Genomic DNA, 144,179 nt, shown 5'->3' with positions numbered 1-144,179 from the left:
ATATTTCATATTCTGATTATTTTCACTGAAGACACTTCTTCAAGTGAATTCTGGGCAAGGCAGTCACTAACTGTGGGTATGGAACCTAAGCCTGATCACTTCCCACTCCTTGGAAGTCTTTGTAAAAAGAACGAGACTGGTCATCCCTTAAGAGCCCATGGAGCTAAATGATGCGTCATGTTTGGGGTCAGTGTCCAGCCCCTACTCTCCTGATTCCCCCTTCCCTTGTCCTGTCCCTGTCACCGGCCAGGTACCAGGTCAGCAGGTCGCTGCAGCAACAACCTGCTGCATGTATGAGTAGAAAACCCAGTGGCTGCTCAGGGTGAAGGCTCAGCAGCCAACAGTGGAACTTCACTGAAGTTGGGGCAAGGTCTTTGGTTTTCTTTAGATCTTGAGTCTGTGTTTATAAACCAATCTCATGCACCAGGGAGTAGAATTCTCAGGGAATGACCACTCTATTACCTGTTCTGCAAAAAAACAGCAGGGAATTTTGCACAATTCTCTCATCGATTCATTTAGGATTGATCTTAATTTCAGATGGAGTGGGCAATGGCTTCTGTTTTATTTCAAGAGTAGTAGGAAAGCATTCCTTCTTCCCCCACACAATTCTTTCTTCCCCAAACCCATCAAAGAAGATTAACTTGCTCCCGTCATCAACTCATTCCTTCAGAGTTAGCTCTGACCTCTTTATGAAGACCACTATGAAAATACAAACCCAATGATGGAGATAATCCATTAAATCTCTACATCCTTCTGTGATCGACCATCAGACTGCTAATTTTTTTTTTCTTAATGACTTATTTATTTATTTATTTATTTATTTACGGCTGTGTTGGGTCTTCGTTTCTGTGCGAGGGCTTTCTCTAGTTGCGGCGAGCGGGGGCCGCTCTTCATCGCGGTGCGCGGGCCTCTCACTGTCGCGGCCTCTCTTGTTGAGGAGCACAGGCTCCAGACGCGCAGGCTCAGTAGTTGTGGCGCACGGGCCCAGTTGCTCCGCGGCATGTGGGATCCCCCCAGACCAGGGCTCGAACCCGTGTCCCCTGCATTGGCAGGCAGACTCTCAACCACTGCGCCACCAGGGAAGCCCCAGACTGCTAATTTTAATTATTCAGTCGATCAGGAGGAAACCGCCTTGACTCTCCGTGACTCCATTTTCTCAGCCTGGAGTGGGACTAGCAGTTGTTGTAAAGATTCGATGGCACACCCCACATTCAGGGCACCATGCCTGGTACAAAGTCAACACTGAATCAGTGGCAGGTGGTGATGCTGGTAGGAATGCCAGTGGCAGCAGCAGCAGTAGAAGGAGTTCATGTTGTCTATGTCAGAAGAGATGAGGAAAGATCAGCCCACACTGTACCTGGAAGGGAAAGGTGTGTTCAAAGGAAAGGTAGAAGACAAAGTCACCAACTGGGCCATTTTGCTGAGAGTGATCCTTGTGACCATGTGGTAAACAGAAGGAATGATAATGATACCAGCCACCAGCTTAGTATGTGCCAGGTCCCAGGCACCTTGCTTCACACATTGAATTCATGCTCTTTGGATCCTCCTAAGAACTCAGTGAGGTAGGTTCTACTAATATCCTCCATTTATGATTGAGGAAACTGAGGCTCAGAGAATGAGGCAACAGAGCCAGGAGCCAAACCATCCTTGTCTGCCCCCAAAGCCCGGGTAGTGAACTCTGCACTGCCCCCCTGGGAAGCGTATTGGTTTTGAGCAGCCCATTCTGCACCCCCTTCACATAGAGGAGGCTGAGAGGTGGGGGAAGCGGAGCACACTCAGCTCTTCTCTTTTCAAGGTCTGGAGATCATGGCCTTGCAGCAAGCAGACAAGCCCCAGGCCAGGCAGAGCCAGCCCTGCTATCTCCTTTATTTCATCAGGCTGCCGGCAGCCAAGCACAGGAAATTAAAAGCAACTCATAGATCACAGAGCGAGGCACCAAGTGATCTCAGACAGAATCTGTCCCCCTTCCCTCCCCCTTCTCTTTCCTGCAAGAAGTTGGCTCTTAGCAATTGGCTGCTGAACTTCTGCAGGGAGCCAAACTGTTCTAGTTGTCAGTACCCCAGAGGCAAATAAGGAGGCTCTGCCCTCAGAGGGCTCAGAGTCTGGGGAGCAGGCCCTCACAGTGGCAGCTGTTGTGTGTGTGTGTGTGTGTTGTGCAAGGAGACACAGGAAAGAGTGGTGGCCTCTATGGGACAAACTGAGCTCAGAGGTGAAGGGAAGCCCAACTGTATCTTCACACCTTCTTGCATGGTTGAACTTTGTACCAGGTGCTTGTGTTAAGTATTTTCACAAACAATACATAGAGCAGCAACATCTCCTAGCTGAGGTACCCTGTGAGTGTGGACATTTGCTATTTCTGCTTGCCCAGCATCCCTTCCTCTGAGTTTTGGCTAAAGCATCCCCTTTCCTTTCTTTGAAAAGTCTCCTCTTATTCTCTCAGAAGATGGTCAATGATGACGATCAATGACTCCATGTTACTGCAGCCAAGTAGGGGGATGGGTGGTAGCACATGTGACCCAGACTCCTCCGTAGGACTTCCTCTCTCTGAGGTCTGATCTTGGTGGGAACCTCACTAGCATGGCAAAAAGCTGGGCTGACTCACCTCCATGGGGATGCCTGAAGAGGTATCCTCTACTTCCTACTCAGTGTGACCTGACTATTCAATTTTCTCTTCAGTTCTGTGAGCTACCCAGAATCCACCTAATAAAGTCCTTTAGCTGTTTTTTAGCCAAAATCCATTTCTGTTACTTAAAACCAAAGAACCCTAGTGAATGCTGCTGTTCTTTGAAGGTCAAATAAAAAATTGGTTTGAAATCCCATCCTACACGTGATGCACGATACTCATTCCTACCCACCCTTCTGAGGATATCTATTACCTCTTGTCTTAATCACCTGCTTCCATTGAATTATTTTAGTTTATAGATAATCTCACCATCCTGTGTGAGTTGTTTGTGCCAATACAAACAAGAAACTCAGCAATTTTTCTGCAATTTCTTTCTTTTCTCCCCCCAACAAGACCCACTTATACAGGGGTGTGTGTGTGTATGTGTGTGTCTTTACTGAAGACAGAAAATTTACAACACTCATACACAAAAAACGTGCAGTCAAAAATTACACATCCTGGGCTCTCCTGGTGGCACGGTGGTTGACAGTCCGCCTGCCAATGCAGGGGACACAGGTTCGAGCCCTGGTCTGGGAGGATCCCACATGCCGCAGAGCAACTAGGCCCGTGAGCCACAGCTACTGAGCCTGCGCTCTGGAGCCTGCGAGCCACAACTACTGAGCCCATGTGCCGCAACCACTGAGGCCCACACGCCTAGAGCCTGAGCTCCCAAACAGGAGAGGCCACCACAATGAGAGGCCCGCGCACTGCAGCGAAGAGAAGCCCCTGCTCGCCACAGCTAGAGAAGGCTCACGAGCAGCAACGAAGACCCAACAACGAAGACCCAATGCAGCCAAAAATAAATAAATAAATAAATAAATAAATAAATAAATAAATAAAATTACACATCCCTGTTCTTAAAATTTCCACTAATGCAAATTTCAAGTTCCACTATTCCCCTGCTGGGTCCTCTCCCTTCTATTTCCTCTCTTCTTTCAAATTCCCTCATGCAAACTCCCTATTATTTTTATGCAAAAAAATCAGTTCTCTCTTCATCACTTTGTCTCCTGCCAACTTTGTCCTCAGGGTCCCAAGATAGTTTTCCTCCAAAAGAGAATTCTGTGGCCAGGTGTTAACATAGTTCCACCCTATTACAATGATTTCTACAAACAGAATATTAGAATCAGGACAAATGACCTGTTCTAGCTCCTTCCAATAGTAAGAGCAATGATTCTGGGCTCAGGAAGGGTCACAATCCTTCTTTCTACTTTATTTCATGTTGAATTAGATTGGGCAATCATCTTTGCAAGAACTCAGGGCTCTTTCACAGGCCACATTCATTTCTACCCAGAGGCAGAGAGCCCTCTGAGGGAGGGAAGCTGTGGGAATCAGAGCCACAGGGGGGCTGAGGGTGTGGCCAGGGACCAGCAGTGATTCTGGACAGGGTAAGTGTCTGGTTGGTGCCTGACTTCTCTCTCTGCTGACTGTTTCCCATGTTAGTTTGTAAGCATAAGCCGATCACTAGACACTCAGCATCCTGAGGATGTAAGATCAACATGGTATTTACTCACCATGGTGCCCACTCGAGCAATGATCTTGGTGGTATCCGCATGGTGGGTGCTTGATCAACACCTGCAGAATTAGCATATTCATTCCCCAGAACTCATCCTTCTCACTAATCACTCATTCAATAAACATGTATTAAATTCCTTCTCTGTACCCAGCAATGGGGACAAAAGCAAAATAAAACCCAGCTCCTGTCTACAAGCGTCTAAAAATCTATTGGGGGATCTATAGGGACGAAACAGGCAGTTATTCAAAAGTAGGTAGGTTCTGGGTCATGCGTCCACTTTTCAAATAGCTGTTGAGCATCTTCGATATATCAGGCTTTGTCAATTACTTGAGATTCAAGAGAAATAAGACACATCTCTGAAAAAAAATCCGTGAGTTTTAGTATGTGTTGGGTACCTGGAGGGCAGGGAAAGTGGGCAGGAAAAAATTCGCAAGCACCTAACACAATGCCAAACACACAGAATCACCCAGTAAATATTCATTAAATGAATGGTGACTAAAACATAATTACAGAATATGATACATGCCACAGCAGAAGCAAAAGGGTATTGTGGTTAATAGCTTGGAAATCAGAGAACATCTTTAAAAATCTGATGGCACCTGAATCTTGCCTGAGCAGGAATGTGTGTGGAGTGGAGCATGAGTCTGGTGGGGGTGATGGGGAAAAGTGAGGGATGAAGTTGAAAAAAAAAGTCTGGGACTGCGCTGCTGATGGCTTTGTAGGACATACTAACAACTGAGAAACCATCAGCCCTGTCTTCTAGGCAGGGCTCTGAGCCTCTATGTATCTATGTTTTCACAGCAGAAAGTGGAAGGCACCACTCATCCACTTGATAACAGAGTAGACAAGAACATAGGGTTTAGAAGCAAGCAGACCTGGCTTCAAATCCCAGCTTTGCCACCTTTTTAATAGTGAGATGCTGGGCAAGTAACTTAACCTCTCTGAACGTCAATAGTTTCATCCCCAAAACAGGAATCATAACACCCACCCCAGAGGAGTGTTGTAAAAGATCAATAAGCTAATGTACCATAAAATAGAGTGCCTGGTTTAGAGTGCGTATTTTTTAAATGGCTGTTTTGTTATCACTATTATAACAATTATTACTACTGTCATTATGTTTGGAATAATGTTGCTTCTCATCCATCCTCTACTGCCTACAAAGAAAGTTAACTGTGAGGCCTATCTTTTCCAGATTGGTCATCTCAACAGAGCAAATGAATTTAGACCAATCGTTTGATGGGAGGTGTAATTACTCACCAAGAGAAATCCTCCAAGAGCATGTGACCCAAGTTCCCTCAATGTACCATAAGGAGACTGAGGCTTGGCCCTGGTCCCACAACTGTTTAGAGAGAACTGGGTGAATCCCTGAGTCTCCAGACCTCTATCCGGTACCTCTCTGGGTACAGTTCACTGCCTCCCAGTTTACTCTGTGGAGACAGGGCCAAGATTAAAATCAGCTTCAAATGCCAACCCTCCAATTCCAAGACCTCCTCACCAAGCCCGCTCTGTAGGGGCTGCTTTCCTCACACTCTCTGCAGCCCGTACAGGCAGCTGCTCTGTGTCTGAGAACAGACTCTGCCCCTGAGCCCTCCTGACCCCTTGAGGAAGACGTGAGAGGCCCCGCTCCACCAGTGTCAGCTTACAGTGGGAACAAGGCCTGGGGACACGGCCAGAGACAGGCCGCCACCAGCAGCGTTACTGCTTCCCCAGGCTCTCATCCCCAGCAGAGACAGCTGCTGCGCTGGCTGGCTGGCCTCCCCACGGCATGGGCTTGTTTCTCACCGGCAGGCCTCAGCAGGTCACTCTGGAGTCAGCCATCCTCTGGCAGGTGCTCAGGCTCCCGTGGCTTCACAGAACTCCCCCCCTTGGTCTGGGGTCACTGCTCTCCTCTGGATGAGAAGCCCAAGGGGAGACCCTCAGCAGGACAGGAATAGCTCAGCTTTTCCTGGAGCTCCCCCAGTAGTTCTCCAAACCCTTCCCTGAGGGCTCAAATGGCCTGGACAAGCCAAGCTAAGTGTCAGGCTGCTATTCTGTCCCCTTTGTGAAACTCAAGAACTTGCTATCCCACAGTCAAATTAAACAATTCCTTATGCAAAAGAGGTTATTTTCTGCATCACAGATCCCTACCCACAACTGGCCTGACTTACTGATAGCCAAGCTGTAGACTGGCCAAGGCCCCGTGGGAGTCAGCGGCCTAGCCAATGGGACTCTCCTGGACTAGATGGTGACTGGCCAGCTGAACCAATCAGATCCTCCTTCATGCCCTGCTTTATTCCTATATACATATTGGGACCTTCTATGTTCCAGGAACTAGGCAGGGTTCCAGTGATACAAATGTAAAAGGGGCTTTGTAGATCCTTTTGCCCTTTTGCCCTCAATATATGGCTCTATGCCTTATCAGTAACTTTGACTGGCTGTCAGATTTTGTGGTGACATATACACGTCTCATTTATAAGGTAGCCGTTACTTTAAACAGACCGATAAATTTATCAGGGGACCTGACTTCAAGAGGAGCAGAAACCAAACCCAATCTGGCTTAAGGAAAAACCAGAATTCGCTGGCTCATATCTTAGAAGGTCAGGACTAGTCCTCAGGAAATCAAATGATGAAATCATCTCTCTCACCCTTCCCCCTCCCTCCTCACCCCGTATCTCAGCTCCCTGCTTCTCTCCATGTGTTGGATTCATTCTCTCCTAAGATGGAAGAGCTTTATCCACACAGCAGGAGACCAGGCAGAAGCAGCTCCAGGCTTCATCAATCCAGATTAGCAACGCCCAAGGAGAAAGAAGATTTCTCTCTCCCAGAACCCACAAGTAAAATTTCAGGAGAAGGACACCAATAAACCAAACTTGGATCACGTGGCCACCACTGAGCCAACTGCTATGGCAAGGGAATGAGATACTACGATTGGTCGAGCTTTGGTCACATGACTCTCCTTAGCCCCCCCAGAACCAGATGCTGTGAAAGAGGAACAGTCCCTGAAAGAAGGGAGTGTGCCCTTTCCACGGGAGAACGGAACAGATGCTGAACAGGATGGAGGGGAGAGGGCAAGGGAGAAATGTCTGTACACCAGAAAGAATAAAAGAAAAAGGCCGTGTTATATAGAAGAAAAAGTAGGGAAGGCTTAACCAAAGAGTAGTTAGCTTTAAGTTTGTTTCTAATGGCCAGCTGCTTTAGAATATAGAAAGCATGAATATATTTAAAAATATATAACAGATTGGCAACTTTTATAGGACATATAAATGTGGTGATTCATCACAGAGCTTATTCCCAAGGGGACAGAGGACAAACCAAGTATCTTTCGGGGGGAGTAGGAGAATCCACATCTTTTGAGTATCTGCTGGGGTGCTGGGCCTTGTGCCTCCCCATTACTCATGAAGCTACAGGGCCATCCTACGAGGCAGGTGCTATTGTTACCCTCCATTTACAGGAGAGGAAAACTGATGCTCAAAGAAGTTTGAAAAAAAAAAAAATCGTCTCACTGGAGGCCCCACAGCAAGTAAGCAGTAAGAGCTGGGATGCGAACCCAAGTTTATCGAATTCCAAAGCTTGTGCTCTTTCCACAAGTCCGTTTTGCCAGCCAAAGGCAAAATATAGCCAGATGAAAGGTGGAGGGGCAAACAATGAGTCCCTCTTCTATTTATAGACAGAGAACAAAACGAGATAGCCCTAAAAGGCAGAAGTGCCAAGTAGAGAAACAGCTTTTCCAGGTCCTTCATGAGGACATTCTTTGCTCCCAAAATGGAGATGGCACTCAAAAGTAAGATCACACGTTATGAAGTGTTGGCAACGGCCAGGAGAACGTGCCCAAGAAAACAATGGATTCAGCGACCCAGGGGTCACGAGTGGCCTGCAAGAGGCTGCTTCAGTGGAGGAGTGTGTCCGGACCCCATATTTAAAAGGAATTAGAGCAAGTAACTGGTCTAGACATGGAGGCTTCAAAGGCTGACCTCATCATTTGAGAAATGTGGCAATACATGTGAAGATATCTGCATATTTTAAAATTACAGGGAAGCAATGACTGAAGGAGAAGGGTTAAAAATTCAGATTTTGATGAAAACAAGTGTTTACCTTATTTACAGACAGAAAAGTACTAGAAAGAATATGACATTAACAACAGAAATAAAAACCCAAATTAATTTGACCAGCTGAAATCCTAGGCCAGGAACACAGTGAGTCTGAACACAGTTCTTTGTTGGTTTGTCTTCCTGACACTATTTTCCAGTCCTTTCCTGTGGGTGCCAGGTGCAGCCTGTTACCACATAAGATGCCATAGAAAGGGTCCGGCCTCTCCTACACTTTACTCCACTAGATGCAGTGGTTGATTGATTTGGTGTGACGCAAGCCAAGTCAGCCAGTCCCTCTCTAGGACTGACATATGGATGTTAGGGAGAACAGTCCTCTCTCTCCACGAGGTTAAGCTGGGATCACACAGCAAGAGACAGGTACAGGCAGCTCCCAGCCTCATCAACCCAGATTAGCTGGGCCCAAGACAAAAGAGGACTTTGCTCACCCAGTATTCACACGTAAAATCCAAGAGAAGGCATGGACCTTGTGAAGGGAGCCCATTTTTAAGAGAATGAGGCCAGCCCAGAGAAGGAGAGAGACAGACAGACAGACAGACAACATCCTTCAAAACTCTGAATTCAACCATATTTCCTCTCCATCCTAGACTCTTCCCCTTTTTTGAATAGAGTTTGAATTGAGCTTCTGTAGCAACCAAAGTAAAGCTCACTAACATAACTCTCATCCAAGCATCAATTAACAGGATGGGGTGTTCTGTGAATAGAAATGAAAATTATGACCTGCCAGAGCCACTGAGAATGAATATAATTAAAAAAAAAAAAAAAGACACGGGTCCCTGTCCTCAAGGACTTCACAGTAGTGGCAAGTTCTTTTGCTCTCCTGCTATAAGTAGGAAACCTCTCAGAAATGTGGGTACTATCAGCGTGTGTGTGGTCGGGGGGATGACAGGAAGAGTCTTATATAGTTGCAATCCTCTTCCAAAAGAAAAATAATAATAGCCAAGCTAATGATTGAACTTGACAAATACACAGAGAAACCAGGGGGGTGGTACACAGAGCTTTGTATTTGAGACACCTCAGTGCCCACGGAGCCCCTCAAGGGGCTTCCAGAAGTCTCTTCTCTCTCACCTATCTGCTGCTCTTTCCTGGGGCTCCCTTGTCCTCTCGGCTGTGAGGGCCCCTCTGCCCTCCTTCCTGAGCTCCCAGAAAACCAGTTCCATTCATTCCCATGAGCAGCTGGAGGGAATCGAATCAGATTCCCTTGAGGAAGAGGCTTCGGGTCCCTTCATCAGAAGCCTAACAAATTTTTCTCTACCTGATAATGCCATCTCTCCTCTTGTAGCACCTCTTCCAGGAGATATTGCTTTACTTTACCAAAAACATTCTCCCAAAGAAGAGGGTTAGAAAAAAGAAGAGAATTGGAGAGGGATGAATACTCAGGATAGTCCTTAGAAGTCAGCCCCCTGAGAAGACCACAAAGTGAAGAATTCTAGTCAGTCCCCCCTCCCTGTCACCACAAAACAATGCCAGCTCTTATGCTTGGCACATTGCTTACAAATGATAAAACCACACTTCACACCTAACAGATATCATTTTTTAAAATCCTACTATAAAAGATTTTTTTAACATACATAAAAGACCTACAATAAGGAGAGGTTTTAAATTGATAGATTTCATTGGGTTATAGAATTATTTTCAAACTCAAAGACCCCCTGCTCTGTCTCACATATGTCTCACATAATAAGGATAAAACCTTTCTGGTGGGCCATTTGGCAATGTGTTTCAAAAGCCTTGAAAATGTTCATGTTTTTTTTGTTTGTTTGTTTGTTTTGGGGGGGTATTTATTTATTTATTTATTTATGGCTGTGTTGGGTCTTCGTTTCTGTGCGAGGGCTTTCTCTACGGCGAGTGGGGGCCACTCTTCATTGCGGTGCGCGGGCCTCTCATTATCGCGGCCTCTCTTGTTGCGGAGCACAGGCTCCAGACGCGCAGGCTCAGTAATTGTGGCTCACGGGCCTAGTTGCTCCGCGGCATGTGGGATCCCCCCAGACCAGGGCTCGAACCCGTGTCCCCTGCATTAGCAGGCAGACTCTCAACCACTGCGCCACCAGGGAAGCCCTGTTCATGTTTTTTGATCCCGCAATTTTAATTCCAGAGCATGGCCTCTCTGAGCCTCAGTTTCCTAATCTCTAAAATGGGGGTGATAATAGTAGCTACCTGATAGGCTGGTTGTGAAGATTAAATGAAATATATGTAATGCCTTAGAATAGTGTCCAGCATATGGTTATATACTATATGTGTTAGCTAAGTAAGTGATCACAGATAGGAATAGAAATACATCTCAGTATTATTTCAATAAGCAAAATTTTAGAAAAATGTCTAATAATAGGTAATAGGCTAAAAATAATTATGGTGTATGCATAAGATGGAAAACTACATAGCCACTTTTTAAAATCATTTCAGAGAAGAATATTAATGATTTGGGAAGATGTTCATAACATATTGTTAGGCCAAAGAAAACAAAATCAGGTTCCTTTTTTTTTTCTTTTTTTTGGGGGGGGGATGTGGGGTGGGCCGTGCTGTGCAGCTTGTGGGATCTTAGTTCCCTGACCAGGGATCGAACCCACACCCTCAGCAGTGAAAGCGTGAAGTGCTAACCACTGGACCGCCAGGGAATTCCCAAAATCAGGTTTCAAATGGTATATACAGTATGATCCAAATATAAAAATAAAAAATACAGGAAATACTTCAAAGTGCTACTGGCAAGTATCTCTAAGTTGATTGTTCAGGCTTGCCTGCACACTGGAATCACCTCTGAAATTTAAAAAAGCACTAATGATACAGGACCCCATCCATAGTAATGCTGATTTAATTGGCCTGGGATGTTGTTGCCTGGGCCTCAGGATTTTTATTTTCTTCTGTGTGCTTGCTTTTCTTCTGCAAATTTTTTTCCCGAAATTTTCTAATATAAACATGTATCCCTTTTATAATTAGAAATTAAAACCATAAATGCTATCTAAAAATATTTCAATTACTCCCGTGAGTAGCTGACTAAGCAGCTATGCCAGTCCCTGGTTTACCAGGATGTTTTCTTCCAGGGAGGGCTGGGATGGGAAAGCTAGGGGAGCTGGAGTTGGCAGAAGACTGAGAGGAGGCAGATTCAGAGCATGAGTCACTGCCCTGCAGAACAGACCTGGGAGGGGGCACTTGATGGCGGTGGGGGGGGCCCCAAGATGAGGATGCTGGACACTTGAGGGGCCGGAGCAGGAGACAAAGAGCCCGTGGCCAGTTTCGCTAGCTGAGCGACTGTGCGCAGACGGCTCTGTAATTTATGGCCCTTCCTGTCTGAGGCCTTGCTCGGTGCCCATCGTGATACTGGGGTTTCATTTATGTATGTCAGAATCATGCTTTCTCTTTTTCAGCCTAGGCTCTTGGTAAGCGCTGAAAGGAGAGGGCACAACAAGGAGAGAGGAAGCGAAGGAAGGTCCACAGCTGCTAAAAAAAATGAAACTGACAAAAAGTCCAGGGCTACTGGTATTTTTTTCTCTCTGTGTCTAATAATAAACGTTTTGGGTCTGATGATTGAGCTTCTTCAGCCACTATAGCATTTATTTATTTTTTCCATTCATTCAGCAAGTCCGTATTGAACTCTTACTATGTGCCAAGCCCTGTGCCAAGTACTTTTCATCATGTAATTCTTATCTAGAGCTTTAAACAAATGACCCAGGTGCTGTGGTTAGCTTGCCTTGTACAGATGAAGGATTTGAAGCTCAGGGAAGTTAACGGCCTGAAATCGCCCAGCCAATGTTACTCATCACCGTCATCATCAGAATGGATGGCTACCATTTATTGAGTGCCTCCTATGTGCCAGGCACTGTACTAAGATCTTTATACTCATTTTTCATTAACCAGCCCACTCCCTTACCCCATTCCACCTCCACCCCGCTCCCCAACAATAGCCCTATGAGACAGTGGTTATTACTATCCCCAATTTACAGGAAAGTAGGCACATAGAGGGAAATTTACACAGCTTTTAGGCAACAGCAAAGGATTTATATCCAAAAGTGTCAAACTCCTGGGCTCTTATTCTTAAGCCCTAAGTTATGCTGCTTCCACAATTTAGTGACCAAGCTTCAGAAGTCAGGCCAGGCTTGATACCCTTAGTAGGCAGTATATTAAATGTCCATCGACAGATGAATGGATAAAGAAGATGTGGCACATACATACAATGGAATATTACTCAGCCATAAAAAGAAACGAAATTGAGTTGCTTGTAGTGAGGTAGATGGACCTAGAGTCTGTCATACAGAGTGAAGTAAGTCAGAAAGAGAAAAACAAATACCGTATGCTAACACATATATATGAAATCTTAAAAAAAAAAATGGTACTGATGAACCTAGTGGCAGGGCAGGAATAAAGACGTAGACATAGAGAATGGACTTGAGGACACGGCAGGGAGGGGGAAGCTGGGGTGAAGTGAGAGTAGCATCGACATATATACACTACCAAATATAAAATAGTTAGCTAGTGGGAAGCAGCCACATAGCACAGGGAGATCAGCTCGGTGCTTTGCTACGACCAGAGGGATGGGATAGGGAAGGTGGGAGGGAGGCTCAAGAGGGAGGGGATGTGGGGATATATGCATGCATATAGCTGATTCACTTTGTTGTACAACAGAAACTAACACAGTACTGTGAAGCAATTATACTCCAATAAAGATCTATTAAAAAATAAATAAATAAAGATACATCAATTAAAGTTGTTCACCTGTCTTGGCCTGTTCTCAGTACCTGAGACTGCTACATCCTACAAGCAAATAGTGTGAGAAGCTGGAAATCTACTCCAATCTAACTTGCTTTTTTTAAAAAAAAAAAAACTCTAATTCTCCTTTTAACTACTGTTTCAGGCATGTGCCCATTATCATCCAAAAAGCCGTGGCAGAAGAGAATTATGGGAAGATGAAAGAGAAGGCAAGAAAAGGGCACCTGCTGGTTGCCACGGTGAAATGTTCACAGGAAGCAGAAGACAGCCATTAGCATTCAGTTTAATGGTGTGTTTAGCCCCATCCATAACTGGAAGTGTGTTTACTGCTTCATATTTCCTCTGTGAGAGGGAGCCACAAATCTCATTCTCCATATTGAGAGCAAGTTAATGGTTCGAATTATGCATCCACTCACACTGTTCCTCAGCCAAAGGATGGGGCAATCAGAGTTCCCCGGTTACCCCAGGCTGTGCAAGCAGACACCTCGAATCCTGGTCCCCAGTGGTTATTGCTGATCCAGAACTGCTGGAGATGTGGCCCAGAGTACCACCACACTGAAACTGAAATGGGGTCACGTCAAAGCCCCAGGAACACTTCATCCCAATGCTTTCCATTTAAGTGGCACTTTACAAGCTGTTTATCTACCCAGCACCCTGCAGTGTTCTCAAGCTCCATTGCCCACACACTGCAAATGGGGATACTGAGATAAAGGTATACCACCTGCAATGTGAATCAGCCCCTTCCAAGGAAGAAGTGGAAAGGTTCCTAACCATGAGGAATTTGCTAACCCCCTCCTGACCTTCTGCTGCTCCGGTGGTCCTCAAGCTTGGAAACCTATCAGAACCACCGGTGAAGCTCCACCTCCATCCAAGATCAAGAGCATCAGAGCCTTTGGGGGTCAGACCAGGCACCTCTAGCTCATGAATGCTCCTCAGGTGATTCAGATGTGCAGCAGGGAGTAAGAACCACAGGTCCCATCCCTCCATGGTCTCCACTGCCCCTGACTTATACATCTGGCATTTCACTCCCTCTGCCAAACAGACATCTTCATCAAGCCAGAGTTTCCGGTAGACAGTGTGGTTTGGTGGTAAGCATGTTGCTGCTGAGGCCCGGCTGGCCTGGGTTTGAATCCCAGCTCTGCCACGACCTGGCTATGGGCAAGTAACTCAAACATACTGGGCTGTAATTGTCTCATCTGCAGAACCAGGATGGGAATAGTGGCTCCCTTAGAGGGCTGTCAAGAGCATAAATTTCCAGCACACATTTAGTGTTCAGTAAATGACAGCCATCACCACAGGTAACCGCCATCTAAGCCATTTCTTATGGAAAATGAGGGGAAGGAGGGTTGTCCTGGCCCAGTGGGTTTCCATTGTGGGCAAATGAAGCAACGCCCAACTTTATATTCTCAAAGCAGTTTTCAGCACCCAGTGGGAGGATGGATTTTCCCCTTGTTTAGAGAAGAGGCCTGACAGCAGCAACAAGGACCTCAGACTGTGTATTTGAACACAGTCTGAACAGCCCTGCCCTTCTCTTTTCAGGTCCTGAAAATACTGAGGCTGGGTATTCAAAACACCCAGACGTAAACTAGGGGAAAAAACAAACAAAAATGAAAAACCACCAATTACCTGGTTTGGGGCAACACAGATAGATTCAGATAACTGCCCTGATTTTCCAGTTTCCACATAGGCATATAGGTTCCTCACAGGCATATAGGTTCCTCCTAACAAATATGCATTGAGTGCTTGCTGTATACCAGAGCCAAATTGTTCCCTTCCACACGTTGTCTCATTTAATTTTCACGATAGGCCCCTAATACAGATGCTATTTTAAGTAAGCGACCAAGGCTCAAAGAGGTTATATGATTTATCCAAGGTTACACAGTAAGTGGCAACTTGAGACCTAAAATCTACATGCCCCAATCTTAAACAATATACTGTACCCCCTCCCAGGTTTCTGTTGGGCAGAGTAAATACATGGTGATCACTCCATGACCAGTGGGCTGCAAAGGCTTACCTGCAACCAGGTGCCAATCCCCAAAATCCAGCTCAGCAGTCTGACTGTCACCTACCTCCCCACACTCCCTGCTCCTTTGTTCACTGAAGGGCCTTTGGGAAATAATAACAGCACATTTGCACAGAGTTATTGGAGTCCCACAGAAATATCACATTACCTGAGGACCCCCCCCATCATCACGATGTCAGCTTATGAAGCAATATCTCAACCTCTGCTTGCAAGACCCTTCAAAGCTAGTTCCTACCTCTAATTACATTCTATCCTCCAAACAATCCTGTAGGTAGCTGTGTTCCCATTGCAAAGAAAAGACAAATGCAAGAAGGAGTGAAAAACTAGGGACAGAAAAGAAGCCAAGCACTCTGCCTCCTAGTTGTTCTCTCTCTCTTCTTTTTTTTTCTTTGCCTCTGTTGTACATCTTTAGGGAGGTGATATCATATATTGTAAGAATGGCAAAGAGACAGCACATGTACCACTACCACTAGACATCCCACCTCACCCCTTGCAGACATTACTAACTGATCTCAGCACTCTTCCCACTAAGTCAGGAAACTGCTTCAAAATTCTTCTAGCTAAAGGGCTCCTGGAAGCAACCGCCAATCAATTAATGCTGGCACTGCAGATAAAGCATATTCTATTCCTGGCATAGTGATTAAGAGCCTATATACTTTGTCAAACCCATATTAGAATCCCCGCTCTGACTGTGTGACCAGGAACATGTTACTTAACCAGTCTGAGGTTTAGTTTTCTTATCAGTAAAATAAAGATTGTCATACTTCCTTGAGAGAACTGTCATTAAGAGGAGAAATGCCTATACATCTCTGGGCTCCTTGCCTGGCGCAGAGAGAGTCCTCGGTAGATGTGATATATCCATCCCCTTCCTTAATGAACATTTTTTGGGCATTACCATGTACTACCCTGCCAGGAGCTGGAACTACAGGAATGAACAAGTTAGATAAGGTTCCTGATCTCATGGCACATTCTAGTGGAAAGAGCAGGGTTTTTTGTAAATAATTGCTTATCAAATAATTTCAGCTTGTGATAAGTGGTATGAAAGAATAGGGCTGAGTGATGAGATAAAGAACATCAGGATGGGGTGGGCAGCAACATGGGGGGAGTCTCAGACACTACAGAAAGTTTCACCACTCTCAAGTGCCAGCCCCTGAGTCCCTGGCAGAGGAAAAAAAAGTGGAAATGGGACCAAGTGGTATTTTGAAGCACTGTGATGGTAAAGGAGGCAGGTTATTCATGGTGCCTCTCCCCCGCCCTCCGGCCCTCTCCTGTTTGATTAACTCTAGCCCCAGGATGAGAGAAATAGAACACTCAGTGCTGTATTCATGTGCTCTGATGAGGTCCCTTTTAAGTCCCGGCTAATCTGTTGCAATCAGCCTGCAATCTGCAGTGCAGACCCAGCTACCCCAGCAAATCAGCCCTGGCCCCCAGGAAGCCAGCCTGGCACATGACCCCCTTCCTCTCTCATCCCCCCTCCCCCTTCCCTGCTCCCACCTCTACAAGTTCCTCTCTCCACTTTCTCTTACCCTCCTCCTCTACTTCCCCATGCCTGTGGGTGCACAGCTCTCTGAGGCTCTGCAGCCCCCTTGACAACTACTCGCTGCAGGACTGGATTTCATTCCCAGGTATGGGCTCAACAGCCCGAGACAGAGATAAGAATCAATGCCCAAGAAAGGGACATCTTAGGGAGATGTAGGTCTGGGGGCCACCAAAGGATGACCCTAAAGATATGTGTTCATTCAAAGGAAGGCATAACCAGATAATAATCACCTGCATGTGTGTGACGCTTGACAAGTCATTTTCATAGTATCTTTCTTCCAGCAACCTTGAGAGGCTTTAGGCAGGTGGGGAAACTAGAAGCTTAACAGTACCAAGTCTTGCTCAGGGCTTTTCAGCTGGTCAGTGGAAGAGCCAGGACCAAAACCTGTTTTGTTTTGTTTTTTAAACAATCCCTTCCCCAACACACACACACTCAAAGATCCAGAGTTTTCTCCCGCTGCATCAGTCAGGGTTCTCAAGGAATTAGTTCACATGATTGTGGAGGCTGGCAGGTACAAAATCTCTAGGGCAAGCCGGCAGGCTGGAAATTTAGGTAAGAGCTGATGTTATAGTCTTGACTTTGACATCCATGAGGCAGGCCACGCAGATTAGAAACTCGGGGAGGATTTCTATGTTACAGTCTTGAGGCAGAATTCCTTCTTCTCTGGAGAACTTCAACTGATTGGATAAGTCTTGCTCATATTATGGAGGGTAGTCTGCTTTCCTTAAAGTCAAGTGATTGTAACTGGTAATCACATCTACAAAATACCTTCACAGCAGCAACATCTAGACTGGTGTTTGACCAAACAACCGGGCATCATAGCCTAGCCAAATTTACCATAAAAAATTCCCCATCACCTTCTTGTTGGATCATTTTCATGCATCATTTCACTTAATCCTCACACTAACCTATGAGGGGGCTGCTTTCCATTTTACAGATGAGGAAACCAAAGAGATATCTCTTTATCTCAAAGAGACAAAGTCACTTACCAGGTCTCTCACACAGCTCAGGTGACTAAGCCAGGAGACCACCTCCCATTACAGAGACTTCTCAGGATCCCAATTTATCCCTAAGGAAGGCAACAGTTTATACCTAATGTCAGATAACTATAAAATAATGAGACTTGTATTTGGCATAAACATATCAGAATTTATACACAACGTAGTGAAGTGATCCTGAAAGGCATTCAAGCAATGCTTCACTTATTTATAGATGCCTCTCTGGGCCTTCTTCAAGACATTTAAGGGATACACAGAGACCGTCTGGAAGAATACATACAAAACCTGGAAGGAGAGCTGGGTGGCCGGGGGACAAGGATGGGAAACTGGCTTTTCACCGCTTATCCTATAATGCCCTTTGAAATGTGAACCACGCAAATGTGTTGGTTACTCAATTAATGAAATTAAAAATAAATAAGTAGAAAACACAACAAAAAATTTTTAAATGAGCCTACAAGGACCTCCGCCTCATGACTGCATACTTGCACTTTGCTCTAGACACAGAAAAAAGCATGAGGCAGCCTGTTCAACACTCAGCTCTCAATGACTCTGGCTTCTTCCAAAAATCAGAACCACTCTTAAAGAATGAGGATTTGCCACCAGTGAGGATATTCAAAGAATCTGCTTCAGGCTCTGAAAACAATTCCAAGAGGAGTTTGAAAATCCTTTTGAGCAAAAGCAGTATCGTTGGAAAAAGTGTGCATCACCCCCAAGGTGATGCTTTGAAGGACAAGAATTCACTGGGCTATGTAAATTGAAGTTCCATTCTTTTTCTTTTCTTTTTTTTCTTCTTCTTTTTTTTTTTTTTATCTGTCACACTACAGTCTTCAAGTACCTGATCAAGTACCACATGAAAGAATTAGACCAGAATTGCAAAATCAAATCCCTTCAGGCAGGAGGTATAAATATTTGAAGCTCTCAGGGAATATGAAAACAGGGACTTGTGGAGACCACAGGGAAAAGACCGTGCCTGCCCGCCTGAAGCACCCACGATCGACTGTATTTAAAACAGTGTGCTGGGCAATGATCTCATCTCGGACCAGATTTGGCCATAGTCTACCAGTTTACCTCCAATGAACTAAGGATTTCTCTTTATGGACACGAGAGAACTAAAGCCAGCAGAGAGTTACAAGGAGGAAGATTTCAGATCGCTGTAAGGACTAATAAGTTTAAAAAGGAGACAGCAGGCCCAAAATGGAGCCACTTATGCTAATCCCAAGTCACCAAACGGAAACATAATACCTAACTTAATTACAGTTTCAACCTCTTCCAGGAGTGGGATCTTAAACCAGTCAACTTGGAATTACCTGGTTAGCACTAATGAGTTAATCTGCCTGATAGACTCTTGCTGTCCCATAAAGGAAGGTGATTTTGGGGGTTTCCCTGGTGGCGCAGTGGTTGAGAGTCCGCCTGCCAATGCAGGGGACATGGGTTCGAGCCCTGGTCTGGGAGGATCCCACATGCCGCGGAGTAACTAGGCCTGTGAGCCACAACTACTGAGCCTGCGCGTCTGGAGCCTGTGCTCCGCAACAAGAGAGGCCACGATAGTGAGAGGCCCGCGCACCGCGATGAAGAGTGGCCCCCGCTTGCCGCAACTAGAGAAAGCCCTCGCACAGAAACGAAGACCCAACACAGCCATAAATAAATAAATAAAATTTAAAAAAAAAAAGGAAGGTGATTTTGCCACAAACAATCCACTCTTTGCTAGTAACTTGTCCTGCCCCCTTCTGCCTGTAAAAGTCTTTCATTTTGTACAGCTCTTCAGAGCTCCTTTCTTTGTGCTCGATGGGAAGCTGCTCAATTCATGAATCACAAATAAAGCCAATAAGATTTTAAAAATTTATTCAGTTGAATTCCTGCTTAAGGATTGGATCATGTGATCCAGGCCTGTGCAATCATTGTAATTTTATCCCAGGGGGCCGCAGTGATTGGTTCAGGGATGTGCACATGACATAAGGTGGTGCAATCAGAGTGAGCACAGATACCTGTATGGTAGTTTCAGGAAAACAACCCTCTTTTCCACTAGACTTGGACATGGAAGATGTAGACATAGAGATGCTGGCAGCCATTTTGCCACCATATTGAGCCTAAAAATGAAGAATACCGGGAGGACAGAGAATGTAAGAGATGGAGAGATACTGGGTCTAGAGCCTCCAGATCAAACTTTCTCTGGGTTTTTCTGTTATGTAAGATAATATACTATTTTGCTAAAGTCATCTTGAGTTCTGTTTTCTGTCATTTATCACCAAAATAGTTCTAATGAATATATGTGCCAGTAGTAATGTGTTCCTTTGGGTTTGAGAATTGAGAGATTCTAAATCTTCCAAAATTCCCCATGAAGACGCAAACACTTTGGGGAGGGAGACTGATAGAAGGGGAAGAATCTAAGATTTATAAAGATGGCAGGGGCTTCAGGAATTTCCTTTTCAAAAAGCCCAGTGATTTTCAAGTTTTATTTCAACAACAAAATGCTTTTTCAGAGAATGTCATGCACAGAATCCTAGATAGACATGAAGCTATTTTTTCCTGCTTATTCCACTCTGGTTGCACAAGTTCAGTGGGAGTGCCATTAGGCCTTTCCACATGCTGTTTCTACTATCTAAATACCTTTCCTACTCACCATTTTCCCCCACTCACCCTAAGCCAGTTCACTAAATAAACTATCAACCTCTGGATAATTCAGATTAAACGTCACATCCACTGAGATGCCTTCTCTGAAGTGTAAGGTTGGGCACCCTGCTAACATGCTCCCATATCACCCTTTACACCCCACTATAGCACATAGAACATGGTGAGTTGCAAACTCACATCTTTATCTGCCTGCCCACCTGGAATTTGGCTCTGAGGGTACAGATTGTGTCTTGCACACTTCCATGTATGACATATATCATGCCCAGAGGTATTTGATAAATGGATGAGTGAATAAATGGATGAATGTGATCTTGTGCCCCCAGGAAGCAGTAGCCATCTTCTTCAGATCCAAGCTCATGTTTTAACCTTAGCTCAGAGGCTGAGTTACAGAAGTCACAATTAAGAGCAGTCTTCCCTACTTGCCCACAAACTGTCCTTCCCCACACTGTTTTTGACAATTCTACTTGAAAGTTTCATTTCTTTGAGTTAAGGGATAGCAGTCTCTTCTCTAAGCACAAGCATCCTTTGGATGAGTGACATCAAATCCTGTTAGGATGTAAGCTCCATGAAAGCAGGGATTTTCTTGTCTCTGTTTTGTACACTGAATAGTGTCTGCCCATAATAGGGGCTCTATAAACCTTTGTTAATAAATACATGAATCAGAGAGCATTCAATTTTGAGGGAACTTAGAGAACAGATTGTTCAATGATTTCCTAAAGACTGTTCAATTTTAAAGATTCACAGTGCACATTAAATAGTAAAACCTGGGCTTCCCTGGTGGCACAGTGGTTAAGAGTCCGCCTGCCAATGCAGGGGACACGGGTTCAAGCCCTGGTCTGGGAGGATCCCACATGCTGCGGAGCAACTAAGCCCATGCACCACAACTACTGAGCCTGTGCTCTAGAGCCCGCGAGCCACAACTACTGAAGCCCGCCCCCGCTCACCGCAACTAGAGAAAGCCCGTGTGCAGCAACGAAGACCCAATGCAGCCAAAAATAAATAAATAAATAAATTTATTTTGTACAAAAATAGTAAAAGCTAATAATTCCTGTGGTAATGATGCCTATTTAAGTTTGTTCAGCCCAGAGTTTTCTAAATTTATTTCGCCAGAGAACATTTTTTGTTTGTTTGATGGCTTTAGTGCAATACCTATTGACATCCCATGAAACTAATGTTCCAAGCAACACACTTTGGGAAATGCTACCCTAGTCCAATTTGCTCATTTTTCAGTGGAGTCAAAATGGTTTACATCTATACAATGTTTGTTTGTTTTTTTAAGTTTCAAAGGCTTGCTTTGGTACTATCTCTTTTAAGCCTCACAAAATTCTGAGAGATCACTGAGATAATATCCCTGTTTTGAAGATAAGGAAATAGAGGTACAGAGGTTAGGGATTTGCTCAAGGTCACACAGCTAGTTAGTGACAGAGATGAGAAGAGAACCCAAGTCTCATATAAATCCAGTTATCACCAATGAACACCTTAGCAGGTGTCTAGCCAATCTTTTTCCATAACAGGAAAGCATGTTGAAAGCAGCATCTTTCTCAAAGAAACCTGGAATGGATCATTTTTGCTTGAGGAAGGCAGAAATATTCAAGAATATCAGAATTCTTGAAAAGAATTTAGATTGATTTTCCTCCTTGCTGACAACCTCAAAATATTAAGGATGACCCCAAGAATCCTGCTTACCCTTACTGTCTGTCACATGCATTCTTCAAGCCCAGAGGTGGCACCTTCATGGCATACATGCCATCCCAGCCCCTCCCTTGACCTAACTCAGTACCAGCCACTAAGGCTGGGCATGGCCTGAGATTTTCTGAATCAAGCACTTCAGGCAGCCACTATGGACAGATCAGAGTTGGCCCCAAGTTTTGAAGTCTATTTGGCATCTTTGATTCTTCCTTCTATACTGCCTCCTCAGGCCAATGGACTCTGCAAATGTACTCCTCCAAGTGTCAAGCAGGGTTTCCTTTTTATTTGCCTGGAGTATACATCTTTCAAATTTCAAGCACTGACGCTTATTCTTTTAAGAATAAAGTGATACATATATACGAATACATATATAAATGAAAGAGCTTTGGAACCAGAGAATTATACTATTAAAGGCATTATTATTACGGTTATTGCTCTTTTGATTCATCTGTATAGACTAGTGCCAGCACACTTTATCTTCCTACTTCCTACTTCTAATTTAGGTCCATGTGTTCTAACTATTAGATGCTCCATCCCAAGTAGCCTCAAATAATTTTAAAAAATAAAAACTAAATTGAGCATCATTTTAAATAGGCCCTTGATTAGTGTAGCATTTATAAATGTTTACTTAAAGTAAAGGGTAACTAGATACAAGTTGAAGAGCAAACAACACTCAGTTTAATTCCAACTATCATCGGATTTAGTACCTCCTTTAGACCCGGACAAGAGGGGCCCTGCCCAGGCCCCTGCACTTTAGAGAGCCCTGTCTGCTCCCTCCTCTGACCACACCTCTCCCCATGGAGTGAGGACTCCCAGGGCCCAAGGGAACTTGTCTACCTGGCTCCTGCACCCACCTCTTTCTTGCCTAAATGGCTCTGAGTTCACTTCTGGGACCATGCAGACCTCTTGCCCAGGGTCCACTTTCCTGAGAGGGTACGGATGTTGCTTGGTGTGGGTGTGCAATCACCTGCACTCAAGGCCCCTTGTGGTGCAGGATGGAGAGTGGAAGAGAAGGAGGGGCACCCAAGTCAGACACTCCTTACCCCGCCATGTTCTACGGGGGAGCTCCTCTGAGGTGTTCAAGAATTCTCAATTCAAAGCCGGCCTTCCAGAGCATTATGAAGGTCTACTTATCAAGGTAGGAGGATGGAATATATTTTATTTAGCAGTCTCCTGGCTTGGTTTACACATTTTAAATATTCATACATATGTAAGTGAACCTCTATTTGCAGGTACTCTCACTCTGGGCCCAGAAAATCTTAAATGTGGACCTGATTGGAACTTTTTGTACATTTTAGTTCTCAAAACAGGCTTACCTGATTTTTTTAAATGTGAGCTGTCACTCAAGGTCAATCTGATGTATAATCCTAACTCTAAAGGGAACATGCAACGGTAGTTCTGTCTCAACATGGCACTCAAACAGGCATTCATTTATTTACTGAACACCCAGAAGATTCTTCAGCTTTATGAGGGATTTAAAATGTATCAGATGGTTTACTTTTTTTTCAATCAAATGCTATAACATAGGTAGAAATCCTTGTAAACTGCAAAGTGCTATTCAAAGGTAAGGGATTTTTATTTCTATCTTTCAAAAAAAAGATCTTACAGAGAGGACAGGCTGTGATTTCCTTCATCATTATATGACTGGGGTTGTTAGAGATTTCATTTGTGATTCTAATCAGAAGCATGGAAAAATGAATGATTTTTAAAACTACCCTGGTTTTCCCATGTTCTTCTCTTAAATGTGTTTATTTGGGGTCCTCATCACTGAGGAAAGACACTTGCTTAAGTTAAATGATTTTAATTTCACATCCTGCAGGAGAATGTATAGAAAGCCACAAGCAGTACTAGCAAATGTATGGCCTTTGTATGTTTCCAAGTTTCTAGATTATCTCCAAACATCCGGGCAGGTGCTCAACTTTCCCTGAAGCCTGGAGGCATATCAAGGCTGAGGAGAGCGCATCACTGCAGAGCAAATCAATCAAAACTGACTGAGAGCCCATGTGAGTTTCCAGGGGGCGGCAGACTTTGCAGAATAGGAGAACCCAGGATAGAAGGAAAGAACTTCGCTAAAGAGTTGCTTCTCAATTATCCAGGCAGTGAAGCATAGGAAAAATAGAAACCTGGGGAGGACACAAGTTTTATTCCAGTCGAGAGTTCCTGCCCTCTTCTCCCACTAAACCCTTCTAACTCAGACACTGACAAGCAGGCCGTAGACTTGAGAAATTGCATTTCGCAGAACCAGTTGCTGTCTATTGATCTCTTAGGGCTCTTGGTTGGCAGAGATTTACTATTCTATATATTTTTATTCAGCAGCTACTATGTACCAGGTTCTATTCTGAGCACTGGGAATAGTGGTGAATAAGATGAATATGGTCCCGGCTCTCATGGAAATTTTTTTACTCTTTAAAGAGTGGCCTCGGGCTTGCCTGGTGGTGCAGTGGTTAAGAATCCGCCTGCCAATGCAGGGGGACACGGGTTCGAGCCCTGGTCCAGGAAGATCCCATATGCCGCGGAGCAACTAAGCCCACGTGCCACAACTACTGAACCTGCGCCCTAGAGCCCGCGAGCCACAACTACTGATCCCGCGCGTCAACTATTGAAGCCCATGCGCCTAGAGCCTATGCTCTGCAACAAGAAAAGCCGCCGCAATAAGAAGCCCGTGCACCACGTAGTCCCCGCTCGCCACAACTAGAGAAAGCCCGCATGCAGCAGCGAAGACCCAATGCAGCCAAAAATAAATAAATTTATTAAAAAAAAAAAAAGAGTGGTCTCTTTGAGATTCCTTCTCTAAAACTTCACTTCTCCACACTTAACTCCTCCCCCCTGCAAAAAAAATTTTTTTGGACAGATACCAGAGTGCTACCAAGGAAATAAACCAGGAGGTGTAATAAAGGGTTGACTGGAGGGGGCACTGTATTAGTCTAGGTGGTCAGAGAAGGCATTTCTGAGGATGTAAGCTCTGAACCGACACTTGGATAAAAGGAATAGGCAGGCAGCCCTCTGGGGTGGAAGCCCTTTCAGAGTGGCTGAATCCTGCCTACCCTCCACTGTGCCTACCCAGCCCATGGGAAACACATTCATCCTGTCCCACAAATGACACAGGACCACTGCTGCCACTGCTCCCCTCCCTCCTGGCTCCACCATCGCAGACAGTTCCAGCCAGCCTCCTGCCTGCAGAGTCTTCTAGGCTAGGGGATGCACCCTCAGTACCTCCAGATATTCATTCCAGAGTTCTCTTATTTGTCTGGAAGTGGTAGTGGTGGTGGGGGAAACCAAAGTGCTCTCCTAAGACATCCCCTCTGTTAACCCCATCTTCTCCAATTTCTGGTCTTCCTCTTATGTAGGCTGGAAGTAAGCAATAGACAGCAGGCACCATTTTTGCTGACTCTTAGTAATTCTCCATGGATGAGTCTAGTGTCTAGCACATTTTTATCCCCAGAAATCATGAGTACTTATCACTCACTGCCCTCAACTCTGGGGACTTAGTTAAGCCTCTGAGAATACAATGAAAATCAATTTAACATCCTGGTACATTGGTTGATGAGCTTAGAAGCACTCGATTTTGTTCCATCAGTCATATCCAAGAAGTAACAGGATCTCTCTTCCTCTCCAAGAGAGGTGACTTCCCATATGGACAAAGTGGTTGACACCTTGGGGCAGGGAGAGAGATTAGGTTCTTCCTTGGATGCCTGACTGGTGGTCTCAGCAGGAAAGAATGCCGTCTTCCATTAGTGATGTCTGCTCCGGGTTTGGGAGAGAGAGTTGAGGCTCAAGTACCATGTATTTGCTATCCTTGGACTAGGGTCTTATATTTGTAAAAACCTCATGTATTGATAGAAACAGCCTCAGTAAATGCTAACCTCTGCTGGACCATAATGAAGTCCCTTCCAGACTAGCATGAGAATATGAACCACTCCATCACTGTATATTTTTCTGCACCATTCATGTTAATGAGATTTGCTTAAATAGACAGATATAAATGTGCATACATTTTCAGTCTTTCTCCAGGGGAAATGTGTTTGGGGGCATTTTATCTGCAGAATTGGATCTGATCCAATTCTGGGCCTTGCCAGGTAGTTACTTAGGGAAAATTGAAAACAATTCTGTGCTATGTAAACTATTCAATGAGCTCAACATCCCCTCACAGAAAGGTTACCCCTGCCCACTGTCCCATGAATGTGCACCATCGCCCGGACCTGAGGCCACATGGCCATGACAGCATCCAACCAATCAGAGCTTGGCACCAACCTGGCTGCCTGCCAAGCAGACACCCACTGACGGTTGTTCATGTCAGTGATCCAAAATCTCTAGTCCAGACTTATCTCTAGTCCTCGTGAACGGAATACTTAATAAGCCACATAAGCCCATTTTAAAAAGTGACTCACCCATGGTTAATGACCAACAATAAAATAATACAGTTATAATCCATTGCATAAATGTCTACAAGTAGGAAAGAACTTGACAAGGGCAGAACATTAGAATCAAATTATGCAAATAGAGGAAAAAAGTGGCTTTCTCTGCAAGAATTTAGTTTGTTTTATGCCTGACTTTTGGCTAGTCTTGCAGGCCCCAGAGAAGCTTCTGAGCCCAAGAATAAGGCGAAAAGACACGTGTTTACTGATTCAGTTATTTCCTACCTGACAGCAAAGTGAAAGATATGGTTTGAGTACCACTGCCATTTGAAGTCAAACAATGTTGAAAAATCCAAAGTAAGTAACTTTAGAATCTTTGGCTATCAGAAGAGAAATTCCCCTTACGATCCTATGGCCCACTCCCTGGTGAAATCCAGAGAGGTGTAAGTGGCTTCTCTGACACCACACAGCTAGTTGATGGCAAAGTAGGACTAGCATTCTGGGGCCCCGACTTCTCATTAAGTGCTTCTTCCTGGACCCCACTTGCATTCTCTTGATGAAAGCCCAGGTCCTAACATTCTTCATGCCTTTCAATTTCTCGCTAAAAAAGATGTTCTTCTAAGTTGATAGAAGAGTCATGAAATATTTCATCACCTCCCTGGGTTTCATATTCATCCCAGTTTAAGGGCTGCTGGACTTAGATCACTGCCATGGCTCTCTGAAAGTACCTACTTCTGGAGATGTGCACTCCCATTTTGCCAGGAGGTCTGAGAGGAAGATGTCCAGGACAGCATCAGCAACAGCCTCAGAACCTCACCTGCAGAATTCAGTCCTCTGTTATATCAGACGCACTCACTGCTTTGTAAACACTTCCCTTCCAGAATGGAAAAAAGAAACAGCTTCTCTACAGCGTATTAAAAGCAGCAGCCCCTGAATTAATCAAATTAATGGGGAAGAAAATCAATAAAGGTAATTATTTCAAATAAACTCAAGAAAATAAACAACTTATTTACTGAATTGTTTGCTGTGCCACTAGGTGCTTTGACTTCAAAATGTAATTTTAAATAGGTACAGGCTGAATATATGAGTACAGACTAGAAAGGAGTGAACATGAAGGTTCCCAAAAACGATAATGCTCAACGTGGGGCACAGAAAATGGGCACACTCATACACACCACACTTCAAGAGTGAGTTTAAATTGATACAACTTTTCAGAAAAGTAACTTGGCAATAGGTATCAAGATACTTAAAAATGTTCACACTCTTTTATTCAGAAATTCCATTTCTAGGGGATGTATTTTAAGGAGGTAATCAGAGAGATGTTCAACGATTTTGTAGAACATTCAACAGTTTTATAATACAAAGGAAAAAGGAAACAACTAACAATAAACATCCAACAATAAGGAGGTACTGGATATTCCTGGGGGTTTTCTGCTAGCCATATCCTAATGCCTTTCCTGTTTGGGGAAAGGCCCTATTGGCTGAGTCTTGATGGGACACAGGGCCCCACTTCTTACTGTAAGTCTGTTCCCTTGTAGGTAGGGTGGGACTTACTTTCTAGGCTTGGCCAGAAAGATGCTCCTTCTCAGAACACTGACACCTAAGTATCAATAAATGCTAAAGGCATTGTTTCTGTGGTCAACCCTAAATACAGTCCCCAGTGCTGGGTCTATCTTGATTTCTGCTCTTGTTCTTAGCCTATTTTCCCAGCCCTTCCATAGATTCTATGGCTACGTAATATTATTCCAATAAATTCCTCTTCCACTTAATTTAGCCTGGGTTGAGTTTTGTGGCTTGGAAACAAAAACTCTGATGAACCCAAAGAGAATGATCAAATACATTATGAAACATCTACACAATACAGTATTATTCATCTATCAAAATCCATGTTTTCAATACATATTTAAAAGCATGGAAAAGACAGCAATGAAAGATACATAGAGATTATGATCACAGTTCTATAAACCTATGTATATCTGTATAATCATTATTATTACCATATCTATATATCTACCTACCTGTCTGTGTATAGAAAAAAAAAACACACTAGAATAAAACACACATAAATGTTAACAGTTCTTTTATCTGAGAAGGATTGTAGGTGATATAGGATGCTTCTGCACCACCCAATCCATTTTATCTTCAGAACTAGACTATCTGTCACCGCTTCCAGAAAGCCTTTGCCAACCAAGGTTAGGCCTCCTCTTTAGTGCTTTGAGAGCACCTAATTCATCCTGGTATCATACCACCAAATTGTAATTACCTGTGTCCCTCACCATTTTTTATTGCTCACTCTCTAACCCTTATGCTCACATACTGCCTGTTCATGGGAGACATTCAGCAAAATTGGTAGAATAGATACATGCAAGAATTATTATAATTTTAAAAATGATGGTATTAAAAAGAAAGGGCTAGGAACAGAAGATATTTAGGTGAGTAGTAAAGAGAGACAGAAAACTATTACTGTATAATGAGTAAATTACATGTGACAGTAAATTGACTATTTTGGACCCAGTGAAACAGACAGATGTCGTGTTTTCTAGTATATTAGACTGCTGTAGACAGATACACCGTGGCTTTTTTTCTTGGTCTAAATCACTGCAATAACTGCCTCCCCTCTCCATTTTTACTTTGCTCCCAGAGATACTGCCTGTTCATCCAGCGGCTTCTGTCCTCATCTCTCATATTCTGAGATTACCATCAGCTAAATATTGCATTGGCTTTGGATGATTTTCCTACATTGTAACTCCCCATCACATTTTCAATGCTTTTCTAGTTCCAGACATGCTACAAACTGTGAATTTACCCTTGCCTTTGCCTTGCCCAAGGAAATTGAAAATAAACTTTAATTTCCTAGTTGAGGGTTATGAGTGCTTTGTGTAGTTCAGAGAAAAGAATAATTACTGTTTGATGGAATTAGGGAATATTATGAGAGTTTCTGAAGTTAGTGAAGTTATACAGTATTTGATCACTGTCCACATATTTGGAGTTCACTCCAATGAGCAAAGGTTTTGTCAACATCTGAGGTCTGTTTGATACCTGGCCTTGATCTGTCAATCACTCAGTAACCATATCCATAGACTTCAGATATGAATTTTGAATTCCATCAAAAGCTTTCAGCTGGCCTTGGAGATGCTATTGAAGCCATTCTTGTAGTTAGTTACCTCTCTGACTACACAAAATGAAAGAAAAACTTTCTTTGGGGCAAGTCAACAATCTCTGGAAGAATAATAAACAAGGGTGCTTTCAGAATTTCAGAAGCCCAAGCCTGAGCATCTGGAAGTAAAAGAAGAGTGGATAAGTCTTTACTGATAAATGTGACTGCCTGGAAGAATTTAACAGATGTCTTTGGAGTTATTCAGTGAAGTCTTAGAATGAGTCTAAGTGTGATGCAAAGCTGACTGGAGAAAACAGAACAAATTGTTATTTCTGCAAACACATTAATTTTTGGCAGTTTGGATTTTTTGTTTTAGTTTTTATTTCTTCTTTGGGGAACTATTTTATTGTAAAAATGTATAAAGCTAGCAATAAAATAGTCAACAGGGGGCTTCCCTGGTGGCGCAGTGGTTGGGAGTCTGCCTGCCAAGGCAGGGGACATGGGTTCGAGCCCTGGTCTGGGAGGATCCCACATGCCGCGGAGCGACTAGGCCCGTGAGCCACAATTACTGAGCTTGCATGTCTGGAGCCTGTGCTCCGCAACAAGAGAGGCCACGATAGTGAGAGGCCCACGCACCGCGATGAAGAGTGGCCCCCACTTGCCGCAACTAGAGAAAGCCCTCGCACAGAAACGAAGACCCAACACAGCCATAAATAAATAAGTAAATAAATAAAATTTAAAAAAACAAAAAATAGTCAACAGGTATTTACTGTACCTGCTTTGTGATAGGAACTGGGTTCTATACACTAATGAACATGAAAGAAATGGCCCCCACATGCACACAAATATGTATTTATTATATGTCTTTTTTATACCTATTTGCAATCATTTCTTGCATATAAATATTTCCTTTTTCCTCAACATTAGTATGTCCCACATTTTCCTGTGTTTCTCCATGATCTTCATGGTCAACAATTTAATTCCGACAAGTGACCATTACCCTTCTGTAGGACGAATTGCTGCTACAGTAAATGAGAGCAAGAAGAACACTTCTGAGGCATACAGCATTTTTTTCTTCCATTGTAATTGTTTCCTGGGATAACACCTTGGAAATTAGATTCTTGCATCCTTGAAGAAGACAAATATAGTGGATGTATACCACCATGCTCCATTTGGATGACACTGGAATGCTTCCCTGTATCCATTATAGCACTGCTTCTGGCTGAGTCCAGACACTGCTTCAGAATCCTTCTTAACACAACACTCCAAGCACCCTTTAACATTCAGCCTCAGTAACCACACCTGGCAAACAAATTTATGATTTTGATATGTACTGCCACACCAAAATATTACCTGGGTGATACGTCAGGGGACAACGTCACTTTTATTTACTTCCCTCTCCTAGGAAATCAGCAGATTTCCTTTCAGCTGACCCCATCTTCCCTGTGGTTCTTGTGGTTACTCTTGTGTTTCTAAATATTCACTATTCACTGTTCATGGGTTCCATCAGAGCCCAATGTGCCAAGATGCAAACTGTCTTTCTGGATGCAATGAATTTCTCCAGGGTTTAAACAAAAGAACTAAATTTCCTTAACGTAAACTGGCAGCCTTCCTGACAGCTCAGTGACCACCAGCAATGGGAAAGAAACCTCCTAAAGCAGTGAGAAAGAGATCCTGACATCTTTGCTATTTAAGTTAGAGAAAATAAGTTTAAACCAAGAAGCCACCAAGGGTCAGTATGGTGCTCCCTCCAGCCAGGGATAGTCTGCTGACCTTTATGTAGGAAGAGGCGTGACTGGCTCTTGCAGTCACTTTTCCAGCAATGTCAGGGCCTGGCCAATGTCTTACCAACTTCCTCTCCATCCACACCTAAAGCCTCTAGCACCCTAAAGAAATCTTTAGGTATTGCCATCTACTTCAGAATTTCTCCACGTTCTGCCAAACCTTACTGCTCATTTTTTTCTTATTTCCCTAGTGTGGGAGACATCTGCTACTTTGCTTTATCTAATCTCTCTCTCCTCTGGTTCACTGGATAACAGCCTCCCCCCACACACACCCCCATTCATGGCATTAGGCTTCCCTTGTTAGTCTGGTGGGACTGCCAATCCGGTTCCATGCCCATCCCTCCGAAATAATTAGTATATGGCCCTTCCCCATTTCCCTGGCTGGAGAGACTGGTTCAAAGACAGGGCAAGGGACCCAAGACAGAGTAATAGAGTCTTTTCCGTTGTTCTAAGTCTTCTGAACTCTAAGTCCTCCGTTTTTCTCCCAAGATTGCTAGGTTTGGTGACTGTGCACTTGGAGGTGACTGTGGCCATGCCCCTAGGTCCTCTGTCACATGGTAGAAGCCCAGCCACAGCAGAAGAGAAGGAGGCCTGCCTACAGAGATGGGGAGAGGGTTCTGTTGGCAAATGTGGGGCTCTGCATCTGGTGGCCAAGGGAAAGGCATAGATTCTAAGTGCCTCCTTTATCCCAAAGCACTCAGAGCCTTCCCTTGCCCCAGCAACAAAAGTGCAAGGTTGGCATGACCACTCTGAGAAAGAACTAGGTCACTGGTATAGATTTGTTGACTGGGTGGGGTGAAAGGAGCATGGTATGAGGTAGGGCCAGCTGGTCTTCTCAGTGTTTAGAATGCTGGCTTCTGTGTGGAGGTTCCTCAGAAAACTAAAAACAGAATTACCATATGATCCAGCAATCCCACTCGTGGGCATGTACCCAGACAAAACTATAATTCAAAAAGATACATGCACCCCTATGTTCATAGCAGCACTATTCATAATAGCCAAAACATGGAAACAACCTAAATGTCCATCAAGAGATGAATGGATAAAGAAGATACAATGGAATACTACTCAGCCACAAAAAAGAATGAAATAATGCCATTTGCAGCAACATGGATGCAACTAGAGATGATCATACTCAGTGAAGTAAGTCAGAAAGAGAAAGACAAATACCATATGATGTCACTTATATGTGGAATCTAAAACATGACACAAATGAACCTATCTACAAAACAGAAACAGACTCACAGACATAGAGAACAGACTGGTGGGTGCCAAGGGGAAGACGGGGGAGGGAAGGACTGGGAGTTTGGGATTAGCAGATGCAAACTATTATATATAGGATGGTTAAAGAACAAGGTCCTTTAAAAAACTAAAAATAGAACTACCATAAGATCCAGCAATCCCACTACTGGGCATATACCCTGAGAAAACCATAATTCAAAAAGAGTCATGTACCACAATGTTCATTGCAGCTCTATTTACAATAACCAGGACATGGAAGCAACCTAAATGTCCATCGACAGATGAACGGATAAAGAAGATGTGGCACATATATACAGTGGAATATTACTCAGCCATAAAAAGAAATGAAACTGAGTTATTTGTAGTGAGGTGGATGGACCTAGAGTCTGTCATACAGAGTGAAGTAAGTCAGAAAGAGAAAAACAAATACCGTATGCTAACACATACATATGGAATCTAAAAAAAAAGAAAAAAATGGTCATGAAGAACCTAGGGGCAAGACGGGAATAAAGACACAGACCTACTAGAGAATGGACTTGAGGATACGGGGAGGGGGAAGGGTAAGCTGGGACAAAGTGAGAGAGTGGCATGGACATATATACACTACCAAACGTAAAATAGATAGCTAGTGGGAAGCAGTGCATAGCACAGGGAGATCAGCCCGGTGCTTTGTGATCACCTAGAGGGGTGGGATAGGGAGGGTGGGAGGGAGGGAGACGTAAGAGGGAAGAGATATGGGGACATATGTATATGTATAACTGACTCACTTTGTTATAAAGCAGAAACTAACACACCATTGTAAAGCAATTATACTCCAATAAAGATGTTAAAAAAAAAGAACAAGGTCCTACTGTATAGCACAGGGAACTATACTCAATATCCTGTGATAAACCATAATGGAAAAGAATATAAAAAAGAGAATGTCTCTATGTGTGTAACTGAGTCACTTTGCTGTACAGCAGAGATTGCCACAACATTGTAAATCAACTATACTTCAATTTTTAAATTAATTAATCAGTTAATTAATTAATCAATTAAAATAAAATGCTGGCTTCTTAGCAGAGGCTTGAACTGAGCAGGTCAGCCCCAACATTGTTTCTCACAGGCACACAGGGGCACACTTGTTGGTCATGCACAATTTTTAGGAATATCCCCTAAGCACCTGTAAATTCTTGCCAATAACCTTCTGCCCCTAAGAAGGCAGTTTCTCTGGGATACCAGCATCAAATGCTTCCTTTAGACAGAGCGGAGGAGTGATTAATGAGCAGATTAGCTCATCCGCCAATTGGGTGTGCTCACCATCCCCTGGATGTTTCTTGTCCAGCTTTTCTCCATACTCAATTCTCTCACTCAATGTGCTTCCTCCTTCCTGCCATTGATTCCAGGGACATTCAAGTTTTTCCAGTTGCGCCACTTGTCATCCAAAATCCATGTGTGGGTGTGGGCTGGCTGCTGGAGTGATTTACTGATCAGAATGGTGGGTGAGAGACTCCACAATTGGTATATGACTTTTGGATATGATTCAGTTGTTAGTCAAGGGTACATGGAAGCTTTATTGAGATTTATTTTTCTTTTTGTCAGTAATCCTGCAGAAGGTCTAAGTTTTATGAGGTAATTTTAGTGGGGTGAAATTTAAGGACATCTAGATCATATCACTTATTTATATTCAACTTCAATGACAATTACTAATGGATCCAAAAGTTCCAGCCAACACCCAACCGAACTGATGACAGATAATTTTGCTCCCATGGCCATAGACCTCCATAGCTACTTAGGGAGACATTTTAATTATACAATCTCAGATGAGCTATGCTCCAGTCTCAGGCCACAGAGGGATGGGGAAGATGACTCTAGGTGACCCTCCTCCATGAAGCCTTCTCTGAGCTCCTCTTCGTCTTGTGTTTCTCATTAGCTTCTGATCATTTGCTGCTTCTCATTCATAAACATTTACTGAGCAGACACCAAGTGCCAGACACTCTGTTAGGTATTGTGGGGAATCCTTTCCCCTTCTCCCTCCTGGAAGGACATGCTTCTGTCCCCCTCTCCATCCCCTACCTACTCCTCCGCACAGGAAGAGGGGAGGATAATCCAACTGACCATCCCTTGACATTTTACTGTGAGCAGTGTTACTCCTGATGGTTTTGCTGGCCCATCCCGGCTGGATAGTGGAGGTAAGCTTGCCATCTCGGTCCATGCTGCAGGTTGGGCAAATAGATGTAGGATCCGCTGCATGTCTCCCACTGCTTGTCAGCATGCCTGAGTATGTGGTCCCCGGATTTAGATTCAGGATGCAAAGAAGAGGCCTAATTAGCCTTGAGCCTGAGCCGTATATTCTACTCCAGCTTTAACCAGAGCTTTTGCACATGGATATTGGGCACTCACTTGGCTGCCATGACTGCGACTCCCATCTAGATATTGAGACTTGCATGTCTGTCCTCCCTTGGTTAGGCAGACACATGTGTTGAGTGGCAGATCTCCAACTGCCAATCCCAGGCAGTACCGGTAATTGCACCCTTTCTTGTTAGGGTGACAGGTGAGCTTAAGAAAGACTAAGTCACCCAGAGTTTAGGAAAGGTACCCATCTCAAACTATTTTGTGATAGTCTTGTCTGGGCCACAGGACCTGACCAAAATTCCTTGAAGAGGATGGGGTTTGCCCTGAAGAGAAATAGCATTCCCACCGCCAGTACTCCTGGAAAGAGGCCAGTCCTTATACAGGCATGAGAAGAAATACTTTCTGCTCTCTGGGATTCGAAAGATACCTAGAGCACTTCCAGAAAAGAGGAGGTCAGAAGTGGGAAGTCGCTACTCCAGGTAACACAGAGGTAGGCTGTGAGCAAGGCAGATCTGCCCTAGACCCAGAGGCAGTTCTATCCTGTGCGGTATTGCTCTTGCATGTGTGTTCCTCTTCCACTGTCCCCAGCCATCGCCATGTTCCCCTTAGAAGTTGTCTCCTGGCTTCTTGGCGCTGTGGGAATTGAGGGACCAGGTTTCTGCTCAGCCCAAAGATGGAGATGTACGGGGAGAGCAGATACCCCATCCTTAGAGCCAGAGAGGGTGTAGCAAGAACAGGCAGCAGTGGATGACAGCACAGTGACAAGACAAGGGGGCCGGGAGGAAGAGCAGGGATGTAGTGCTAACACAGCACACCACCATGAATAGCATCTCTTCATTTTTGTGTTACTCTCAAGAGTCAAAGCTCTGGGCAGAGGGGTGTCAAGCCTGGAGCATGTGCCCATACCCTTGCTGTCTGGGGTTGGGGGAAAACAGAGAGGAGTTCCACAGGGAGGGCAGAGCACTACCTTGCACAATGGGGAAGTCCCTCTTCTAGAACAAGAAGCAGGGTTAGGAAACTATTTATACTGGAAATTCTCTACACAAAAACAATCCCGTCTACTTTCTGTGAAAGCACCTGGAATTTTCTCATTACTAGCTCATTCTTAAAGTTATATGCTTGTTATTTAATCTTCAGGAGTTATCCATTAAATTGCAAATATGTCTGGGAGGAGCCATAATTTATTAAACCCTCATTGATTAATACCTGAATAGGAGTTTGGACAAATGACACCCAATGGTGAGCCAGCTGAAGGGAAGGCCCAGAGCAAATAGGGCCCTGAGGGCTGGCTCTCCCACTCACAGGTAGTGTTCTTTCTCCAAAGTATAAGGTTGTAGTTGTGATTACTGAAACATACATTCAATAAAAAGTATTACTATTAACCTCTCTAACATGGAAAAAGTATTGAAGATACAAGTGAAAAAGAAAATGGAAGACAAATTGCATTAAGACAACTATCCAAAGATGGGAAAATTATATTTTTTATAGTATGCATAGAAAACAAAGGCCAAAAGAATATTCACCAAACTACTGACAATTAATATGTAGAAGGTGAGATTAGAAGATCCTTTTTTCCTTTGTTAAATTTAAGTTTCAATTTATCAGAGCAATTACTATAAAACCTTTAAAAAGTCAGATACTTCCACAGGGCCTTTGCCAGAAAAACAAGAGTTCCCTTTATCAGTCTTTGTACCCCTGATTCCCTCTCTAAGGCCAGTGACTTTCAGCTCTTTGAAATGTTTCTCCAGATATTTATTTTCATATATGAAAATAAAATTCATGAACCAGTATTTCTTGAATGTTCCATTTTAGACATTATCTATAGACTTCCCACTGTGGCCTTGACCTTCTTCCACGGTTGCCCTCCCCATATGCGCCCGTCCTCTCTCTCCACTCGCCTAACATATTCTGAACACGATTTTGCTAACCATAATCTAGCACTTAAAATAATATAACTGTGTGTGTATTGCTCATAGAAGTGGTCATGCTATGACTTCATTTTCTTTCTTCCACAAGTTTTTGATTTTCCTGCAGTTGTCTTGCCTTATTTTTGTTGTGATTGTGACTGAGATTATTGTTTGCTTAGCTTTCTATGTGCCTGTTACTAATTTATCCCCAGACATTCCCATGGAATTCTAAGAATTTCTCTCAGCATACCCAAATCCATTGGCAATCTCTCAAGGACATTTTTGCTTAGGGACACCCATCCTGGAACCCTCCATCCTTTAGTTCCAACCTGTACTGGGTGCTCTCTAGACCAGCTAAGCAGCTGTCATTTTGGAACCTCTTTCATCATCTGCCTGGGAATTCCCTTCAGCTCTCATCTGTGTTGGATCCCCTATTTCCTGTATTCCATGAATTTCTCTTTCTTATTGTACTTCAGTAGGGTAGAAAACAAACTGAGAAAGGCTGCTATGGGATGTAAAATTTTTCAGATCATACATGTCTTTTTTCATTCCTCACAACTGATTCACAGCTTGTCTGGGAAATCAATTCCAGAATGAATGCTGTTTTCTCTCAACAATGTAAAGACACTTTTTCCCTAACTTCCAGCTTCCAATGTAGCTGTTAAGAAGTCCAATGCCATTCTGATTTCTCTCCTTCGTACATGACCTGTTTCTTCTCTCTGGAAGCTTTAAGGTCTCTGTTTCTGGCATTCTGGAATTTAACAATGATGCACCCTGTGAGGGTTGCTGTCTTTGTTTTGAACACTTTGGCGGACACTTTGCATCTAGAAACTTAGGTCCTTCAGTTACAGGAAATATTATTTCTTTGACATTATCTTTTCCTTTAGTTTCCTTTTCCCCTTTTCTAGAATTGCTATTAACTGATGTTTGACTTCCAAGATAGATCCTCTATTCTCTCCCTGTCTTCTCTCTTTTCTCTCCTTTCCACCAACTTTCAGGGAGATTTCCTCTACTTTATCACAGTTTTTTTTATTGAAACTTTTACTCCAGTTAACATATTTTTAACTGTCAGAAAGTTGAGTACTTTTTACATCTTATTCTTGTCTCGTAGATATAACTTCTTAGCTCTCTGAAGATACTAATTTTTTAAGCTGTTCTTTATCACTGCATTGTCTTGGTTTCCTCCATATTTTGTTTTCCCCATTATTTTCTTTCAGTTTCTGTGTTTCTGTTTAGAAGCTATCCTCAGTATTTGGCTATAATGAGAGGAGGCTGCTATGGTCTGAATGTCTGTGCCCCCCACAAAATTCATATGCTGAAATCCTAATGCCTGATGTGATAGGATTAGGAGGTGGGACTTTTGGGAGGTGCTTAGGTCATAAGGATGGAACCCCTCATGGGTAGGATTAATGCTCTTATAAAGAGACCCCACAAAGGGTTGAGTCCCCTTCAACCATGTGAGGGCACAGCAAAAAGGTCCTAGCTATGAACCCAGAAAAGGGCCCTCACCAAACCACTTCCCAGCCTCCTGAACTGTAAGAAATAAATTTCTATTGTTTATAAACTACCCAGTCTATGGTATTTTGTTAAATCAGCCCAAACAGACTAAAAGGCTTTGACTGTTCATTCACTTACGAGGGGAGCACCGACCAGGAAGGACCCAGTAGCTGTAGGATTGTTTCTTGCTTTGGTCCAGTCACCCTGAGAACCACCATCCATCTTACCTGTGTAGAGGTGTGAGGCTGACCACAGCATTCTGGGAGCTGAGTGATGAAAGGAAGCTGAGGCTCTCAACGAAGAGCCTTTCACTTAATACCCATTTCCAATGAAGCACATCACCTCTATGCTCAGCTGTGTCCCAAGCCCAGAACCTCTCAAGTTCAACCTCTCCAGAGAAGACACATTCTGTCTTCAGCTGGGATGAGGAAGGGAGAGTTGCCCAGCTGCTCAGACTGGGAGCGGGGCCCTGGGGTCTAACTGCTCCTTAATCAGATTTTAAACTCAGCGTGTGTTCGGGACACCTGCACCCTGGCTTGCAGAGGAGCCCAGTGCCTCCAATTCCTGAATCTCTAGACACTCTGTGGGGTGAGTCAACACGCTTTTTACAGCCCCCCACCTTAAAGGTTCCTAGGGCTCAGCTTCCCTAACTCTTTACGAAGCCCCTTATCACTCCTACCTCCCATCTTCCAGCCTGCTGACTTCTCTCATTTTCTTTCTTTGTCTTTATGGGTTTTACCATCTTCAGTTAATTAACGTCATTTTAGCTGCGTTTGGGGAGGAAACCCAGATTAATAGAGCTGTTCACTCTACCACACTTAAATGGAAGTATTCAGGGTACCTTAATTTTTTATGTTAAAGCACCTTTTTAATGTTATTTATTTTATGTTCAAATAAATACATTTTATTTCCTATTATAATTAGGAGTGAATTAGCACCTTAAAGAGCTTTTCTGAAATCTGATTAGCTTTGGCCATATATTTTCTCAAATAAAACCAAATAAAAAACACACAGAAGGTACACTAAAAGTACCATCTCTGCCCATGACAGTTTCTTTACATTTAAAAAACACAGCCCGGCATGGACATATATACACTGCCAAACGTAAAATAGATAGCTAGTGGGAAGCAGCCGCATAGCACAGGGAGATCAGCTGGGTACTGTGTGACCACCTAGAGGGGTGGGATAGGGAGGGTGGGAGGGAGACGCAAGAGGGAGGAGAGATGGGGATACATGTATATGTATAGCTGATTCACTTTGTTATAAAGCAGAAACTAACACACCATGGTAAAGCAATTATACTCTAATAAAGATGTTTAAAAAAAACGGTGTTAAATAAATAGATAGATAGATAAATAAATAAATAACACAGCCCGGGCCCCGGAAAGGGCTGGAGTTCCCTGGCCTTTAGGGCCAGTTCAGGTTGGAGGGAGAGCTGAGTGTGAGGAGCAGCGGAGGGAAAATACAAAGCGCAGGGGGCCTGGAGGGGACAGAGAGCAGGGAAGAGTGACTCAAGCCAATCCCACCACCTTCACAGTTGTTCCTGGGGTCAGGGCCTGACCAGGAGAACAAATACCATCTTAACAAAAGTCTCCAAAACAAAAAGAGTTTGAAAGCCCAGCCAATGCTGAGCCCAACACAAATCAATACCCCAAAATCCCAATAGAACTCAAGAATTAGGGCAGCCCCTGGTAATTGGTTGTGACGGGCTGTGACCCGCCCGTGTACCTGGCTTGGCTGGCAGGGAGGGCCGGCTCACTGGACCTGGGCCAAGGAAGCCATGGTTGTCTCACCTCCCTCCCCACACCCTCCCTGTTTCTCTGAGGAAATTTAATTTTCCTGTTTGGTTTTTTTTTTTCCCTGACAGTATCCATTATTCTTGGTGAGGCCACAAAGAGCTTCACCTCATTTGTTTTTGCTTGGGTTCCCTGCTTTCACGTGCTTAGGCAGAAGCCGTATCTGAAATCCAGTTACCGTTATTCATTTGACTATTGTTTGAAAAGGCAAATAGATAGATCCTGAACCCTATTACGTCCTGTCTATGTCTCCTCCGGCCTCGGGTCTGCTGGAATGCTCCGTATCACCTCGCAGGATGACTTCCTATTAATATTTACTAGACGCTGTTCTCTGTCTAATCCTCTTACCCTCCAACGCATTTTAGCCACTTGCTGCAGCGTGAAAACACACCACGGTAACTATGTACTTACGAGCCTGTGTTCTTGGCCCTTGATTCTGAACCAGAGAGGAAACCAAATAATGATCAACTCATAAAATGAAATGCCCAAATTAGATTTTGTTCTTCCCGAAGCCCAGCCCCCAGGATTACGGGGACTAATGCAGCAAACGGAGTGAAGCACAGAGATTTTAGGCCCTTGGGGAGAGCCCGGCCTTGGCAGCAAGTCAGATGGTCATAGACCCAAGGAGGGGGTCAGCTTGGAGGGGTTCTGCCCTGAGCTAAAGCCATATGGGGATGTCTGAAAAGCACGAAAGTGGTTTTCTCACCCAATTCCATCTTAAAACTGCTGGAGGAAAGCCACAATAGGTGGTTTTCTAGCCTATACTTGCTCCTAGAAATGGTGGCTCAATTCCTACGGTGCTAGCCCCATGCAGCCCCAGCTTCACACTTTAGCAGAGTTAGAAATCAAGACAGTGGTAATGGTGGCCAGGAGGGGCAGGGGTATGATAGGAAGGGGTTGAGAAGCACCTTCTGGGGTCCTGTTTTTTGATTTGGGTGCTGGTTACTTAGGGATATTCAGATTGTGCAAATGCAGCAAGCTGTGCACTCATAATATGTGCACTTTTCTATATGTATATTATTCTTCAATAAGGTGAATTAAAATTACATCAGTGACTTGTACCTTTCTGGAGTCACAGAGCCCTTTGAGAATCCAATAAAGGATGTGGGCCCTCTCCCAGGGAAGCTTACAAACACTCTAAATTTTGCATCTAATCTTAGGAGTGTCTTTGATGACCTGAGTCACAGACAGAGGAGAGCCCCAGGTTAAGAGGCCCTGCCTTCCACGGTTCTCTGCTGACTCCCTCGTTTCTATTTAACTGCTGAGTTCCAGCCATTGCTCCTAGAGACAGACTGCCTGTCTCCATTTCCACACTGCCAGCCTGGCCCAGCTCTGGCCTCCACTGTCCCTAATCCACACTGAGCACTACTGTTTTCATCACAAAAACGTTTCCATTCAAAAGCCTACATTGCCTTCTCTTAGCTAACTGGAACAAATAGAAATATCTTATCCCAGATCTGTAGACCCTCCATCAGTCACCCTTTTCTTACCTACCCAACCCCATCTCATACTCTTCTCCAATCATAACCTGCAATTTCAGTGAAGTTCCCAATGTGTCAACTCATTCCTGCCTTTGAACTTTCCATTTTCCTCAGCCAGTAGTTTCTCCCCTTTTGTTGAGCTTACAAAATACTACAATTACAATCTTGCCTTCCCCCAGAACCCTCCTTGACTACATCAACAAAGAGCTCTCCCTCCTTTGAACTCTATGGCAGTCTTCTCTCTACTTTGATTTCATTACATGATCCTGTATCACTCGTTCATTTATTCATTCATTTATTCTGTCTGGAATATCTTTTATTTTGTTTGAAGTCTATTAATTTTCTATTGCTGTTATAACTATCACAAACATAGTGGCTTGAAACAACACAAATTTATTATCCTACAGTTCTGTAGGTCAGAAGTCCAAAATGAGTCTCACTGGGCTAAAATCAAATTATCAGCAGGGCTGCATTCCTTTCTAGAGGCTCTAGGAGAGAATCTATTTCCTTGACTTTTCTACCTTCTAGAGGATGCCTGTGTTCCTTGGCTCATGGTCCCCATCCTCCATCTTCAAGCCAGCAACAGTGAGTTGAGTATTTTACCCATCACATCATTCTGACATCCTCTTCTGCCTCTGTCTTCTCCTTTTAAGAACTCTTATGATTACATTGGGCATACCCAGATAATCCAAGATAATCTCCTTATTCTAAGGTCAGCTGATTAACAACCTTAATTCCATCTACAACTTAAATTCCTCTTTGCTATGTAAGGTAATATATATTCATAGGTTCCAGGGATTAGGATGGGGACATCTTGGGGTGGGGGCATTATTCTGCCCTGCCACAAATTCTATAGCACTTTCTTCTCAATATCTGATTTTATTACTTGGTCCTATATAATTTATTCATTCACCCATTTGTTCATTGTATAGTGAACATCTATTGTTTTGTGGTCCAGCATCCAAAACCCCTCTTCTAATACAGTACCCCAAATTTCCCCTTGGGAATCACTACCTCTCTTACTCTCAGTCTATATGCTGCAGGAGAGGAAACCTATATCTCAACTTCACTCCTGGCCATAATGACTCTTTCAAGAATGAAATGGTGATAATAATATTGATAACTACCTTGAAGGATGGTTTTGAGGATTAAATAACACATATAAAGTACTTAGGATAGTGTCTGATATATGGTAAGGACACAAAAAGTGTTAGCATTTATTGGTACTGTTCTTATGCTGATTGTTATTATAATTATAATGCCACTCTAAAGCTAGATAGGTAAAATCCCCACCTGCCATTGAAGAAAAGGAAAATCTGGGCCTGAATTACCTCAGAGATTAGGACAGCTATTAGTCAGTCAGCAAGGTTTCTGGGGAGCAAGTCCTCTGTACTAGGTGTTGTTTACAATCTAGGAAGATTTAAAAGCTTGAGGAGCTTATGTTCTGGTTGTAGAAGCAAGACTTACACTTGGAAAACAAGCAGAGAGCCTTTTGCCTCCTAACCTTTGCACATACTCTTCCTTCTGTCTGCAACACCATTTATCATTACCTCACCCCATTCCCATTGACAACGATTAGGAACATGAGGCACAATTATAGACGGTAAGACGTGAAGAGAAGTCTGCTAGGAATCCTTGCTGACCAAAACAAGATACAGGAGAGGCACTCCCTTATCTGCCCCTGGACATTGTCACCTGCATGCGGTACCTAGAATTGGGGCTGCCATCTGGGGGCCATGAGGGGAGCCACCTAAAAGAACAGGCTGACAGACTAACGATGGCAGTGTGGAAAGATGAAAAGAACCCGTGTCCCTAACAATGTTGCTGAGTTGCTGAATTAGCCAACCCTGGCACTGCCCTCCCTCTGGCCTTCTTGTGATAGGATAAGCTGCATTTCTTCTAATCTAAGAGGCCATCAGTTGTAAGATGCACCACTGCATTGTGTCCAACTAGAAAGAAAAAAATGCTGCCAAGTAAACTATGACACTATACTCTGATCGTTTAGAATTTTTATATTATACTTGGTGAAAGAGTGCATTTAGACTTACTTATTCCTAGGTTTTTTTCTACCACTTATCACTCTTATACATTGATTAAATATATATATGAAGTAAATTAGTCAAGGTATTCCTAAATCTGCTTTACACTTAACGTCTAATCTCTCCTGAATCACTTCTGCATTGAGTCATCAATGTTCAAGTTTTTCCATATATGATTATCCTGTTCCATCAAGAGCTTTGGTGATACAGTGTTTCTCAAGAGGGTGTCTCTCTGTAATCTTTTAGTTTGGTTTCTGTTATTTGCAGCCAAAAGCAGCCCTTCTGATTCACTAAGGTCACCAGTATCATATGTGGCAGAGCTCACGTTCGAACCCAGAATGACTACTCATCACTGTGCTGAACAACTTGTGTTTCAGCCAAAGTGACAAATCTGATTTATTGATAGCAACTCCCTGGAACGTTGTGTTGAGAGGGATTCTGAGGCCATGATCTATTATCTACGACTGCCATGGGACCCTGTATGGTGAGTTGTATTGTATAAGCCACATATTTACCTTTCCTAGATAATTATCTCAACTCTCAACTTTTATCCGAAGCCAAGATTCCTTCAGCTGAAATAGGACAAGCTTCAGCCTAAACACCTCAGGACTAACAGGCCAGACTGCCACAAAGGGCCATGCAGGTTGTGTATTATGCAGCTCCAAAGAATGCTTATTCACACATTCACTATGGTGTAAATGGCAGCCCCTGGTTTTGTGCAGTATACAACCTGCACAATTGTACCTGGAAGCTATTCATTTAAACACCATGAATACAACCTTCACAGCTGATTACAATCGTTTACTCTGGAATTTTATACCCAGTATAAAGGTCAAGTTATTTTTATGGCTAATTAAATTTCTCCTGTTTAAAATTAAATTCTCTTCCTGAATGACACAGACTTAAGAATAATACAAAGCATTTAGTCTGGCTCTGTAGGTGCTCAATATTCATCAAACGTAAGTGAATCATTAAAAATCCTTCATATATTTGAAGGCAATAATTAAGTCTCCTGTTCTCATTAGCTTCTCCAAGCTAAACAAACCCAATTTACTTAACAAGCTATTATCATGTGCTGGGAACTATGCTCAGCACTTTAGTTCATAATGTCATTTCATCCTCACTATAACCCTCTGAGGTAGATAGGTCATTACTCCCATTTTACAGATGAAGCCTGTAGTGACTGGGAAAGCAGGCGCTGAAGTTATACTACCTGGACCCATGTGACCTTGGGTAAGTCACCTAGGCCCTCTGTGCTCCAGTTCCCTCACTATGAAATGGAGATAATGGCAATGCCTACTTCATAGGATTGACTCAATATTTACAGAATTTAGCATTATGTCTCACCATCAGTAAATAACCAACATTATTTTGCTGCTGTTGTTATACATATTTCCAACATCCCAGTAAAGGAAGGGACTGAGCACAAAATTGAACTCCAGGATGTCTCCCCCCATCCCTCACCTTTCTAACTCTATCACAGATTTGAAAAGGACCTTGAGGCTGTGTCATCACCTCCTCATTTTGCAGACAAGGGACTTAAGGTCCATCGTGGATCATTATCATCCACTTTGCTAACTGGGAGAATCTGACTCTCAGTATAGTCACTCCTCTCTGCCACCTGCTACCTATCTTAATGCTTTGAACCTGATCTCAAGGGCCAAGTTTTTAGCCTCCCATTGTGATAAACGGAGAAATTTTTGAGAAAAAATTAGCCAACTCATAAGGGACCACTTGGAGTCATGTTCTGTTTTGTGGCACTGAGAGAGATAATCCTTCCACCATGCCAGGCTGGTCAAGGTTCCAGGGAGTTCCCAGGCCTGGCACCTCCATGCAGACCTGGTACCTCGCCCAACCCAGGAGCCAGCACATACTTGGACACTGCAGAGACCCACAATAATTACAGTGCACCACTCATTTGCCCCGGGGACTTCTTGTATGAATTAGCATCTCCTATTAAAAATGAAATCCGGCCCCCTGGTGGCGCAGTGGTTGAGAATCTGCCTGCCAATGCAGGGGACACGGGTTCGAGCCCTGGTCTGGGAAGATCCCACATGCTGCGGAGCAACTAGGCCTGTGAGCCACAACTACTGAGCCTGCGTGTCTGGAGCCTGTGCTCCGCAACAAGAGAGGCCACGATAGTGAGAGGCCCTCGCACCGCGATGAAGAGTGGCCCCCGCTTGCCGCAACTAGAGAAAGCCCTCGCACAGAAACGAAAACCCAACATAGCCAAATAAATAAACAAATAAATAAATTTAGAAAATAACCCAGTGATATAAGCCAAAATGAAATCGCCTTTATTAAAAAAAAAAAAATTTAAATCCAAGGGACTTCCCTGGTGGCGCAGTGGTTAAGAATCCACCTGCCAATGCGGGGGACATAGGTTCGAGCTCCGGTCCAGGAAGATCCCACATGCTGCGGAGCAACTAAACCCGGGCACCACAACTACTGAGCCTGTGCTCTAGAGCCCGCGAACCACAACTACTGAATCCCATGTGCCTAGATCCCATGCTCCACAACAAGAGAAGCCACCGCAATGAGAACCCCATGCACCATAATGAAGAGTAGCCCCCGCTCTCCGCAACTAAAGCCCACGAGCAGCGACGGAGACCCAACGCAGCCAAGAATAAATAAAATTTAACAAAAAATGAAATCCAAGATAATAAATTGTCCTTAAGGGCGCAGATGTCTTTAATCATGGTTTTATCTTCTCCCCCAGGCCCAGTGACTTCTAATGAGTTCCAGCTCACATCCTGGATGAATTATTGCTGGAGGAGTGTGTGCACTCGGTGAAAATAAACCAGCAGTGAGACTAGTGTTTGCTCTTTAATTCACTCTGTCCAAAAATAGTTGCCTTTTTAAAGAACATTTTTCAAATAGAGACGTGAATACTGATTAACCCTTTGTGCTTCGTACCAAAAAAGAAAGGGAGAGAGACATATACCCACTGTTGGATTTATGACTGTTGATTGATGGGGTAATGTGAACTTCAAACATCTGGGACTTTGACAAGTTTCTTCACATCCCGGGCCTCGTTTTACTCATCTACAGAATGAGGACAATAATACCTACCTCTTACAGATCTTGTGAGGATGCATGCAAGTAAACTATCAAGTTCGTTATATAAAGTAAATGTTAGGTTTTTGCAAAAGCTATTATTTTATAATGCTACGCAAAGTTGCATATACATTAAATTTGGGAAGTCCATCCTGCTTTCCCATTGATTTACATAATTTCAGAGGTACTTCATCTTTTTTCTTCATTCCTCCTGGATCTATAGCAGACAATGTCTCCTAACTATTTTTCTGCTTCTCTCTGCCTTCCATCCAATAGTCATGATCTATAAACAAATTCCTAAATGCCTAGGGAGCAACTGCTCAAAGGAATCCCAGGCTGAAGCAAAGCAGTTGCCTATAAAGTGCATAATCAGCTCTTAATTGATCTGGTTTGTTAATTGGTATATTGAGTTTCTGTAAGTTGAACCCACACCGTGGAGGTCACCCCATTTCAATGTCCTCGGCACCCTCATTTGGTGCAAAAGAAATTAACTGGAATTGCTTATACTCCCAGGAAGGGAGTAGGTTTTTTTGGTTTTGTTGTTTTTTCCATAATTCCTTCCTCTTCCCGCCTTTGGAAGAGGCAAGAGCCTTAGGGCAGGGTCATTGCTAGCTGTTGTGGTGAGGAGAGGTCTTGTATGTGAGTGTGTGAATCTAAGAGCGGGTGTTGGAGAAGGGAGCTGAACTTCTGAGCTGGAGCCTGGGTCTGAGTCAAGATGGAGCCCCTGACAGGAAGAGTCCCTTGTTCAAAATAGCCACCACCTCTCTCCCAGCACCTCCTGCCCCTTCCCTTGTGCCCTCCTCACTGGGCCACCTTGACCCTACCTGGAAGGAACCAGAAGCCAGAGGGACTCTAGTCAAAGGCATCATGTCTTCCCCCTCAGCTTTGAAGGGTGAGTCATCCTCTAATTTCTCCATGATTAAAAGATGAATATGAATACATGTACCCTCGGGGAAACCATGGAGTCAACAAATGAAGCCTCAGCCATCATTCATAGGTTTAATATCTACTTGGTCCTGGCAGGCACTTCAGATTATGAGGAGGCTCTCTGAGAGGAAAGCCAAGAGTAGAAGACTAGAAAAGGAAATATTTGAGGATGTTTTTACCTAAATTCCTCTTGCGGATATACACTTCTCAATCACAATTTTGCAACCACTCTTCCTGCAAATGGTGAATAAAACTCTTAATCTTTCCACATTAAGATAACGCCAACACTTGTCTGGCCAAAGCCCATCTCTTTGGGGTAATTTATTCCATTGAACTGAAAGTTCTCCCCTCTCTCTCTCCTTCTTGTCTCCCTGGAGGGGGAAGCTAAATTCCCAGGAGGATTTTTCCCACCCTCCTGGCTTCATGGGAAGGTCATCTGTTCCAGATAAAGCCTGTCATCCTGGCAGGTCCAGGTACCACCCAACATCATGGCTGGCCTCCACTGAGATACTTCATCACTCTGGGCTTGGGTGTTGCCTTCTCCCTTGTCATACCCACTTCTAAAGTGTTCACAGCTGATGTAATAGTGGCACAGTAAATGCAGGTTGTTCTCCGTGTGACTCAGCATCTCCTTGGCTCTGTTGGCCCTGAGGCCCCAACTATGGCTCATCCATACAAAGACTCTGCCATGACATCACCTCAAACCACATCACAGTGACCCCATGGCTGGCATCTGGCTCTGACTTTTTAACTTCCTCTCCCCTATCAAGGGACATGGGGACATTTTTAGATCTCATCTACCCCTCTGGGCTTGAAAGAGACTCAGAGGCAAGGTGTGGGAGAGATATCTCAGGCCTCTGCCACCCAAAAATGCTGCCATTTCTGCTCTACTGAAGTCACCCCATGTTGGCAAAGGGCACCCCACCAACAAGTGGTCTCTTCCCAGAATTTCAGACCCTGACTTTAGATTTCCAACCCTCTCCCTTCCCTCGTGGATTCAACACGAAGCAGGAGGTAGGGGGTGGGGTGGAGGAGATAAAGGTTAATTATTCTACCTTCCACCTGTCTCAGAGTGTTGATGTAAATCCTCAGAGGAGAAAAATTATGTACGGCATTAAGCACAGGGCTTGGCACAGAGAAAGTGCTCTATCAGTCTTACAAAGATGAAGATATCCCCATTAGCTAGCACAGTCTAATCAAACATTGAGTCAGTTACTTAACTGATTTAATATCTCTGTGTTCTCGTCACCCATACCAGCATAGTACTTTATACATAATAAGGGCTCAGAAATCATTTGCTGAATTCATTCATTTTAAGGGATGAAATCTAAACTGCTTGAAGACAAATCCTTTCCTTTCCCCTGGACTGGGAGAAAAGGGGGTACTGATAGCTCATTTGGGGACGCTAAAGGGACCAGGACATGAGCTGGTAAAAAAAGGGGCAAGTATGTATGGGGCTTTCCCACCCACAGTAGTCCTACTTCATGTTCTTCTCTCTTAATTATTTGTCAGGGCTCCCCTTGAAAGCAAGGGGCTGAGTCGAGATTAGGAAATGGTTTTGAAATTGATGGGCTCAGGGAAGTCCCCTTGAGTGAAAACCTGAAGAAAGTGAGTACTGCTGAGCAAAGGAGCTCATCTTGACTCAGGATGGGAAGAAGTTGTGGGAAGGGACACAGGATCAAGCGGTTCAAACTCAGCATGGTGCCTAGCACACAGCAGGCACTCAGTTGAATAAATGAATGAGTGAATACTTGATTCCACATAGGCATTCTAAACTTTGCTTTTTATCCCGCTCTTTTTCAGAGAGTGACCACAATCCATGTTTACTAGACCACATCTTGGCCATCTTCACTCTGAAAACCAATGTGGACAAAATAGCAAATGACCCAAAGAATGTGATTCATTATTGCACATATGTGGATAAATCTCTGGAGTACCATATCCCCAGTTGTACTAGCAACTTAAACAAAAGTTGGCTGCCTCACCGTACCCTACAGTCTATTAAACATGAGCATCTACTATGTGTAAGAACCAGTAATGAAAGCTTTCAGGCAGGGATGCAGGAATAAAACATCATTTCTGCCCTCAAGAAATTTATAATCTTATTGAGAGGAAAAAATAAACACAGAGATATAAATTTAGTCATACCAGGAAACATATGTTAAATTACATTTGAGTAATATAGTCAGTTTCGTGCTACGGTTTTCAAAAGAGCAGGTGATGCCTTTGAGGACCAGAGAGATGAGGGAAGACTTTGTCTAGGAGCTGAGATTGCCTCATTATGAGACATGAGTCAGATGCACACGAGCGGGGGCGGGGGGAGTCCCAGGACAGTGAGGAGCCTAAGTCTCCACTGGCCACTTTGCTGGGGGATCCTCCTCGGGGAAGACATTGGAAAGAGTCTCAGTTGGTAATGATAGTTACACGTCAGGCAATGGGCCAAGAGTTTGACATTTCTCAGGGAATCCTCTCAACAATCCCCAAGAGAATGTGGCAGATATGCTGGGGTCTCCCCCTCTTGCGTCCTCATAGGACCTCAGTTTTGTTTGAGGCAACAACATGTCCAGTTAAAATACTTGATATCCCAGATTCCTTTGCAGGTAGCGTTGGTCATCCCAGCATAGCTGTGACCGATGAAGGGTAAGATGGAGTCACTAAGTTGGGCTCTCCAGAAAGCTCTCCAAAGTGGGACAGACACAGTTGGCCTCTTGCCACTTTGCCTGGAACTGGAATAGCTACCTTGTGGCCCTGGATGCTGGGGCAGCAAGACCCTGGGTCCTTGAGGAGTCCCTTGAGCACTGGTACCAACTCCAGATTGCCCACCTCTGAACCACTTGTTGCATGAGAAATGTAAGTTTTTATTTGGTTAAGCCACTGCCATCTGACCTTTGTTATTTGCAGCAGAATGCAATCTTAGCACATACAGAGAGGTGATATTAATATCCTGTTACAGACTAGGAAACCAGCCTAGGAGAGTGTCACTACTCTTAAGTAGTAAATCCCACAGTCAAATCCAGACGGATACAGAACAAGGCTGGCTGACTACAAAAACTACACTGAGAGTGTATGAAAATACTCCAGAATCACATAAAAAATAAGTTAAAAAAAGAAAGCAACCTTTAGCAACTTTTTAACCTCTCAGGTAGCCCTTATCACAGTCTACCTTTTATTGGATCCTGGTACGTGTCTCTCTCTCCCCTAGCACATCACTGTGGAATCTCCTGGAAGGCAGGACCAGGACATAATCATGCTGAGAGCACCTCCTCTCTCTTGCGCCCTCAATGCTTGGCTCAGGCTAACTAGACACCCCCAAAAGGCTGGTTGGGTTGAGTTTTAAAAAACCACTCAGGATAATAACTGCTCCTGAGAAAGCCCATACCTTTGTGCACAGACGTATATGGTTGTGCTGGTGTGTACTTGAGGGGCACGTGTCTGCGTGTCTGAGAGGGAGGGCCAGAGGAGGAATTTTTTTATTGCTGTCAAAACCCATCCTCCCCCGTCTTGAATCCTACAGTCCTGCAGTGACAGCACCAATGATTATATTAGTGATAACTAAACTTTTGTGCATGACCTGAAAATTTAATTTCCTTGTGGAAAGCTATAGAGAACTAAGCTTATTTAGAGCCAAGAACCCATGAACTTCGCAGAAAAAGAAGAGTAAATACCAGATACAGCCATTGGCCTCTAGATTTTCTTGAAAAATTAAAAAGGCACCAGCTCATTTTTTAACGCTTCCTTTAGAAATAGCTCTAGATCCTTTTTTCTCTACACCCACCCTACAGCAGAGTGGCTGGGAAGATACAAGTAACCCTTGAGAAATGTCTAATTCATTCCAATTTATTCCATGATTGTGATTTTCTTTTCTGCATTGTTTAAAGAATTATAACTCCATCAATTATTTTTTCTCAAGTTGCTTGGATGGTCAAGACCCCGATGATATTTACTGAGTGTTCACCATGTGCCAGGCACATACTTTTGCATGCTTTAACTCATGGAATCCTCCCATTTTAAAGATTAAGAAACTGAGGCACAGAGAAGACAAGTAACTTGCCTAAAGTCACACAGCTAAGAAGTGGCAGAGCTGGGATTCAAATCAAGCAGTACAGCTACAAAGCTCAAGACCTTAACCACATCACCATATGGCCTGATAAGTCTGGAATCCTCCTCCTGGTGTTCAAGTGTATCAGTTTTTGAATGCATTCAACAAACACTACCTCTGGTCAACTTAAGAAAAAAAAAAGGTAGAAGGCAAGGAGAGGGGTACATTTCCCATCGTTGGTGGATTTGAGAGGCTGATTCTCAGGGAGAGTCTGATCATCTCAGCCTGGGTTACAACTCATTCCTCAGCTAGGGTTGAGGTAAGCATCCCTAGTCTGCTTCCAAGGAAATGGAGGGGATGCTACCAGATCAAGGTGGTGTGGATACAGGGTGGGAGAAGATGACTCAGGTATAAGCTCCCGTGTCTCTCAGGAAGGAACAGGTCTTGCTAAATTTAATGAATTTGGGGTTGAATCCTAACATAAACTTGGCACCATGGGATTTTCTAGGTGCCCCATCCTTAGAATTCATCCATTCACACAGTTGCACAGATATTCATTCACCAGATAGTTCCTTTTATGTGCAATCATGGTGCTGGGAGATTCACTGTTCCCAAAGACATTTATGGCCCATGAGAGGACATCAGACATATCCACCCACTCATTTCCCAAGCTCTATTGCACACCATTGCAAAGCAGGCACAGTGGTAGGCACCGGGAATAGAGCAGTGAACAAGTTGGACACAATCCTTACCACATGCTTAATCTCCCAATAGATACAATAAATTAGAATAAGTATTATGATGGGGAAATGCAGTCGTCTGGAGTGGCAAACAGCGGAGGTACCTAGTTTGGGACGTGCTGGATATTTTCCATTTGCCGCTCCCAGATCCATTTTCCATCTCTTTCCATCCTTTGTGCCCTCGGGAGGCTAACATGTATGGATTGTTTCAACAGGATCTCTTGTCCTCTGGCTTCCAGTTAGATTCAGCCAATCAAGGCACTGGCAGGAGACTGGAGAGGCGGAGAGAATGAAGGCGAGATATTTACTTTCCCAGCTCCTTCCCTGGTGGGCTAGCTGCCCCCCTCTACCTGAGGTCACAGGTTCTGCCAGGCACCCTCTACACAATCCCTACAACTCCCACCACGTTCTCCTGGCCCCAAAAGCTGCTCCCACCCCTGCCTATTCAAGTCCAGCAGAGGTAAGGCTGCCAGCTCTTGCTAGCTCCAAGGAGGCATCAACTTTCCTTGTTGGAGTCCCTTAACTCTGCCCTCACCTTTGGAAAAGCACCCTTCATTTACCTTGTTTGAGTGAAGGGAACATCGTTTCCTATAGGGGATCAAGTAAGGTTTACCGAAGAAGTGACATTTAAGCTGATACATCCCATTTTAAGCAACAACACCAGACAATGATGCTTTAGGTGACCTGTAGAGTGACTGGCCCCAAAAGGAACTACCACGTTGATCCTCCTAAAGAACTTTTATCCTGAGATTTATTAATTCAGTATTTTAAATGATGTGTTAAATTTGGGGGATTTGCCAAAGAAGTACCCTAACATGAACGTGATGAACCTCTATAATGTGCATTTTGGGGTGATCTGCCCAACCTTCACAGCCAATTGTCTGAAGATATGCACGTACAGTTGAGCCTGCCTCCTGCAACAGCTGACTGAAGCACAGACAGGCAGACACCTGGCCCAGACTGGACCGATAAGTTTCTTTCTCTCGGGGGCTAGGACTCAGGAATGTTGATTCTTCTCTGTGGCTGCTTCTGAGGATAACTGGAGGCATCCTTGCAGTCACAGCACACAACTCTACAAGTGGTTCACTAAACAACTCTAGAGGGGACATTAACATTTGTGGTCCTCCCTTATTTGTGTGTTTTTAAGACAGTCCTCAGTAGACAGTTTCCGTGAAACGGCAGCTTTTCTAATTGGTACAAAAGCACCGTTTGAGCTAGAGGCAGCACTGGAGATCCACATGTCATATGCCCACCACAGCCATGAAAGCCAGTCCTGAGAGAGAGGAGTCCAGTAGACATTCCTCCACTCTCACCACTATTACTCAACATAGTTTTGGAAGTTTTAGCCACAGCAATCAGAGAAGAAAAAGAAATAAAAGGAATCCAAATCAGAAAAGAAGAAGTAAAGCTGTCACTGTTTGCAGATGACATGATACTATATATAAAGAATCCTAAAGATGCTACCAGAAAACTACTAGAGCTAATCAATGAATCTGGTAAAGTAGCAGGATACAAAATTAATGTACAGAAATCTCTTGCATTCCTAAGTGGTGCTGGGAAAAGTGGACAGCTACCTGGAAAGGAATGAAATTAGAACACTCCCTAACACCATACACAAAAATAAACTCAAAATGGATTAAAGACCTAAATGTAAGGCCAGACACTATAACTCTTAGAGGAAAATATAGGCAGAACACTCTATGACATCAATCACAGCAAGATCCTTTTTGACCCACCTCCTAGAGAAATGGAAATAAAAACAATAATAAACAAATGGGACCTAATGAAACTTAAAAGCTTTTGCACAGCAAAGAAAACCATAAACAAGACAAAAAGACAACCCTCAGAACGGGAGAAAATATTTGCAAATGAAGCAACTGACAAAGGATTAATCTCCAAAATTTACAAGCAGCTCATTCAGGTCAATATCAAAAAAAAAAAACAAACAACCCCATCCAAAAATGGGCAGAAGACCTAAAGAGACATTTCTCCAAAGAAGATATACAGATTGCCAACAAACACGTGAAAGGATGCTCAAAATCACTAATCATTAGAGAAATGCAAATCAAAACTACAATGAGGTATCACCTCACACGGGTCAGAATGGCCATCATCAAAAAATCTACAAGCGATAAATGCTGGAGAGGGTGTGGAGAAAAGGGAACCCTCTTGCACTGTTGGTGGGAATGTAAATTGATACAGCCACTATGGAGAACAGTATGGAGGTTCCTTAAAAAACTAAAAATAGAACTACCATACAACCCAGCAATCCCACTACTGGGCATATACCCTGAGAAAACCATAATTCAAAATGAGTCATGGACCACAATGTTCATTGCAGCTCTATTTACAATAGCCAGGACATGGAAGCATCCTAAGTGTCCATCGACAGATGAATGGATAAAGAAGATGTGGCACATATATACAATGGAATATTACTCAGCCATAAAAAGAAACGAAATTGAGTTATTTGTAGTGAGGTGGATGGACCTAGAGACTGTCATACAGAGTGAAGTAAGTCAGAAAGAGAAAAATAAATACCGTATGCTAACACATATATATAGAATCTAAAAAAAAAAAAAAAGTTCTGAAGAACCTAGGGGCAGGACAGGAATAAAGACACAGATGTAGAGAAGGGACTTGAGGATACGGGAAGGGGGAAGGGTAAGCTGGGACTAAGTGAGAGAGTGGCATGGACATATATACACTACCAAATGTAAAATAGATAGCTAGTGGGAAGCAGCTGAATAGGACACGGAGACCAGCTCGGTGCTTTGTGATCACCTAGAGGGGTGGGATAGGGAGGGTGGGAGGGAGACGCAAGAGGGAGGAGATATGGGGATATATGTATATGCATAGCTGATTCACTTTGTTATAAAGCAGAAACTAACACACCACTCTAAAGCAATTACACTTCAATAAAGATGTTTAAAAAAAAAAAGTAGACATTCCGAGAGGGGCAGAGATGAGAGACCGCGGCACCCAACACAGTGACAACGGTGAGAGCGCCTTCCTCCAAGCTTCCGATGCTGCCTGGCTCCTGAGCCCCGTCCTTTGTGACAAATTTCTACCCCTGCCCTCCCTAAACTTCACTCTTACCATAAACTCCCCTAATTTGCTCAGACTGGCTTGACGAAGTTTCTATAACCTGTGTAGTGGGATTACATTTCTAAAACATGCACCGATGTGCTTTTTAATTCTGGCATTTCCTCATACCCCTGTGCCTCTCTCCTGTTTTGGTCAGCCCGGCAGTCTGCATTCCTTCCCTCAAGGAAGCGATGGCATAAAAGAAAGCAGAGGAAAAGAGAAAAGTTAATGACTAACTTCGAGCTTCAAAAGCCTAGGCACAGGAGAATAAGAAGGGCTTGTGCATAGACAATATATTTGAGAGAATATAAGTAAGGGTGAAGCTACCTCTTCCCAGAATAGAAAGGTGTCCCTAGACTAGGGACTGAGGTGGGGGAAGAACGGGGACCAATTAGGACATAACTTGCAGGATCCAAGGACAAGGTGGAAAAGCGTCTGGGGGTGGCTCAGCCTCCACTTGAGTCAGCACTGTCTTTTGATACCGCGCGGGAGTTACGCAGAGAGCTGTAGACATACCAGAGTCCATCTGCCGTGTGCCATATGTCACCTGAGCAAAGGCACCTGGTGGATACCCCCTCACAGGACTTGGCATCTCACCACCAACTGCAAAAGTGATGCCCATTGGGCTCTGGGACTGGGTTCCATCCACTCTGACCCACCCACCCACTGTGGGGTCCAGAGACAACCACCCAGTGACCATCTGAGCAAGCACCATACACAGTGTTGCTAGACTAGTAGGATCAAGCAATGTGGCCACTTAGAGAATTTGTAGTTCAGCAAGAAATTAGGCACGACGAAAATATCATCTCATCCTTGTGGGCAAGCTGGGAAAATGTGGGTTAGATGGCAGCACATTTAGAGAGCTAAGGAGCCATCTAAACAACCAAAATTCTAGATGCCTGATTAATTATGCCAGTGTCCTCTTAGAACACCGTCTCTGTTCTATTCAGGAGACAGCTGATCAAAGTTGAGGCCATATCCAGACTCAGCAGGAAAAAGACTTGTGATCAACTGCAATGCCAGCCACGGGCTTGGACGTGGGATGTGGGACTTGGGACGTGGCACAAGCTCCCAGTGTTTGCCTTCTCCACACTCTACCACTCATGACATCCGTGCCACACCTCCTTCCTTCCTACCTGTGGACTGCCCAGAAGTCAGTCCACGGCTTACTTTTTTGGCTGCAAGTAACAGCAAGCCACTCAAACTAACTTAAGAGAAAAGGGAGGGTATATTAGAAGCATAGAGGGTATCTCCAGGTACCCAGGAAGGAGGAGCTCATCTGGGTTCTTTCTCAAGCAGGAGACGCCAACAGGCAAAACCTAACAAACTACACAATGCTGTAGTCAGATTTGTTAAATCTCCAACTGCACCAATCCTAGATGGGTAGGAAAGCAGCTTGATGCTAGCACCTGTGGTAAGAACACTTAGGATTTGACTCAGGATGAGTCAATGGTGTGATGTGACTGCCAAAAAAACCAATGAAATCTTGGGCTGCACTAACAAAGGAGGAGGTGATGGTGCTGCCTTCAGTTCAGGAATCGTGTATTCAAGGCACAGTGAACAGAGAAGGGTGGCCAAGATGGACTCAAAAATTAGGCTCTCCGGGAAATGGTGGGAGTACCTGGGATATTGCTATCTGGCCTCCTTTTGGGGGATTGGTGGGAATTTCCAGGACTTGGGCTCACCAGTGTGGAGTCTGGAGTTAGACTACCTGATTGAAACCCCAATTCAACCACTTCCTAGCTTTTCCCTACCTGCTAGTAATGTCCTAAACACTTCACATGAAATATCTAAATTAATCCTCACCACAACCCTCTAAAGGAGTGCCATCTTTATCCCTGCTTTACAGATGAAAAAACTGAGGCACAGAGAAGTTAAGTAGCTTGCCTAAGGTCACACAGCTAGCAAGTTGAAGAACTAGGCTTTGAAGGCAAGGAGAATATACTTTCTTTGCTCTGCCCCTAACCAAATGTATGTCCTTGAATCTTGTCACCTCCCCTTATTGTGCCTCAGTTTGCCCAGCTAGCGTATGGAGTAAATAATCCCTGTCCTACTCCATCCTGGAGGCATATGATGTGGCTGAAATGAGATTGTTGATATGGAAGTGTTGGGAAAAGTTTAAAATGATGTAACAAAGGATGCCTTATTACCTTAGCCTACAGAGGGCTCACAGGGAAGAGATAAGGGATGAACGCCACTTCCTAGGCTGCCACATACAGGACTTTCATCCTGGTTGTCCCTCATTTGCACAGTCCAAACCTTCCGGTCTCAGATGATCCAATTAGCCTTTATTGCCACTCATTAACTCCCAAACAGCCAATAGGAGTTGATACACTTTTTGGACACACTCAAAGGTCTGGGGGCTGGAAGAGCTGGGGCTCTACCTCTGAGGGGTCTCCCCACATGCTCTCTCCAGCATGGCGGCCACAGGGTAACCACACAACTTACATGTTGGCTCATGGCTCCCTGGGCATGTGTCTCAAGACAGAGTGAGAGAGCCAGGCACACACTTTTATGACCTAGCCTCAGAAGTCACCTAGCATCACTTCCATCATACCCTGCTTGCCAAGGTGATTACCAAGGTACATCCTGGTTCAAGTGGAGGGAATCTAAACCCAATGGTCAATGCAAAAGTGTCACCATCACATGAGAAAAGGAGCCTGTGGGATGGAATAGATATTGTCATGGCCATCTCTGGGCAGTACCATCTGCCACGGACACTTACTATGTTCCAAGCATGGAGCTAATTATGCCTCATTATCCTTAAACTCACTCCAAAGTCCTGTTCCAGTGGGAGCTATTTTCTCATTTTACAAAAGAAGGAAGACTGAGATACAGAGAGGTAAGCAACTTGCCCAAGTCATATGCCAGCCCGTGGGAGGGAGCTAGGAATGAGCCCCGAGTGTGTTTGTGAGGCCAGGGAAACAGGGGAGGCAAAGATCTGCCTTCCACGAAGGAACACACTGGGCAGCAGCCATGTGACAAGGTGGGAGGCTTGACAGCAGCCTGCTGGGGTTCACATCCCGGCCCCTCTACTTCAAACCACACAACCTCGCACAAGCTCCTTCCCTCTCGGAGTTTCTGTGTGTTCATTAGCAAAATGGGCACAACTACAGTGTCCAGCTGTGAGGACGAATTGACAGCGCAGGTGAAATGCTTTGCACGTCGGCTGGCATCCAATGAGGACTCTATACATGTCAACTGTTATTATTTTAAAAGCAGCCCAAGAAAGACATCTTAAAAATACGAATGTGCTATGACTACCAAAATTATGTCATGTACCCTCAAAGCCCAGCAAATGCTTTTTGTTCACTGGCATCATTACTGACCCTGTGTAGACCAGACACTGCATCTCACTGGCCTAGGAGTCACACCCCCGCCCTCCCGCCCCTCTGATAAACAAGGCAGGTGGTTCTCCAAGAGCCGCTTGGAGCCCTTCCCAGGAGGGGGACCTGGGCTGACTCAGCTAGGAGGGCGTCCAGTGACTCATTAAGTCGCAAGAGCTGATTCCTCTCGGGCCTCAGGAAGGGAGCTAACACCCAGGAGACCCAGTGACTCCTCAGACAGGAGATCTCTCCTCACCCCAGGCCCCCAGTGACTCCTCAGACAGGAGAACATGGGCATGAAAATTAGCAGGGTTTCCATATCAGCAGAGCATTAGTCATTCTGGGCACACACATCTCCAGCTTTAACAAGAAGAGTTTTCAGCTCACTTCCGAATATTCAAACTTATGGCCAGTATCCCTCCTTCCTCCATTCCCATGGCTTCAATTACCCCCCAGAGCTAATGAGTCCCAAATCCATGTCTCAATCCAGATTTCTTTCCAGAGCTGGAGACAAGCCTGCACTCAGTCAGATGTCCCACCGGCCCCTCAAAGTCAGCATGTCCCCACCACCACCTTGGACCCATCTCCACCCCCCTCACCTGGACCAAGCTCTCCTCCAGGACTCTCAGTGACGATTTCCACGGTGCAACCAGGAGTCCAAACCAGAAATCTAACTCACCTTGCCGCCTCATCCCCAGGTGACCCATCACAAGTTGTTGTTTCTACCCCCTGCACCTCCCCTCTGCCAGGTTCTCTTAGAGAGCATCCCCAGCACTTCTGAACCCATCCTTGTCCTTCTCCAAGTCTTCCCCCTCGCTGCTTCTATAAGAACTCTGTAAAATGCAAACATGACCATCATCACTCTGTGCGAGACGCCCTCTTGCCTTCAGAGGAAGTCCACACTCCTTCACACAGCTCCCGGGCCTTTCTTGATCTAGCCACTGCCCATCTGCTGTAGGCTGAATTGTGTCCCCTGCCAAATTTATATGTTGAAGCCTAGCCCCCAGTAACTCAGAATGGGACTATATCGCCAAAAGAAAGCCATTGTCTCATAAATCTGTGTTTCTTGGGCCTCCATATGGACTGTGAAAATAGGAGATGCTTGTGGGCCCTAAATAGAAGGTGACTGATGCTGATTTGGTTCAGGCACCAGAGCCCCGTTTAACATGTAGCAACGTGATGGGCTTATAGCCACATTCTGGGTTTATAGCCTCGCGTCAGGGAAAACCAAGCCCCAGAATTCCCCGCCATGTTAGCTGCCTGGCCAACTCCACAACATCCAGCAAGAAGCCCTCTGTCGCTCTGGGGCACCAGGACACGTGTCCATTCTGCGCTTTAGCACTGAGATCCACTAACAGAAGTACTGTTCCCACCTGCACCATTTGCGGGGGGGGCGGCTTCCTGGGCGCACCCCCTGCACCCTGTCAGCTCAGCTCTGGGCACTGGCCCCATATGGAGCAGAGAACAGCTTCACCCTTAAGTCCCTCTTTGGCTCTGAGTGTCCCCTGCCAAATACTGGACTTGCCTGCATTTTACCTAAATGGAGTGGATCTGGGTTCTCTGAATAATGACCTGCCTGATTAGAAGAAAGAGAACCTGATTCTAGCTCCATCTGGAACTAGAATGAGGGTCCATATGCAGACAGAATCCAACCCACCAGCCCTCCCTGCCCCCCTTCCCCTGTTTGTTTTCATCCATGTCACTTGTCACCGTCATCTAATTTACTACATATTTGCTTTATTTGCTCACCCCTGCCCCCCTCATTTCCAGCAGAATGGGGGAGGGGGGACCATGAGGGCAAGGATTTTATCTGTTTTATTCCCTGCTGTTTCTGTAGCACCTTCAACACTGCCTGGCACAGAATAGGTGTTCGATGCGTGTATGCTGAGTGAATGGATGAATAACTGACACTGGAGGTGGGTCTCCACCCTCCCCACTACCTTGGGAATCCCCTCAGGCGCCCCTCATACCTCACCTTCCTCTAAAAGAGATTTCCATTTGCGCCTAGTCCCTCTGTGGCTATGCCCCTGCCCTACAAATGTCCCTCCAGGGTCAAGGCAGTTTCTGGTCACAGATGTGAAACGAGTCAGGATTCCATGGATCCTGATAAACAGATAAACAGATCTGCCAGTGGCCTGGGGTTCCTGCCCCCTTAGGCAGAGTTCTCAGGTGACAAGAGCCTGAGGCCAGGATCTGTGGTGGTGTTGGGGACATTCAGGGTCCATGGGCGACTGCCGCCTGAGGACAGACAGGAGGGAGCGGTAGTGCCTAAAGGCTCTGAGGGCTGGAGGGCAGGGGCAACAGAGAGAGCACTGGGCCAGGGGTCAGGATCCGGCCTCCCAGGCTGGTCAGCAGTCTCAAGCCCCGCAAGCCAGTCAGACTCCCTGAGCCTCAAGGACCTTTCTGGAGCTGTTGTGACACCAGGAAGAGAACCACCAGGGAGGGAAGCAGGAGAGTGGTGGCTGCACTTGAATCTTCTACGTGACCCACAGGTTTCTAAACCAACTTCCACCTCTTACCTCATTATTATATCAGGGTCAGCATGTGGTTAATGAGCTATTATTATTATTATTCAGTGTAAAAGAATTCAAGAGAGTAACCAGATGCCAAGGCAGAGGAAAAGAAAGGCAGGTGTGGTGCAAAGGTACAGTCTTACTATAGTTGTCCTGCTCCCCAGTATTCTCCAGTATTCTCCCCTATCCTGGCCCCCACCCACTTCTAGGTGGGGCACACATTGGTGGGCTGCCTTGGGTGTGGCTGTGCTTCTGGGCCTGGAATCCTCCCAGAAGCTGCAGTCTCTTAGTGACTGAGTTGAGATCATATGTGATCTCCACCTTAAAGAGGTTCTAGAGTCAGTCAAATGCCAGGTCTACCACTTAGCTGTGTGACCTTAGCCAAGTTAATTACCCTCTCTGTGCCTCACTTTCCTCCTCCATAAAATGCAAATCATGATAGGTAGCACCAGCCTCATACGGTGATGCATTACTGAACACATCCATGTCCCCAAAACAAACCTCATGCTTGCCAGCCTCTCTGCCTTTGGTCTTGTTGATTCCTTCACCTGTAAAGCCCTCTTCCCTCCTCATCTCTGCCTGCTGGAACCTGACCTAATCCGCAGGGCACTGCTCAAATGGCACCACCTCCATCAAGTTTTTCTGGGTCTCTGTCACATGTGCCCTCTCCTTCCCTTCAACTTCCCTGACACGCTACACCTCTCTATGACGTCAACGTGGAGTGGCATGAATGACGCCGCACGTATTTTATTCCCAGCCCCCTTCTCAACGGCAAGCTTTGGAGTCAGACCTGAGTTTGACTCCAGCTTTGCCACCTAATAGCTGTGTGATCTCAGCCCACGTTTCTTAAATTCTCTGATCCTCCATTTCCCCATCTGTAAAAAGAACAGAATAAAACACCTACCTCACAGGGTTTGTAATGAGAATTAAAGAAGATAATGCCTATAGGACATTTAGCACAGTGCAGACCATATCATATGTGCCAGGAAATGTTATTATAATTATAATGATTATTAGCACTAAGTTGTAAAGGTCACCATTTGAAATTCTTTCCTCTGGGTCCCTCTCCCAATTCAGGTATCTCCTAAAACACAAATCTTGGGGTGAGTTAGTGGTAGCCCCAGGGAGGAGCAACTAGTTAATTCTCACTGAAGACTCAGCTGTTCTTTTGACAGCAGAACTTTTTGTGCCTCATGCAAAAGGAGAAGAGAGAAGGGGAAGGAGCAGAAGCTAGAAGGAGTTCCCAAGGAGACTTGTGCCTACTTCTTGGTCTTGACCTTGGTCCCAAGCAAAAGGGGTGTAACATGAAAGATGGCTCCCATGTGCTAAGGGGTCTGCCTGAGGCACCAAGCTGGGACCTTTCCACGTGTTCTCTTTGAACCCCCATGGCAAACCTGCAGTATCATTCCTGTCCCTCTTTACCAGTTGATGACTCTGACCTCCAAGAACATAAGTGGCACACAACCAGTGGCAACATAGCCCAGATTCAAAGCCAGCTCTATCTTACTCCAGGGCTTACTGGACAGGAGAGCGGGTGGGTGGAGTAAGGGGAAAGAATGTTCATCCACCGAGAGCACACACCCCCCATGATAGGGCAGAAAAAGCAATCTGTGAAAATAGATGGTTTTATTTACGGAAAATGAATTCAGCATACAACTTATCATAATACCATTTCTCGAAACATTAACTCCCATCAATGTTGTAAAAGCCTGGGAAGCTACAAAACATCTTTTTTTAAAAAAACTCCCTGTTATCTATAAACATCCACTTTTCAGGCCAACCAAGATGTCGACCCCCCCTCCCCTTGATCTGTTGATTTTAAATCTAGAAAGGTCAGGGGTGGCCACACGTGTTCCTGTGGTTTTGAAAAAGGTTCTCAGAGGCCTGCAAGCCCAGGGGAAAGCATTGCTCACTTTAATTGCTCTGTGAATTAGAGCCTCCCCTTTTGGTTGAAATCCACACCACAAACTTATTATTTTCTCCAGTCCTAGAAACAGTGGTGAAGCCACTGTTTTCTCTTGTCCGATCCCGCCCTCTAGTGGTCCCAACCTAATTGAAAAATAGAGAAAGTAACCCCACCAGAGAGACAAGTGTGCCACCCAGGCCCCTTCACTCCCTTACTCTCTCACCCACCCACCCACCCACCCAGCCAGCCAGCCAGCCACCCATCCCTATGGCTACTCATTTAGCCATCATTGCTTGAGAACCTACTATGTGCCAAATGCAAGCAACAAAGATTCTGGATGCCCTAGGTACTCAGTGATTCATTTGCTAATGTGGAACTTAAGGGTCTGGGGGAAATAGGCCAGATCTGGAGTCCAGAAACCAGGGTTGGAAGCCCAGCTCTGCCCCTTAAAGCCTGAGTGACCCTAGGGACGAAGGTCAGTTCCCTGCTGGACTTGTTTCCTCCCCATGGGGGTAGTAATACCAACTTGCCCATCTTCAAAATAGTATTACATGCACCCCCTTAATCTTTATTTAATTTTCACAACCAACCTGCCCCTCTATTCCTGGAGCACACTTGGGTTTTCATCACAGAGGAAAGGCAGGGGAGCCCATGGGTAAGCCCAGACCACGGCTTCAGAAGCCCTGGGTTCAAATCCCAGTTCTGCCAGTTACCTGCCTTGTTACTTTGGACAAACTACTTAACCTCTCTTAGTCTCTTTTCTTTCTTGTCTGTAAAATGGGCATAAACATAGGGTTCAACAAGATAATTCACGTTCTCACATTTTAGTGTAAGCAAAAGCCCCTGGGGATTTTGCTAACAGGACAGCCCCTTCTCAAATTTACTGGTCCAGAATCTCTGAAGATGGCCCCAGGCATCTGAGCCAAGCTGCCCAGGTGATTCCGATGTACAGCAGCCTTTGACAACAAATGGAATACAGCTGGCCCCCTGGTCGTCAAGCTTGGCCTCACGTTGGAATCTTTAAAAATACCTCCCTCTCTAGATTCTGATAGAATGGGTGCGGGGTGGAGCCTGGCACTGGGATTTTTAAGAATTCCTGGAGTGATTCTCATTTGTAGCCGACGTTGAAAACCACTGCCTTAGTCCCGTGCCTGACATGGAGCAAATCCTTAACACATGTTAAAAGAAACCCTACCAACACATCCGGGTCATGACTCAAAACACTGTGCCTTTATTCAACAACAACACACAGTGAGCCTCTGTCAGGGGCCAGGCACTGGCAATAGAGCAGTCATCCAACCGAAACAGACAAAACTCTGCCCTCAGGGGGGGTCACAATAATGCAGGGGCCAGTGTGTCATCTTGTACTGGGCCCCCAAGATTATGTAGCCCACCCAGGGAGTGGGGACTGCATTTCACACAGGGCCTTGTGGGTCACGGTAAGAACTTTTTCTCTTTGAGATGGGAAGTAGTCACACCTCCCACAGTTATCTGCCTTGGTAAAGAACAGATTTCGAGATGCCATTTCACCTTCAAAAAATGGGACCATCCGATAGCAAGATTTCCGTCGGTGGGGGGACCTGGTCGGGGGGAGACACATGGGTGCAGTGAGGCCTACTCTGACTTACCCTGTCCTGTGTGTCTGTCTGTTCCGCTTCGAGTAAGGCAGTCTGAGCAGGAGACGGACGACCATAGCCTGGAGCTTCCCCGGCCTCTGCTGCTCGCCGTCCTGCAGCCTGCAGCCTCCTTCCTCCCAGCAGACGCAACCGGTCAGATGTTTCCAGCTGTACAGGCAGATGGGAATACTGACTCGTAATCAGGATTTGAGCTTTGCACCTGCTCCCCTTGGCAGGGGCTGAGCCTGTTTCAGAGGCCAGAGGGTGGAGGGGAAACCCTTTTTTAATCCCTGCGGCTACTCAGCTAACCCCCAGCTGCTCGTTAGCATCCATGAGTGAGGCCAGGGAAGCCCCGTGAAATCTTGTTAAATCACTGAGAGCGTGCCAGGGAGGGAGGGTGGAGAGGCCTCTCAAGGTCTTCCAACTAAAATAACTGACTCAGTCACTCACTCTCCTCTCCCTGCATTATCTTTATTCATAGTGCCTATCACAAGCTGACACCTTATGTTTGTTTACTTCTCATAGTCTGCCTCTCCCCCTGGAATGTAAATTCTGCGTTCATCACCACGGTGTCCGCAGCACCAAGGGGTAGGACACCTAGAGGGAGGTTTGTTGAATGAAGGAATGCCTCGTTTTCAGCTGACTCCAGTTAATACCAACTTTGCTGCTACTAAATGCTCCAGCGAGGAGAACGGGGCTGGGGGAGAACTAACTGACAACAGCAGTTCTGTGTAAGCAGGACAGGAGACTATCTTTCCCTCATAAAGAGAGAGGATTCGTTAGTTGAGTTTGCAGGGCTTTTTTCCCTAGGAGGAGGAGGGGGAAGGGAAGGGATCAAATGGGATCACAAATGGGAATCCCAAGTACAGCCATCAGAAGTCCTGTTGGACCTGCGGGGTTTTTTTGTTTGTTTGTTTTTTGTTTTTCCTCCAAAAGCATGGTTCCACGTTAGAAACCCAGCCTCCCTGGAAAAGCCTGCTGGCAACGACGGAGCGCCGTTCCTGCAGGGGACCAGCAGCCTGCTGCTGTGGTGCCACTGCCCCTCTACCCAGGCAGGGCTCTCCAGGATGCCCCCTCTGAGCTGCCTGCCCCTCACATTCCCTGCCGGGCTCCAGCGCCCTGTGTCGCGGGCCTCTCCTGCTTCTGCCCTTCTGGCTTTGCTCCTGATCTGGGCCTGGGGGCTTCCTTGCCCACTCCCAGTGACTGAACCCAGATTGTGCTGGGCAGTGGACTTCACCTGGTGCTCTGCCCTCCCACGGCTGCCAGGCAGCGTGCAGCCTTCTAGACCTGCCTGCAGAGCTGCAGCCCTGAGCAGCCAAGGTCACCTGGGGGACGCCCAGCATCGCTCCTATGTAACCACAGGGCCAGCCAAGGGGGATTATTCTTTTTCCTTCCCTCATGTGGGAATTTGGCCACCAGGGTGATTTTATTCAGGTCACCTTCCCCAGCTCAGAAACCATCAGTCCCCTCCCCCTTTTTGCTTAGCCTGGTAGACATAAACCCCCAGCCTTCATGATCTCTGGCCCCCTCTCCCCTTTATCCCCCCACCTTAAGTATTTCTCAACCAATCTCATTCCTTTTCATTTCTTTCTGTGGCCTCAATCCTCCAGCCCTGCAAATCGACTCAACTGTCTCTGGCACGCAGCCTGTTCCTTCTTGTTATTAACAAGGCTGAGAAGAACGGATAATAAATAAGACCTTGCTTTCAAAGTGCTTTCACACCACCAACCCACAGTATCCCATGACCCATACAAGGTAGATACTGACAGGCAGAGTTTAACTGACTTGTCTACAATCAGCAGCTAGTTGGTGGTGGAGCCAAGTCAGGAACTTACTTATGTCTTATCAGGAAATTATCATTTGAAAAAATAAGTGAGGGACTTCCCTGGTGGTGCAGTGGTTAAGAATCTGCCTGCCAATGCAGGGGACACAGGTTTGTGCCCTGGTCCGGGAAGATCCCACATGCCGCAGAGCAACTAAGCCCGTGTGCCACAACTACTGAGCCTGCGCTCTAGAGCCCGCAAGCCAGAACTACTGAAGCCCACATGCCACAACTACTGAAGCCCACGTGCCTAGAGCCCATGCTCCACAACAAGGGAAGCCAGCGAGATGAGAAGCCCACGCACCACAACGAAGAGTAGCCCCTGCTTGCCGCAACTAGAGAAAGCCTGGGCGAAGCAACGAAGTCTCAACGCAGCCAAAAGTAAATAAATAAATTAATTAAAAAAAAAAAATAAGTGAGTGGAAGAGACAGTCCAGATTTTAAAATATGACTTTATTATATTTCAAGGGCAAGATTTATTCCCCCTCCTTAGTACTGTAATTAAAGTAAATGGAATAAGATTTGGTATTATATTTGCCTTTCAAACAACTTTTCAGAGGTGCCTGCATTGCTCTGCAAAAGGAAAGCCATCTGCTCATTTATTCACTGCATTAAACACCTGCTCATTCACTCAGTCAACAATTTTGTGTTGCACTCTTACTGTGTGCCAGGCCCTGGGCTTGACACGAAGCATGCACTGGCGAGCAAAACAGGCCCAGCCCTGTCCTCACGCACTTAAGAGTCCAGTGGTGAAGTCAGGTGTTAAACCAAGATTCACACCAAGAGTGTATGATCAGATAGAACCACCATATGATCTAGCAATTCTACTCCTGGGTATATATTTGAAGAAAATGAAAACACTAATTCAAAAAGATATGTGCACCTCAATGTTCATAGCAGCACTATTTACAATAGCCAAGATATGGAGGCAACCTAAATGTCCATCAACAGATGAATGGATAAAGAAGATGTGGTACATATATACAATGGAATATTACTCAGCCATAAAAAAGAATGAAATTTTGCCATTAGCAACAACATGGATGGACTTGGAGGGTTAAATGCTTAGTGAAGTAAGTCTAACAGAGAAAGACAAATACTGTATGTTATCACTCATATGTGGAATCTAAAATATAAAACAAATGACATATAATAAAACAGAAACAGACATAGCTACAGAGAACAAACTAGTAGTTACCAGTGGGAAAGGGTTGTGGGGAGAGGCAAGATAGGGGAAGGGGATTCAGAGGTACAACCTACTAGGTATAAAATAAATAATGGGAAGATCCCACATGCCGCGGAGCAACTGGGCCTGTGAGCCATGATTACTGAGCCTGCGCGTCTGGAGCCTGTGCTCTGCAACAAGAGAGGCCGCGACAGTGAGAGGCCTGCGCACCGCGATGAAGAGTGGCCCCCGCTTGCCACAACTAGAGAAAGCCCTCACACAGAAACGAAGACCCAACACAGCCAAAAAAAAAAAAAAGGGCTTCCCAGGTGGCGCAGTGGTTGAGAATCTGCCTGCCAATGCAGGAGACATGGGTTTGAGCCCTGGTCTGGGAAGATCCCACATGCCGCGGAGCAACTAGGCCCGTGAGCCACAATTACTGAGCCTGCGCGTCTGGAGCCTGTGCTCCGCAACAAGAGAGGCCACGATAACGAGAGGCCCGCGCACCGCGATGAAGAGTGACCCCCACTTGCCGCAACTAGAGAAAGCCCTCGCACAGAAACGAAGACCCAACACAGCCATAAATAAAATAAATAAATTAAAAAAAAAAAAAAAAATTTAAAAAAAAAAAAAAAAAAAAAAAAAAAAAAAAGAATGTATTGTACAGCACAGGGAATATAACCAATATTTTACAATAATTTTAAATGGAGTATAATCTATAAAAATATTCAATCACTAAGTTATACACCTGAAACTAATATAACACTGTAAATCAACTATACTTCTCCAACACTATGTTAGTCTGAGCATCCATTTGTCTCACCTGGACTACTGTAGTCACCTCCTAACTGGTCTTTCAGCTCCACCCTTGCCCCCGTCCAGTCTATGCTCCACACAGCAGTCAAGGGGCAAGTGTTCAGTTTGTGCACATAGAGTCTGACCTGGGTTCAGACTCTTAGGCTCAACCCTGGGGCAAGCCACTTAAACTCTCAGCTTCCCCATCTCTCAACCAGGAGTGATAAAACCGATGTCACAGTATTGTTTGAGCATTCGGTGGATGGTGTGTGTACCACACTCAGCCTGACTCCTGGTTCATAACGAGTGCTCCATAAACGTGAGTTATTGTCACACTGATCCTGGATTCCCTCAAGGCCAGCTCTGCATGTTGAGCATCAGTTGATGCTGATGCTGGTCAGGAAACCAGGCAATGCCTGATTCATTATATGCCAGCCTCTCAGTTCTTCCCCGGCCTTTGGTGGCCACTGAACAACGATTCCAGCTCCATCACTTGGTGTCTGTTACTCATCAGGGATGCACACCGATACCATCGCCTTGAAGCAGAATTTTGAAACGTGACATGCGATGGGGTTTGGACAGAAGTTTTCTGCACTCAGAATGAAACCACTTCCTGAAACACCTATTCCCCAGACCCAGAGGGGAGCCCTGACTTTTGCAGGCTCCAACTCTGAGGCAAGATTTTGCTGTCACATCCTGAAAGCAGTCTTGGCCAAGAGCGGAGGTGGGTGTAGCTGGGGCAGAGCCATTGCTCATGATGTTTGTGTCCTACTGTGGGATTTCCAAACCATGAAAACAAAACTCATCCTTTTGAAGACACTAGACCCAAACATCACAGGCTGGGGAACACCTGCCGTGTGGTGAGGGATTCCAAGCCGGGCCCCTATACTTACCTTTTCTTATCTTTTCTCACTCCTTCCCCTTCCTGGGAGGCAGGGTTCAGGATGCAGAGTCTGATGGACGTGAGTTCAAGTCCCAGCTCTGCCACTCGCTGGCTGTGTGACCTGGGGCAGCTGTGAATGCTCTTTGAACCTTGGTTTCTTCATCTATGAAATGGGAAATAATAATAGGAGCTATGATCGTTGCAAAAATAATAAACATCATATCTGAAAATGGAGAAGCAGCAGAGGACAGCAGTTAAGAGGATGGGCTCTGGAGTTTGAATCCCCCTCTTCCACTCACTGGCTGACCCTTGAACAAGTTACTTAATCTCTCTGATTGTCTCACCTGTAAAATGGGAATAACAACTGTTCTTCCCTCAATGACACACGGTGGGAACTAAAGGTGTTAACACAGGTAAAGAGCCTTGAACAGAGGCTGACACTTAGAAAGTGCCCACCCTTGCTGTTATTTCCACCCAATTCCTATAGCCCTCAGAGGACTGTGTGAGGAACTTGGGTGGAAGGGAGGTCCCGAGATCAGGTGTAAACCCATCACTCTCTCCATTACAAGGAGGATTCATTGCAATCTTCCTTGTTTCCCAGAATGCTTTGCAACTGGTCGTGAACTGACTCCTGAAAAAGAGGCAGCTGGGACCTGCCCGGGACAAGCCTTCCCGTGGATCTGTCAGGGAAGACACAGAGGCAGGCACAGTCTCTGAAGGGACAATGGACTAACACAGACACGTGGAAGATGGACATGTCTCCTGCAGTGGTGCCAGGATACGTGGTTTGCGGCCTCTCTGTGAGGTTCTGCTCTCTAGGACTACGTAGCATCCGAGGTCCAGCAGGACAGGAAGGGATGTCTCATCGGAGGGCATGGTGAAGGCGGTTCCCTGCCCCGGATGGTCACTTGCCTGCTCGCTCATTGCCACATCACAGGCACAGAAGGTGAGCCAGCCTATGGGTGGCCCAGTCATCTGGTGAAGAAGATGCACAGAGAGGGCATGGCTGGATGCAGAGACAATACGTGGCCAGATGCTTTGCGGTACTACACACAGACGATAGGTTCCCCAGAACCCCGAGAACTGGGACATCGGCTGTCTGGGGCTGCTCTGGGGCCTCAGGACAGAAGGGACCTGGGGCAGGATCACTCTTGTTGCGGTCCTCCTCCCTATCCTCTATGTCATATCGGTGTCTTATCTGACAGACCTGGGTACGAATCTAGCTAAGTAATCCTGGGGGCAAGACTTATCCTGTCTGAGGTTTAATTTCCCCCATCTGTCAAATGGAGTTGATGGTGGGACTGATGTCATAGGGTTGTGAGAATTAAATGACTCACTCCAGATACCTGCTGAGAACAACACCAGGCATGTTTTTCTGTATTCAGTGATTTGCTTCCAGTAAGTGGTTACTGCCATTGTGGTTGGAAATACTCTGACCGTTTTTATTCTCCAAATTCTACCACACATCCAGCCTCTCAATTGCCTGGCACAAAGTAGCATCCAATCTCTCTATAAGCCTCAGAGAAATTGAGGGACTGCCCAGAGAGATAAAGCAAGGTAAAAGTGAGGTTCAACCTATGTTTACAGGGAACAGATAAGCAGATGCAGAGGAGGACTGGATTTGGTTATTTGTGTATTTATTCATTCATTCAATTATCCAACAACTATGAATTGAGGGACCATTGTGTGTCAGGTCCTGTTCTGGCTCCTGGGACCTGAAGTGAACAGGACAGAGATAGCCCCTGCCTTCAAGGAATTCACATTCTAGAGCAGTGCTGTCTGATAGAAATGTCATGTGAGCACATACGTGACTTTAATTTTCTTATAGCCACTTTTTTTTTAAAGGTGTAATGAATTTTAATGATATATTTTATTTAGCCCATTATATGCAAAACATAATCATTTCAGTAAAGTCAGTATTAAAAATTATTGATGAGATAATTTACATCCTTATTGCACTAGGTCTTCTAAACCCGGTGTGTATTTTACACATACAGCCATGTCAGTTCAGACTGGCGACATTTCAGGTGCTCAGTAGCCACGTGGCTAGTGGCTACCACACTGGACAGCACAGCTCTCGAGTGTGTGCGTGGAGTCAGCTAGATTGGATCAGAAAGACTGTGACGGCTTTGGGGAGAGGGGACCAAATTGCGTCCATCTCTGCACCCTCGTATCTAGCATCTAGCACAGAGGGGGCATTTTATCAGCCTCAGGTGAATGAATGCAGGGTGGACGCAAAGACCACAGGCTCAGCGGACAAGGTTTCAACCCCACTGCCTGTGACGTTAAGCAAGTTATTTAACCTCTCTGCCTCTTGTTCTTATTTGGAAGATGGGAATTATAAAAGTTGCTCATTACAAGGTTTGGTGAGGATCAAATGAGTAAATAAACATACAGCACTCAGAACAGCATTCACTGAGTAGAATGTCCTCAGTAACTGTTGGCTCTCACCATCATCAACATCACCATCTCACCTCTGTCTCATTTTACAGGTTTCATTTGCATCTTGTACCTCTGCTCAGGCTCGTCCCTCCCCCTAGGGCTGCCGTAACAAAGTGCCACAAAGCGGGTGGCTTAAAACAACAGAAATTTTTTCTCTCGCTTTATTCTTCTGGAGGCTGGAAGTCCAAGTTTATCTTCAGGGCCATGCTCTCTCTAGAGGCTCTAGGGGGGAATCTGCCCCATGCCTCTTTCTCAGCTTCTGGTGTTGTCAGCACTCCTTGGCACTCCTTGGCTTGCTAGATGCATCCCTCTAATCTCTGCCCCGTCATCACGTGGCTTTCTTCTCTCTACGTGTGACTGTCTCTGTGTCTCTTCTCTTCTCATAAGGACAAGAGTCATATTGGATTAAGGGCAGCCCTACACCAGTACGACTTTGTCTTCATTTACATCTTGATGACATCTGCATAGACCCTATTTCCAAATAGGGTCACATTCACAGATACCAGGGGTTAGGACTTCAACATAACTTCGGGTGGGGGAGACACAATGCAACCCACAACCCAGGGTTACTGTGAGGATGAGACACTCCAGTGCATGTAAACACCCTGGCACCTCACAGATGCACCTCCTCTAGGTTACGTTGATCTCCTCTGCCAGCACCATGGCCACCAGTGTTCACCAGTGAGACTCAGACTCAGAGAAATTGCCAGCTGCGGGGCCTGTGACTTGAACTAAAAATGCATGAGAGTTAACTCCCCCCAGGGTGAACTTTAGCCACTGGGGGACCAGAAATGGGAAAGAACCTGAAGAAATAGTTCCTCTCCATCCCCCACACAGGATACTGCAGGGACAGAGCTCCATAAGGCCTCTCGGCTGATGCCCAGACCGATGGAGCAATCAGCCAGCTCGTTTCTGTTTCTCTCCACACACTCACCTCTTCCTCACGCCTGCTTCCCTGGGGCTGCACTTCTCCATAGTATCAGCACATAATCCCTCAGACTTGCTCTTGCAGAGAACCTGGACTAAGATACTCAACAGATGGCAGTTCCACTGCCTTTTACAGATTCAACCCAAATGATGTCACCTCCTCTAAGGAAGCTCTGATGTGCCCCCCACTCCTACCCCAGTTCCCCCACGCACCCACAGTGCTCTGAACACTCACATCTATATAGCACTGACCAGATCGTATTACCGTTACTTGCTTCCTTGCCTGTCTCCCCACCCAAACTGTGACTCCCTCCATGGACCACAGTCTACTCATCACTGTGTCCCCAGCACTCAGCATCCAGATATTTGATAACTGAATTTTTCTGATTCAAGTAGTTAGCATCTACGGACATGATGTCATTGGGGATGGGGGTGTCTATAAAATCTCTCCATGCACTTCCACCCTGCTCCTGAGAAAACGCCTCTTCTATCTACTCACTGATGCTAAAAATGACTTTTCCAGGTGTCAAAAATCACAATGAGAGCTAAGATGTAAAATGCAAGTATCTCTGAGAGAGAAAACTTAAGTCCTTAAATTCTCACTAAAATGTAAATGACTGATAGGGTGTTTCTTTTCTGATAGAGGCAACAGAGATGACCAACCTAAGGCATTTTATTCCACATACAGCCAACACCATGCATAGAGCAAAGAACTTTGGGGTAGTCTGAGGGCTGAAAGGGTGAGGGGGTAATTTAACTCCCTCAAGTTAGCTCTGCCAATCTGCTATGGTGCCCCAAACTCCTACTCCCCCATGGACAGAGTCTGTGAGGCAGTAAAGGAAACTAGCCCAGAAGCCGGAAGACATGGTTCTTTCACTGGGGTTTCTGCCTGCTGGCTGTGGGATCTTGGACAAAGCACTTACCCTGTCAATTCCTTTAAACAGAAAATTAAGATGCTCACGATAATGAAGATGATGATTCAGCCTCTGGTTTTCTACAGGGCTATTGGGAAAATCAACTAAGTAACATATAGGAACCTGCTTCCCAATATGTGAAGCAATTTACGTATGTGAGGAACTTACTATTTTTAAATTTGTCATAAAGACCTTCTTAACAGAAGGACCTTCTTTCGCAGAAACTTAGAGCTCTCAGGGGAAAGTCAAGAGGGAAAAATTCAGTTCCCTGTGTGACTCTCAGCCACACACCTGTCGGTGTTCTCCTGCCTTTAGGGCTCAGGGTACCAGGAGTCTGCTGGCCTCTTAGGCTCAGGGGAGCTACCATCATCCCGGGTGCATCCTCACGCACACTCCCATCCCCTCTGAGCTCGCAGACGAGGATCTGGCCTCCAGGCCTTTCTCCTGGCGTCACTGGGCTCTTCACTAAGGACTAAAGCTCCACCTGAGTTGGAATGTATGAAGCACCCAGGTCTAATCTCAGGTTTAACCCGAGGGGGTATTAGCTAGATATGTTTTTTCCTTTTGGTGGAAAGTTTAAATGAAGAACCTTGAGAAATGAAAAGGACTACAAAGTGAAATCAGAATAAAAAAAACAAAAACAAAAAACACTGCATGTCTCCTCCCAGGGATGTTTCTGTTCTCTCTAGGAAATACCCCAAAATGTAGACTTTTCCTCTCTAACTCTAGATTCATGCTCACACATCATCATTGCTGCCAAGTTTGGTTAGTCGAGATAGTTACAAAGGTCTGCCCAGGTGTGAGGGGAGAGAAAGCTGACCCTCCCCCACCCCAACTGCAACGGAGATGTGTCACATTATAAAAATGTCCCATCAAAGAGCAGCATGTAGGATAGGATATACGTTACTGTGGCTATCTTTAGAAAACTTTATCTGCCACACTAGCTTTTTAATGAAAGAGGAAAAGCTTTCATTAAAGATTACTAAATCAGGCTGAAAAATAAAATGTAAAGCAGTGAATTATTATAGGCATTAATATTGCAAGAAAACAGCATGCTTACCAAAGCATCCCCTTAGAATATAGTTTGACAATAATGATACTTATGATGCTTCTCAGCCTGTACAGTGTCTCCATATCATGCTCTCCTTTAAACCAGCAATGCTGTCAAGCTGGGGCATCCACTTCCAAGCGAGGGAGACTGAGGTTGCCAGCAACAGGTGCCTTGCCCTGGGTCACACACTGTGTAGTGACAGTATTAGGGCTTAAACCCAGGGCTTCTGACTTAAATTGTGGTGTCCTTTCCACATCTGACCAGCATCCAGTTTGAGTGATATTTAGCCTCCATTTTAGAGAGCTCAAAAACCCATAAGACATTTTCAGTCTAGTAATCGGGTTCTAGACGTGGCTTTGCTACAGTTTGAGTCTGAGCAAATCACTTTCCTCTCTGAGACTCAGTCTCTGCATCTGTAAATGCAGAGGATCGCACTGGAGGAGTTTAAACTTTTTCTTTAAAAAAAAGAAAAATTTAAGCAACCACACCCTTTCCCCAAGTGAAACCTTATGAGGATTCCCCATTCTATGCAACATCTATTCAAAAGCAAAGCTGCTCTACCCACCAGAGCTAAACATGCAGCGACCCCACTATACGTCCATGAGTATACACTCGACAGAAATGCGTTCATTTGTCCACCACAAGACTTGTGCGTGAATGTTCATGGCAGCTATGTTCATAATACCAAAACCTGGAAACAACGCCAATGTTCATCAACAGTGGAAAAGATCAATAAGTCGCGGTGGTCATACAATTCCACACAGCAACAAAAAAGGACAGGCTACTGTTACCCACAAAAAACATGGATGAAACTCTCAGATATAATTTTGAGCAAAAGAAGCCAGACACAAAAGAGGATAAACTTTGTAATTCCATTTACATGAAGTCCAAAAACAGGGAAGATCAAGTAGGTGGTTACCTTTGGGAGGGGACAGCACAGAGCCTGCCCAGGGGTGCAGAAAGTGTTCTTTATCTTGATCTGGGTAGTGGCTACACAGATGTATATACATGTACAAAAACTCATCAAGCTTTATCTTTGAGATTCCTGTGCTTTATGTCATGTAAGTTGTACCTCAAAAGAAAAAAAGAAAAAATTGGAATTCCTGTGGCTGAAGTAAACAAGAGGGTTTTGAAGATCCATTTGTTAAGCCTTCACCCCACAATCTCCATCCACCCACCCCTTGGGGGACTCTAAGGGACCACCAGACTAGACCATCTCTAAGGAAAGAGTAGATCCAATAGATTCACTTTGGGAATTCAGCTTCAGTCGCTTTACCTCAACATCATCTTACAGGTGACAGCTGCTTCAAACACCCAACTCCCCATTCCATGGGTTTCTCGTCTTACCCTTGTTCTTGTCACCTTCTTCCCCACCCTGCAATGCCCAAAGCCCACGTGCTGCCCCCAGGACCAAAGCCCCCTATATACCCTCCCTAAGTATCACCACCTCCTTCCAATTTCCCAAGAAGGCCCATGCAAGCTTACCTCCTGGTGGTGAGCACAAGCTCCCAGGTCCATCCACTGAGGTTCAATTCCTGGCTCCTCTACTTGTAGCTGGATGTGCTTTTTCTTTGTGCACTGAGGTTGTTAACTGCACAGACCTCATTAAATTGTTAGGAGAACGAATGAAGATAGTACATGGAGAGGACTTAGCACAGTGTCCAATCCAGCCTGGGTGCTCAGTAAGTGTTAGTTACCGTTCTGATCACTGTTTTCTATTCTTCTGTTCTGTCATTGCTTGTTCATGACTAGAGAATATATAGCTTTAAAATATTAAAATAGCCTTGTGAAATATTTACCACATGCTTTGTTGGACTTCATCCTCACAGCCTAGACTCCTTTTGAGTAGACTGAGGTTAGGTTTCCAAAGTCACACAACTGATCAATCAGTGATGGAGTCAAGACTCAAACCCACTCCCTCCTGCCCCCAAAGTCCATCACAGTCTGAGCTCTTGGCTACTTGCTTAGTGAACCATGTAACAGAGTTTACACAGAAGGCACCCAATCCTAAAAGAGTGAATATATACTGGGCCCACTGGTGTGATAGAGTTTGGAATCAAACAAATCCAGGTTCTAATCCTGGGCTGTGTGGTTTACCAGCTGTATGAACTTGCTCTAATTGTTTTATTTCTCCCTGCCTCAATTAGCTCATCTGTAAACTGAGACACAGTAGTGGAATGCATTAAATGAGATTCCTAACTCTACCAAAAGGAAAGAAAAGTTAACCCCGGGGATTTCCATCATCATGGGATACTGAGGAGGAGTGATTTGGGGAAGAGACCCTATATTTCATCCATGTTCACCCAGTTCAGAACAGAACCACTTATCTAGGGACAACCCCTCCTAAGACTAGGGAGTTTTTTAATGATCAAATGATTCTGAAGTATGAAATGTTAACTTTGTTTGTGGTTCTGGTCTTTTTTCCTCTGTTGTTAGTTTTAAAAAACAGTTACTAAAAACTAACCTCCCCTCTCAGTCTATCTTCCTCTTCCTGTTTCCAAGACAGAGCCTATAATAGGCAGTTTTGGTTTTCAAATAGCCCATCTTTCTAATTCTCTGTTCCTGATTTATCAGCCATGATATTACTTTCATTCTACTCTAAAGGGACAGCTATGCCTTGAGAGGAATTAGGGTGACATCCTAGACCCCATTATTTTAGGACTTCCAGGTTGCTGTGAGAAGCAGGTGGCTGGAACAGTGACTTAGAGTCGGAAGGGAAGGATTTGGCAATAAACATGGGTTTAAAAGGTCTGACATTCATACACACTCACTTCATAACTTTTCATCACCATCAAGAGGTAAGTGGGGTAGTCATGCTCTCTCACTCACTTCCACACAAATTACTGAGGCTGCATTTTCTTCTGTTGACAGCCCCCCTTCTTCCCCTGTAGCACTGCCTTTGATGGCCAATGGATCAAGATTGCACCTCTCCAGGCCTGACAGAACATCATCATGTGAAGTGGGCATATTCAAGCAGCTGGCGGGAGTCCAGTCTACCTGGAAGGGCACTTGGCCATCAGAGTTGAGTCTTTAAAAGGCTGATACCCAATAACTCCAATTATACCCAATTTATTAAGGAGCCTCAGATTGCCAGGGTTTCAGACACAAACATCACCAACTGTGTGCTCTCAAACCCTGTTTAACAATGCTTAAAATCATCTTGGTCCAATTGTATTATAGGTTATTCAGTCCCATTTTATTTCTATAGAGCTCTGTAGAACTGGATGTTTTTGCCGAGGGAGGATCACAGAGAGTTATAATGATCAGACGTCAATGAGAAGTAAACCCCCCAAAGGATCTAAAAACCTGAGAAGAGAAAACAGAAAGGTTAGAAGGGGAGGCTAAGAAGTGACAAGAATTTCCAGAAGGAGTTCAATTAATGCTGTCATCCTAGGTGAGGAGCAGTCCTGGGCTGGCCTCCTTCTCAGGATGCAGAAGGAAGGCAGGCAATGGTTAGGAACACTCTCTCTGACCTGGGGTGTGATTCCCAGCTATGCCATTTGGACAAGTTACTTAATTTTCCTTGGCCTCAGTTTCCTCATCCATTATATGAGAGATGATAATAACAGGTACCACATTTGGGATGCTATGGGGATTAAAAGAGGTATCACGACTGCAGTGCCTGGCACACTGAGGGATTTCAACAAATGGTAGCCACTGTTATTATCTGCACCCTGAAATTTCTGAATAATTAATCGTGATTGTGAGCACTTGAATGATTCTGTGTATTGCAATTTACACAGAGAGAGTGCTTTATTGTTTAAAAGCACATCTTTGCAATACAAATTGAAACGTGTCACCATCTATCACCTATCAAATTGGCAAATAATACTGCCCGATGTTGGTGAGAATGTGGGGAAATAGGCCTTTGCTGTTGATGGGAAGAGCTTTTTGGCACTAGGTATCAGGTCCCTTAAATGTGTCCACGCTGGGACCAAGCAGGATGAGGATCGAAGTCATATGGTAGCGAACGGTTGGGCAGAGATGGGAGCAGGATGTCTGGTGGAGGCAAAATGTAGAATCTAGGACGGATCCATGGAATTCACAGATCTTCTTTAGAGTCCCAGACATTCCAGGGAAGAGATATAAAATGTGTGGTCAAGCAAATCAAGTCTCACGAGATTGTTGTTTGGGTGTTAGAGAGAATGCTAACCCTTTAAGACTGGAGACACACAAAGAATATATCTCCAGCTGCCAACTGCACGTCCCCACCTGGAGGTGTCACAGGCATCTTCGCCTCAGCACACCCATGTTGGACCAACTGACTGCCCACACTCCCCACACTCCCCACCCAAAACTAGCATTCCAGTCTCAACAAACAACGTAAAAGATACCACAACCTACTGGCTGTTCAAGCCCCAGCCTGAGTGGTCATCCTCAATTTCTGCTTTCCCTTCACCTAGTACCACCACCAGCACCACCCCAAATGCCTAGGTCTAATTGCTCAACAGGTCCTGTTTCTTCTGCTTCCAAAATATATCCTGAATCCAGTGACTTCTCTAAGTCTCCATGGCTACTGTCTGATCTAGACCACCATTATTTCCCACCTGGCCAAGCCTTGTTGATTATCTTACTTCTACTCTTAATCCCTCCAAGTCATTCTCCAGGTAACAGCCTGGATGCTCTTTTAAAAATATAAACCAGATTGAGTCACTGGATTGCCCAGATGAAAACTCATCAATTTCATGTTGTCAACCTCTTCATCTTTGTCTACCATCCATCTTCCCCTCACCCACCACCCTGCAGACACACACGCCTTCCCTCTGTACCTCGAACAGTGCACACTCATGGCCTTTGCCCCTTGCTCTTCCTTTAGCCAGAAGGCTCCGTCGGTGGCTCTTCTCATCCTTCAGGTCTCTCCTCAAAGAGGTCTTCCCTTGCTAGACCAGCCAAAAGAGCCCCTCTAGTCATTATCACAATACCTTGTTCAATTTTGTTCACAGCACTTATCTCCAGTTGAAATTCTTTTATTTGTTGACTTGTACATTATGTTCCCCACCATCTCATACCACTATAATGTGAGCTCTGTGAGGGCAGAAGCCTGCTTACCTCGTTCATTGTTTATCCTCAGCATCCAGTGCATGGGAAGTGGTCAATAATTAGTGGGAAAACAAATCAGTGAATGAATATCGGGGTCACGCAAAGTTGTGGCACCTCCCACTCCAGGGTCCTCTGGTCCTTTATGACTTTGATGTTGGTGGTGGGAGAAAGGGGCAGAGAAGTGACAGAATAACAGGTCACCGGTTCTGATGGAAGGACAAGGATGAGTGCTTCTTGTTTAACCAAGGGGAAAACCAGAGGAGAGCTCAGGATTTGGTCCACATTACAGAGCAAGTTGACAGCAGGAGGAGAAGCTAAAGTTTCTGGATCCTTGGCAATTGTCCAGTTGATTGCTCCAGGTGTGTCTTGTCACTATCTCTATGGGGCTAGTTCACAATGGTATACAATGGATGAGAATTAACTCCATCCCAAAGGAAATTCTCTTGGGACATCTGGTCACAGGATATGTAGGAAGTTGATTAATGAATAAACATTCAAATGATGAAATGCTGAAACATCACTAGCTGGTACATGGCACAACAGAGATCCCTTACATTCGTATTCAAGGCACACCACTCTTCAGCTTCTTTCCAGATCTGGGGTCTCTTTTGACCTCGATTTCCCCATCAATGGGAAATACAATGAGAAGCAAATAATCAGCAAAGTCCCTTCCAGCCCTGATATTTTAGAATGCTTCTCTTGGACATGAGTTCCTTCCTCAAGCCAAACTGATTTACTTACTGTCCTCCCTGTCCCCTACCTATATGTAAACCTAAAAATACTCGCTTTTGTCTATACTGGCCCTCTATTAATAATGCTGCCATGTCCTCTCTGCTCTTTGAAATACTGTGTAGCCTTCAATGATCAATGGAATTTCTACTCCCACTCTTCTTTCTTATTTGTCCCAGCTGAAAATATTTTCCTTTTATAATCTCTTGGGCATTTATTGTCGAACCCAGGAGTTGGTAAACTACAGCCTGCAGGCCAAATCCAGGCCATGGGCCAAATCTGTTTGTTTTGTAAATAAAGTTTTATTGGAACACAGCCATCCAATTCATTTGTATATTGTCTATGGCTGCTCTTGATACACTACAAGACAGGGTTGAGTATTTGTAACAGAAACAGTATGGCTCACAAAGCCTAAATGTTTATTGTCTGGCTCTTTACAAAAAAAAAAATGTTTGCCAACTCCTGGCTAATCCATGCTTCTCAAACTTGAGTACACAAAGCTCCAGGCTGGGATCCACACATAAGATATCCAAAGTCACTGGTCAACACAGGTTATCTTCTTGGAGCATCGATTTTACTAGAAGACTGGGGAGAAAAAATGGTTAATAGAATGTAAATGTGGACATTAAAGCAACATATTTATATTAAGAAGTGGATTCCAGCATTTGCATGAAATAGTATGTGAAAATCCCAAATGTGACCAAAATTCCAAGCTTGGGAAGGGCTGCTTCACATTGTTGCTGCTCCTCCACTGTTACAAATATTTTGATATAAAATTTTGGGAGGTACCCATCCATGCCATTTAATTTGAGGTGAAAGTACGTATCTTATATGGTTTTGTATCCTAACCACTTCTGACACAATGCTTGACTATAACAACTCCAGAAGGTCTGAAGTCATTTATCTAGATAAATCCTAAAAGGTCCTCACCTGTCAGGATGGTAATGGGGTCCTGCCTAATGGCAGAGGAATGGACCAGAGGACTTGACCAGCAGAGGTCTCCTTCGCTATGAGGGGCAGGGCAAGGGGCTTATTAGTGCTTTGACTGTCTCTATGGCAACAAAAAATCTAATAACATTCTGTTACCTTAACAATATTTGCAACAATACCATCACCAATTCAAACCACTAATTAGTTCCTTCCTGAGCTGAAGGCAGAACCTATCTTATGATGACCTAGTTGCTTTTTGTTTATATTTGCCTTTTCTTTTCCTATTTACTTATTTTGGAGGAGAAGGGAGAGGAGATACTAGAAAGTTTACTCCAGCCCTGGCTGCCAACACCACCACTGTTAGCGTTTCTGCCAACCATTCCCCTCACCCCAAAGCATCTCTCTCTGACTTCTGAGGGCAGAATAATCCCTATTGCATAAAATGGTGACCACTCAGTTTGTTGTTGAATGTTGTTGCTTATCTTTGCTTTGTTTTTTAAAGGCAGATGTCCCTAGGAAAGGATAACACATAAAGTTACTAACCTTTTAGAATCGGGAGGTGTTTTTGGCACTGGGCGAGGGGGTAGATAGGCAGCCAGACTCCCAGTCAGGGTGGGAAGATCTGAGGTCAACCCCAATTCTGCCCCAAATCTGCTGGGCCAACTACCTGCCATTTTTGCACCTTCAGTTTTCTTTCTTGTAATGTGAAAGTTGAGAGCTGGGTAATCCCAAGGAGTGTTTTCAGTTGTAAGATCCTACAGTTCAAGGCAGCATAATTAATGGAAAGATTAAGGTCATGACCACATGGATAGGCCTCGAAAACATAAAGCAAACTGGAAAAGGTTAGTGGCAGAATGACATGTACTGTATGACACCACTCTAACTTTTTAATTTAATTTTTGGAATAGGTAACATAGTCCATCCACACTGTTCAAAAAAATCTTTAAGGAATTCATTTAAATATCTTCCTTCCCTCCTCTCACCCCTCTTTCCTCCCACATGCAAAATTGTTTTTAGTTTTTTGTATGTAAACTTTCAGACTTTCTTTATGCACATACAAAAACCAGTGGATAAGCAGGCTCATTTTCCCCTTTGCTGCACAAAAGGTAGCATACTATACACATTCTTCTGCACTTTTTTTGTTTTCACTTAATATGTATTAGAGAAATTTCCATATTATCATAGAGAGTGTCTTCATTCTTTTTTAGAACTGCAGAGGATTCCATTAAGGGGATGCCCCATAATTTATTCAACCAGTCCCCTATTGATAGATATGTGGATTTTTTCTAGTCTTTTTTATTACAAGCAATACTTCAATGAATAACCTTAAACACATGTGCTTTCGAACAAGCACAAATGTATCTAAAGACAAATTCCCAGAAATGGAATTTCCTTTGTAATTTTCTGCATTTGCTTTAATGATAGAGATTGTCAAATTACCATTTATAGAGATTATACCAATTCACTCACGCACGATCAGTCTGAGTGCCCCTTTCCCCACAACCTCTTCTATGCAGTTTTACCAAATCTTGAGTGCCTGTACTGACCAACTTGACAGGTTTAAAAAATATCTCAATGTGATTTAATTTGTATTGCTCTCTTGATGAATGAGACAGTGAATCTCTTCGTATAGTTAATAGCCATTTGTATTTCTTTCTGTGTAAATAAATACTTTTAGCCCTTTTTCATATACGTAAAATTTTAAAACACACCATACTATATAACATTTATGGCCATGGACATACATAATGAAGGACTGAAGTGACATTCACTAAGGTCAGTTGAGAGGTTGCCTCTAGATAGGAAGGCAGGGGGATGAGACAGGGGAGGGACACAAAGGGAACTCCACTAAGTGTGTGACATTTTTTTTCTTTTAAAAGAAGATATGAAGCAAGCATGGCAAAAAGAAAATAGAAGATGAAGAAAGGAAGGGAGGGAGAGAGGGAGGGAGGGAAGAGGGAGAGAGGGAAGGAAGGAAGGGAGGGAGGGAGGGAAGGAGGGAGGGAGGAAGGAAGGAAGGAAGGGGAAAATAAACTTTAAAATCAATGAACCTGAACTTGAATCTCAGCCCCACCACACATGCTCTGTGGTCTTTGACATTTCTCCTAATCTCTCTCTTTCCCAACTTCGATATCTGTAGGATATAGATAATGCCTACCTTGCAGAGTTAGTGTAATGACTAAAGATAATCCATGTAAAACCATGATTAGCACATAACTGTGCCTCAACAGTCATATTATAATCCTTAATATTAATTTGGTTATTATGATTCAAATATATAAAATACTTCAAGCCGAAGAAAGTTCTAGTAGCTTTTCTTGGCTCCACTATCTCTTTTTCCTTTGGGTTTCCCAAGGAGTATGCTTGAAGACACCACAGCAATGGTTTCAACCCCTCTAATGCCTTTTCCAAATGTCCTGCCCAGAGCTGCCTCTGTTGGAATGATTTGTGTGACTGGGTGAGAGAAGCCAGGGTGTGGTCAGGGAAGGAGGGGGGAGTTTCCTCTGTGTCACAACCTCTGTTCCCAAGAGCTGTGACCTCTGTTAACACTCGATGAGACTCTGGCTTCCCACTGTGCAGCGTCTAGAAGGTCCAAGCCCAACGCATACCTTCTCTGGGAACAAACTGTGAGCAAGAATCTCCCCACCATCCCTCTCCAGGACGACATGTGGGAGAATGACAACCGCACTTTACCTGAAATCTATAACCACCTGTGGCCTCAGAAGTGGCCATTTCCTCCCTCTGGCCTTAGTTTGCATTACATCAACAGGCAGCAAACTGCCACCCACTCCCCAAGGCAGTGGTACTTCAGCCTCTTATTGCCTCATTCCCCCAGAGAGAACCAGGAAATATATTCCTTTGCTGTAAACTCCTTTTATCAGAACAGGGAAGATTACAGCAGTAAACTTTGTTTTTTGGGGGGGAAATTATGCTCACAGTCTGAGACTGTCTTGTCAATACAGGTTCACTGCAGGAATTATAATAATTTCACAAGCTAATAGCATACAGGATAATGTCTCTTAATAAGCCAATAAAGAAATAACATACTCCAAATCAATAATAGATCAATTACACTATTGTTCCAGGCAAGAGGAGATGTAAGGAATGAAGTCCCAATTTAATTGAGGTGTGCCTTTCTACATGAGTTGGTTCCTGGGAGAGTCAGCTTAACCAACTGAGAGCCTGACATCCAGCTACCAGCAAAACGCAAGTTCCCTGTTGCTGGAGCACGTTGCTAGGGAACCAAGACGCTGGTGTTGACAAGCAAGATGATCTCCTGAGAGAGGTGCTGCACCGCTTTCCCCACTGCCCTTACCCCGTTACCCACACAGTAACTAATGCCCCAGGGTCTTCAGAGAGCTGCTTAGGTCAGCAAAGGGTCACCCTGCCCAGACCTAAATTCTCAGATTGTCCTCACAAACTCTGGGTATTTATAGTCTAAAGGTCCCCTGGCCATAGATGCTTCTTCATATTATTGCTAAGCCCCCAGTGGCGCCCCTGGGCAACTGAGCTACTGAGGGCTTATCGGCAGCCACAGATGTCGAGAGATGTCATCCTGATGCAGCTTCTTCATATCAAAACAACTTTACTTATAAAGACAACTTCATTCTTATATCAAAACAACTTCCCTCTTAAAAACAATTTCATTTTTGTCATAAGCAAGTGGATTTGATATCATATCAAACCACCGCACAACAACTTTGCACACTTTTTTTTTTATGGTTTTTTTTTTAATGTGATGATCCATTTATTTATTTATGGCTGTGTTGCGTCTTCGTTTCTGTGCGAGGGCTTTCTCTAGTTACGGCAAGTGGGGGCCACTCTTCATCGCGGTGCACGGGCCTCTCACTGTCGCGGCCTCTCTTGTTGCGGAGCACAAGCTCCAGACGTGCGGGCTCAGCAATTGTGGCTCACGGGCCTAGTTGCTCCGTGGCATGTGGGATCTTCCCAGACCAGGGCTCGAACCCGTGTCCCCTGCATTGGCAGGCAGACGCTCAACCACTGCGCCACCAGGGAAGCCCACTCCTTTTTTTTAAATAAATTTATTTGTTTATTTATTTATTTTTGGCTGTGTTGGGTCTTTGTTGCTGTGTGCAGGCTTTCTCTAGTTGCGGTGAGCAGGGGCTACTCTTCGTTGCGGTGCGCGGGCTTCTCATTGTCGTGGCTTCTGTTGCTGCGGAGCACGGGCTCTAGGCACGCAGGCTTCAGTAGTTGTGGCTTCCAGGCTCTAGAGCTCAGGCTCAGTAGTTGTGGCGTACGGGCTTAGTTGCTCCGCAGCATGTGGGATCTTCCTGGGCCAGGGCTCGAACCTGTGTCCTTTGCATTGGCAGGCGGATTCTTAACCACTGCGAAGGGAAGCCCCTGCACAGTCCTTCTTACACCTTTGGATTATTTCCTGAGTTGAATTGGTTTCTGTTCTTTTCCATTATTTTGATCCTAAAACAACAGAAAACTAGAAAGAAAAGAATAGAGGAAGGAGGGAGAAAGGAGGATGGCAAAGAGACAGAAAGAAAGAAAAAGAAAAAGACTCGAAACAGACAGCATCTTAGCAAAATAACTTACTGGACTCTGTGGAGAGGAAGATCCAGAAATGACGTAAAGGTCTGTGTCACACACCACCAGGTCCTTGATTAGTGGCTGAACCCACTATCGGAGCCATGACAGCATTCAGAGCCAATGCCATGAGCTGGGTGAGCCAAAGTCATGCCTGTTCTGATAACATCTGGAAGCTTCACCAAGCCAGCAAAGAAAACATCCTTCAATTATTGGTAGCAATGAACCAATAACAACCCATCAATTAACAAATTAAAATCATGGGGCAAGGTACTAACGGTTATTCATGGCAGGTGAAGATTACTTCCTCCTTGGCAGAACAGATCAGAATCAGAAAGGAAACTATAAGACACACAAAGTTTAACTTTCTGGCATTTGTTAAGTATTTCTTTCTTCTTTGAGCAACCTGGATTCCATGAAGCCAAGAACCTCTTTCTGTAGCATCCCTCGCAGGCCTGCTAACACATTTATGGTCAATGCCTCATCTCTCTTCCCTTTATCCAAAATTCCCTTCCACTGGCCTCATTTCCCATAGCTCTTTGCTGAGAGAAAATTACCTGCTCTGAGAAGCCAATCCTTCCAAAGTGATACTGGATGCAGTGGTAGACAGAGTAATAACCCTCCAAAGATATTCATGACTTAACCCCAGAATCTTTCAATTTTTCCAGGGGATTTCATGAGTGGGATTAAGGTTAAGGACCTTGAGATGGGAGGAGTATCCTGGATTATCCAGGTGAACCTAATCTAATTACTTGGCTCCTTAAAGATGGAGAACCTTTCTGTGCTGGGTCAGAAAGATGAGAGGGAAGAAGAAGAGTTGCTGACTTTCAAGATGGAGGAAGTGGACACAAGTCAAGGAATGTGAGTGGCTCTAGAAGCTGGGAATAGTCCTCAATGACAGCCAGCAAGGAAACAGCATCTCAGTCCTACAACCACAAGAAACTGAATTTTGCAAACAATCCAAATGTGCAAGGAAACAGATCCTTCCCCTAGAACCTCCAGTAATGAACACAGCTCTGCTGACACCTTGATTTTACCCTGCTGAGACCCATGTCAAAAGTCTGACCTACAGAACTGTAAGGTAATAAATTGGTGTTGTTTAAACCGCTATATTTGTGGAAGTTATTTTCTAGCAATAGAAAACTAATACAGATGTTAATATGAGACTCAGTCAGCAGGGCTTTCAGTTAGTTTGCTTTCTGAAGCAACTATTATGGTACCAGATAGGAAAAAAAAATCTCTCATATATTTTGGAACAGGCAGATTGTTTTACAATTCGTGGCCAGATGTGTCATCCACTTTGTTCATTCACCTGTTCCATAAATATTTATGGAATGCCAACTAGGTACCAGGTACATAGTTCTCTACACATATGGCTCCTTCTAGATCATGTCTACTACACAAGCGGATCCAGTCAGCAAGTCAATCAACAAATGTTCATTGAGCATCTACTGTGTATTAGGTACAAGGGCAACTCAATCAAGATTCACTGAAAGGGTCTTTTAGCTGCCTGGGAAGGCTGGGAAGCCTGAGATTCCAAATTGTGCAGTGGAATATTGGAATAGACAGCATCTGAGCCTGTCTACACAAGAGCTAGGAGGTATTACTGTCACCCTTTTACATATGCAAAAACTGAGGCTCAGAGAGATTAACAGCCAAATCACACTGCCCGTATGTGATGGAGCTGGAATTTAAAACCTTTTTTTTTTTTTAAAACCTTTTTTTAATTATAGTAAAACACAAATAACATAAAATTTACTATCTTTTACCATTTTTAAGTATACAGTTCAGTAGTATTAAGTACATGCACATTACTGTGCAGCCAATCTCCAGAATTCTTTTTCATCTTGCAAAACTGAAACTCCATGCCCATTAAACAACTCCCCATTCCCACCTCTTCCTAGCCCTTGGCAACCACCGTTCTACTTTCCGTCTCTCTGAATCTGACTATTTTAGGTACCTCATGTAAGTGGAACTTTAAAGTATTTGTTTTTTTGTATCTGGCTTATTGCACTTAGCATAATACCCACAAGGGTCATCCATATTGTAACATGTGTCAGAATTTCCTTCCTTAACATGTGTCAGAATTTCCTTCCTTTTTCAAGTCTGAATAATATTCCATTGTATTTATATACTACGTTTTGTTTATCCACTCATTCATGAATGGACACTTGGGTTGTTTCCATCTCGTGGCTATTGTGAATAATGTTGCTATGAACATGGACATACAAATATCTCTTCAAGACGCCACTTTCACTTCTTTTGGATATATACCAATGGAGCTGGAATTTGAACACAGATCTCTCTGACTCTGCTGTTCATTCTCTCCCGGGGTGCCACACAGCCTAGGGTGAAGTTACGGCTTTCTGTGCTGTAGCTAACCAGATACATGAAGTTTTTTGCTCACAGTCCATTCTACATAGAGCTAGTTTTATTCTATGATTTTCCAGTGATTAAAATACAACCAGATATTCTGCACTAAGAATAAAACTCAAACTCCTTGACCCTATATGATCTGGCCCCTGCCTATATGTCTAACCTCATTTCCAACCACTTGCTGTACTTTAGTCATACTGTCTCTGTTTCTACTCTTCAAACACAAAGAGCTGTTCCTACCTCAGGGTCTTTGCATTTGCTGTACATTCTCCCTGGGACTTTGCATAACTGGCTCCTTCTTATCATTCAGGTCTCAGCTCAAATGTGACCTCTTCAAAGAGACCTTCCCCCGCCACACTTTATAAAGTAGCACCTCCTATCACTATCTAGCACATTGTTCTCCTTTATTTTCTTCATAACTAGCTAAAATTTATTTTGTTGTTGTTGTTTTCTCGTTTATTATCTATCTCCCTCACAAGAATGTATTTTCCACAGTTATCTTATCTATCTTATTCCTCCAGTATCCCCAGAGCATAGAACCATACCTTGTACATAACAGGTGCTTATCAAATATTTGTTGAATAAAGGAATGTATGAGGAACTTCACTGCAGTATTGTTTATCATATCCAAAAAATGGAAACGGAGTGATTTGAATCAAACTGATTTTATAATTTATCACCTAGTACAGGTCACTTAGAGAATGAAAGAGGTTATTGTTAATTATTATACCAGATCTATAGGCAAAACCAGGACTGCATGACGGCTCTACCTTAATCATTTATTCCAATCTCTTCAATTTGCAGATGAGGACATTTAGGAGACCCAGAGAGGGAAAGTCACTTGATGAAGGTTGCACAGCAAGTTAGGTGCAGAGGTGGAAAAAGCCTCAACTGCTGACACTCAGGCTGGGGCCCTTGATTCTTCACTGCTTGGTTGCTCTGAAGCTCAGTAAAACATTCCCCCCCATCTGCCACTGTGCCCTCACATGACTCTGGGAGAAAACAGAGCTCATTTTTCTGTCCCAAGAAGCATGCAGTTTGGAGCTCTTCTCTTTCTCTTACTTTTTCTTCCCCCTTTTTGTGGTCGTATACTGGGCTGGCTGGAGGGGAAGTACTTAGGTATCGTGGGATTTCACTGCTGTTCCATTACATAAGTGAAAGCCCTACCAAGGGGAGAATGAAATGCAAAGCAGGGCCATCTGACCACTTCCTTGGCTGGTCCCGGGACTGCCTGGGTCACCCCAGGGCTTGGTTCTGGGAAATGCTCATTCAGTACATTCCTCATCCAACAACTATTTCTTGAGCATCTTCTAGGTTCCAGGCTATACTGTGCTATACACATGGTATATAAGAATGGATCAGCAAGACATGATCGCTGCCCTCATGGGGAGCCCATTATGGAAAAGGGTGAGTGTTGGATAATAAACATATACAGACAAATTAATTACAGACATGGTTAGTTCTAGAAAGGAAATAGAGCACTCTGATGAACAGTAATAATAGCTGACACCTAATGAAGTCATCTTTGTCTCTACCACTTTGTGAGATAAATATTATGATCTTCATCTTACACATGTGGAAACAGAAGCACAAGGAGTTTGGGTGACTGCCCAAGGTCACACAGCTGGTATGTGTCAGAGCTGAACTTGAACCCCAGAGACTTGCTTCAGAGCCTGAGTCCTTAACCACAAGCTATCTTGGGCAGGAGAGGGTCAGAGGGGAGTGCGTGTTTTCAATAGGGCAGGGAAGGCCTTTCTGAGGAAGTGGCATATAAACTGAGATGAACTGTAGAAAGAACTGGCAGAAGAATGTTCTAGGCAGAAAAAGGAACATGTGGACAAAGGTGGGAAAGAGGCTGGTGTGTCCTATAATCCGTCAGAAGGCCTGGGAGATTGAGGCGGAGGTTGGATTTTATTCAAGGTGCCCCTCACAAAGTGTCTTTGCAGACGTATATTTTCTCATTTGATCAAACAGCCTGGTCAGGCCAGTCGAGCAAGTGTTATCATCCATGTTTTACAGAACACTGTATGTTGTTTCTGGGAACTTGGGGTCAGAGGTGGCCCCAAGACTTTGAACTTGTGTCAAGAGCTCTTTCTACTCAACCTCCCTGCTGAGGCCCCAGCTGGCCCTTCGCTGTCCCTGTCGTCCCTTAACTATAATGTACCCCTGTCTCCCCAGCACCTCCTCCTCCTCTCACCTCAGAATTTACCTCTTCAGCTGCCTTAACACCTTAATTTCTAGGAGAATCTGATAAACAAATCTGTTCTTATCTGCTAATGGGGAATAAAGCCCTGTAGAAACCTAGCGTGAACTTGTTTTTCTATCCCTATGAAAACCTACAACAGCCTTCCTTTCTTCCAGTCATAAGATCAGCCTCCAGCTATTAGCATTCCCTTTCTGCCAAAGTGGCCATCATTATTTGATTCTTGGCCTGTTCCCAGAGGAGCCTGGCAGAGTTTGAGCCTTGGGCCTTTGGTTAACAGGTAGCAGCTGACAGATGCCAATAATCCAAGCATTGTTCAGATCAGCTAATTCCCTGTCTGTGAATGTGATCACATCCACCCTCAGAAACCATCCCCAGGAGATGGGGCGGCAGGGCTGCGGGCTCCTCATCATGGCACACAAGCTGTCCAAGTCCCAAACACTGCCTTCCTCTCCACCTCAGCCTGTCCTGCTTCCTACCTTGACCTTGGGGCCCAGACTCACCAGACGTTTCTCACCATGAGCTCTGAGCACACACCACGAGCTTTCACACCTGCGTGCCGCTCCCTCTGCTTGTGACACCCTCCCCACCTTCTTTACCGGCTCCCCCCTTGGCCTGAATACAACCCAGATACCGCTCGCCCGGGAAGCCTCCTCCGACTGCACCTCGCTGAGCCTCACACTCCCCTCCTCCGTGCTTCCAATCTTAATGAGCAGCATTCTTTGAGTACCTGTAATACACCACACACTCTGTTAAGCTCATTACACAGATCATCGCAATATGAGAGCATTTTAAAGAGGCAGATTCTCTCATCCTACTATTTTACCATTGAAGAAACTGAATCATAGTAATGCACCCACGGCTGAGCAGAAAGTGCTGCAGGTGGGATACAACCCAGGTAGACTGCGTTCAGGATGTGGATCATCACCATCTGCTGTATTCACCATCACAACTAACACTTATTGGGCACTTACAGTATACCTCCATAGCTCTAGGACATTGACGTACACCTTCTCATTGAACTTTCATAAGTCCTATAAAATTTAGTCACTACAAGGTAGGTGTTATTATGTCCATTTTAAAGGTGAGAAAACTGAGGCCTAGAGTGTTTTCATTATTTAGCTAAACCACACATTGAGCAGAATGCATGGAATGCACCACCGCACTGAAATTGCCCAGATTAGCTGAGGCTGCTAGCGATCTACCCAACACCCCTTCTCCTCCTCTTTCGTAATATCAAAGACTGTATTGTCAGAGATAACAATGTGTCCAATTTAAGAAAACAAATAAGATAAACAAAACCTCTCCCAGACACCTCTGCAAATAGGGTAGCTGAGGAAACGTAAGTCAATACCTTGGTGTGGGGCTTCCAGGAAATCATTCAAAGAGGGTATACTCTGCTATTATGTACCATTTGCATTTGGTCCTTTCTCCTTCTTCCTGTTTGAGACACGCAGACTGGATCTCCAACAGCCATCTTTTGACCATGAAGCAATCCTACGGAAAAAAAAAAAAAAAAAAAGGATCAGAAGAAAAGAAGGAACCTGGGATCATGGTGACACCATGTTGACAGAGCAACCAGACCAGCCTTGGGCCATCCAGCTCCAAACTTCACGGAATGTGGAAGAAAAAAAAGAGTTGTTTAAACTCTGTTGCTTTGATTCTCTGTTACTTGAAGCCAAATGCAATTCCTAACTCACTTACTTTGCTATGTGGCTGACCAACCATCCCACTGAGCTGTGTGGTCCTCAAGAGTGAACTCAAAGTACCACTTGCCTCTGTACCAATGTCAGGAGCACAGCACCTGGGTCATTGTATTGACCTCGACCAACTCTGACTTTCTTGCCATTTTACTCAGCCTCCTTGGAGGCAAAAGAGATGAAGTTAGGAAACAGACATTTCTTTTATTTATTTATTTATTTATTTATTTATTTATTTTTGCGTGTTGGGTCTTCGTTTCTGTGCGAGGGCTTTCCTCTAGTTGCGGCGAGCGGGGGCCACTCTTCATCGCGGTGCGTGGGCCTCTCACTATCGCGGCCTCTCTTGTTGCGGAGCACAGGCTCCAGACGCGCAGGCTCAGTAGTTGTGGCTCACGGACCTAGTTGCTCCGTGGCATGTGGGATCTTCCCAGACCAGGGCTCGAACCCGTGTCCCCTGCATTGGCAGGCAGATTCTCAACCACTGCGCCACCAGGGAAGCCCCGGAAACAGACATTTCTGATTCCATGGCACAGAATTAAGGGAAGGGCGAAGGAAAGCGTGAAGAGAAGTTGGCTCCAGCATGTGAAGCGCAGACACTGGGGAGAACCGACCCAGCCTCCAACCTGCTCAGGTGTGGGAGGGCAATGCTGTCTGAGTGCCAGGAGCTCCACTTGCTCCTCTGCTTCAAGCAGTGATGGTGCCATTTCCATGCCTGGGAAACCCAGGGCCAGGAGCCAATTTAAACCTGGTTAAGTGAAGTCAGGAGAGTACCTGAACCAGAGCTGGCTGTCAGCTTGTGCAAAATAGCCAGCCTCTCCAAGTACTGCAATTTGAGGAATTATCTTACATCTCAACCGTCTCCTCACCACACCTGAAATCCAACCACAAGACTGTTGGTGCCAATGCGGTATAAGGCTTGCCATGCCAATGCCCCTAAGACAATGAGTGCACTGGCTGTTGGGAAAGTCAACCTCTGGGAACCTCAGTTTCCTCATCTGTACAGTGGAAATAATACTGCCTACCTCTGTTTCCATATGGGGAGTTGGTAAGAGGATCAAATATCATGATGAACAGGAAAGCCCTTTTGTAAACAGTAAAACATTATACAAACCCAAGATAGTGCATGTATTCATTTTTCTGGGGCCTCAGCTTCCACAATTATGGAAAATTCCTTCCAGATCCCTCATTCTATATTTATTACAATGTTTTCTACACTCAAGTGTACACAGCATAAAAAAGTTGTTGAGGAGGAGGGAGAAGATGGCGGAAGAGTAAGACGCGGAGATCACCTTCTTTCCCACAGATACAGTAGAAATACATCTACACGTGGGAATGCTCCTACAGAACACCCACTGAACGCTGGCAGAAAACGTCCGACCTCCAAAAAGGCAAGAAACTCCCCCCGTACTTGGGTAGGGCAAAAGAAAAAAGAAATAACAGAGACAAAAGAATAAGGACGGCACCTGCACCAGTGGGAGGGAGCTGTGAAGGAGGAAAGGTTTCCACGCACTAGGAAGCCCCTTCGCGGGCGGAGACTGCGGATGGTGGAGGGGGGAAGCTTTGGAGCCACGGAGGAGAGTGCAGCCACAGGGGTGCGGAGGGCAAAGCGGAGAGGTTCCCGCACAGAGGCTCGGCGTCGAGCAGCACTCACCAGCCCGAGAGGCTTGTCTGCTTCCCCGCCGGGGCGGGCGGGGCTGGGAGCTGAGGCTCGGGCTTCGGTTGGATCGCAGGGAGAGGACTGGGGCTGGCGGCGTGAACACAGCCTGAAGGGTTTAGTGCACCACAGGTAGCCGGAAGTGAGTCCGGGAAAAAGTCTGCAGCTGCCGAAGAGGCAAGAGACTTTTTCTTGCCTCTTTGTTTCGCGGCGGGCAAGGAGAGGGGATTCAGAGCGCCGCCTAAACGAACTCCAGAGAAGGGCGCGAGCCGCGGCTATCAGCGCGGATCTCACAGCAACAGGGGCGCAGAGGGAAAAACGGAGAGACTCCCGCACAGAGGCTCGGCGCCGAGCAGCGCTCACCAGCCCGAGAGGCTTGTCTGCTCACCCGCCGGGGCGGGCGGGGCTGGGAGCTGAGGCTCGGCTTCGGTCGGATCGCAGGGAGAGGACTGGGGCTGGCGGCGTGAACACAGCCTGAAGGGTTTAGTGCACCACAGCTAGCCGGGAGGGAGACCGGGAAAAGGTCTGCAGCTGCCGAAGAGGCAAAAGACTTTTTCTTGCCTCTTAGTTTCGCTGCGCGCAAGGAGAGCGGATTCAGAGCGCCGCCTAAACGAACTCCAGAGAAGGGCGCGAGCCGCGGCGATCAGCGCGGATCCCAGAGACGGGCGTGAGACGCTGGGGCTGCTGCTGCCGCCTCCAAAAAGCCTGTGTGTGAGCACAGGTCACTCTCCACACCGCCTCTCCCGGTAGCCTGTGCAGCCCGCCACTGCCAGGGTCCCGGGATCCGGGGACAACATCCCCGGGAGAACGCACTGCGTGCCTCAGGCTGGTGCAACGTCACGCCGGCCTCGGCCGCCGCAGGCTCGCCCCGCCTCCTCTGTACCCCTCCCTCCCCGCGGCCTGGGTGAGCCAGAGCCCCCGAAGCAGCTGCTCCTTTAACCCCGTCCTGTCTGGGCGGGGAACAGACGCCCTCAGGCGACCTACACGCAGAGGAGGGTCCAAATCCAAAGCTGAACCCCAGGAGCTGTGCGAACAGGGAAGAGAAGGGGAAATCTCTCCCAGCAGCCTCAGAAGCAGCGGATTACAACTCCACAAACAACTTGATGTGCCTGCATCTGTTGAATACCTGAATAGACAACGAATCATCCCAAATTCAGGAGGTGGACTTTGGGAGCAGGAGATATTAATTTTTCCCCTTTTCCTTTTTTTTTTTTTTTGTGAGTGTATATGTATATGCTTCTGGGTGAGATTTTGTCTGTATAGCTTTGCTTTACAATAGCTTTATTTTACTTCACTATATTATAGCCTCTTTCTTTCTTTCTTTCTATTTTTTCTCCCTTTTACTCTGAGCTGTGTGGACGAAAGGCTCTTGGTGCTCCAGCCAGGCATCAGGGCCGTGCCTCTGAGGTGGGAGAGCCAACTTCAGAACACTGGTCCACAAGAGACCTCCCAGCTCCACGTAATACCAAACGGCAAAAATCTCCCAGAGATCTCCATCTCAACATCAAGACCCAGCTTCACCCAACGACCAGCAAGCTACAGTGCTGGACACCCTATGCCAAACAACTAGCTAGACAGGAACACAACCCCATCCATTAGCAGAGAGGCTGCCTAAAATCATAATAAGGCCACAAACTCCCCAAAATACACCACCAGACGTGGACGTGCCCACCAGAAAGACAAGATCTAGCCTCAGCCACCAGAACTCAGGCACTAGTTCCCTCCACCAGGAAGCCTACACAACCCACTGAACCAACCTTAGCCACTGGGGACAGATACCAAAAACAACGGGAACTACGAACCTGCAGCCTGTGAAAAGGAGACCCCAAACACAGTAAGACAGGCAAAATGAGATGACAGAAAAACACACAGCAGATGAAGGAGCAGGCTCAAAACACACTGGACTTAACAAATGAAGAGGAAATAGGTAGTCTACCTGAAAAAGAATTCAGAATAATGATAGTAAGGATGATCCAAAATCTTGGAAATAGAATAGACAAAATGCAAGAAACATTTAACAAGGATGTAGAAGAACTAAAGAGGAACCAAGCAATGATGAAGAACACAATAAATGAAATTAAACATACTCTAGATAGGATCAATAGTAGAATAACTGAGGCAGAAGAAAGGATAAGTGACCTGGAAGATAAAATGGTGGAAATAACTACTACAGAGCAGGATAAAGAAAAAAGAATGAAAAGAACTGAGGACAGTCTCAGGGACCTCTGGGACAACATTAAACGCTCCAACATTCGAATTATAGGGGTACCAGAAGAAGAAGAGAAAAAGAAAGGGACTGAGAAAATTTTTGAAGAGATTATAGTTGAAAACTTCCCTAATATGGGAAAGGAAATAGTTAATCAAGTCCTGGAAGCACAGAGAGTCCCATACAGGATAAACCCAAGGAGGAACACGCCAAGACACATATTAATCAAACTGTCAAAAATTAAATATAAGGAAAACATATTAAAGGCAGCAAGGGGAAAAAAACAAATAACACACAAGGGAATCCCCATAAGGTTAACATCTGATCTATCAGCAGAAACTCTGCAAGCCAGAAGGGAGTGGCAGGATATACTTAAAGTGATGAAGGAGAAAAACCTACAACCAAGATTACTCTACCCAGCAAGGATCTCATTCAGATTTGATGGAGAAATTAAAACCTTTACAGACAAGCAAAAGCTGAGAGAGTTCAGCACCACCAAACCAGCTTTACAACAAATGCTAAAGGAAATTCTCTAGGCAAGAAACACAAGAGAAGGAAAACACCTACAATAACAAACCCAATACATTTAAGAAAATGGGAATAGGAACATACATATCGATAATTACCTTGAATGTAAATGGATTAAATGCTCCCACCAAAAGACACAGGCTGGCTGAATGGATACAAAAACAAGACCCATATATATGCTGTCTACAAGAGACCCATTTCAGACCTAGAGACACATACAGATTGAAAGTGAGGGGATGGAAAAAGATATTCCATGCAAATGGAAATCAAAAGAAAGCTGGAGTAGCAATTCTCATATCAGACAAAATAGACTTTAAAATAAAGACTATTACAAGAGACAAAGAAGGATACTATATAATGATCAAGGGATCGATCCAAGAGGAAGGTATAACAATTGTAAATATTTATGCACCCAACATAGGAGCACCTCAATACATAAGGCAAATACTAACAGCCATAAAAGGGGAAATTGACAGCAACACAATCATAGTAGGGGACTTTAACACCCCACTTTCACCAATGGACAGATCATCCAAAATGAAAATAAATAAGGAAACACAAGCTTTAAATGATACATTAAACAATATGGACTTAATTGATATTTATAGGACATTCCACCCAAAAACAACAGAATACACATTTTTCTCAAGTGCTCATGGAACATTCTCCAGGATAGATCATATCTTGGGTCACAAATCAAGCCTTGGTAAATTTAAGAAAATTGAAATCGTATCAAGTATCTTTTCCGACCACAACGCTATGAGACTAGATATCAATTACAGGAAAAGATCTGTAAAAAATACAAACACACGGAGGCTACACAATACATTACTTAATAACGAAGTGATTACTGAAGAAATCAAAGGGGAAATCAAAAAATACCTAGAAACAAATGACAACGGAGACACGACGACCCAAAACCTATGGGACGCAGCAAAAGCAGTGCTAAGAGGGAAGTTTATAGCAATACAAGCCTACCTCAAGAAACAGGAAACATCTCGAATAAACAACCTAACCTTGCACCTAAAGCAATTAGAGAAAGAAGAACAAAAAAACCCCAAAGCCAGCAGAAGGAAAGAAATTATAAAGATCAGGTCAGAAATAAATGAAAAAGAAATGAAGGAAACAATAGCAAAAATCAATGAAACTAAAAGCTGGTTCTTTGAGAAGATAAACAAAATTGATAAACCATTAGCCAGACTCATCAAGAGAAAAAGGGAGAAGACTCAGATCAATAGAATTAGAAATGAAAAAGGAGAAGTAACCACTGACACTGCAGAAATACAAAAGATCATGAGAGATTACTACAAGCAACTCTATGCCAATAAAATGGACAACCTGGAAGAAATGGACAGATTCTTAGAAATGCACAAACTGCCGAGACTGAACCAGGAAGAAATAGAAAATATGAACAGACCAATCACAAGCACTGAAATTGAAACTGTGATTAAAAATCTTCCAACAAACAAAAGCCCAGGACCAGATGGCTTCACAGGTGAATTCTATCAAACATTTAGAGAAGAGCTAACACCTATCCTTCTCAAACTCTTCCAAAATATTGCAGAGGGAGGAACACTCCCCAACTCATTCTACGAGGCCACCATCACCCTGATACCAAAACCAGACAAAGATGTCACAAAGAAAGAAAACTACAGGCCAATATCACTGATGAACATAGATGCAAAAATCCTCAACAAAATACTAGCAAAAAGAATCCAACAGCACATTAAAAGGATCATACACCATGATCAAGTGGGGTTTATCCCAGGAATGCAAGGATTCTTCAATATACGCAAATCAATCAATGTGATACACCATATTAACAAATTGAAGGAGAAAAACCATATGATCATCTCAATAGATGCAGAGAAAGCTTTCGACAAAATTCAACACCCATTTATGATAAAAGCCCTGCAGAAAGTAGGCATAGAGGGAACTTTCCTCAACATAATAAAGGCCATATATGACAAACCCACAGCCAACATTGTCCTCAATGGTGAAAAACTGAAACCATTTCCACTAAGATCAGGAACAAGACAAGGTTGCCCACTCTCACCACTATTATTCAACATAGTTTTGGAAGTGTTAGCCACAGCAATCAGAGAAGACAAAGAAATAAAAGGAATCCAAATCGGAAAAGAAGAAGTAAAGCTGTCACTATTTGCAGATGACATGATACTATACATAGAGAATCCTAAAGATGCTACCAGAAAACTCCTAGAGCTAATCAATGAATTTGGTAAAGTAGCAGGATACAAAATTAATGCACAGAAATCTCTTGCATTTCTATACACTAATGACGAAAAATCTGAAAGTGAAATTAAGAAAACACTCCCATTTACCATTGCAACAAAAAGAATAAAATATCTAGGAATAAACCTACCTAAGGAGACAAAAGACCTGTATGCAGAAAATTATAAGACACTGATGAAAGAAATTAAAGATGATACAAATAGATGGAGAGATATACCATGTTCCTGGATTGGAAGAATCAACATTGTGAAAATGACTCTACTTCCCAAAGCAATCTACAGATTCAATGCAATCCCTATCAAACTACCACTGGCATTTTTCACAGAACTAGAACAAAAAATTTCACAATTTGTATGGAAACACAAAAGACCCCGAATAGCCAAAGCAATCTTGAGAACGAAAAATGGAGCTGGGGGAATCAGGCTCCCTGACTTCAGACTATATTACAAAGCTTCAGTAATCAAGACAGTTTGGTACTGGCACAAAAACAGAAATATAGATCAATGGAACAGGATGGAAAGCCCAGAGATAAACCCACACACATATGGTCAACTTATCTTTGATAAAGGAGGCAAGCATATACAGTGGAGAAAAGACAGCCTCTTCAATAAGTGGTGCTGGGAAAATTGGACAGGAACATGTAAAAGTATGAAATTAGAACACTCCCTGACACCATGCTCAAAAATAAACTCAAAATGGATTAAAGACCTAAGTGTAAGGGCAGACACTATCAAACTCTTAGAGGAAAACATAGGCAGAACACTCTATGACATACATCACAGCAAGATTCTTTTTGACCCAGCTCCCAGAGAAATGGAAATAAGAACACAAATAAACAAATGGGACCTAATGAAACTTAAAAGCTTTTGCACAGCAAAGGAAACCATAAACAAGACCAAAAGACAACCCTCAGAATGGGAGAAAATATTTGCAAATGAAGCAACTGACAAAGGATTAATCTCCAAGATTTACAAGCAGCTCATGCAGCTCAATAACAAAAAAACGAACAACCCAATCCAAAAATGGGCAGAAGATCTAAATAGACATTTCTCCAAAGAAGATATACAGATGGCCTACAGACACATGAAAGAATGCTCAACATCATTAATCATTAGAGAAATGCAAATCAAAACTACAATGAGATATCATCTCACACCGGTCAGAATGGCCATCATCAAAAAATCTAGAAACAATAAATGCTGGAGAGGGTGTGGAGGAAAGGGAACACTCTTGCACTGTTGGTGGGAATGTAAATTGATACAGCCACTATGGAGAACAGTATGGAGGTTCCTTAAAAAACTACAAATAGAACTACCATATGACCCAGCAATCCCACTACTGGGCATATACCCTGAGAAAACCATAGGTCAAAAAGAGTCATGTACCAAAATGTTCATTGCAGCTCTATTTACAATAGCCAGGACATGGAAGCAACCTAAATGTCCATCGACAGATGAATGGATGAAGAAGATGTGGCACATATATACAATGGAATATTACTCAGCCATAAAGAGAAATGAAATGGAGGTATTTGTAATGAGGTGGATGGAGTTAGAGTCTGTCATACAGAGTGAAGTAAGTCAGAAAGAGAAAAACAAATACAGTATGCTAACACATATATACGGAATCTAAGGGAAAAAAAAAAAAAAGGCCATGAAGAACCTAGTGGCAAGACGGGAATAAAGACACAGACCTACTAGAGAATGGACTTGAGGATATGGGGAGGGGGTGGGGTGAGATGTGACAGGGTAAGAGAGTGTCATGGACATATATACACTACCAAATGTAAAATAGATAACTAGTGGGAAGCAGCCGCACAGCACAGGGAGATCAGCTCGGTGCTTTGTGACCACCTAGAGGGGTGGGATGGGGAGGGTGGGAGGGAGGGAGATGCAAGAGGGAAGAGAAATGGGAACATATTGTATATGTATAACTGATTCACTTTGTTATAAAGCAGAAGCTAACACACTATTGTAAGGCAATTATACTTCAATAAAGATTTAAAAAAAAAAAGTTGTTGAGAGAGTAAATCCTAAGAGTTCTCATCACAAGGAGAAATTTTTTTCCTTTACTCTTTTCTTCTTTCTTTTCTTTTTATTGTATCTGTATGAGAAGATAGATCTTAGCTGAACCTACTGTGGTAATCATTTCACAATCTATGTAAATTGAACTATCATGCTGTGCACCTTAAACTTACACAGTGATGTATGTCAATTATTTCTCAATAAAACTGGGGAAAAATGACTATAAAATTGTCATGGTTCCCCCACCCCTGCCACCTCCCACCTCCTATGGGGCCACCACATAATACGGAAACCAGAGTTTTTTGTCCAATCATTAGGCTCTGGCCATTTTATTGATGCCATAATTGCAGGGAAAGAAAGCTGGGTCACATGTCAGTTCCTGTCCAGCCCTGTGCTGGGTGCTGTTCCCAGGGTGTAGTTGCAGGGATTCTGGGTATAGAAGTGTGAATTCCCACCATTTGTCAGTCCCCCAGGTCAAGATCAGAAGGGAGGTGCTTTAATCCAATTTTGGCATTAAGTCATGGGAAGAGTTGCCCATTAGCTAATTTGCCCACAGTAGAGATTAGCTTATCTGATTAGCTCATTACCACCACCCACTTCTACCAACAGAAAGCAGAGCCTGAAGAGAACAGAAAAAGAATATGGCAGTTTTCATGGGAGGCAAAAAAAATTAAACGTTGGAACTCAAAAGGACCTAAGAGATGATCTAGTCAGGATGCTGTAAACTGAAAAACTCTGGCTTTATTGATCCTGTTCACTGGTGTAATGGTGTGTTTTCCTCACACCTGAATGCTTTTATATGCACTTTTCATTTATCACTCTCCTCTCCCTGTTATCCTTTTCCTGATTGCCACCCATAGCCATGTTATCTGCTTGGCCCATGGAGTGGCCCTGCCAGGGCTAGTCTCCAGCCTTTTGGTACCTATCCTGGTGCCCTTTGGTTAGGGCTAAGCATCTATAAGGATACAGGCACTTAAAGCAGAAGGGAATGGAAAAAGGAGTGGAAGAATTGGACAGACAATACAATCTCTCCAAATCTTAGAAACCTCTGAATATCTCTTATAAAATGGAGTTAATACTGCCTATCCTTAAAAAAAATCTGATCAGAGAAGGCATGTGAATTGCCTGGGATACAGTATGTCCTCATTGAATGTTTCTTTCCTTTTCTTCCCAGAAGACTCAAGATGCTTTCCAACACTCTTGCCTTGTGACTCTACATCCCTTACCTAAAGAAGTAGGTAAGGAGCTCATGTGATTATGGTGCTTCAGAAGGGTGAACGGAGGCAGAGAATCAGGAAGTGATCTGCCCCTCATCACTCAAGGCAGGCACTTGCACTACAACTGTCACCCAGTTACCCAGCCAACTCCTAACAGCAGTAGGAGCTATGCCGCCAATGCTACCCATGACCTGGGTGCTGCATGGTGTCAGTACTACTGCTTTTGGCCACTGATTCCACACAAGTGAAGCAGCCAATGGCAGAGACCAGTAACAACAAACAAGCTAAGAGGTTTCTCACTGGTTTCTTTTCCCTGCTTTATTCCTCTGAAGAACAATGCATCCCCCAGTCAGATTCTTGTCTTTTGGGTTGTCCCCTGGGTCAGCTCACTGTCAGCCCACGGAGCCCAACCCAGCCAGTCATCTCAGCAACCTAGCTAAAACTTCAGTCAACAGGGGCAAAATGATCCTTTGACATCATGGAAAGCCACCACCAAGGCGCTGGGCACTGTCTGGCCTCATGAGCTGGGTGCCCAAAAGGACTGCCCAGCTCCAATTAGCTGGTCCATTGGTGGGACTCCTGTGCCCTGGGCCAGTCTCCTGATCTGTTTGTTCGTGACCATTAACCCGACTTTCAATGACACCATTAACTCGACTTTCAATGACTAAGTCAATCAGATCACAATAGAAACCAGGGGGGTCCAGCCCTGGCTGAAATCTTGGCATTTTGGTCACTAGTAAGCAGTGACCTTACAGCTGAACCCCACCTCCTCTTTCTCTCTCTCCTCATGGTATTATCTTTCTTTGGATTTTCCATGTAGTTTCATTGCTTAGCAGCTGGCTCCCTGGGTTTTATCATTTTACACTAATTTCCTCTTTGTCTAAGTCCTACTCTCCCTCTGCCTCTGCCTCCCTCCACATTACTCTTTCTTCCTCCTTCTCCTCCTCCCTGTCTCCTTTCTGTAAACATTCCTGGAAATGCTTGTGCTCCTGATGAGAACTAAAGAAATCTGTCGAAGAGAGAGAGCTAGGAGAATTTACTGGTTAAAAGCAGAAGCTCTGAGGACCACCCTGGCAGTCCAGTGGTTAAGACTCCACGGTCCCATCACAGAGGACATGGGTTAGATCCCTGTTCGGGGAACTGGGATCCCACATGCCATGCTGCGTGGCCAAAAAATAAAAAGCAGAATCTTTGGTATCAGCTTTGAGTTTGAAGCCAAGATTTGCCACTTAGCAACTGTGTAAGTTTGGCCATATGATCTAGCCACCCTGAACCTCAGTTTCCTCATCTTGACAACAGGTGTAACAATACTCATTTCATGGGGTCAAGGGTAACACTGTGTTATGTAAACTGTTTTGTTAGCAACTTGCCTAGCATATGATATACTCTAAATAAAATTTAAATTAACACAGTCTTTGTTCTGTATCGTGGTTTAAAACAATAAGGTTCCGGGCTTCCCTGGTGGCGCAGTGGTTGAGAGTCTGCCTGCCGGTGCAGGGGACACGGGTTCGAGCCCTGGTCTGGGAGGATCCCACATGCCGCGGAGCAACTGGGCCCGTGAGCCACAACTACTGAGCCTGCGCGTCTGGAGCCTGTGCTCCGCAACAAGAGAGGCCGCGATAGTGAGAGGCCCGCACACCGCGATGAAGAGCGGCCCCCACTCGCCTCAACTGGAGAAAGCCCTCACACAGAAACGAAGACCCAACACAGCCAAAAATAAAAATAATAAATAAATAATAAATTTTAAAAAAATTTAAAAAAACAAAAAACAATAAGGTTCCAGCTGGGTTCCTTGAAGGTCTGAGGCTCTAAGACTTGCCAGGGATGGAGAGGTGTGTGGTGGATGGCAACAGGTTGAGCCCTACTTACTCTCCCACTTTCAAAACAGATCCTATTTTTTCTCTTTTTCATGTTGGGTCTCTGAAGAATATTCTGAAAAAAGGATTCCATTGCCGTGAAAAAATTCTGGAACTGGCTTAAACTGATTTTTCACCTGTCCTTTTCCTAGTATTTTCCTCTTTGTGTTCATTCCAAAGGCACTTAGAACCTACGAAATCATTGTTCCACTCCCCGTTGCTTCCTTGAACTTGAACCTCCCTCTCTCCATGAAAAATTATAACTGACATTTCTATTCTGTAAAGAAGATATCGAGGAGTTTAGCCCACCCAGCAGACTTTCTTGGGAGTTTGTTTCACAGGCCTATCAGATAGTGAAAGACAGTTATTAGGTGCTTGGTTTCATTTGAAAAAAGCTGATTGCCCATTTTCTTTACCATTTGAGAAATGTGGTTACACCCTGAATTTCACACGAGAGCCTGTGGTTGTGAATTACATCTGAAAAAGCGCTCTCCATACTAGGCAATGTTGTTTCACTACCTTAAAAAAATTCTCTAAAAAAAAAAAAAAAAATGACCTTATTGAAAACAGACCAGAAAGAAAAGTCATCTTTATGATCTGTAATTCCCTCCATGTTCCCCTGGAGGTAGAGGTCCGGGTAACCTGATGCTCACAAACGCATTCAGGCTTCCAGGAGGTTCTAGGCTTCTGGCACATAAGCTCAGAGGCCTCCTTCTCCAGCCTTATCCGTTTTGCATGCCCCCATTTGCATCCCTTGTGTTTTGCCGAGAGAGGTAGGATGTTGCGGGTGCCTACAGAGGAAAGAATTCTACGTGGTTACTCGCCCCGGTGGTGAGCCCATATGAAGATGCGTGTGGTTGAGATGAACCACTCTAGGATTAATGTTCACTAAAGATCATGTGTACAGACAGCACTGTGTGAGGACCCAGGAAACCAACAGGCACATTTGATTGAAAGTTCAATGGTAGCAAAGTTCATGACAATATCATATATCAGTGTAGTCCCAGGGCCTAACACATTGCTGACACAAAACAGACACTCAAGAAAGAGCCACTGAATGATGAATGAATGAATGAATAAGAAAAAACAGCTTAGGAAAGAGCCATTCTCCCTTACCTCCCCTGCCTATTCCACAGTAGTTCACAGTGGGGCTGATGGCCTTTCTGCTTCCCCTCCAATCCATCCTTCCATGCTGCAGCAAGAGTGAGTCAGCTGAAATATAAATAAAGTCTTGTCACTCCTGTGCTTCAAACCCTCCACCTAGGACTTAAAATATAACCAAAATCTTTGCCTTGGTCTACCAAGCCTGTGTGGTATGGTTCCTGTCTAGCTCAGTGACCTCATCTCCTTTCCTCCTATCCCCTTAATCTCTGAGCCACTCTGACCTATTGCGTGTTGCCTGGACAAGCCAAGCTCAGTCCTGCCTCAGGGCCTTTGTACTTGCTATTTCACTAGCCTGAAACACTCTTCCTCTAGATTTTTAAATGAAAAGATATTTTCTTGTCATTCAAACCTCATGTCAAATGATACTCCTCAGAGTGGCCTTTCTTGAGCACTCAATCTAAAGTAGCCACCTGTTGGGACTTCCCTGGTGGCGCAGTGGTTAAGAATCTGCCTGCCAATTCAGGGGACATGGGTTTGATCCCTGGTCCAGGAAGATCCCATGTGCCGCAGAGCAACTAAGCCCATGTGCCACAACTACTGAGCCTGCGCTCTAGAGCCCACAAGCCGCAACTACTGAGCCCGTGTGCCACAACTACTGAAGTCCGCTTGCCTAGAGCCCGTGCTCCACAACAAAGAGTAGCCCCCCCCTCACCGCAACTAGAGAAAGCCTGCGTGCAGCAACAAAGACCCAACGCAGCCAAAAATAGATAAATAAATAAATATTTTTCAAATTAAAAAAAATTTTTAAAGTAAAAAATAAAAAATAAATAAAGTAGCCAACTGTTCATTCTCTATCACATCACCATTTTCTTTTTCTTCATAGCAATAAGCACTTGGAAATAGTTTCACTCATTTCTTTGTTTTCACAATTATTGTCAGTCTTGTGCTCTAAAATGCAAGCTCCTTCTATTGTGTGCACCACTGATAACTCTCCAATGCCTGGAACAGAATTGCACCTGCAGGCCTTGATGGATATTTTGGATGAATTAATAAATGCAGCCTTGGCATCCTGAGGGTTCTGGGCAACACCAAGTGAATTTTCCCAGGGGGCCAATGCATCAGAAACAGAAGATAGATGCCTCAAATAGAAGGGTCAAGAAGGGGGCTTCCCTGGTGGCGCAGTGGCTAAGAATCCGCCCGCCAATGCAGGAGACACGGGTTCGAGCCCTGGTCTGGGAAGATCCCACATGCTGCGGAGCAACTAGGCCCTTGAGCCACAATTACTGAGCCTGCGCGTCTGGAGCCTGTGCTCCGCAACAAGGGAGCCCGCGATAGTGAGAGGCCCGCGCACCGCGATGAAGAGTGGCCCCCACTTGCCGCAACTAGAGAAAGCCCTCGCACAGAAACGAAGACCCAACACAGCCATAAATAAATAAATAAATTAATTAAAAAAAAAAAAGAAGGGTCAAGAAGGAAGAAATATAAATGATAATAGCTAACATTTGTAGAGCACTTACTATATGTCAGATATTTTTCCAAGCCCTCAATATTTATCTTCTATAATTCTCACAACCATCCTTGGAGGTAGGTCAAATTATTCCTATTTTATAGTTAAGTAACTGGTACAAAGAGAGTAAACAACATATCCTCTGACAAAGGTGGAAAATGGAAGATCAAAGAAGCAAACCAAACTATGAACCACTACGCTACAATGCTTCTCTCAAACTGTCTTACTCAGAGCATACATGGGCTAACAGCCACCCTTGGGGAGAGACTATAAGAGGCAGGTAGAAATATGGAGCAAGTCATAACATCACTAATCATTAGAGAAATGCAAATCAAAACCACAATGAGGTATGATTTCACACTGGTCAGAATGGCCATCACCAATATGTCTACAAATTTGATTATGCTGTAGAGGGTGTGGAGAAAAGGGAACCCTCCTACACTGTTGGGAATGTAAATTGGTGCAGCCACTATGGAAAACAGTATGGAGATTCCTCAAAAAACTAAAAATAGAGTCACCATATGATCCAGCAATCCCCTTCCTGGGCATATATCCAGAAAAGATGAAAGCTATAATTCTAAAAGATACATGCACCCCAATGTTCATAGCAGCATTATTTACAAATAGCCAAGATATGGAAACAACCTATGTATCCATCAACAGATGAATGGATAAAGAAGATGTGGTATATATACACAATGGAATACTACTTAGCCATAAAAAAGAATGAAATAATGCCATTTGCAGCAACATGGATGCACCTAGAGATTATCATACTAAGGGAAGTAAGTCAGACGGAGAAAGACAAATATCGTATGCTATCACTTATATGTGGAATCTTAAAAAAATGATACAAATGAACTTATTTATAAAACAGAAACAGACTCACAGACATAGTATAACTGAATCACTTGCTGTACACCTGAAACTAACACAACATTCTAAATCAACTATACTTCAATTAAAAAAAAAATTTGCCAATGAAAAAGAAAGAAAAATGAAATATGGAGTAAGGCAGGTATTGATATCAAAGTAAACACAGATGTACCTCCAGGCTGGCAAAGTCTAAAGCCATGAGTAAACCTAATGAATGGTCTCATGTTGATAGAAAATGCTCTGGAGTCTGCCGTTTAGCCCTTTGACCAAAAACATGTCTGGTAAAACTGCATGTCCACAGCTGTAGCAGTACCTGGGCAGTCTCTCTGCCACCACCCAGGCTTGTGTGGCCTATAGGCTGACAGCCTACAGGCAAGTTTTGCTTAATCCTCATGGTATGGCCTAAATAAACATTTTTAAAAATTATACCTGTGGCCAACCTTTAAAATCAGGATACTTCACATTTAAGTTCAGATTTCTGGCTTCCATCAAAACATCACAAGAACTGGTAACACTAATCTTGGTTTTGCACTTGGCACGGTCAGCCAGAACTGAGTCACAGCTGTCTTTCTGGAAAGGAGCATGTGCATCCAGTTCACCATGGTCCCCATCACTCCCTAGTTTGTCTTTAATACTGAGCCATATATTTCTGCCTACGTGTATTCACTTACATGAGTCGTGTATACTCTGAGCGTTTGAGTTAATGATCCCTGGTGGGCCTTTAACACCACAACCTGCACTGCTGAGACAGCTCTGACTGGCCTCCCAGCCTCCAGTCTTTACTGCTCCACAGCCATGCTTCCCAGTGCCACCAGATCCCACATAACAGTTAGGAAAGGGATCAGCCACATAGCCACAATTCAAAACCAAGTTCATCCCTGGCACTGTGTTGCTGTCCTCCCCTCCCCACACTTTCCTCACCTTTAAAATGGGAGAATAATAACACCCACCTTGGATGGCCAAAAAGCATTTTAAATACTAACAAATTCCATGGCACATATGCCATTCTGGGCATCATATATTATTTATCTCTGTCTCTATTGTTCTTTTACCCAGAATGTTCAGCACTTTATTGAAAATAATAAGAGACACAAAGAAGCAAGAAAAAAAATACCCTCCTGTCAAGAGATAAAATATGCAACAGAACCAGACCCAGAAATAACCTAGATGTTAGAAGCATCAGACAGGGACATTTTAACTACTCTAATGAATACGTTAAAGGACTTAGCATTAAAAAGGTGGACGAAATGTATGGATCATAGGGAATTTCAGCAAAGAGATGGAAGCTATTAAAAAAGGGTCAGATGGAAATGCTAAACATGAAAACACAACATCAGAGATGAAGAACTGCCCAGGCAGGCTTGTCAACAAATGGGACACAGCAGAAGAAAGGATAAGTGAATTTGAAGATAGAGGTTATTTTTACAAATATGAAAAGAGAAGAACAATCAGTGGAAAAACACCCAGGAGCTGTGAGACCATATCAGATTGCCCAACATAAATGAAACTGAGTGCCAGAAGAAGAGAGAGAATGGGGCAGATGAAGTATGTGAACAGATCATGGCCAATAAGAGAAATAGACAAATCAACAATTATAGTTGGAGATTTCAACTTTTTTCTTGTCAATAATTGATAGAAAAATTAGACAAAAATTATTAAATATATAGATAACTTGAACAATACTATCAAGCAACTTGACCTAATGTATAGAATACTTCATCTCAGAGAATTTACTTTCTTTTCAAATGTTCATGAAATATTCAAAAGTAGTCCATATTCTGGGGCATAAAACTAATCTCAATAAATTTAAAAGGATTAAAAACACAGAAAGGTATATTTTCTGATGACAATGGTGGTCAACTATAAATCAGCAACAGAATGACACCAAGAAAATTCTTAAATATGTGGGTAATAAACAGAACACTTCTAAATAATCTACAGGTCAAAGAAGAAATAACAAGGGAAATTAAACATATGTTTAAATTGAAATGATAAGAAATCTTAAAATTTGTAGGATCCAGCTAAAGCAGTGTTTAAAGAGGAACTGATGGTATTAAATGCTCATATTAGAAAAGAAGAAAGGTCTAAAATCAATTATCTAAGTTTCCACCTTATGAAACTAAAAAATTAAGAGCAAATTAAACCCAAAGTAAATAAAAGGAAGGAGATAATAAAGATAAGAGCAGAAAACACTGAAGTAGAAAACAGAAATTAGTAAGCAAAACAATGAAACCAAAAGCTGGTGCTTTGGAAAGATCAATAAAATTGGTAAACCTCTATATATACAGATCAAGAAAAAAGGACAGAGACCCAAATTACCAATGTTATGAATGAAAGAAGGACTGTCACAGCAGATCTATCAGATGTTAGGAAGGATAATGTTATTTTATGAACAACTTCCTGACAATAAATTTGATAACATAGATGAAATAAACAAATTCCTTACTAAAACTCATTCAAGAAGAAAGGGGAAACTTGGGTGGCCTTATATCTATTAAAGAGATTGTATTCATAGTTAAAGTCCTTCCCACAAAGAAGAACTCCAGTTTTACCAGGGGATTCTACCTAACATTTAAAGAAGATACAGTATCAATTCTACATGAACTCTTTCAAAAAATGAAAGAGGAGAAAACACTTTCCAACTTGTTTTACGGGGCTGGCATTACCCTGACATTAACCACACAACCCAGCAATTCTATTCTAAGGAATTTACCCAAGGGAAATGAAAACATACATCCTCCCAAAAATTCATACAGGAATGTTTATTGTATCTTTATTCCTAATAGCCCCAAACTGGAAAAAACACAAACGTCCATCAGTTGGTGAGTGGATAAACAAATTGTGGCATATAGTGGAATACTACTCAGCAATAAAAAGGAACAAAACAGTGATTCATTCAGAAACATGGATGAATCTCAAAAGCAATATTCTAAGTGAATAAAAAGACACAAAAGACTACATACTGTATGATTCCATTTAAAAGACAGTCTAGAAAAGGCAAAAGTATAGGGACAGAAAACAGATGAGTGGTTTCTAGGGGCTGGGAATGGGGAGAGGGGGTTAACTGCAAAGAGGCATGAAGAAACTTCTTGGGATGATAGAAATGTTCTATCTTTTGATTGTGATAGCAGTTACTCAGCTGTATATATTTGTCAAAGCTCATCAAACTGTACACTTTAAAAGAGTGATTTTTATCATATCTAAATTATACCTCAGCAAATTTTAAATCTCTTTAAGAATGTTACCATTAGGGGAGACTGGGTAAAAAGTACACAGGATTTTTCTGTAGCATTTTGTACAGATGTATGTGGATCTACAACTATAACAAAATAAAAATTTTTTAAATAATAAAAAATTTTAAATTATAAGAGACTTTAAAATTTCTTTAAGAGAAGGATGGAGCAGAAAACGTTACTTCTATTCATTAAAATAAGAAGAAAAAGGTTTACACTATAAATCAGGGCTCAGAAAGAATGTAGATTACACCCCTAGGTAAAGAGTTCAAGGTAATTTACCCAAAGTCATATTCGTGTGAGAGAGGGCGATGGCTTCTCCCCCTGAGCTTGCTCAAGTTGCCATCAGAAAGCCACTGCCAGTTATGATTCAAAATGTTCCCAAAGATTAGAAGGAATCCTGCAATCCTCAACAACAAACTTCAGCTTGCGATCTTACCAAAAAAGCTCATGGTGACAGTCGTGCCAAGAATCAAAGTCAAACAGCAACCATTCCAAATCTCCCAGCCGTACTTTCCACCAGTAGAGAAGGCCAAGACAGGACAAGTGACCTTTGCCTAATGAGAGACTGGTGAGCCACAAAAATACTTCCCCAAAAGTCCACGGGGGCATGAAGTGCTAGAGCTGTCCACAGCAGTTGGTGAAGTTCCTCTTTTGGGTTCCACATCTGCCTGGCAGACTTCCTCCATTTGGTCTGGCAGACCAGGTTCCAATTACCACAGGCTGGCATCACTATGGACCAAGCAGGGGATGAGGCATTCTGGGAGGAAGCAAAGGGGCAAACGGTCAAAGAGGGTCTGAACTTTGGTTTAGGGACAAGGCCCTCCATGCATTCCTCTAGAAGCTGGAACTTGACTTTCATCAGAGGACTTGAGGTTCATCCTGGTTTGGTTATTGTGGGACCTTGTGCAAATTCTTTAACCTCAGAATTCTCAACACTGATGGTCATAATACTTCATAAGAGAGATATTAAGATGTAATGAGGTCATGGTTATTCAAATGTTGGATTTCTCTTTTTCCCTAAGCCAGTGTTTCCCAAGGTGTAGCACCAAGGGGGTACATCAGAAAATTTTGGGTTATAATAGACTGTTAAATTTTAATACTTATAAACTTAATTTAAAGGGTATTAGAAAAGTAGAACTAGCCCATCTACCTTGCTAAGATGAAATTAAGTTTAAAATGGAATCCAAGGGACTTCCCTGGTGGCACAGTGGTTAAGAATCCACCTGCCAACGCAGGGGAAATGGGTTCCGGCCTTGGCCCGGGAAGATCCCACATGCCGTGGAGCAACTAAGCCCGTGAGCCACAACGACTGAGCCTGTGCTCTAGAGCCCGCAAGCCAAACTACTGAGCCAACATGCTGCAACTACTGAAGCCCACGCACCTAGAGCCCATGCTCCACAACAAGAGAAGCCACCGCAATGAGAAGCCCACGCACCGCAACGAAGAGTAGCCGCCGCTCACTGCAACTAGAGAAAGCCCGCGCGCAGCTACGAAGACCCAACGCAGCCAAAAATAAATAAATAAATAAATAAGTTTATAAAAATAAAAAAATAAAATAAAATGGAATCCAAGTGAAACCTATGTTAGAAATATATTAGGTTAATAATTTTTTAAATGTAGTAAGTAGATACAGCAGAAATTATAAAGATGATTAAAGTTTGAGAAATAATACTGCCAGGGCTGTGAATATCATCCTTGGGTCTCCTGGAAGGAGCACTCAAGGTCTTTTACATTATATAACACAGTACTGTCTTTGTAAGAACCCAGGGACACATTGTTTTTGGTCACAGGATCAGATGCAGTTGTACTTCTCCCAAGGATTTGCTTTGGTTTATCTCATGAACATTGCAAACTGTGTAATCAATTAGGTTTCCCTGTTTGCACTGACAAGAAAGCTTAAAGCCTAAATTGGGGACCAGTTATCACATAATGTGTAGGACTGTATCATATTCATTGTTAATGAGCCTCACTCCTAACTCTTATTGTCATTTATTTTTTCAGTTCTCTTCTATGTTTAACTTATTGTCTTCCTATATTTTCATATCCTTTTAAACCACCTTAAATCTTCTTTGAAATAAAAGAGGAGATAAATTGTTAAATGTCCTAAGTTCTTTTTCTTTTCTTTACTTAAAGACAGCATAAGCAAAGTTTGTCCTTAAACTCCAGGGATTGTTCTTTCTGAATCTCTTGGTGTCCCTAGGTTAATATAGGTTCAAGCGTGCTTTGAGAAGAGTGAGACAATCAGCATTCAGTTTCATTTTGAAATCAGCCCTTGTCAAAAGCCATCCCTGTCAGTGTTACATCCCTGAGGTACAGAGAGTTATGACTGACTTCACACCTGGGTAACCCCACGGACCTTAAGTAAAATGGGAAATAGGTGCTGTGGTAGAATTGGGTTTCCTCCTTTTCCCTCAAAAGCCAAGCTTTTGCTGACAAAAAAACAAAAAACAAAAAACACAAGCTAAAATGATACCAAAATTTGGCGTCAGAGCACTCAGAATACCCACAGCAGTGGAAAGCTACTTTATTCATAGTTTATACACTGAGTCTCCTAAACTAGCAGACTTTTCCTGCCTGCATCTCCCTGTACCTACCAGTGTTTTCTCCAGTGTGAGAAGTTTTGGATCAACTTCTCATATTTTTCAGTGTCTTCGTTACATTATATTTTCTGAGCCTCATTTTCTTCTCTATGAAATAAAGATAATCTCTACTCTACCTATTTCAACATGAAGTTACAATAAAACAAAATACAATACAATATTTGCCAGGACTCTCTAAGTTGCATATGACAAAAATTCAACTCAGACTAGCTAAGGGCAAAAGATAGATGGGGGGTCGGGGGGTGGAGTGGGGGAGGAGATTATTTAGAAATTATTCATATGAAGATTGAATAACCAAATCAGTGCATAATGGTGGATCTCAGAGACCTCTGGAATCAGAAACTTAAATGCCACCAACACCCTCTCTGTGTGTCTCATGTGTTTCATTCTGTAGGTCAACTTTATGCTTTCTTGAACTATACTCATAGCTTCCGTATCTCAAATCTCACAATGCACAAACCCACAGAGGAACTGAGACTTACTTTCTCTAGTCCCAAACTCAAAAATCCTACAAACGGATCTAACTGGCTAATCTTGGGTCAGCTACCCACCACTGAACTCATCAACTATGGCTGTAAGTTTGGGTATTAGGACTGGCTCATATCAGATCAAGTGTCTATCTGTGAGCCATTAAACACTATCTAGGACAAAGATCTTTAAAAAGATGAAGCTCCCACTCAAGTCACATTTTTTAACTTAGTGTAGAGAAAGAAGAGATGAGAATATGGAGAAAGATAGACTGTTATGGGCAGAAAAAAAATGAGAGAATTACTAAAGAGTGTTTAGGAAATCAGGATTATGAGACAAACATGTGGTTTTCAAGTCACCCAGGACTTCAAGACTCATATCAAGTGCCACCTACTCCAAGAAACCTCTGCTGATAATTACTGCCAATTATGAAACCCTTCCCTCACTGGTCTACCCATTATGTTTATGTGAAATATAACTTCCACTAATTATATTTAATTTCTCATCTGAGTATATACTACATTAAATTGCCTTCTAGCACATTGACTATTTTAAGTTTTGTCTTCTCTGCTTGATTATTCCCTGATGATAGAAATTGGCTGTTTCTTGCTGATGTAGTCATAATGATTGGTGTTAACTTATTATTGCTCCCAGAAAAGATATTTGCATTTTAACTCGGGTCTGCCACGTGCAAAGTCTGAACCCAAAGGAGTAATTATAATGTTGGGAATGTTACACGTACAACAGGACATCTTTGGCAGTCTAACGTAGAGCCCAAATGCTGTCAAATCAAATATAACCACCACCATATGACTACATTTATCATCATCATGTCGTCATCATCAATTTTGGTTTGTTGATAAACTTAACGGCAGTTATACATCCAGGACGTACCATCTGGAGATGGGGAGGGGTGGGCAGCACTGCATTATGGTTAAGATCATGGCCTCTGGAGCCAAGCAGACCTGAATTTGGTCTAAGTTCTGCCACTTAGTTGTGTGATTAAAGTCAAATTACTTCACACTGCTGAACATCGGTTCCTCACTATAAAGTGCGTACAACAATAGTACCTACCTCAAGGAGTTGTTTTCAGAATTATAATAAATGAGATAAGATGTCTAAAGCCCCTGGTACCTGGGAGTGTACCTGGTACATAGGAAGTGCTCAATAAATGGTAGCATTTTGTTAAAGTTCTAATTCAAATAATGTGTCCCATTCCCGCATAAACATATATATTCATCAGGATACACCACACACACACATACACACACACACAAAAGATATATGACACAACTTTTAGTTGGAGAATGCAATAATTGCATCTAAACTCTATGTGGAAGGGGCTACAGAATCACAATAGTATATTCAAGTATATTCCTACATAAACTCTAAAATCTTCTGCCAGGACATAGGACTGCAATTATCTTATAAAACTTTATTAAATTTATTAAAGTTGTTTAATTAAGACTTCCTACTAAGTCCCACACACAGACATATATAATAACACAACTATTCCTGCCCCCATCCCCTGGAGGGTAGCATGGACTCACAACATACTTTATATGGACAAGAAACTAACCTTTTCTTGGTCACGCTACTGAAATTATGAGGTGGTTTCTTTATTGTAGCATAACCTATCCTTACTTGACTAATAAAAGACTTCTTAATTTTTTCCCCAGTGTGCACTTAAAACTGCCCTTCCAGAACTTCCTCTCCCCATGCTTCAGATCTTTACTTGCTGCTTTCTCCACTGAAACACACCTCTCCTATATCCCATGCTTTCAGGGACAATGAATTCTATGTGAATTCCTGCTGACTTGTTAAAGGCTACAGAAGCATAAAAATGTTATCCTTTCAAGAAACATACTTATAATTTAGCTAGAGCCAAATGCAACAAAATGTCTTATCCCAAAGGAGTGAATTTTTAACAGCATGGAAGTCCAAAGAGAAAGAAATTTAAACATGTTAAGACATTTCTGACTAGCATATTAAAAATGTCTCATTATAATTTTATACTTCATAAGGAACTTGTATATTCAGTATCTCAGGGCAACATTATTATCCCCATTATGCAAATAAAGGAACTGGGGCTAAGAAAGTTTCATTTGATTGCTCAAGTTCACATGGCTGATAAATGATAGATTCAGAAATATTTAATCCAGATCTTTTAATCCAGATCTACTCCAAGCACAGAGTCCATTCATTCAATGAATAATTGTATATTATCTACTATATTCCAGACACTGTTCTAGACTTTGGAGATACAGCAGTAAATAAAACAGAAAAAAAAAATCTCCGATCTCACAGAGCTTACATTCTAGAGAGGGGAGATGAGGAGAGCCAAACAAAACAAAACAAAAAAACACATAAATTTATTTGGTGTCAGTTGGCAAAAGGCATAATGAAGAAAAATAAACAATGGTAAAGAGGACAGAGTATGCTAGAGGGTGCTATCTTATATAGGTAGTCACAGAAGGCCTTTATGAAAAGGTACATTTCAACAGAGACCCGAATGAAGGAAAGCAGCAAGCCATGCATCTATTTGAAGTATAGGCTTTCCAGATATGGGTGGCAGCAAGTGCAAAGGCCCTGAGACAAGAGTGTATCTGATGTTTCCAAGGAACAGCAGGAGGGCCAATCTGGGATGGATACAGGAGTGAGTAAACAATAGGAGATGAAACCAATGAGGAAGTAGAGGCAGATCACGGAGGGACAAGTGGGCCAATGCAAGGATTCTGGCTTTCTCCTGAATGAAATAAGAAGCCTTTGGAATACTTTGAACATAGGGGAGACTGGGCACTCTGATAGGAACTGGTGATGTAACAATAGATAACCAATAATAATTAATTAATTTGGGGGCACCAATTAAGATCATGCTTATAGGGAAACTTACAATCTTAAGACCCTTATATTAAGAAAGAAGAAAGACTGAAAAAAGTCAGTGATCTATGCTTCCATCTCAAGAAGTTAGACATGAAATAACAAATTAAACCCAAAGAAAGTGGAAGGAAAAAAAATGGTAAGAGTAGAAAGTAATTAAATAAAAAACTTATCCCTAGTGAGAAAAATTGAGATCAAAGAGAAGACACAAATAACCAATATCAGAAATGAAAAGGGCATCACTCTAGATATTTTAGACATTAAAAAGATCATAAGGGACAATATACTGAAACGTATTTCTAAATTCCAAATTTTTGAAGAAATAATCAAATTCCTAAAAAAATATAAATTATCAGAACTGACAAGAAGAAAGAGAAAATTAAAATAATACTGTAACCATAAAATAAATTAATTACATAATTTAAAATCTTCCCAAAAGAAAACTGTAGGCCCAGATAGCATTACTGATGAGTTTTACCAAACATATAGAGAAGAAATCATGTCAGACTTTACAATAAATAAAATGGAACCCTCATCCACTGGTTTTGAGGCCACCATAGCCTTGACACCAAAAACTGAGGAGGGTATTCTGAGGAAGGAAAATTATGGACTAATCTTATGCATGAACACTGATACATTAAAGCCAGCAATATGTAAAGAACAATGTATCACAATCAAGTAGAGTTTATTCCAGGAATGTAAAGTTGAGTTGACAGTTATAAACCTATACATGTAATTTACCATATTAAAAGAGTAAGCAGAAAAATCATGATTATCTCAAGAAAGAAGGGAAATATGTCGAGTACTTCGAAGAGGAGAAAAATGTTCATTCATCATATTTTTCATATGGGTAATGTCGCCTATTTCATTTCTAATTTTATTTATTTGAGTCCTCATTGTTTTTCTTGGTAAATCTAGCTAACGGTTTTATCTATTTTATCTTTTAAAAAAAACACTCTTAGTTTCATTTATCTTTTCTATTGTCTTTTTAGTCTCTCACTTATTTCCACTCAGATCTTTGTTATTTCATTCCTTCTGCAAACTTTGGGCTTAGTTTGCTCTTTTTTTCTAGTTTCTTAAGGTGTAAAGTAAGATTATGTCTTTGAGATTTTTCTTTTTACTTAATGTAGGTGTCTATCACTATATACCTCCATCTTAGAGCTTTAGCAAAAGCAACAAAAGAAAAAATCGATAAATTGAACTTTATCAAAATTTAAAACTTTTGTGCCTTGAAGGACACCATCAAGAAAGTAAAAAGACAGCCCACAGAATGAGAAAAATATTCACAAATCACATACCTGATAAGGAACTAATATCTAGAATACATAAAGAACACATATATCTACATAATAGAAAGACAAATAACCCAATTAACAAATGGGCAAAGGATTTGAATAGACATTTCTACAAGAAAGGTATTAAATGGCCAATAAACACATGAAAAGACACTCCATATCATTAGTCATCGGGGAAATGCAAATCAAAACCACAATGAGATACCACATCACACCCACTAAAGATGGCCAGAATCAAAAAGTCGGGTAGGGCTTCCCTGGTGGCGCAGTGGTTGAGAATCTGCCTGCTAATGCAGGGGACACGGGTTCGAGCCCTGGTCTCGGAAGATCCCACATGCCACGGAGCAGCTGGGCCCGTGAGCCACAACTACTGAGCGTGCGCGTCTGGAGCCTGTGCTCCGCAACAAGAGAGGCCGCGACGGTGAGAGGCCCGCGCACCGCGATGAAGAGCGGTCCCCGCACCGCGATGAAGAGTGGCCCCCACTTGCCGTAACCAGAGAAAGCCCTCGCACGAACCGAAGACCCAACACAGCCAAAAATAAATAAATAAATAAATAAATAAAGTAGCTATAAAAAGTCTTCTTAAAAAAAAAAAAAAAAAAAAAAAGTCGGGTAAACAACAAGTGTTGGTAAGACTGTAGAGAAATTGGAACCCTCATACACAGCTGATGGGGATGTAAAATGGTATAGCCACTTTGGAAAACAGTCTGTCAGTTCCTCAAATGATCAAGCATAGAGTTACCATATGACCCAGCCATTCCAACCCTAGGTAACAACCCCAAGAGATATTAAAACGTATGTCCACACAGAAACTTGGATACAAATGTCATAGCAGAATTATTCATAGTAGCAAAAAGGTGGAAACAACCCAAATATCCATCAACAGACAAATGGATAAACCAAATGTGATACAGTCATACAATGGAATATTATTTGTGCATAAGAAGGAATGAAGCACTGACATTTGCTATATATGGATGAAGCTTGTAAACAAAAGAAGAAAAGAAGCTAGTCACAAAAGACCACATATTATATGTTTCCATTTGTATGAAATGTCCAGAATTGAAACCTATAGAAACAGAAAGTAGATGAGTGTTTGCATAGGGAAGCAACCAGGTTATTAGGAGCATAACAGCTAAAGAATATGGGGTTCATCTCAAGGTGATGAAAAGATTCTAAACTTGACTATGGAAATGGTTGCACATATGTGAATGTACTAAAAATCATTTAATTGTACACTTTAAATGGGAGAATTGTATGGTATGCAAATTACAGTTCAATAGAGCTATGTCTTAAAAAAGGAAAAAACATTAGATTTCAAGGACTGAGTACAAAAAGGAATGTAAGGTATCTCATTAATTAATTTTTGTTTTTGGCTGCATCGGGTCTTCGTTGCTGCGCATGGGCTTTCTCTAGTTGTGGCAAGAGGGGGCTACTCTTCATTGCAGTGCGCGGTCTTCTCATTGTGGTGGTTTCTCTTGTTGCAGAGGACGGGCTCTAGGTGTGTGGGTTTCAGTAGTTGTGGCACACAGGCTCAGTAGTTGTGGCTCACGAGCTCTAGAGCGCAGGCTCAGTAGTTGTGGCGCACGGGCTTAGTTACTCTGTGGCATGTGGGATCTTCCCGGACCAGGGCTCGACCCCGTGTCCCCTGCATTGGCAGGTGGATTCTTAACCACTGTGCCACCAGGGAAGTCCCTTATTAATTAATTTTAACATTGATTATATTTTGAGGTGATAATGTTCCAAGTTGATAAAATATATTATTAAAACTAATTTCACTTGTTTCTTTTCACTTTTTTTAAACATAACTACTTGAAAATTCAAAATGACATATGTGACCCACATTATATTTCTATTGGATGGTGCTGTTTTAGAGATCTTACTTAAAAGATAAACTCTCTGAGCCTCAATTTCCTCATTCTTTATGAAGCAGTTATAATAGTACTGACCTCACAGGGCTGTGGCAGGGATTAAATGAGATAATGGTTTTAGAGAATTTAGCATGTGAACCTTAGCTCTTATTATAAATGCTGGGTCTTATTATCAAGGAAGCCCCTGGGTATCACCAAATACAGCCATCATATCAAAAACCTCTAGCAGAAACTCTGAATTTATTTTACTATCATAAACTCATTTTTAGAACTGAAAGGGATCTTAGAAACTACCGCATCCAAGAATCGCCAACTGTCATCTTGCAGATTTATTGTTTAGACCACACCATGCTTTTTAGAAATTGGATCTGAATATTTTTATTGTGAGACTGTGCTCTCCACTTGGCCACAGGCCCAACCACTCCCAATTCCCTTGGCAGAGCCTTACATTTGGGTCACCTCTTTGGTGCTGAAGGCATTTGAGTTTGGACTTCGTCTTCAACTGGTCCAAGCCCCTCACTTATCTGCTGAAGAAACGGCAGCCCATGGAGGAGGACACTCAGCTGGTAGGTGCAGAACCAGGACTATAATTCAGTCTGCAGAGAGCCAGGCCAGCACCTCCTCCATACACACCAACGTCTGGAAGATCCTGACTGAGGGGGCCAGGAACACAAGATGTCCAGCTGTTGTTATAACATGCATCCCTTGGAGGCCTTGGTGGGACTGTGAGTTGCTCTTTAGTTTACCACTGGAGCAAATCAATCATTACTGTAGGTAATTACTGTAGGTTATGATAACTTTACTGGAGACCAGTGGGTCATCCTGGTGGGGAGAGAGAGAAGATGGTACCTGGAAATCAGTACTTCCAAATAGCCTGGTCTAAGATGCCCCAAATCCAGCCCTCAGTAAATCTGCCAATTAGCCCTCCCTGCAGCGTTACTTCCTTCCTCACATTTGTTTAGCAAATCAAACTTAACAAAGCTCAATCATTTGATTCCCAGAGTAAACCCACTGAGAAAAAGGTGACCTGGAATAATTATTTCCATTTTATTTTTGAGGAGACTGGACCGACAAGAGGTCAGAAATTGTAGCACGAAGCAAGGACCCAAAGATTTCCCAAAGTTCACTCCATGCATATTTTGTTTCTAACATATCCAAATGCCACCTGCACTATTCCATTTTGTGGGGTTTTCTTAAAAATGGGCACTTACTAATTTTCTTAAGTCAATTGATACTGAGAAGAAATTTTACTTCATTACCTGAAATAGAAAACCAGCATCACTTGCCAAAAATAGATTAATAAATACAATGTAAAATTCTAATTAGAAACTGTTGCCTGGAGAGCTTTTAAAAGTCCCAATGCCCAGGCCGTACCCCTGGACCTACTAAAGCAGTATTCCGGCGGAGGGAGGAGGAGACCAGACAAAAGTAATTTTTAAAGCTCTTTTCAAGAAATAGCAGTGTGAGCCAAGGATGAGACCCTCTAGAATTGATACTTCTGCCTTCTAAAACCTCTGCACCTGAGGCCCACTCTCTGTTAAAGAGATCAACAAGTGGTGGAGAGGCGTTAAAGACACATCTAGCCCCAAACTGAGACCTCCGCCTCCATGCCTTCAGAAAAACTTTGAAATGGAAAAAAGTTCTCATTTGTGATTTGTAACTGTTTAATGGGTTGTTCCCTTACAGTCTAAAATCACCTCACATAGACTTGCCCTTTGGAAAACACGGGACCAGAAGACCCCAGGTGGTCTGGTTTCTATTTCTGTGCACATTCCACTCCCACTTCCCAGCCAAAGACTCCATCAAGGTAATTCTGGAGAACCCCTACTCACCTCTGTGTGTTCTCCAGGAGGGACTCCAAATGATTGCACTTACATCACACTTTCAGGCCCATCTTTCTATTTCAAAATGAATCCGTCCAGCGTTTCACATTAGAAAATCTTAAGGCAAAACCACATCTCCGTCTTCTTTCATTTCCTCCCAAGAAGCCCCTCATTTTCACCCAGGAATGTCTGGCCCTGGAGATGGTTTAAGCCAGCTGTGCCCTTTTGAATCTTAAACGGAAGTATCAGCAAGAGAGATGGTGCAGAAAGCCACATGACTTGCAGAGGGGCTTCTGCTATTCAGTTTCTTTTTCTCCCTTCATCTCTGAGCACACACAAGCACTCAGTGACAGCCTATCCTGATCAAGGGATGGGTCTAGAATGAAAGCTGGACTTTTGAGTGGAGACTCCTGATCTCCAAGACGTTTCCTCTTCTGGCCTGGGCATCACCCCTAGAACTGGGTACCTGGCTGCATGGACTCAGGTTTGCAGAGCTGCCCCCGGAGGACAGCATGGTCTCAAGAGCAGGCAGCTTGGTTCACAAACAGAAAATTGAACAAAGCTCTGATCTCCTCACTGCCTATATTTAAAACTCAAATGCTGACACACTGTCTACCACCAGCTGAACTCTTCTCTCCTGTTTCCCTTAGAGCCTATGATCCAGCCTCCAGGTCTCCTCCCTGATTCTCTATCCCAAAGCTGCAAAGCTCCTGCTATGCCCGTAAGTCTAAAATGTCCTTCTGCTCCATCCCCACCTGTCCAAAGCCTACCCACCCTCAAGGCTGATTGCAAATGTCACCTCCTCCATGAAGCCTGAGATGACTTCTCCAGCCAAATAATAATAATAATAATAGAATTAATAATAATAAAATTAACATTAATAGCTAGCATTTATCAAGCACTTGCTATTGGCAGGCACTAAGCTAAGAGCTCACATGTTTGATCTTGACCAAATCATACACTAGACAGTATCTCATTATTCCTGCCCTGCCATTTTCTATCTCTGTGACCTCTGTCAAGTTACTTTTTCTCTCTATGCCTCATTTTCCTCAGACATCAGTGGGGATTATAATGTATCTTCCTCATAAGGTTGTTGTAACAATAAAATAAATTAATGCACATAAAGCATGACACATGGTTTTTACTCAGTAAATAGCATTAGTTCTTGTAAGAACATTACAAGAAGTAAATAATAATGCATTAGTATTACCCTCATTTTACAGGTGAGGAAACAAAGGCACAGAGAGTTTAGGGTAAACAGCCCACGCTCAGTGAAGAGCAAGAATTTTACTTCTCTTTCTGGTCCTAAATTGGGCTTTGCTCATAGTGCTCAACCGTTCTTGTCAATTATTTGCATACCTGTCTGCTGTCATCTTTCCAGCTTCATTGTTTCACTTTTCCTCCTGTGGACACTAAACTCCAGGGTAGAACAAATGGGTGTCTCCTGGACACTGGGCCCCTGCATTTTCCTAGCTCCTTTTCCTAGCCCTCCCCGACTGACCCTCTTCTTGTAACAATACAGCCTTTCCTTCAAATCTACTGTGACTCCTCCTCCTTCAGGTAATCTTGCCTTCAACCTCCCAAGTGGGCATGGTCTCTCCACCCCTTCTGTTCCCCTAGCAGTTCATTTGGACTTTGAGCCTTCTCTCATCCTGCCCTGTTTAATAGCCATGTGAGCCCTTGGCTTATTTCCACCGCTAAACTGTAAACTCCTTATGAAAAGGGATTAGGGACTTCCCTGGTGGTGCAGTGGTTAAGACTCCATGATCCCAATGCAGGGGGCCAGCCAGGGTTCGATCCCTGGTCAGGGAACTAGATCTCACATGCATGCCACAACTAAGAGTTCACATGCCACAACTAAGGAGCCAGTTAGCCGCAACTAAGGAGCCCACCTGCCACAACTAAGACCCAGCACAACCAAATAAATAAATAAATAAATAAATAAATAAATATTTTTTAAAAAAGAAAAAGAAAAGGGATTCACTCTCAACCAAACAATACACTAGGAAGTCAATAAAAGTGTGATGGATGAAGGAATGGCTGAATAAATAAATAAATAAATAAATAAATAAATAAATAAATGCACTTGTTTTCATGTTTCCTTGGAGAGGATCCCTAGCTTCCTGGATGTGTTTAGTATCTGCATTGCATAGAAAACACTTATATCCCGAGCATTTTGAAGAGGAGATAACTGTTCATTCATCGTATCTTTCATGGGGACCGAGGAGATATTAAGAGAAGTTATATTCACTATGACTCCTAGTGTAGAATTCTGAGCTGTGTTATACCTCGGCAAGTTTTACGCACCCTTTCCAGAGGTTACAATCAGTCAGTACAGTCAAATTCCATCCATAGACATGTTTGTTGTAGTGATCAAAATATTGTTTTCAAAACTGAATTGAGGTATAGCCACTTTGGAAGACAGTTTGACAGTTTCTCATAAAACTAAACATACTCTTACTATACAAGCCAGCAATCATGCTCCTTGGTATCTACCCAAAGGAGTTGAAAACTTACGTCCACACAAAAACCTGCACATGGTTTTTATAAAGTTTATAGCAGCTTTATTCATAGTTGCCAAAGATGTCTTTCAGTAGATTAATAGATAAACTATGGTATATCCAGACAATGGAATATTATTCAGCACTAAAAAGCAATGAACTATCAAATCATGAAAAGACACAAAGGAACTTTAAATGCATATTTACAAAGTGAAAGAAGCCAGTCTGAAAAGGCTACGTACTGTATGATTTCAACTACATAACATTCTGGTAAAAGCAAAATTATGAAGACAGTAAAAAGATCAGTGGTTGCCAGGAGTTGAGGAGGGGAGGGATGAATAGGTAGAGTGCAGAGGATTTTTAGGACAGTGAAAATACTCCATATGATACCACAATGATAGATACATGTCATTATAGATTCGTCTAAGCCCACAGAACGTACAATGCCAAGAGTGAACTCTAATGTAAATTATGGGCGCTGAATGATAATGACATGTCAACGTAGGTTCATCAGTTTTAACAGAGGTAGCACTCTGATGGGGATGTTGATAATGGGGGAGGCTGTGCATGTGTGGGGGGCAGGCGGTTTATGAGAAACCTCTGTACCTTCCCCTCAATTTTGCTGTAAACCTTAAACTGATATTAAAAATAAAGTGTAAATTTTGAAAAATTGAATTCGAATGCATTTAGATGGGACATGACTGTCCTAGTATTCTGATGTCTCCAGGACCATCCAGAAGCATATACACGGCACCCTTCGCTTATTTACATTTTCTACCTGGCTCCTAAAAGCCCAAGATTTTGTCATCCTGCAAGTTTAGGCTAATAAGGGGTCTTTACTTCAAGCCTTAGCTCCAAAATTTCCAATAGAACAATGAGATAATCTCAACAAAGACAGAATACAATATTCAGGACTTCCCTGGTGGTCCAATGGTTAAGAATTGGTCTTGCAATGCAGGGGATGCCGGTTCGATCCCTGGTCTGGGAACTAAGATCCCGCATGGCGCGGAGCAACTAAGACTGCGCGCTGCAACTACTGAGGCTGCGCACTCTGGAGCCCGTGTGCCACAACTAGAGAGAAGCCCACATACCACAATGAAGAGCCCACGCACTACAAAGAAAGATGTCGTGTGGGGCAACTAAGACCCGATGCAGCCAAAAAATAAATAAATACAATATTCAAGTGGATATTGAAGAAAATGAGATATGAGTATCTGGAACTGTAATCAAGGACTATCTTGGTGTGTTTGTTAGTTTTATGACCAAGTACCCTGAGAACTCTTGCAGCTTTCAGAAGTGCCTGAGTATTCACTGGGAAATATTTTTATAAGTTATTAATCAACAGCACCAATTTTGTGCTCAACATTGTTCTAAAGATTGAAAGACATACAAGAGAAAGAGAAAATAGGCATCTTGACTCAAAGAACCTCATAATCTATTTATCTAGCCCTGGATGACAGGAGTCTCAAAAAAAAAGAAAAAAAAACAATTACTGAATGTCTGTTGTAAGCCAGGTCCTGTTCATAGAGCATATGAATCCTCTTTGTGCAGTATCTCCTTCAATCTTCACAACAGCCCTTTGTGGTAGGTACTAGAAAAACCATCCCCATTGTAACATGAGGAAAGTACAGCACAGAAAGATCGAGTACCCTTCCCAATGCCATATAAACAATAAATGGTAGTCGGTGTTTAAGCATGTGGGCTCTTAGAGACCATTACGTTTAACTATGCCCTACATTCCACCTCAGAAGGTAGCACGAGCTGACTTTAAATGTAATATGTAGTGAGGAAAGGTGGCTCCAGTTCAGGTCATCCATGTTCGAAGGGATATATTGCTATTTTCCATCCCCACTCCCAGCCCCCAATAAAGCCATGCTTTTTAAATTTTGTTAATTAACCACTCTCCATGTGGCAAACCGTGACAAGTCAGTGGATCCAGGAGGGAACTCAGATGACTACACCTTGCAAAGAGAACTTGGACCCTTCAATATGCCAACAAGTGCAAAATTTCCAAGGCTAGGGATTTCCCCCAGGGAAGTATCTCTCTCTCTCTCTGATCATCTACCAGATAGAAGGAGATGGCCTAAGCCAACCTAAGAGCGCCTCTTCATTCAGAGTGGATTTTCTCATGCCTTAAGTGTTGACCAGTGAGGACATATTTCACCTCTGAGTGATACTGTGGATTCTCCAGCTGATTTCCTGGGTCCAGCCATCACAAGGATGATATAAGGTTATCTCCATGCAAACTGGTTTCATCAGTGTCTCAACCAGCCTGGAAAATTTGCATATATGATGTCATGCAGAAAGAGAAAGTTAAACTGCCTTAAAGTCAACTGGTTCTACTGGCTACTGTTCATTGAAACAACACGGTGCTTATACTGCATCAAGGTTCCGGGGCATTCCAAAGACAGGTCTGCTCATCTGCTCACTAATCCTCACACTTCTCTCAGTCACCAAGAATGGCATCCAGCTAAAGAAACAGATGAGAGCAACCAAAGGAATGTGTTGGTAGAGTTGGGTGTTGAATTGCTTTTCTGCCTGTTCTATAATCGTCTTCTGGCAGGATATTCCTGATTACGAGGGGCAACGCCCCGAGGCTTAGCCAGCTTAACTGCAGGTTCTGACAACAACCAACCCTTCAGAATCCTGGCATTCATTGCTTCATCAGGGGCCCCCAAATCTCTATTGCACATTGCATACTCATTTCCTCTGTTCAACAGCACATGCTTTCATGCTATTGCTGAAGATCTGTACTCATTTCTCACCTTTTCCCTCCTCTCCTCTATCCATAGCAGCCAGGCTGGCTTAGCACTCTGGGGCCACCTCTATTGATTTATGCGCAAATAGGACACAATTTCCAGAAAGGTGGCGATTTTCCTTCCTGGAATCCTCACACATAATGTTACTATGTGCTCAAATATGGATTTGAGAAAGGATTTAGCGGCAAAGGAATATCTTCATTCCACAGTCTGAAAGTAATATGTCTATTTCTGTGGTCCCCCAACTGTATACCAAGTCACCCCAGGGCAACATATAAATTCACAGAAGTGCTGGGAGATACTTGAAATTCCCTAAGGGAAACGTGAAATACTCAGCATCTGTTGAACACTGCACCAATTTAGGGTTGTTCAGTGTCAACATTAGATCATGCTGCATTCCTTTCAATGATGGCATATCTTTGCAAAATCATGTTTTGTGCAGTAACTGTGATAAAACAAACAAACAAAAAGTCCCATAAGGAAATCTGTGGAACAGGAAATGAAGGTGGCAACGTCCAATCTGATTCCAAAGTTTGAGTTGTTGCCCAGTGCCCAACAGGCATGTGCATCCCATTAGTAACCAGGTGATTTAACAGTGCAATAAAAATAGGATTATTTTCTTTCAATTTATGAGTATCAGTTTTTCAAACGACTGCTAAAAAGTTGTGAGGACATAAAGACATTACATTGTTTGGACCTAACTACTTAATAAATGGAACCATTATGTATTTCTTTTGGCCTAAGGGCACCATGAAAAAAATCACTGGGGTACTAAGGGCTCCATAAACTGAGACGCTTTGGAAACCTCTGGTCCAGTCAATAATGCTTTGCAGCTCTCGGGGACCTCATTTGTACCTGATCTTGGTTTGGATGTTGGGGCTGCTTCAGCTCAGTGGCTTTTCTACCTTTTGGTGCTCAAGGTGCCAGTACACAAGGTCTTTGTGATATAGCATCTAGCCCAGGCCTGTCTCAGCCTTGCTGGGCGTCCCTCCTCTCTGTCCTCCATGCTCTGCTCACATTGACCTCCTTTCAGTTCCTCACACACAGCAAGCCCTTTCCCATGATGGGGATGTCTTGCTGGCACGTCTTGCTGCCTCTTATCCTGGTTTACTCTCAGGTCCCATCTTAAACTCCACCTCATCAGAAAGGCCTCCCCTGACCTTTTTTTTTTGGCCACGCTGTGCAGCATGTGTGTGGGATCCTAGTTCCCTAATAAGGGATTGAACCCGTGCCCCCAAGATCTGAAGCGCGGAGTCTTAAACAATGGACCACAAACCTCCCCTGACCTATTACAGTGAGGTCTCCCTGTTATCCTGTCTCACCCACAGTTCATTTCCCTCATATGATTTTATCCTTTGCACATCCGTGTTTACCTCTGTGGGGATAGTCTGTCTGCTCACAGCTGTGTCCACTGAACTTAGCACAGTGACTTAGCACACAACTGTCATTCAAGAAATAGCTGTGGGGGCTTCCCTGGTGGTGCAGTGGTTGGGAATCCGCCTGCCAATGCAGGGGACACGGGTTCGAGCCCTGGTCCAGGAAGATCCCACATGCCGCGGAGCAACAAAGCCTGCGAGCCACAACTACTGAGCCTGCGCTCTAGAGCCCGAAAGCCACAACTACCGAAGCCCACGCGCCTAGAGCCCATGCTCCACAACAAGAGAAGCCACCGCAATGAGAAGCCTGCGCACCGCAACGAAGAGCAGTAGCCCCTGCCCGCCACAACTAGAGAAAGCCCGCAAGCAGCAATGAAGACCCAATGCCGCCAAAAAATAAATAAATAAATAATTAAAAAAAAAAAAAAAAAAAAGAAATCGCTGTGAAGTAAACAAATGCTAGGATTTTGACTATGGCCCTGTCAAGCCCAAAGCGTTCAGGAGGCTTTTCTGGCAAACAGTCCTTCAAATAAAAATGAGAGCCAACTGTATCACCATCCCTGGGTAGAGGCGGTCCAGGGCAGTGTTTGAGATCATGAATCCCAGCTCCACCACCCCCTTGCTGGCAGACACTGGGCAAGTTACTCATTCTATCTCTCTACCCTCAGTGACTTTCTCTGTAAAAGGGTTGTTATGAGGACTAACTGCAAAGCTCTTAATTGGTGTCTGGCAAGAAGCAAGTGATCTAAATAAAAGTTTGCTGCCATTATGAGGACAGCATTCAAGGACTCCCCATGGAGCCCCACGTATCATTCTTAGGGGAAGTTTCTGCCTCAGAAACTGATGGGTCCAAGTGACTCTTGCTCATTTTAGAATACATAGATCAGTGCAAAAAGTGATACATAAGCAAGCAGTTAATTCCTAGACCCATCAGTGCTCCTGGCTCAGCTCACGATTGGAACCAAAAGGAATTTGTATGGAACTTTGATTATCCACTTGGATGACAGAAATGGAAAGTAGCAGCTGGGTTATTGCTAATTTGTCTAGACTTGGCCTGAGCTGTGGCCCCAAGCACTGAGTGTGTTTGCTTGATCCTCCCAACCCTTTGCTTGTTCCCTCTTAACCAGCCCTCTTCATGTTCTAGGCTTAAAAGTAAGCCCAGTGTACCCCAGTGTCTGCCCAGTGGTACCTGTGGAGCCCACCATCACAGAGCAGATATGTCACGTGGCTCCCCTCCTTGCAGGGGGAGGAAGCATGAGGCCATCTTCATCCATTCACACTGGATTGCTGTGCACTCTCTCTCCTGAGCCTTCTGCCCCAGTCTCTCCCCACCCAACCCTCATATCTGGATGCATCATTCTCAGAAACCACTGGAATCATATCCCTGTCCTCCTCAAGAGCTCTCTGCACCTCCTATTGCACGTGTATCCACCTCTCAGAAGACCATTTACCCCTTTGGCCTCCCATATATGTATAGCTTAGGTGAGGATAATGCCTTTCCTGCTAACCTGAATTGTCCTCACTGTATAAACATAACATAGGGTGGCCTTTCATGACAGGTGAGGCCAATGAACTCAAACACGTGATGTGTTTTGATCCCAGTTTCTCCACTTACTAGCTACATTTTTTTAATATAAATTTATTTATTTTTGGCTGCGGTGGGTCTTCGTTGCTGCATGCGGGCTTTCTTTAGTTGCGGCGAGCGGGGGCTACTCTTCGTTGTGGTGCGCAGGCTTCTCATTGCAGTGGCTTCTCTTGTTGCAGAGCACGAGCTCTAGGCGTGCAGGCTTCAGTAGTTGTGGCTTGCGGGCTCTAGAACGCAGGCTCAGTAGTTGTGGCACACGGGCTTAGTTGCTCTGCAGCATGTGGGATCTTCCCAGACCAGGGATCGAACCTGTGTCCCCTGCATTGGCAGGCGGATTCTTAACCACTGCACCACCAGGGAAGTCCCACTAGCTACGTTTTCTACGGCAAGTGAACTATTACATCTATGAGCTTCTGATTCCTCATCTGTAAAGTGGGCAGGATAGTACCTACCTCATAGTTTTGTTCTGAGTACTAGATAAGAAAACACAAGTGAAACACCCAGCCCTATACTTAGTAGACAGGAGTGCATTCAAAAAGTTAGCTGTTATTGTTTCTCTTACAAACGCCTCATTCTTCAGTTCTCAGCTTAGATATCACGTCTCCTGGGAAGCCTTCCCCGACCACCACCCCAAAAATGTGGGTGCTTCTAAAGCACCCTGCCCCGATCACCATAGTAAGATGTGTTACACTGCAGTGTCCTTGCCTCTTGGCTTTTTGGCTGCCCGCTAAGGTCCTATGACACATCACTAGCAGGGATAGTGTTCCTCCTGCACTGACATAGCATCTGGCACAAAGTAGGTACCCAGTAAAAGTGTGGCCAAATAAAAAGTAATTAATTAAATAAACAACCAAATAAAGAGAAAATAATTGTTAAAACTTTGCTGTGTCATCTGACCTAACGATCACTCCATTGTAAGACCAGAGGCTTGTCTGACAACCAACCACATTCCTTTTTTACATTATTTAATTTTGTTTTGTTTTGTTTTGCTTTGCTTTGTTTTGTTTTTTGGCCTCGCCCTGTGGCATGCAGGATCTTAGTTCCCCGACCGGGGATCAAACCCATGCACCCTGCAGTGGAACCACGGAATCCTAACCACTGGACCGCCAGGGAATTCCCTATATTATTTAATTTTAATAGGAGTTACCATCTATTGATCCACCTTGTACACAAAACATAATTCGATCCTGATAGCTCCTCTGAGGTAGGTACTATGAGCAGTGCCATCTTCCTCAGATGAGGACACAGAGGCTCAGAGAGCTGAAGGAATTTGCCCAAGATCATCCAGCTAGTAGAACAGAGCTGAGGCCAAAACCCAAGACTGTTCAACTCCAGGGTCTGTTTGCTGTGCTGCTTCTTGCTATACTTGAGGATGCTGTTTTTCCTTTTTGCTAAATTTCTCTGGCCTCTCAAAGCCTACAGAGTGGTGTTTCATCACCACTGGTGCTTACACCACAAACATGATAATGCCTTAGGCATCAATTCATTTGGTTACTAATCACCCATTCAGTGCCTTGCCACATTTTTGTCTTGGCATCATATAACTTTCATGCCTTATCAAGTCTACCCAACATGAGCATAACCTGTTGGTGGCAGTGCCCAAGTCTTACAATTCTATCTCCCAAGGCCTAAAAGAACATGTTTCACATGGTAAAAAAACATAAATAAAATTAAGTTTCTGTCTATTTGTTTGTTACATATTCAAGTACAATGACTAAGAGATTATCCCCAAATGTGAAGGTTAAGTTTAGCACAGCCTCACTTGGCTGTGGTATAAACAATTTTCACACTGGGGAGTCCAGGAGGCACCTCAAGAAAGTAAACACATTTAATAACCTTTGTACTATTTGATTTTTTTAAACCAGAAGCATGAGTTATTTTTTTAAAGCAGCATCAAAAATAAAGATAGATAAATAGACAGGATTTTTAAACCCAAACATTCGCAAGAAAATGACAGGGCAAGAGCCTAGGGTCAATAGTTATCTTCCTGAGCAGACTTCCAGAGCAAGATATAATAATAGCCTAGAAGAATATAAATTCCTATGAATAGAGAAATGAATGTAGCCTCAAATGGGAGTTCCAAACGAACAGTCACAATGGAAGTTGCACCAAATCACAGACCCTGATTTTTGGTCATGTTACTTCTTGGTTAGAGGATTCTATGTGCACCAGGATGAGTAGCAACAGCAATATGCTTTATTAAATGGTGGTTTAACAATTCATCCTACAAATGCAGGGGTGGCCAGCTGATATGCAATAATTGTCTTTTGGTTTGAGTTGATGTAGAAAGGGACCATCAGACAGTAGATGGTAGGGCTTTGCCCCAGATGCCTGCCCCCTCCACCTTTGTCCCACTTTGCCTTGTTCTACCTGTCTCTGCTAACTGCAAGACCAGACCAACTGTTCCCACTCCTTTCTAGCATAAGCATTTAAACACCTCAGCAATTCTACAGCCCAGGACACACCCACTTCCTTCCAGTTGTCCACACACCCATTCCTTTCACTGGGATTAACATAAAATTGCACTTAGAGAGGAAGAGAAAAAGATTTCCATATGCAAATTGAAAAATCAGTTTCAGAGTGGAATATTTGACTTACTTTGCAGTCAGTCCAGTAGAGCAGGTCAAAGATGCCCACTTGGATGATGAACTTCAGAAGTGACTACATCTGACACCTGCTGCCTTCAAAGCACAGGCCAGGCAGAGAAGGATGACACCACAGAAACGTGATCAGAGTCATTGCTGAAGGGGAGGTGGCTGGTGAAGACATCTTAGTCTCTGTAAAAATGAAGCTGACTTTAGGGATCTTTTACAAAGCACTAAAACAAAAAATACGCATTTGAAGGACACTTGAAATAATTGAATGAGATTACTTCAGGCAGTCTTCTGCCTCTAGGAAACATCATACCTAGGACAGACGCCTCTCCATCACTACCCATAAAGCATAGCACTTCACAGTGACTTGGCAACTTTCATCCCAGGAGAAGGTTATAATCCAGGAGCACATTCAATTATATTTGACATACGGATCATGTTCTAACCCAGGTCTGTCTGGCTGTAGAAGGCAAATTCCTAACCACTAAACATTCTGCCTTTTTTGTATATTTCATTCATCTCTTTTTTAAATGACATTTTTCCAATTAGAAAAGTAATACAAGTTCATTGTGGACATACTGGCATATTTAGGAAATCACAAAGAAGAAGACAAAAATCACGTACGGTCGTTACCACTCAGATATATCAATATACGGTTAAATTTTTGTCTATAAAATCTTCCAGTCTTTTTTCTGCAAGAGCACACATTTCTGAGATGGCAGGTGGGAATGACTGCCAATGCCTTTAAACTCCAAGTGTCCCTTCAAAAGCAGCTGACCATTTGGGGGAAGAAGACTTGGTCCTCATGAGCTACAAAATGGCCATATTTCTTCACTTCATTGGCAGCACTAACCAGTCGGGCTCACCTAAGAGACACATTTGACTCTTGCTGCACTGCCATTTCCACCTCATTGGAGTATCCACTCCTGTGGGATCTTGATCCTCTAACAGCTCAGGGGCAAACCTGACTTGGCTAACACTTTCATTGTAAGCCCATCCTCCTTCTCAATGACTGACTCAAGGGGACCAAGCAGACAAGGAGAAGGCCATGGGAGCTTCTGGGACAAATTCTTTGCTCTTAAGAGAGACACACCAGAAAAGACAGTCTTTTATTATCCCAGATGCTGTCCTGTGTGGATTAATGCCTGGAATTGAAGAGCCATTTTAGGAGCCTGAGAGAAGCTGGCTGGGGAACAAAACCTGAAGCGATAGAATATTCTAGATGACCTGTAGGAAGACACAGGAGGCCGCCGGACACAAAACAGACTATCACAAGGAAAGAGCAATTTGTGGAAGAATATGTACAGTATGATCCCATTTAGATAAGGAAGGAAGGAAGGGAGGGAGGGAGGAAGAGGAATGAAAGGCATAGAAAAGAGCCAAGAGTAGACTCTGGAGGAATATACACCAAAGTGTTGGCACTGGTGACCTCTGGGAGCCATGTGAATCAGGGTCTCAACTTTTTATTCTATCTTTATTTGTATGGTTTGAAGTTTTTACAATAGCACGCATACATGTATTGCTCGCGTAATTTTCTAAAAATATTTCAATTTTAAAGAGTATATGTGGCTTCCCCTTTATTTGAAACTTTAGAAGTTCAGAGCATTCTTCTAGAAAAAAAAAAAAGGTTGGTGGTAAAAAATTCTTCAAGTTATTTTCACTTTCTAGGGGGATCCTCTCTATCTTACAGCTCAGCACTCCTGCTGTTTGTCAGCAGAGCTTCCTTTCCCACAGGAAAAGCCACAGGGAGATCATGAGCTTTGGTTCAGTTTGCCTGGGGTCAGTGTCTGAATGGTGAAGTGGGACAGGATGATAAAACTCTTCTGTGAAATCAGGACATGGGCATTTGGCTGACATCACCAGAGTGCTGGCTGGCCTTGTAGGGTGTCCAGAGATGAGTAAGGCATGGGATGTATCTCCAGGCACTACAGCACGAGGGTTGTGTAGCATGTCTCAAAGTGTGGGCCACAGTCCCCACGTCAGAATCACCTGCAAACTTGTTAAAATGCAAATTCCTGCACCCCACTCCAGATCTACTGAGTCACCATCTCTGAGGGTGGGTCCCCCAAACCTGAATTTTTTTCTTATCTGTAAATAAAGTATGAGAACTACTTTCCTCAGTGGGTGAAGAGGCCTCATCAGAATAGGTAGTCAGTCCTCTGGGGCAGAGGTGGCGCAAGTACAGGTTCTTCTTTCTCATCCTGACTACCTGGATGCTCAGAGCCGAAGTAATGGCCCAACTGTAGTTATGTGGTTTCACGGCATGAGGACGATTAGGAGCCCTAATCCTGGTTCCTCACATTAATTCCCTGACTTCTTTCATTCCTCTTGCCATCTTCGATGTCCCCCAGTGAGTTACCTGGGACAAGCAGGGTAAATGAATAAATGAGTAAGAGCAGTGCTTTATTAAGCACTAAGCCAGATGCTGTGCTAAGTGCATTGCATCGTACCTCATTTAATCTTCACAACAAACCTAAGACCAGGTACTATTATTAATCACACTTTACAGATGTGGGAACTGAGGCTTAGAGAAGTTAGGTAATTTTTAGAGCAGGTACTGGAATCCAGGTCTCTAATTCTAAAGCCTATGTTCTTAAACACCTACTACTTGCCCTTGGCATTAGTGAACAGTGGTGGTCCCACACTTTTCATATAAGACTCGCCCTGGGGCTGCAATCTCAGCGGAAAAGGGGGGCCAAGGCTAACCTTGAAGGTTTTTTTGCATAACTAGCACACTATTTTTACTTAGATTTTATGTTTCAGACCAATTTTTTAAAATTTTGAAGATGTTTTTATGAACACATTTTTTAAATGTTTTGTCTCATTTTACGTATGTATATATTTATGGAGGGTCACAAAAGGGCTCATCTGTAGTGGTGCTGCCATTGTAAATGAATTAGTGTAACTATTTCATGTCAAATTCATTTTAAATTTTCTGTTCAGTAACCGTTGATGATTTGCAGGGGGAAATGAAAGCATTTTTACAGGAAGAACCCCCCCCCCAACTTGGTACATATTTTAATACATATTTAATACGTCTGTGTATCATATAACAACAACAGCAACAACAAAAAGTCAAACTGTGAAAAGGTCCCATCACCTCCTAGCTGTACTCCTCAGGGACACCCACTGTAAAAAGCGCATGCGCTCGCTCTCTCTTTTTCTCTCTCTCTCACACACACACACACACACACACACACAGGATCATACCACCAACATGCAATGCAACCTACTTTGTTCACATAACCATATATCTTAGATATATGACATTTGCTTTGTTGTTTAACTTGAGAAGAACTTCCGTTCCCCCTTCAAGCCTAGAGGGCAGAGGAGACAGGAGAAGGCCCTCTGAGCTGGAGGTAACGTCTCTCCGCCCAAGCCAGAGCTCAAGGCCGGATAACCAGTGGGACTGCCAGCTAAGCGGGCCCCCGCCCTCCCACGGCCCGGACAAATGGCGGGAGGGAGGAAGTGTGCAGCTGGGAAGCTCCGCCGCTCTCGCCCGGGTTCCCCGTTTTCCCCGACTGAGACTGCGAGGAAAGTTAGTGCGGAAATCTGCACCCACCTTAAACCCGGCCGGTCCCAGGAACTTCCCCCGCCGCTGGGACCAGAGGCCGGGATAGAAGAGTCACCGGAGGGTGCGCTCCCGGACCCGGGTGACCGCGCGGGGACCGCCTCGCTGCAGCGCCCTCTGTCGGCAGCGTACGTATTTGAGTACGGCCCGCATCTCTCTGCCTGTGGTACTTGGTGTAGGTGTTCGTGTTTATGTTCCTGTTCGTGTGCAGATGGGTGTCGGGGTGTCTAACGCGGGTGTACACCTTTGCACCCCTATTAGCAATGTTAAATTCCGCTGGAAATTTCTAGATAGTTCTGCTAACTCTGTGCATCTGTGTAGAGCTCCTAGGGACATAGATTTGTGTGAAAATGAGTCTGGGCACCCAAAGTGGTGTTCCTTGAGTGTGGCATCAGTTGTATATATGCCTGTGGATATTTCACTTTCTGCTCCCATCCATCTATGAGTGAGTACCTATGAGCATAGGCAGTATTCCTACAGATTTGAATGTTATTAGTAATACACACATTTATCATCTTCCCAGGGCCGTGTCTGTATGAATGTGTGTGTGTGTGTGTGTGTGTGTGTGTGTGTGTGGCGCATGAAGCACAAGGGGTGGTAAGAGTGTGTTTCTGAAATCCAGATGTTAAAGGAGTAATGTTGGGGGAGGATGCTCTGGACATACTAAATCTTTTGCACTTCATCTCATCCTCTTTAACCTCCGGAGAACCACAGATTTTGCTTTTGGACCCTCTAGCATACAACTGCTGGACCCTGACCTGAACTCATCCTCCTGTGTGACCTCTCCTTGGCCTTCCTTCTTCTGTAGTCTGTGGAGCCCAGGGAGGCTGCCTGTTACTGTCTCTAAGCACTTTGGCCATGATGTCAACCCAAAGAAGTGAGCATCCCATCTACTTCCTTTTTCCCCACCCAAAAGTCATTTCCTCTTAGTTCATTACCTGGGATTTTGATGCCTGTGTTCCCTCTGCCTTATTGATACACACAAAGAAAAAAAAAAAGGAACTTCTTGAAATTCCCCAGATGGTTGTGAGAGTTCTTTTTAGTGTTGCAACTTGGAACAAGTCAGTTTCTAGTTTAAGTTTCCATCAGAAAACTTGGTAGGAGTAGGGTATATAAGCTCCAATAGTAGCAGCAGCAGAAGAAGAAACAAACGGTTTCAGACCCAGGGAACACTGCAGCCTGACCAGAAGCAAGGTAAGCACTTGCCTAGGCCGTGCCACCCCTTCCACAGGCCCACAGGCTGTCCAAGGGTAGACACCATTCATGTGCTACCCCTGTACCAGGCATTGTGGAGTGGGTGAATTCCTGGAAGCATTCCTGGTGACTTACCTGCTGGGACACTAATGAAAAGTCAGTGCTTTGGGGATTAATATATAAAGTATTCATTTTAAAAGTCAACTAATAATAATTGTATATTAAGGTCTGTGAACAAATGCACATTTTATAGAAAGGTTTGTCTTGTTTTAAAGTGGTATGTATATAAAAGTGTGTTCCTCAATATTAATACTCATCAGTTAAAGGATTGTATAAAGTGAGTGGTGCTTCCCTTATTATTGTAAACTTTTTAAAAGCCTTTTATTCAGTAAGTAATAATGAATCCAGTAAGTAATTGAATTCATTCTTATTCCTCATAATTGAATGTTATAAGCATAGTTGGTCCCATATTTCTCGTGGGCTTGTGACAGTCAACTAGATTGACAGTTAAGTTATCCAGATCTTTTGGATTAACTAATCACTTAAAAAATGGAAAGCAACACCAATGTTTAAAACTACTTTCTGAAGTTTAAAATCTGTGAGAAGGAAAAAAAAGATAATCTTTACTGTGTCTTATAGTTGCCTAGGTAAATCGTGTGCAATAATTTTCAGGTTAAAAAAATAATGGTCAGTTTAAAATATCATTTTAACAAAGAGATTACTAAACCTGAGCTGATGGCCCACTTTTTTCAAATAAGGAATTTCAAGGTATTAGAAAGAATTTGGGCAGCCTCTTAGAGTTCACTTTACTGGGGTCTGAAATTTTATTATTTCTGTCCATTCATTCATTCTTCTAATAATTAATGAAATCCCTCTGAGCTAGACTCTCTCTGCTAGACTCCAGGGACATAGTGTGGAATAAGACAGACATGATCACTGCCATCAGAGAGCTCAGTGTGGTGGGGAAGACAAACATGAAAGAAGTAACTATATGATTGCAATTGTGTTATATAAGCACTGTCAAAGGAGGAATGGGGCTCTGAGAGGAAACAGCCAGGAGTCCTGACTTCATCAGGGCACCATGCTGGATACTTTATGTGAATTATTTCATTACCTCTTCATCACAGCAGGGTTCCCATTTTACAGATTAAGAGTATGAGGCTCAAAGACATCAAGTGGCTCGTCCAGAGTCACACACCTAACAAGTGGCAGAGCTGGGAAGCCAACACAGCACTGCCTGTCTCTAGGACTGGGACCCTTTGCATGTGCTACACAAGCCTTCTGTGACTATGTCTTTTTATTTTTAAATAATAATTCTCTTTTCTAATTAAAAAGAAATGAACAAAATAAAACTTGAAAAAGAGATGCCTAGCCAATTGTCACTGGCATGCCCATGTTGGCACCAGAGTTAGGGAGCCTTAACACACCACAGGACCTGGGGTCCCTGCGTCCCTCATACAAGGGTTTCAAGAGTTTAGAAAACCTATGAAATTCCATTTTAAAATGTTTAATCCTTAAAACTCTCAAATTTAGCAGGCCGAGAAAATGTGATCTGTGGGATACAACCAAACAACCCTTTGAGATGGGTATTATGTCCATTTTACAGCTGAGGAGACTGAGGCTTAGAAAGTAATTTGGCCAATATCATATGATTAGTGAGTGGTCAAACCGGAATCCAAGCCCTTGGTATCAGATGATCTAGAGAACAACAGGGTAACTGCATGCTGCCCCTTATTGGTTTCCCCTGGGTTTGATTAAGAAAATGACCCACCACCATCTCTACCTTCTTCCAGTGTCCTGTGGTTTAAAATGTAGGTGATACAAAAATGGGAGCTGTTTCTTAGAACCATCACCAGGGCTCCCTTGACCCTGAAGTGTTGTTCACCTGAAGTTCTCAGATGCATCTGAGGCCCAGAGGGGAAGGGCTGGGCACTTAGCCAAAGGGAAAATCCCAGTGTTAAGAGAGCATAAAGGATTCACCAGGAGGTGCCAGGAATCTCTACCATTTCCGTTCCCAGAGTGCTAACATCCGAGTTTTATAGGCCTGTGTAATTGCAGTACCTCTGTGGGCATTTCCCTACAGCCAGGCATGACTTTTTTGTTTATCCATCACAGACAACACAGAGAGAAATCAAATTTTTCCTTTATCTCTTCCGCTGGGTACAAGCTAACACATTTGGTTGGCTTCTATAATATGTCATCTCATTGCATTCTCCCAACAACCCTTTGAGATGGGTATTATACCCATTTTGTAGATGAGGAAACTGAGGCTCAGAGAGTAATTTGGCCAATCTCACACAACTAATGAGTGGTGCAACCAGAATTCAAGTCCATGCTGCTGGACTCCAAGCCTACAAATGTACTAACTGGTGCTCCATGGCAACTAGAACTTTGCTACAGTCATAACTTGGACTAAACTGATAGATGTGCCCTTGAAAGTTGCCTGCTGCAGTGACAAGAGTGCTGACAGTGTATGGGAAGGCCTGACTTCTGCTCCTGACTCTGCCACTCAGAACCTTTATGATATAAGGGAATAAAATACGTGGCAAAGTTCCCCTAGGATTAGCAGCAGTTCTGACAAAGCCATGATTTGTCAATATTCTGTTACCCCAACCAAGGGGTGCTTATTTTTAAGGTATTTCACAGAAAACTTTGAGTCTTGTTCTTCATATAGCCCAGTGGTTTCTGAAACCATGTTCCTACAGAACATTGGTGCTCTCCAAGATGGATGGAGGTGTGTCAGACTGAAAATAAATAATAATCATCTCCACCTAATTCACAGGTGGGGTGTAATTGTCAGTCTGAAGATTTTCATAAACCCTGGATACTAATCTAGACTGAGTTTCATTATAAGTGAAACTAATTTAGCACAAAAGTATGCATTTCATTATTTCATATTGAATATATTCTATGGTCTTCTCCCAAAGAACATCTTGATTTGCAGGGGCTCTGAACCCTGAACATGGTTTAAACCAATGGATCTCAAAGAGTAGTCCTCAGACCAGCAATATCAGCTTCCCCTGGAAACATACAGGAGTGCAGATTCTCAGGCCCCCCCAGACCTGCTGAATCAGACATTCTAGGGTCACGGTGGGAATGGGGGCCAGCAATCTGTGCTTTAGCAAGGCTTCCAGGTTATTCTGACATATGCTCAAGTTTGAGAACTACTGGTTACCTTATGTGGGAAGAAGTAATCTTTGTGTTTGGAACAGTTACAGTCTTAAGCAGGGAGAGAAAGGAAACCTCACCAACAAGGGCTGGACTCATTGCCAGAAATTGAAAGATCACTTCAGTATTACTCCCCCTGCCCCCCAACCCAAGTCCTTTAGTCCTGGGTGTCACCGCACATACTGCCTTGTGCTGCTGTAATACGGCTATGTAGCTTATCTCCCCAACTGGAGGGTAGGCATTTAACACACTGACTTAAGAAATATTTGTTGAATGAAAGTATTTGCTCCTAGAAGTCGGGGTCCAGGTAAAAATCATTTTTCACTCTCAGCTGCTCTAGCTCAGTGCCCTTTACACAGGAAGTACCAAGTAAATAATGACTGAATGTTGATCTAGACAAGTCACATTCCTCCTCTGAGCCTTAGGTTTCTCATCTTAAAAATAAGAGGAGCATATCAGATAGCTGGCCTTAAGGATCTTTCAGCTGCAGGTCGTCTGCGGTTCTCTATTTGGAGATGCTCTTACCCAGAGACTGGCAGAGGGCTCCTGGAATTCACTGAGTATTAACCTGACAGTGTAGAGAAGAAAGAGGAAGATAAAGATTAACGACAATGTACATAGAATGTGAATATGGTTTCCAAAGGAGATTGCCTAACTACTGACATTCTCTCTTCTCTTATCCCTCCTCTTCTTTCTCTTTTCCTCCATCTCCTCCTCTGTTTCTCCCCCTCCTGCAGATGCACCCTCAGCAGTTGGTTGTCTCCTGGTTTTCCCTGGTTTTGCTGGCATCTCCCATCACGGCTATATGGGAACTGGAGAAAAATGGTAACCAGCCTTTCCTGATTCTCTATGAAGGCCCCAGGATCTAAGACAGGACTGTCAGGCAGCCCTGATGGGAAATCAGACTGAAATGGGCATGCCTTGGGGCTTCCTAGTGAAAGCCATCACTCTGGGATAACACGGGCCCTATGTCCTTGTTCCACCTTTGAGGGTATCTATTATTGTATGGCTTGAGGGTATCTATACTGTTTGGCTTTCACATTAGATGCCAGAAAAGAAGCTTTTTATGGACTATGGTGGGAAAAGAGAGATGGATTTTGCCAGTATTACTAAAAACCAGCTGTGTCATATGATTAAGATTCCAAAGTGAAAGATTAGAAAAGTATAAGAACTATGTTCTAACATCTTCCACTCCACCACGCAATACTACCCCCTCAGTTGGCACCGAGATGACTTACCTCTGACCAAGCACTTTGGGGAAAGCATGGAATTTAGACCCACACTGACTTGGGTTCAAGGCTGATTCTGCCACTTATTGGTTATGTGACCTTGAGCTGGGTCACCTCTGAGCCTGAGTTCCCTCGACTGTAAACTGAGGATTACAAAGTGATATCTACTACATAGATTATTAAATGTACTAGTGAATGCAGAAGACAACTCAACAGATGATGAAGTGACAGTAAATGTTAGCTAGTATTATTGTTTTGGTTATTTAAAATAATGTCTCTGATGATTCAAGAGAACCTGTTTATTTTCCCAGTGATCAATAAAAATTATTAGTAGAATAATAGATAGGTATTATTAGAATAAGGGGTTCCCTCTATCCTTCTAGTATCTCACACACGGTAAGTATGTATTAACTGATTGTTAGTTGTTCCTGAAAGACGCTCAGATATTTCTCATTGAAGCCAACATAATAATGTTGGCAATTACTGTCTTTAATAATAAAATAATAATAATAGTTGATATTTATTGAGGCCAGCATCTCATTTAATTCTCACCACAACCATAAGCGATAGGGACTGTGTGTACCCCATTTTACAGATATTAAAAATAGAGGCTACAGAGATTAACTAACTTACCCAATTTCACATACCTGGTAAGGGTGGAACAGGAACTTGATCACAATTCTGTCTCACTTCAACACTTATGAACTTAAGTATTTGAAGAAGGTTTTACCAGAAGGACATGAAGCAATTGTTTCCTCTGTCCTTGGACAGCTGAGCAAGAGGAAATAGGCATACATTTAAAATGAAGACATTGCAGCTGATGATGAGAAATGATCTTTCAATAGTGAGGAGAATACAACACTAAAATGGGTCCCTGAAAGAAATTTGGGGCTCTTCCTCCATTCTTAAGAATTTCTGGAAGATGACAGTCCAGCCATCCCTGCTCTGCCCCAGGAAGTTCTGAGTGTTTTAGACCCTCCCTTGAATAAAGACAAAGCCCTGAGCCAGATGATTATGCCAGATTCCTTCCAACCCTGGGATTTTTAGTGAGCTCAGGAGCTTTGGCCCTTTCATAGTACACCGTTAGTTACTTCTGATTTGGTAAACCACAGAAATTCCAGAAAGTCAATGTGAGAAACACTGAGAGGGCATGCAGCTTTGGAGACAAGATGAGATGCAGCTAAGCATTAGGTTCTAGATGTGCCTCATCAGGCTGCCCCCTGCAGCTGTTTCCCCTACCCTTGGGCAAGGGTCTTCGGCTTCTGAATCTTAGTTGTGACAGGAAAATAGCCATGCTGGTCAGTCACCAGTGGGACAGAGAGAAACCAGAGAAAGCCAAAGGTGCCACATGGTTTTATGTCATCACAGCTGACCATTTTCCAAGAGTTGGGGCCCAGATGCTTTTTACCTCTCGTCTCTGTTACCCATTCAGTAGTTTTAAATCCCTTTGATGTCAAGTGGGAACTTTATATTCCACAACAGCTTTACATTTGGACACCAGTCACAAGAGCCAGCAGTTACAGCTCATTTAAGGGCACTGTGTCAAGCTCTTATATGAATTAGCTTATGTGATCCACATCTCCACCTTCTGGATCAAGTACTATAATATGTTGCTTATTGTAAAGATAATGACACTGAAGCTTAGAGTAATTGAATGCCTTGCCCAAGGCCACAGGCCAGTGTAAGAGATAGAGCTGAATCCTAACTCAGACCTGTGTGATTCCAACATCCAGGCTTTTCACCACTGTGGCTCTCAAACTAGAGTGGGTTTCAGAATCATCTGGAGAGGTTAAAAGCAGGTCACTGGGCCTGTCTCAAAGTTCTTGATTCAGCGACTGAGAATTTGCAACGCTGAGTCTCACGTGCTGCTGGTAGTAGTTGGATGATCATGCTTTGAGAAGTACTGCATTAAACAATTCTATTTAATTAATAATTGATGCATGAATGAATGAATGAAGATTTGATGTGAAATACTCTTTGAAATACTATATTAGGCCATTCCTCAAGTGCCAATTTAGATACTGGTAGTAAAGGTTCAATGCAGGGAATTCCCTCGTGGTCCAGTGGTTAGGACTCTGCACTCTCACTAGCAAGGGCCCGGGTTCGATCCCTGGTCAGGGAACTAAGATCCTGCATGCTGCGCGGTGCAGCCAAAAAAAAGATCCAATGCAAAGCTGCAGAGACAGAAGTTCTGAGATATAACTCTTGTGCTTCTCACTTGATGTAACCTTGCTTAACCTCTTGGTCTCAGTACCCTTCTCTACAAAATGGAAAGATTAAGATCTACTGAACTGCCTCGTAAGAAGGTAAAATAGCTTTTTTTTTTTTTTTTTAATTGAGGATCTTGAATCAGATGCGTATGTTTGATTGATTGATTGATTGATTGATTTTGGCTGTGTTGGGTCTTCGTTTCTGTGCGAGGGCTTTCTCCAGTTGTGGCAAGCGGGGGCCACTCTTCATCGCGATGCGCGGGCCTCTCACCGTCGCGGCCTCTCTCGTTGCGGAGCACAGGCTCCAGACGCGCAGGCTCAGCAGTTGTGGCTCACGGGCCCAGCCGCTCTGCGGCATGTGGGATCTTCCCAGGCCAGGGCTCGAACCCGTGTCCCCTGCATTAGCAGGCAGATTCTCAACCACTGCGCCACCTGGGAAGCCCCTAAAATAGCTTTTAAAAATACAGAGAGAATGAAA

General features: G+C 43.7%; 1 protein-coding gene and 2 long non-coding RNA genes across 8 annotated transcripts in view; 1 reads left to right on the top strand and 2 right to left on the bottom strand.

The window, feature by feature from the left end:
• Window positions 1-52,342: 52,342 nt before the first annotated feature.
• Window positions 52,343-76,438, bottom strand: LOC130707419 (uncharacterized). The gene is made up of 5 exons (XR_009007315.1): window positions 76,070-76,438; window positions 75,504-75,656; window positions 69,261-69,413; window positions 64,598-64,753; window positions 52,343-52,409 (listed from the first exon to the last, which is right to left on the bottom strand). It is a non-coding gene; the product is annotated as an uncharacterized LOC130707419 (long non-coding RNA).
• A 2,457-nt stretch (window positions 76,439-78,895) lies between these two features.
• Window positions 78,896-136,003, bottom strand: LOC103006547 (uncharacterized). 6 transcript variants are annotated; one of them, XR_009007292.1, is made up of 9 exons: window positions 135,892-136,003; window positions 132,334-132,512; window positions 111,014-111,334; window positions 104,971-105,066; window positions 91,771-91,913; window positions 91,051-91,146; window positions 85,847-86,013; window positions 81,827-82,038; window positions 78,896-80,938 (listed from the first exon to the last, which is right to left on the bottom strand). It is a non-coding gene; the product is annotated as an uncharacterized LOC103006547 (long non-coding RNA). The 6 variants fall into 6 exon arrangements; XR_009007290.1 differs by having other exon boundaries at window positions 85,847-91,146; XR_450108.2 differs by lacking the exons at window positions 132,334-132,512; window positions 135,892-136,003 and adding an exon at window positions 121,524-121,719 and having other exon boundaries at window positions 85,847-91,146.
• A 4,996-nt stretch (window positions 136,004-140,999) lies between these two features.
• Window positions 141,000-144,179, top strand: part of IL12B (interleukin 12B) — a 10,032-nt gene continuing 6,852 nt past the window's right edge. The window contains exon 1 of the mRNA XM_007171442.2: window positions 141,000-141,087. Within this exon, the coding sequence (XP_007171504.2) occupies window positions 141,000-141,087 (88 nt within the window). The remainder of the gene's footprint in view (window positions 141,088-144,179) is intronic.

The sequence above is a fragment of the Balaenoptera acutorostrata genome, chromosome 2 (assembly GCF_949987535.1).
Source record: "Balaenoptera acutorostrata chromosome 2, mBalAcu1.1, whole genome shotgun sequence".
NCBI classification, from domain to species: Eukaryota; Metazoa; Chordata; class Mammalia; order Artiodactyla; family Balaenopteridae; genus Balaenoptera; species Balaenoptera acutorostrata.
Note: the sequence above shows the minus strand (reverse complement) of the source record. Positions and strands in the feature narration are given on the sequence as shown.